Raw genomic sequence first — 143,506 nt, 5'->3', positions numbered from 1 at the left:
TGTCTGGTAAAGATCCACTTGCCTTTTTTTTGACTTGGGCTTTGGCAAGTGACAGTCAGGAGAAATATTAATCTGAAATGTGTATACTAAACCTTTGATCGCCTTGAGCCAATGAGAAGCTGTGATTAATTTTAATCCTTTTAATGTTCAAATGCAAATCCAGAAATCTGAATTAATATATTTTGCTGGCATCACTAAAGGATTGTGAAACAGGAAATTAAGAGCACAATAACTTAAACAAAAGCTTATGAAGAAATAATGCCAGTGGAATGGGTAATGAGTCAGAGTGAAGGTTGGGCTGTTCAGAGAAGCCTGTAAGAGCCGGGTACCAGTTCGGTGGGATTTGGGGACCTATTGCCCCTTAAGTTTCTGGAAAATCCCAGCCTAAAGCAGTTGCTAACATTTTATTGCAAGTTTATATCTTCATAGTAAAAATTCTTAATAAAATTAGCTTTCCTCTGACCTTGTGCTGAGTCCCAGCTAGAGCCTTTGCCTGTGGGTATTCCTGGAGTCTATTGTCTGCAGCAGAGGCTCTGATTTGTGTTGCACAGGAGGAGTGGAGACGGTCTCCCTCATCATGCCAGAGAGATGCTACGGTTTAATTGCTTCTTGTTACTGACACTGGGCAGCAGCCTTACAAAATGCAAGATGTAAAATGTATCTGGGGTTTTTGATCCTGTAAATTTTAGTTATGCATTGTCAATTGATCTCTAGTGTCATTCATCATATTAAAAAGTGACATAAGTATTATTTATACATGACAGTTACCCTACTAAATTACTTACAAAGATTTAATAGGTGATAGATGTTTCCATGAGGAACAGGTGTCACGAGTGAGTACAGTCATATGAGCAATAAATAACAAGTCATAAAAGACTAACTCTGTAACAACAGATTAATCATCATTAGCCCTCTCTGGAATATTTATGACTGGAATCAGATCATTAATTTTCTGCCTACAACCAGCAACGGGTTAACCAGCCACTTTTATCACTGAGCTACATCTCTGGAGGCCTGATCCTGATCCTGTTTGCAATCCCATGGGGCTAGAAATGACATTGCTCCAAACTCTGTGAACTTGTGCTCCTGGTGCAACGTCCTGGGCTCCTTTGTGGCTACCACAGGCAGGGGATGTCATCCCGCTAATGCACTCCTAAAAATACCCAAAATATTTACTAGCCTGTGCGCTAGTCAGGTCCAGGGGGAATGAGTTTGGGAGTTCGTAATGTCTCTCTTTCTCATGCTGACAGTCTCCGCCGTCTGTAGTAGTCTGGGATTATGTCTGAGCCTGCGGAGCTGAGGAATTGTGTGTGTGTGTGTGTGTGTGTGAGCCACTGCCGGAAATTCGGCATCTGGAATTGATTGTGCCACAGTCATCCTGAGCTGAGCTGGAAGCCAACAGACCTTCAGACTGCATGGGTGCATTTTTTTCCTCCATGCTTGTGGGATTTTTAAAGCGCAGAGCAAATTCAAAAAATCCAAATCTCAACATCTCTAATCCTCACAAGTTGACTTCACATTCTTTGGTTTTAAGGGTCAAATTGTGACCCTTACGCAGGAGCCAGGGAAATCTCCCTCCTCCTGCCCTTTCAAACAGCACCCACCATTCCCAGGCACACTGCGCCCACAAAAAGCTGGCCTGGGAGAGTGCTGGCTCTACGTCCACACTGCCAGGGAAGGATGTGCAGCCGCATTTCACCTCTTTGCACCGCTCACATAGTGGTGAAAGAACCACAAAGGAGGCTGAAAACAGCCCCTCCAGAAACCCATGTCTATCTCCATGATAGGCATCATCCCTGTGCTGTCTGCATCCTCGTCCCCTTGGGTGAATACACACCAGGAAGAAAGATGGAGAGCAGAGGGAGGAAGAAGGTAGAAGGGGTGGATGGTGGGCTGCCATCATGCAGATCCTCATGAAGCATCCATGGGACAGCTCTAGGTTACCCTGGGGACCGTGCCAGCCCTCCACCGCCTCCAGAGTGCCAGCAGCACATGAGGCTTTTTACCCCTTTGGCATTGCTGAGCTCAGTTTTGCTCTATTTTAGAGAGAAGTGTCTCTCTGAGGTTTTTAGAGGCTGCAACACGACGCCTCTGTGCTGCAGGAGGCAGGAGCCAGAAGGTGGATTCAGTGGCCATGCCCAGAGGCCAGTGCACACAACAGGGCACTGGGAGAGGAGCTGGAGCATCACCCCGCTATGGCTCAGTCTGTGATACCTGTAGAGCTAAAGAACAGCTGCCACCTGTGTGGCACATGCTGCAAGGGTTTACAGTGGCATAAATCTGGGAATAAATAATTCACCCTACGGCACAGCCCCCTCCTGGGTAATGCCACAATATGTGGTGCAGTTAGTTGGGTTTTTTGCCTGTTAGAGGCTATTCCAGAACCGCACTGCTCGGATGGTGAGAAAGCCCCTGATTCCCAGCCTGAACTGGTCTGTGATCAGTTAACCTCATCTGTTCCCCTGCCAAAATTGCTCTCAAACAGCTCTTCTTTCTCACAGGCATTATCTTTTCAAGTATTTATAGAATGTAACTGGTGTCCATTCTCACTCGTGTAGACTGAAGATGACATTTCTCAAAATCTGCCTTTGAGGAACTCCCCATGTGACGTGAGCAGTCAGTAGTTCCTTTTTCTGCTGCTGATTTGGTATTTCCCTTTTCAATGCAAAATCAGTGTTTTTTCTTTAGCTGGGGAAATTACTTAATCAACAGTTCCTTATTAATACCCATTTCCTCCAATTTATTTGATTTTCCTGGTGATACTTGACCAAAGGCTTTACTGAAGTCTTGGTAGCTGAGATCTACCACATTCCTCTTGTTTAGAAAGTCACATATCACGGAAAGATTCTGTTAGTGTAATTGGTGTTACCTTTGATAACTTGCAATATGGGTTTATCCTGTTTTTCTACATCTGAATATGGAATGAGACTTCAGGCACACTCAGGTGCTATAATGGTTATTCCATGTATGAAATGCAGTGATTAAAGTTAAAGGAGAGATTTGAAGGAGATAGATATGGACATCTTCCAGAAGATAGATAAAACATCAGGAAATGAGGTTTGGAGCAAAATGAAAAATGCTTCAGGTTGTTAAATTTAAGAAAATCCTCCATTCTGTTGGATTTGGGACAAGCAAAAAAAAAAATCTGTGTTTCTCCTTTTAGGTTTCCTTTTGATGCATGACACTCGGAAGACTTTGGGTCTTGACAGGGTAAATGAAACTGTAGATCTAGTGAAGGAGACCCTCCCTTAAAATCCATTATTTCTGCCTTTCTCATACTTTCTGGTCACCTTTCCTTCCCCTCTCTCATGAGCTGCCAAGCTGGGGGGTTTGGTGCCAGCTGGTGGAGAGCAAGGAAGACTTCTGCTCTGACATGAATGCTCTTATTTCAAAACACTAAAATAAGTAGCAGGAGGCTCTGCCCATGTATGATGAGCTTTTGGCGGTGGAAGGGACTTGATCTGCCCATCCCTGATCAGAGCTGCCTTGTGCCAAAGAGATGGGAGAGATTCAGATCGAAGCCCCCAAGGAACCACGCTGGGTTCAACACGGGACTTTGAGAGCTCAGCAATCAGTTTTGCCAACCTGGACATCCAAGCTCATAGTGGGTCAAATAGTATAAGTTACATGGGAGTGTCTTCTGTCTCTCTTGCATGCTGCTTTCTGTGCCAGTCACTTTGGACATCCTCTAAAGCAAGTCACCCAGAGCGCAGCGTGCCGGCCCATGGAGGGTGGCTATCACAGGAAACCCAAACAGCTCTTTCTCTGTAGCTGCAAGCCAAGGTTTGTTCCCGTGTCCTCTTGTGTACTGCTCTTATGTACAACCTCACATGACTAACGAACAGCAGGGACTGCCCAGGTGTCAGGGTTGAACGTCACTTTTTTCCAGAGCTATAGGGGAAGGCAGTTCTGAAGTGAGGTCTAAATCTGGCTGGCTGTCCGGTGGCTTTGCCATATGAATATATCCAAACCCCTGTTTTATGGGTAGAACTGTGCTGCAGTTTACTAGGATAGATTAGCTACGACTGAACATTGTAAGTGTCATAAGAAACCAAATAGCAGCCTGTTACAATTTTTCACTTTATTGCCTTAAAAAAGCACAAGTTGTAGGAGTAAAATGCCTCCCCCAACCCCCCAAACTGATTTAGTGATCCAAATATTCCTGAGCTATCAACCCCCCCAATCCTGCCACAGAATTTGTGCCAAACTCCAGCCAGCAAGTGATCAGTTAGGGATGTTTAAACTGAGAAAACAAATAAACCCTGGCGCATTCTGAAGGGGTGCAGATTTTCACTGCGTATGAGTCTTGACAACGTACATTATGTCTACATTCAGCAACAAATCTGTTATCTCTTGGCCTCAAAAACATGCCACAGATGCAAGTTACAGAAAAACAGCTGCTACAAAAAGGGGATGTGTAAGTAGTTACCATCAAAAAAAATCCACAAACCTAAACAAATGTGAACTACTATAATGTCTCACTGCTTACCACAACAGAGAGAGCAAATCTAGTTTAGAAGGGAAATGATGCAAAGCACTGATCTCCAAATCAGGAACATCCTGGCAAGACCTCCCACAGCAACAAAAGAATTAAAAATAACAGGGAAAAAAGGACAGGGCAGACAGCATTACCTGGGCTGCATGATCAGATCTAGAATCCCACAGTGTTAGGATGAAAACATTTACTAATTAAACCACTTCCACTCCGACACTGTCACTAGTGGCACTGCAGTGCGGTACTTCCAGCATCGCTACTGTGAGCCTGTGCTTACCGCAGGCTGATTACACCATACAAAGTAAGCTCTCCTAGATATGGTCTTCAGTGCACTACCCCTATTGCTAAAATCCAGCTTTCTAATCAACCATATAGTTATGGTTTAGGAGAAGGAGCTAGATCTGGAATGAAAAAGCCCATGGCTTTTAATTTGGCCACTGGGAACATTGCCTGCTGCAGATTTGAGCAGAGGTTATTAGGTTACATGAACTGCCACGTGAATATGTGACAAGAAATGAAGTGGACCCTCGAGCATACAGAAATTGGCCATCTCTCAATTACAGGATCACCTTTGAGAGGCTTGAGTAGATGTGGTTAGCTTTTGGCCATGAAGTCATGTCAATGGAAAACAAATGCCAGCGAATGAGCTCTTTGACACTGTAGTTGGTAAATGATAGCTCTTCAACATGAGATAAGAACTGGACTATACAGAAATTCATTATGAAGCATTATAGAACAGATGATGTATTCTGAGTCTTGGGTCTTAAAATCTCAAGATGTAGCCAGCTATTTGTACTCTTGGCTTTTATATTTTCTTTAATTACTTCAACCCTTGCCTCTTGATAGACATTTCTGCTACAAGGTACTACAGGGACTGCCCAGCTCCATTCCTGGTGTGACAATAGAGTCTCAGACTGTCTGTGTTTGGATATTGGAGTCTCAGGGTTGGAACTATTCACTAATGATGATTTTGGCCACTGCAGTGGCATATCGGGCTCTAACATCTTGACTTCTTCCACTTGAGAAATCGGAAGGCATCTGCCTCCCAGCCATCTCATGGTTATGTGCTGAGGAGCTTTCTGCCCAAGACTTTGTGGGCACATGAAGTTTACAAATATGTGAAAAAGAAAATGCCATATAGCATTTTCTTCTGCCTAAGTATCTACCACATTATAGCTCTGTAATTGCTGAGCTCTTTGCAATATAAAAAGAAGAGCTTATGAAAATTCAGAGAAAAAGCTCCCCAATTCCCCAAAGAATGAAAATGGGAACAACATATTCTGAAAGTTCATCCTCAGCAGCCAAACTCTGATCCAACACAGATGTAGTTGAATATTGTAGACGGAGAAGATTATAATTTTATATATTGTTTTTCTTGCTTTATCATTCTCTACATTTTTACAGGCTAGCCACATCTTGCTTCATGTATGAATGTAAATACATATGTAAATGAATACTATTGTGCAAAGTCTTTTTCTGATATCAATAATGGGATGTTTTCATCCCAGGCTTAGATGTACAGCATACTAAACTGCACGCTTTTGACTTTTCAGTATTATACTATTTCCTGATAATAAAAGTATGCAACCCCAGTTTATTGCTCTCCATTTAACAAAAGAAATCAATGTTTATTTTGTATGTCTGAAAAGTACAAACTCAATTAAAGGAATGACGGATAAAATACTGAGCTTGTACACAGACTTAATCACACATGTGGGAGAAACCCCCCTGGAAGATTGATTATGCTGCCCCTTGAGAATGATGCCAAAATCTATTAACTTCAACAGGAACAAGAACTGGCCGAATCTCCAAGTGCTCAGCCAGCCTCTCCAGGCTAGGGATTGGCAAGAAACTTCCAGCATCTGCTGCAGGATCCTGTCTTCTACTGTGTATACAAAATTGCTCCTTCCACAATAGCCCACATCTACGAAGACCCCCTGCTGCAAAGGGCAGCCAGCTGGATCCGGGTACCCGGCGGTGCAAAGCTTGGATCCCTCAAAGAATTCATCTGTTCTGTTGGTATTAATGTTACTGTGCTTGAGCAATATACAAGAGTGGGCAAAGGTCACAACTGAAAATGGCCAGTCTTGCCTTGTAACGCTGAAAGGTGATGCCAGTTTGCAGAGCACTGGTTATGTATTTCCCATTCACAAATACGGCAAGTTTCAAAAATCCCTAATGTCGGTTATTTAAAATATCACTGACAAATTTTAACAGCCCTCACTCTAGCCGTTCTATGTCTGATTTTTAACACATGAAAAATAGAAGTCTTTTTTCTGGGACAGACTGCATATTCAACATCATTGTTGGTAAAGCTGAAGTCAATGACACAATTTTTCAGTTGTGTCATTTTCGGTGTGATTTAGAGACAGCCACTTTCAGATGAAAAAGACATTAGGTAGGACAAAAAAACCACACTGGGCGTTATAACCCATGAGGGTGGCCTGTTCCACTCCCTTACTACTGATGACTTGCGTAATTTGATGGTTAAACCTATTGCAAATACACAACATACTCTGTTTTTCAATTTCATAGACTGTGATGTAACTCCAAAACAAGCAATGATTAATGAAATATCATTCGTCCCACCCAATGCAAGAAATGTCACACTGCTCCAAGCTTTGCTATTAGACTGAAAATGTGTCTCTAGAAGAGGTTCTGCAGCGCTGTTTCTGTCAGAGACGTGGCAGCTGGTCTCCTCTGCCCCAGAAAATTTCATGTAACATGGTAGGGATCCTCTAGATACATCTGGAGAATGATTCAAGTGGTTACAATTGGGTAAATGGTTCCTTGCTCAATATCCTAAGTCATTATATCTGCTAGCTTTTGTGTTTTCTTTAAAAACCAACAGAATTGGGTTATCTCATGCAAAGCCCCAGCTGAAAAGGAAGTATCAGAAGAGAAAATATATGAATTTGGGAATGTCTCGTTTTGTGGAAAGGTGACTCTGTCATGTCTCATGCATCAAAGACTACCTCACAACTGACTGCGGTGGGAGGGGTGCGTGCACTCTGGACCAGGAATTCCCATGGAAACCTCAAAAGTTCATAAAGACTTGTTCACTGCTCAGCTTCATCATTTCTCATCCTCATTAAAGTAAAAATATCATATCAAACAGGATATCGCTTAGTAAAGCTTCCTCTAAATTAGCTCGTACTGAAGGAGTGAGAGATGAAAAAGAAAAGGAGAAAGCTGAAGAAAGGCACAAGCAAAGTTGCTGTGTGAAATGTGTCCGCTTCCAGGGTCACGCAAATCAACAGCGGATGTCTTAGAAAACCTCTTGTGGCTGTAACTTGACATGTCAAAGAGCAGTTCTGCCCTACACCCCTTCACTTTTTCTGCCCTTAAGAGGGTAACAGGATATCTTTCTGTCATCCAGTGAAATTTCTCTTCTACCATGATGCTAACACTAGTAATTCAATATGTATCAGCCTCTGAAACTGATATATATCAAGGGGCTGTGGAGGTAGAAATCCCTCCAAACTTTGATACTTTTTTGGAGATGTATTAGGACACTTCCACCAGGCAAAAGACAGTGCTGAAACGCTCACAGCAACCCACAGCCCCTGGGGTCTGGAGCAAGCGGTCTCCTTTGGATGGCCGCTGTTGTGCCCAGCACGGGTAGGAATTGGGGTGAACAGGGCTGACGTGCACAAGACTGATCTCTCTGTTGGTGTCACGGCTTTTTTTGCAGATAATATGACTACAAGAATGTTTTGCTGAGGAGGCAGTTGGGCTCTAATCCCTCATGGCAGAGCAAATGTGACATGAATGAAGCTGGCAAAAAAGCTTTGCAAAAGCACAGTCACTCGGCAAGCTACTGGGATGAATATTTTTGTCACCAAAAAGTGGCAATTATTTCTTCACCCATGGGATCCCTGTCTTCTCTCCCTCCAGGCAATAGATTGAACATTTATGTTCTGGTATTCGTCCAGAGTGCATTATAATGGCATGACAGAAACAAGAGAGATATCTTGGATTTGATTAACCCTCATGTACTGAAGGCATGAAAAAATAAAGCCCAAGGAAAGCTGAAACTGAAGAGGAGTTTCTTCAATGTCTTCATCTTTCTAGAAGCAGTTTGTTGGTTTTGCTCAGAGGTGGTGAGCTGGCAAGCGTTCCTTGGTAGGATCACCACCGAACTAACCAAAGGGAATAAATATGCCTGAACTGCAGGCAATAACCTGGGGCACACCAAAGATCCAAACTGAGTCTTGAGGTCCGTTGTCAATTAATTCTTATTATATCACGTTGCTGCACTACACATACAGGGTAAGGCTCCACTCGCCCTCCATCATCACATCTTTAATGCAACTACATGTATATGTCTAAAAAAGCACTAAAAGCACTTTTGTCCCCCAATAGATTTAATCAATCCTTTCCTTAACAGAGGTTGATTTTCCTAGTTGTTCTCCTGCCTACATAATGAAACATACTGTAGTAAGGAAGAAAATGCTGCAGCAGCTCCTGCTTATAATGAAAACCACATTGCGGCAGAGCCCCGAGGACTGGCTGGGGGAGGTGGAGGCAAGGGGGCTCCCTGGCGCTGCTCACAAGTATGATTCAATAAGTCATTTCCAGGGTAAACATATAAATCTGTCCTTCTTGAACAGAATCCAAACAATCAGAAGTATCCCCCTTGCTTTATCCAAAACGTCTCTGCTGCTACTGAGGAAATAAAAGGAGTGGATAAAAACAAACACCCTTTGGTGGAAGTCGAAAAAGAAAACATTCAGTGTAAATGTTCAGATGGCCACTGAGTAACTTTGCTCACAGGCTAAAGTTCTGGCTGCTGCTGATGCTCCTGATAAGTATCCTACCTCACTAGTGGCATCACGCGTGCACTGATGTTTTTGCTCAGCGTGTTACGATTAGATGTTAGAATGGATGCCCTGGAGAAAAGAAAAAACAGATGGGAAAGAAGAAAAAAAATCAACAATTCTTCCCCTGCAGCAAATATGGTTTAGCTAATGTGCAAGTCTGGATTTGTACAGAAAGCAGAACCTAGTATCGCATCCTGTTTTCATCAGTGTGCCCTGCTGGGAAAGTTGAAGATTGGCTCAGTTGAATGGTGAAGATCAAGAAGAAAACTCTTCTTATGAGTGTCAAAACTGCTGTGTAATCTGCAGTGTCAGATTAAAAAACCAATTCTGATTGATTTTGCATTGCAAATGAAGGCTATTGAGCTGTCATAACGCAAGCTCTCCCACCCCCAAATCTAGCTCCGTGTATAATGTCATTGAAAAAGTCATTATCTGCTACATTATCTGCTAGTGTCTGGTAAGATGGCTCGCCCTGCTGTAAACCTGGTGTCTGTATGAGAAGCTTTTCAGACCTAGTGCTATTGTCTGCTGTCTTGTTTAAAAAGTTGATCCTCATTGTTATCTTAAAAACCTTTTTCTGCAAAGGCAGTGATGATCTTAGAGAGTTGGTATTACAACTAAACACCAGATGTTACAGAGGTATTTTCCTCTGGATAGTGATCCAACTGGGTATCTACAAATGGTGAGACTTGAAATCACCTCTCTAGCTATGTTCTAGGATCCATTTCTGCTGCAGAATCCTAAAACTTCCCATCACTCCCTACTGAGATGATACAAACAATTTTAAGTCTTCTACTATTGGTCTTCATTGGGAACACCAAGAACAAACCACAATGTTCAGCTTTAGGTCTTTCCCAAATTGTGCTATTCAATGCTTTTCCTTGCAGGCCCTTCCTTAAATAAAAGGCTGAATCTATGCTGCTAGTCTAGACCAGCTACACTTATAGTTTGACTGTTTAGACAGGTCTATAACCTGGTAAAAGGAGGCCTCAGAAGATGAGCCAGGTTACCCAAAGTATGGTTGTAGACAGCACAAAGCCAATCAAGTCACAGACGCTAGAAGTCAGGAAGATGCCACCAGACAGTTCATCCTGCCTGTGTAATCAGCTGGATTCTGCCCTGAGGATCTATAGGCAATTCAGCAACACAACTACAAGTAATTTTCCAGCAAAAGCACATAGGAGACTGCATATTTCTGTGGTTCTTTTACAGGTCTTTGGAAGCTGCATACTTATCTTTGCATACTTATCTTCAAATCTGCCAACTTTAATGTAAATTGGTTAGCTAGAAGATGGTTTGGACTTTCTGGGGGTCATTTTTTCCCTACATCTTGCTTAGCTGACTCCACTTTTGAGCTTAAATTTATTGTAGAAGACTATGAGATGTAATTCCCAACAGTGCAAGACCTGACGCTACAACTTCAATGGGTCATTTCCATCTTGAATACAACCTCTTCCTGCATTAGCTCAGTTGCATGTGTCACTAAGACGCACAAGATCCCATCACTTGACTGTGTTTCTACGCACAAGGGGAAAGGCAGACAGCAGAGTGAGTAGTTAGGAAGGAATTACATTTTTTCTGTCAGTCCTTTCACTAGAAAGAATGTTTAGAGACATTATTGGCATAGTCATGTGAAGTGTTTTCCAGACTAGATTTCATCAAAAGACTTCAAAAAGAGTTAGGGACATAAATTTAATATTTAGATGATTTTGTGAGGAACAGTCTAATTCAGCCTTGCTTTAGAGCCAAAGTAACTCCTAGCAAGAGTAGAATAAAGCCCAACACATTTCGTACAGACGGATCTTCTGAACTCATACGGCTCATGAAGAGTGTGTCAGGGAAATAGTCACTGGCAGGGACCAGAAAGTTGAATCTGTTCGCCTACATCGAGAAGGGATAACACAGAGCACCCACACAAGGAAGAGCTGGGGGCACTGCAGGAGGGCATGAGCATGAGATGGGTTTGGCTGGTAGGGGATGGATTACAGGATGTACACGCAGGCGCCTGGGAGAGGGTTCACAGCTATCCTGGCAGAGGGAACTGCCTCTTCCTTGTGTCAGATACACATATCAGGTCAGACAGATGTATTGGGCAGCTGCTTTATCATGTGAACATCTTTCATATCAGGTCATTTGTGGGTAGCTTTGATGTTTGAGTGGGGTTTATTTCCCAGTTCCCTAAGGACATCCTTCCTTCCTTAACTGCTCTCTTCCCATGCGTAATTTGAAAGCATGGCTACTGAGGGCTGAAAGTGCTGCTGAACTGCTTTTAGAGGCTCAGGACTTAAATTCCCAGGTTGCCTAGGCACAAGGCATTATGCTACCAAGCAAAGTGGTACCCAGGTATTTTTAATGATCTGGATTTAAGTGCCTTACCTACATTTAGATAAAAAAATCAGTGGTGGAGCATGAGATTGAAATAGGATCTGCTAAAGCCCATTTAACCCCTGATCCATCCTCCCCTGGTCTAACTGGTGCTTTAGAGCTAAAGGGAAATGCCACAAGCTTAGTTCTAGGATTCACCTTGGAGACACCTCTAAGTAGAAAGCAGACTTGATAGGTATTTCGTGTCCCTTAAGGGGTACATTCTGCTTTCATAGCACTTTCTGAAGGCCAGGAAATCAGCTGCTCAGCCTGTTCTGAACAGTTTGCAGACTGGGAGCTTCAGCGTCTTGGCCAGTGGGATTGTGCTTCAAAGGGAAGTTGCAGGGGGGGCTATATTGCAAAATTAGGCTCCTAGTCTACATCCATGGATACTTATTGTCTATTGTTGCAAATAATATGCTGTTATATTTCCTACAAGAGTGACTGCTGAAACACTGCATCCAGCTGCTAACAGCTGGAGTGCTGGGGAATATAATACATGTGCTCAGCCATTTTCTTGGAAGCTTTTTAGATATCTAAATATAGTCTGAAGAAGGAAATAATTTTCACTGAAGATACCTTCCTTTTGTTAGCTTCCTCTCCCAATGGCATTCTTCTGATGTCTCACTTTGTGGAAGGAAGCAGAAAGGCTTGTTGCAAACAGTTAGGATACTGCTTTACCACAAACGATTTGGCAAAATGTTCTGTGGGTTTAGTTTCATTTTGAGCAGTACAGGATCAAAAGACCAGCTTCTTTCTTTTCCTGAATCAAAATAAGGAAAGCAGAGGAACCTAACTATTTCCATACACATGAGGCTAGAGCTGAATGAACACAATAAAATCTTATCAAACAGAAAAGATTAATTCACTCGGTTGCTATTAGCACATGTATGACCATTAATCGGCTGAGTACTGGAATAGTTGAACATTGATTTCTGGAAAAGTTTATGATTCCTCAAAGAGTTAGAAACAATATTTCCTCAGAAAATTCACATAGGGAAAAAGCATATTCTAATTCACTGTTTCTGTATTCTAACACTTTGAAATTTATTCAGAAGGCATAGCATAGAATCCATTTGCCCCAAATATTGTACTGCAAGTAGTGGAAATGAACATTTTCAGAAACTCAAAGGCTGAACTTTGCCTTATTGTATTATTACTCTAACAATTATGTCCATATAAAACACAATCAACTGGCAAGCAATACATTGACAGAAAAGGGAAAATATAACTAATATTGCTGGATAGTTTATTTTGTATCTTACTGTCCTACCGGCACCATTAAAGCTTGGTTAGCTTAGGATGGCTAATTTGTTTTTGAAAGAATCTCCATCTGTGTAACATGTTTTGTTAAACCTAAGCCAAATTTGGTAGAAAGGAATTGTATTTTTGCATGCCAGAAAAGGATGTATTTCCTGTTAATTTTTCAGACATGTCTTTTAATTTTCTGCCCAGTGAATTGAGCTCAGATCTGTTAAAAGACAGTCATTACTGAAACCCCTTCTAAGTTGTCACTAAAGTGAGAAACAAAAGCTATTTATTAGAGGTTATCCTTTAATAAAAGGGGAACTAGAACTGCATGTAGCTTACTCAGGGGATACTTCTTAGTTCTTTCTTTTGCCAAGAGGTTACCAAAGAGGGGAAAGTTTTTATTGCATGTTGGTACTGTTTCACTAGCAATGCATCTCACAGGACAGTAAGAACAGGTTAAGAGGAGAAGGGCACTGGAATTGCTCCTCTATTTTTGTTGGCTGCAATGAAAGCATTCAATGTCCTCTTGGATATGTTTGCTCAAGTGTGGAGTAACACACCAAGGTAAGAAGAGTTAGAGTCTTTAGAAACTAAATTTGTAAAGGGCAGGTCCTATCTGTCTAGATCATCTGGGAGACCTCTTGTATGGAAAAGTGAAATATTTCATCACCTTTTGTTTTCAAGTGTGAGCTGAGAGGTGAGAGATGGACTTGTGGTTGGGACACAGACACGGCAGGGGCTCCATGCTCAGCATCATGCACTGCCTCTGGCTTTCTTTGGGGCCTTAGGCAAGTCCTCTACCCCATGAGAAGGAACAAGAATATTTATTTATCACTTTATTTATCTCCTCTGCAGATGCTTTGCCCTGTTAAAACCAAATACAAATGTTGAATTGTAGGTGCTGTGAATAATCCATCCTACATACATCTCTGCTCATTAAAAGCCATGTGCACAAATCTGAGATCACAGCCTATAAAAGACAGCCCTTGCCCCAGCCTACAAAGCATACATACTGCCCACAGAATTATAACCCTGTGCTTTGAAACTTCCAGCAATAAAGACTTGCTTTCTTAGGAATTTTCCTAGCAGCTGATTGCCTATTTAAGGAAAATGGACAGATATGAGTGTAAACAGACACACGGGTACTGGATGCAAATTATCAGTGGGCAGTGACTCCCTGAGGCCAACAGTTAGGCTTCGGTAAAGTAAGTGACCACCTGGCCAGGAGCTGATAAGAAGCAATAAAACCCAAGAAACCACCAGCCTGAACAAGAAAGGAAGAAATAGGCTCCAGCTTCATTCTCGCCTATTTTAACTCAAGGGATGATACACAGGATAACCCTGGGGGCCAGGACCCGCTAGCTACAAGGCAAAACCAGGTGGCTGGTGCAGCAGCGTACAACGTAGGCCACTGCTCGTCTTGAGCATTTCTGTGGGAGCTGCTCAATTTTGAGCCAGTTTACAGAAGAGCGGTTTTCAGAAGAGCCTGACGGATGCAATGTTCACAAATATAACTCATGTTTCTGAAAGCTCAGATCTCATCCTAACTTCTTAAGCCATCCGTATGGAAAATGGAACTAAGGTTCCCAAAGCAGCAGTGTGTTTGAGGTTTTTTCCCTTGAAAAGCTTATAGTCTCCATCTGTGAATTAACTCAGCTGCTCTCAGCTGGTGTAGATCAGGTAAATTACTCTGTTGTGTGGCTGAATTTCTCTTACTAGTGGGTAATGCTCGGCTATATTTAAGGGCTGTCATCTTTACACTACCACTACCCCCCACTGCCCAACTGTATCTGACTGGTTATGCCTGTGAAGGAGAAGTGTTTTTTGTACATGTAGCTCTGTCAATTTAAAGCATAAGGAGGAAGCTTAAGTTGCTTCAGTATTAGCAGCCAAATGGGGACTGACCAGGCTCAAGGCAATGAATAAGCTGTGGTTTACACCATTAACAGAGTAGGGAGGGGAAGACTAGGACTGGGTTCTGGATCTTGTTAGTCTGTAAAATAACTGAAATAGTATTTATTCCTGTTCATGAAAATTCAGAGGGGCTCTGTCCATAGGAGGAAAGATGTGCTCTATTCTGAGTGGTGCTTTTTCCCAGCCTATCTGGAAAAAATATATTCAGGTAGGCTGTAACAACTGAAGCACAAGCTATTTATGCATTGCTGGGTATTTCTGACTTGAAATATTTGACAGGCTCTATGTTAAATATGTGGTTTCAGTTTCTAAATGTCTATCTCAAAGCCTCTCTTTCCCCTGTGCCTTATTAAAAGAAAGGCTGGAAAAAAGGAAGTGAGGAAACTTGAAAGTTAAAAACATTCTAGGGGTTTGCCCAGAGAACAGAGGAGGATGTTGGAAGCCTTCCATAGTATCAGCTCTCCTTGCCCTCTTATTAGTGCATTGAAATAGCTATATTAATTCTATTGATTAATTAGTTTGTATTTCTTTAAAAATTGTAAATGCATCTAGGACTTTTAAAGGAAGAAGTTGCACTTGGAGATAGAGCTCTCAAAGGCACCAGAATTAGACTAAGCAAAAACTTTATTTGCCTCAGGACGATGTGCTCTCATTGTGTATCTGACTCTGTGTAGTTGATGAGGATGTGTTCAGTGGGCTGAAGGGAAGAAGCAATCACTTCAACTGTAAGCGTCTGAAGAAAGTTTACTTAGAAACCACCTCCCAGAGGTAAAACAAAAAAGCCCTGCCCCATTCAACAAGAGTGTCAGGCTGCCTGGTGTGATTTCTGGTGGGAAGCCATGTATTACTGACAGCAGACTGGTGGAGGCTGGAGGCTGGCTCGGGCTGGTGCCTTTGCTGCCGAGTCTCAGTGTTGATGTCCTTGCCTTGAAACAACACCCAGCATGCGACCAGAAGCCCTGTGCTGGCGTCTGCAGGTAAGGCTCAGAAAGATGGTCCTGATCCTCTCAAAGTCACTGAAGATCCTATACTATTTTTCAAAAGAGGAAAGGGTTTAGTGCTAGTGCTTTAATCAGGTTCTTTGCATCAAATGGGTGTGATGGCAGGTGATGGTTGCTGTTCTTGCAGAGGATGCTCCATGGTGTCAGCAGCACATTCAGGTAGCAAACCAAGCTATTGCTCTTATACTGCACACGGTAATTAGCAGACTTGTCGATGGATGTCACTGATAGCCTCAGAGCTGGACAAAAGAATTTGCCTGGTTGTTTGCAATGTTAATGCAACGATTTGGTTTGACAAACACTGGTAAGCTCAACGGACCCTCTTCTTGTTTACATGCATACTGTCTCCTTGAGAGCCGCTGGGCTGCCCAGGTACAACACGAGAGACTCTGAGCTATTTAACATCATTAATGTGCAGCATCCCAACTCCTGCCTCCCAGGCCGGATGACAAAAGCCCTGGTAGTGAGCTTTGCTGTCCACCAGCTCTTTCTTATAAGACTATGGAAAACCAATGAAGATGGGCCACCTATGTAACCTGTCTGCCCAATGTGATCAGGGTAATATTGCTGGCTTTTGCAAGGGTAAAGGTAGCAATAAAGCCTTGCATTGAAACTAGTGGGTTTCTCTAATGTACTTCAATAAGCCTGCAAGTTTGGGGGTGTAGAAACACAAGTAACTGTAAAATATTTTGTTGCCCTTCATACAGCTGTGCTCAGTTGTTGACAACATGACTTGGGAGAAAGCAGATGGTTTTGCAGTCCAGAAGTCTGGAATTCATTAGTGGAAATTTTCAGACGTGGGTTGTTTTTTTTGGTGTTGGTTTTTTTTTTTTTTAATTCCTTGGTTTAGCTACAAGAAGTCAAAGCAAACAGCTGAAAATTCATAGTGAGGGGTGTGAAAGAGTTTCTTTGCTCTCTTTCACCAAAGAAGTGACTGGACAGAAAAATCAAACACTTGCACATTTCTTTTTCCTGGTTTGCTCTATCTGAGAGAGCAAACCTTTACGGAGAAGAGGAGCTCTTAAGGGCTTCTCTGGAATTCAGGTTTATTTGGAGAACACCAACCTGATACTTGCTACTAAAGACTGCAGTTGTGCTAACCTCGTAAAGGAAAGGGGAGAAGAGAGGAGAAGTGACGTTAATTTATTCGCTGAAGAGTTCAAAATATGTAGTTTTCCCTACAAGGATCTTTTTCTCCTACCAAAAAATACACAGGAACCCTGCACAGAAATAAAAACTGCACGGTGAATGTTAACCTGTGACATCCTGACTCGAGACAGGAGCAAAGCTCTTTGATAATGTGTCCTGGCATGTGGTGCTGTGCCTTGGAAAGGTGGAGTTTTGTACTTGCACTTTTTATTGGATGAGTTTGTTTTCTAGGCACTTAGAGCAGACTGCAGCATTTCAATAATGCGATTGACTGCCTGGAAAAAGCTGGAAGTGGAATTATTTTGGGGGGAGTGAAAAAGATGTTTGCGTGAGTAAAAGTACAGGAGTGCTGCAGCCCTCCTGAGCCAGGCACCAGCCCTGCTGTCGGCCTGCTGCCCTGGCACAGACCTCTTAGCCAGGTTCTGCTTTGAGCTTTCCCTTCTCAGAGTCTCATATCTGTTTCTTCCACTTTGTAGGTTTTTATCTGTTCCCACCATCTAGATTTATTGCTCCAGGCTCCCTCTATTCGGGGACGGGGGACGGGGGACGGGGGGGGGCAATGGCATTGTCCCAGCTCCTGGCAACTAATTTCTAGAGCATTTTCCTTGAGGTCCTGTGCCCCAAGCCTGCCCCAGGAGCCACCCTTCCCTGCCATGTAACTTCCCAGTATCCTTTAGACAGCAAATATCTCCTATCTTGTTACACTCCTCTGATGCTAAGCCACAGGAGAGGCTAGGCTCTGGTCCATGGCCAACAGCTTTCTGACAAGCATAAGCGACACAGTAACAAATAATAAGGCTTCAGAGAGCTGCCTTTTCAATAAGTAAAGGGGAGGTGGGGAGAGAACGCACATGTGAAACTTATACTGCTAAATTTTTTCAGCACATGCTGTGGATCTGCTACAAAGGATATTTCAACATGAGCTTCTGGAAGCTGTATTGCTCGTGAATGCCAAGGTGGTTTACGCACACCTGGAGTGTGGGAAATCCTTTTAGCCTTACGTAAATACAGGCTAACAAAACTACTTTGCCTGGGACTTTAAAAGTGTTAGGTAAACTTCTTTGGGATTGGGAGACTCGGTTGTTTAAAAAAAAAAATAAATCCTGGTTTCTGCTTCTCATTCTTAGTTCTCTTGGATTTCCAAGCCGAGTTAGGTGTTATCCTCCTATGCAGATATGGGGGGAGCAGATTCAATGTGTCATAGCAGCCTCAAAGCAGAAGTCATGTCATAAGAAAGCTTTGCCCATATCCAGACAGGACAACAACTCTTGCCAGTTGGAGCTAAGGACCAGCTAACCCCTTGGCAGCCCTCATCTCTAATCTACAACGTAGAGAAGGTGCTGCAGCTTGTTACTTCACTTAACATCTGCGTTCATCGCTCCAAGGCAGCCAGTAAACAATGTGACTCAGAGAAAATTAAATTGGAATTTTTTTCTGTAAACTGGAATGTGTAATTATGGCAGACTAATCCTCCATTTCTTGGAAAAGGCAAAGACTCTTAGCTGGGATTTCCTTAGCATGACCCAGTTCAAAAAGCAAATGACACTTCATAGAAATGACTGCAAAGCTAAAGTAGCAAATTTCTGCCAGCAGTGCTGGTATTTTCTTGGTGAACTGACAGTCTTCCTTAAGAGCATTGCCTTCAGTTCCCAGCACAAATTCTTGCTCCAACTCCAGTGGCAGATGCAAGACAGACTGTGAAGCTGTTCCTTCCGCCTTCTTTTAGTGCTGCTTGTTGTAAATGAACTCAGAAGATATGTGATATAAAACAGAATGGTTCCTTATTTGAAAATTTCTCATGAACTTACGATGTTTTTAGCACATACAAGTTAAAACCACATTCATTTAGGTTGCTTAGAAGTAATTTCAATTTTTCATGCCAGGTGGGTTTATAAATGCACATACTCCTGTTAAATGTTGGCCATTTCATGCCTTTAATTCAACACCTATCTGTGCTTGAGTTAATTTGATGTAATCAAACTGTATTATAACAACATATCTGAGGCCAAACTCTGAACCTGAATTGACTGTATTGCATTCAGATGCTCTCTTAGGCTACGGCAGTGCCACATAAAGGAGCTGTACAAGCATCAGTTTACACATTGCTATGGTTAGAAGATTTTAGCACTACTTCCCTCAAAAACATGGGCAGGACTTTTGTAGCTTGTAAAGCCAGAAGAGACTTGTGATCATCCTGTCTGCCTGCTGCAGGACCCAGTGCTAACTGCCTTGACGTAGAGTTGATGTCCTGCAGCACCATCATTTATGGGGGGTGGAGGAGAGCCTGGTGCACGCAGCTGTACTAATAAGGGATTTAGCTGTTTTGGTTTCAAGTTTGCCAGCCAGTTTTGGTCAACTGAATTGAATACTGCCTGCGTTTGCTGTCAAAATGTACAGCTTAAATAAAAGGGTTGGGATCTGATTTGAAATTAAATGTTATGATTGGAGGAGAATATTTTTAAGAGTAAAACCACTTCATTTTAAGATGTAACTAAAATACAGAAAACAGAAATATCTATTCCTCTTTGGTATTCTGGCAACTCTCTCCTCGCCCCACCGCCCCAAATTATTCCCTAAATTTTGTCCAGGTTATAGTGACTTAGTATTTTTTTTTTCTCTTTAAATTGCAGAAGCAGTAGGAAGCATTTAAGAAATGTGCACTCAGTTTCAGGACACAAGTCAAAGCAGCACAGTTAAAAGTGGAAATATTTCTTTTACAATCAAAGAAGGTGCCTGGGAAAAAATATTCTGGGGGGAAAAACCGTCGTCTTGTCTCCCCCTTGCCTAGATACAATGATGGGGTAAGTTGAGGACAATGTTTTGCTTCAAAATTGCATTTCCTGCTTTCGGTCAACCTACAGCTTACCTCACCTGGTGTGTTCACACCAAAATAATCATAGCCCAATGACAATATCACAGGCAACTTTGGTTGCCAAAGGCAACTTTACAGTGCAACAGCATAAACATCCTTGTGGTGGTGTCATCCTTTCATGCATCTCATGCGATGCCCTAAGCATGAGGTTCTAAATGCAGTTAGTAGTTGGAGCTATTAGCAGTAGCTAGAATCCATCTGAGTGAACCCAAAATTTTTAATTTTACTGCAACACAAAAATCCTATGCTGAATAGGAGAGAAAACTATATTAAAAAAAAAATTAAGGGAAAACAGAAGGGATTTTTACTGGCAGTAAAACAGTGTGATTCATAGCTTGGTCATAGCAGTTGTTTAACTGTGTAGTTTGCAGAAGTTGTCAGGGGATAGATTTACAGCTGGACATGAGCCTGAGGGGCGGCAGCAGCAGAGGTGGGTTGGTGTGGGACGTGCACTCTAGGGGACACAGGGGGGGAGCTGCTGTATCGCTGCACAACTTTTCCTCCATTTCACGCTAACTTAAGGTTAACGTCCTGCACACTTGCCATAGGTTGTGCAGCACTCTGTTTCTGTTCATTTATCAACGTGTAACCTATACTCAGCAGTCTCTATCACCCTGTCCTATAGCAATACTATGTATGTAGTGAACAAACTGATGACCTGCGTTATTTCTCCTTAGGTGCTTCCTAATCCCTAGGACAAAGGAACTGCCCAAGAACTAAGCTGGTTTTGCATAAGGCTGGTGATAGAAAAGTTAGTTATCTTGAAATCCCCTGAGTGCAATGTCTTTATTTCTACCAATGCAAATGTGCCCAAACCTGATTTTGACAACTGGTAGATTATGGCAGATCTAATAACCCCAAAACTCTAGAAACAGAGATCTAGAGAGGTCATTAACTGGCAGTGAAAGAAAATGAATGCTTCTATTTAAGCATAGTTTATGCTATTTTTCTTTGAATAAGCTGCCAAAAGAACAAGATCATAAGCTGTTACAAAAACAACTTAAAGAAGCTGTAGCTGTGATTTGTGTCAAGCATTCGAAAAGGAAAAATATAGAAACTGTAGGCAAGAGCAGATATCAGTGCAATAGCTGTGACTCCAGGACTGAAAATAACCCACCTGCGAGATGAGTTTCCTTCAGTCATCTATCAGTTGCTAAACAACAGAATCACATAGCTATCATAACTGTTAAAGTATTTATTAAGGCTGGGGAATCTCTGGTCACCTGTGGGCATTTAGTGGTGTTTGGGCATGAGGTACTTTCAGCCTCTTTTAAAATAAATAGTAACACAGCACCTGCAATGTTAAATACACCAGTCCCAAAAATTACTGCTGTATCTTGAATCTGGCTCCCCACATTTATTTATTTTAATCACAAATGGCAAAAAAAGGGGAAGAGGGTTAGTGTTTAAGTTCCCAGTATGTAACCTTTTGATGCCTATCTTGATTGTAGAAGGAAGTGATAGGGACAGGAGATTTGAATGTGTGAGGTAAAGCCAGATGCATCTCGTTACACGGGCTGCTTTTAGAAATTTAGATTTGCAATGGGAGCACGCAGCTTTTCTCAACAGTTTAAGGGTTTTTTTGGAGAGTAATATATAAAAATTGCAGAAGACACAGGCGCCTAGATGAGGAGGCTGATGATCTGTAATGTACAATGGCTGCTTTTGGTCTCCCAACTTGTGTGTTTTGAAGCAAGAAAAACTCTTCGAGGGGATCCTTCCTAGGGAAGAATTCTTGGAGGGAATTTTCTCCAGTTTGCTATTTCTTTCTTTTTTTATATATGCAAAGACCTAAAATAATGAATTGTCATTGCTAATATAAGAACTTGGGCTGTGTATTCTAGTATGAATCTAGCAACAGGCTATTAATTCTCAGAAATTGTAGCAGCCACTCAACCAGCAGTCCAAAAAGGGTAATTTAAAAGCAGTTTTATAACCCAGCTATAATCACAGAAGTGCTGGAGTTGGAAGGGACTTCCATTTGGTCACCCATCATCCTTCGCACCATACACACATCACTCACTTTCGCGATGCCTCACAGGACAGGGTCTACTCCAGCAGTGTCACCAGTGAAAGGGCCATAAACCAGCTTTTGCAGCCTGTTCTATTGCGTAACTGCTCCTCCTAATTTTTTCCTGATATTTATCACATTTCTTCCTTTCTGCAGTTCACAACCACTACTACTTTTTCTGCCCCTGTTTACTAATGAGAGTGTTTTGGTCCTTTTACTCCCTGGGACAACCGAATTTACTGAAACTCCTCAGTAGGAAATTCAGTCCCCTTTGGTGTGGAGCATGGAACAGAACAAGGTATTTAGATATGTATCTGAATCTCTTGAACATGCAAATGCAGTTTGAAATATCTGTCCTTAAAATGCTGCTGGCTGCTTTTCAGGGCAGATAATGAATGTTTTAAGAACCTAGTACCTGTATTAGGCTCAGAGAGAGCCTAAGCATAAATCCCTGTTCTTTCCAACCACATCCTGAATGATTTTCATTACTCCTCGCTTTTGCCTAATGGTGCCCCAGGCAACTTCCTTATTACCTGATGCTAAAAGAGTGATACAGTATTCTCCATACTGTACCCTACTATTTTCTACTTCTATTTTTGATCACTTGTGTGAAAACAGGAAAAAAGTAGCAGCTGGGCAAAATTTCCCGATCCCTAGAGTATCACTCAGATTTGCGTTCAGACTTTCATGGGAAGTTGCATCAGTTGATCTCCTTGTTGCTTCTCACATGCCTGTCTCTTATAGCATGAAAATGGCAACCTTCAATTTACAAACTCTTCATCAAAATTGCTATCTATTTGGGTTTTTTTTTAATGGTCTCCTAAGAAAAGCACTTTTCCAGAGTACAGCAGAATTGCTATATTAAGCTTGTGGTGTATATAGTAGATGATGGTTTCACATATTTTGGCTTTTCGACTTTAACAAGTTTTAAGGTGAGATGGGATCAGATGGGTCATCTCATCTGACTGCTGTAAAATCTGTCCCTCCAAGCCAAACAAACCCACCGGTAAATACAATTAGTGTATTCTCTAATACACACCTAAAAGTCATGAAAAAGCCAAATGGCATTAGACAGATGAGTCTGGGGAGTGTTGTCTGATAAGTTATCAAAGTGACATGTTAACCACTAATTAATGCAGTTCATACTTGCAGTTGAGTCTCATTTTTGTTTAGTTTTCTCCCTGGGAATGTCACATGGAAACATGAAATGTCTTGCATGAATGAAATTTTGGGCTCTGACTTGTGATCTTTGGCAATTAGTGTTGCAAAGATACTAAAAAAGAAAGTGCTTCTTTCCTACTGTTTGCACCACTTATTAGTTAAAATGCAGGTTGCACAGGGAGCAAAAAAAAGTTTATCTTTATTGTGTATAATTTAATATAAATAGCAATGCTACTTAACATGCATAGCTGAGATTAGGAACTTCCCCCTTTGCTTGGGCTGGACTGCAGGAAACAAGATCAGAGATTGCTTCAGAGGAGGAGCAAAGTAACCTAAACAGACAAGACAAACTGGAATGGAGTGTTAAAATGACTTGCCTGATGTCACACGGCAGGTCAGTGACAGCGCTGGGACTACAGCCCTGACAAATCATGGGCCTGTTTGGTCTTACTCTGGGAGATGGGGGGAAGGAAAACAAAACTGTTTTTTATGGAGCATGGTGTGCATAGCTGTTTCACACAGGCAGTAAAAAATACACTTAATTTATTCCTTCTGAGAAACTAATTTAAACCAGAATTTCTAACACTATTTTATTTATGACTTGAAAATACTTTAAATCTAGGTTTTTGCCTTAAAATTGAGACATAGTTTCCCTTTCTTAAAGTGGCACAAAAATTTACCAAGAAAACAAGTTTTTTGTAGTTGAAACGTTGATGTTCCAATCTTTATCCTTCATTCAACTTCTCTGTCAAGAGAAAAAGTGACAAAAGTTTGAAGGATCCACTACTTTATGTAAAAAATGAACTACAAAAAGAAATGCAAGCGAAAATGAGCCTTTAAGGACTAGCTTAAATAAGATGCCTTGTGCTTGAGTTTCAATAACTCTATGTATGAGATAACTAGGATCATCTCTATGAAATATTTTCGTACTTTTTAATAAGGAAGAAGAAACTATAAGCAGGCTAAATCATCATGAAACTATACATAATTTTTAAAATTCATGTTTGTTCAAATAGCGGCTTGAGCTACTTCCGTGAATGCTTGCAGTCCCAAGCGCGCTGCAAGGCACTTACTTTAAAAGTCACTGTTCCCTTTGCCCAGAGGAGACTCCCTGAGATAAGAGACCACAAGTTTCTTTAGAAGAAGATAAAGCTCAAGCCTGCTGCACGGGTCACGTCTGCAGGACTGAACTTGCGCTGAGGTGTGCCCTGCAGACAATGCTGGCCGGGCCAGGGCCTGCGGCCTCCCTCACCCACGCTGTGTCTACCCCCAGAAGAGAGCCCAGCCCGGGAAGAGAGGCTGGAGGAGGCTCCTGGAGCCGATCTGCAATTTCTTTCTTGCCAAGTAAATGGAAAAGACCACACAGACTGACCAGGAGTTCAGTCTGCTACTGCAGGGAAAGGCTCTCCCTCAGGCGCAGGCCGATGGCCCTCGCCTTTGGCCCTCGTTCAGCTCAGAACGAACGCAGGTGCTCTCAGTCCTGCCTGTGCAGATGAAATTGGCTGCCGAGTGTCCGTTTCTAAATGCTGGTGGCCGAAAAGGCTGTAAAACGGGGGACACCTTCCCCTGCCAAGCTTGGAGAGGGGCTGCCCTCCCCTTCGCCTCACGCCCGGCCATGTTGCCCTGACAGGATGGACTGCTTCGCCTCCCGTCCGGGCTTCTCCGTGTGCGGAGCCCGGGAGACCCCGCCACTCGCCACAGCCCTCAGTGGCCCCTGGAAGAGTCGAGCCGGACAGGCGTGCCCGGCCACCGGGGCTAGCGCTGGCAGGGGCTGAGGCCATTTGTTTTCTTTTAGTCTAGAACTGCCGATAACCGGAGCTGTATGGAAGCAACTCGTACTCCCAGCACCTTGCTTCCGTCCAGCTCCTTCCAGTTGCTGATGTAGCAGCTTCTTGCTGGGCAGCGGTGGCAGAAGCAATGTTGGGGGGTGACAGGGTGGAGAAAATTGGGCTGTTGTTTATCATCCCCTTGCCTTGCTTTGTGGAGAGTGCAGGTATGCGTTCTGGAAAACATCAGGTTTTGATTTGCAAAATCAGTAGCTTTTTGCCAGAGAACCGTCTAAAGGGCAAACCGGAGGGCAGCCAGCAGCAAAACTATTTTCTAGCTTCAAAGGTGTTCCTTTCAAAGGCCAGTTTAAATCCTTGAAGTAGTAAAGCTGTGAAAACAAATCAAGAGAAGAATGGAATGAAATTGTTCTTACCAAAATGGCAAGCCAGGTTCATATGCTTAGAAATATAATTAACCAGAGGAGTGTGGAAGTTGCACTTCACCCTGCCCTGTGGTGTTGAGTGAGCCAGTGCAGCTTGGGAAGTGCCGAATTATTGTACTTGGAGGGTGGCTGCTGCCAGGAGGGCTCCGGGGAAGGAGCGTAAGGCTTTCCTTTAGTGGAGAAGTAAGAGGTGATGCTGTGGCCGTTCCTGTGGTGTGATTTAGCTGTATGAGCCATATGGAGTAGCTGCGGTACCTTTTTGATTTTACAATCAGCTCCTTGTTCAAACACTTTCAGTGAAGCCATAATTTGGTGTATACTGGAAAGAATTAAGGATTTCTTTTAATGCTTTCTTTATCCTTGGAATTTAAGCTTTTTTACTTCTTACATGGACACGCTTTCCCCAGCTATTTTAAGTAGCTAGCTTTGCTCCCTCCAACTCCACGTAATCTGTGAGAATCCTGTATTTATGAAAAATACCGAGTGAATGGTCCTGATCCCCAGAAATGGGGAGAGGGAGGGCAGGTATACAGATATCTGTATTGCTCTGTAAGCATTTCTCACTCTTGACCTGAAGGACCACACAACAGGCTGAGAAAATTAATCCAGCACCAAAAGCTGGCATACTTGGAAAATCTACAGACTCTTCAAAACGTTTCTTTTTCTCTCTGACACTTCCTATTAATTTATTTGCAGCTCCTGTTATGAGGAATGTACATGAAAAACTCAGGAAACCACTTGATGCTGTTTAAAACATAATGCTTTGGATTAATTATTATTAAATGTGCCTTTGTTTTTCAAGTATTTCAAATCTAGTTAATTAGCCGGGTTGGTTTTACGTTATACATGCTCATCACGACAATTCTGCTGAAAAGCCGTCACTGAATTAAATCATGGTTACTTAATTCTCAATCATAGGTATGACATTTATTCACATTTATGCGTAACTCCTCCTAACACACATAATTTTTAACATTTCACAGCCAGCTGTCTGACAGCGACGAATGAGGATTAACCTCCCCTATTCTCAAATGAAAAGCTGTTCATTACTATTACGTACTTTTAAACTGAAAACACCAACTCCTTAGTCCTAGACAGATTCTAGGTGAACAGCTAGTTGACACCTTCCCTGAGAGAACCATCAATATAACAAACACATTTTCCTCTCCTTTGAACTTCTCAGCAGAAGAAAGGTGTTGCTGTCTTCACTTCAAAGGCACTTGCTGATTATCTTCAAAACTCTTAAAAACTCAAAACTTCAAAACTGTGGAGCTGAGAGGGATGCAGAGGGAGGCTGGCCTTTCCTACATAGCTGTGTCCTGTCCTGAAGCACACGGGCACTATGCTATGCGCAGCCTGCCCTCCTTCAAATGCCCGCAAGGTCAGCCCCTTACATTTGTTTTTTCTGTCAGTGAAATTCAGCTTCACTGGAGTGACTCCTGGTTAACAGTGGCCACCATTACCAGCGCAGTAAGAAATCAGAGAAATCCAGATCAAGCTGGCAGCCCAAATATTCTTGAGAGCCTTGATAGGAAATAACTCTGTCCGATTTTGTTAAAATTAAAGTGATGGTGATGGGAGCGCTCAGCTTTTCTCAACAGTTTAAGTATTTTTTTGGAGAGTAATATATAAAAATTGCAGAAGGCACAGGCGCCTAGATGAGGAGGCTGATGATCTGTAATGTACAATGGCTGCTTTTGGTCTCCCAACTTGTGTGTTTTGAAGCAAGAAAAACTCTTCGAGGGGATCCTTCCTAGGGAAGAATTCTTGGAGGGAATTTTCTCCAGTTTGCTATTTCTTTCTTTTTTTATATATGCAAAGACCTAAAATAATGAATTGTCATTGCTAATATAAGAACTTGGGCTGTGTATTCTAGTATGAATCTAGCAACAGGCTATTAATTCTCAGAAATTGTAGCAGCCACTCAACCAGCAGTCCAAAAAGGGTAATTTAAAAGCAGTTTTATAACCCAGCTATAATCACAGAAGTGCTGGAGTTGGAAGGGACTTCCATTTGGTCACCCATCATCCTTCGCACCATAGAGAGAAACAAGTAAATGGAAAAGACCACACAGACTGACCAGGAGTTCAGTCTGCTACTGCAGGGAAAGGCTCTCCCTCAGGCGCAGGCCGATGGCCCTCGCCTTTGGCCCTCGTTCAGCTCAGAACGAACGCAGGTGCTCTCAGTCCTGCCTGTGCAGATGAAATTGGCTGCCGAGTGTCCGTTTCTAAATGCTGGTGGCCGAAAAGGCTGTAAAACGGGGGACACCTTCCCCTGCCAAGCTTGGAGAGGGGCTGCCCTCCCCTTCGCCTCACGCCCGGCCATGTTGCCCTGACAGGACGGACTGCTTCGCCTCCCGTCCGGGCTTCTCCGTGTGCGGAGCCCGGGAGACCCCGCCACTCGCCACAGCCCTCAGCGGCCCCTGGAAGAGTCGAGCCGGACAGGCGTGCCCGGCCGCCGGGGCTAGGGCCGGGCTGGGGGCAAGGCGCGAACCGCCGCGCCCCCCGCCCCCGGGGCGCCTCCGCGCCGGGTCTCAGCCCCCGCTGTGCGGCCGCTCGGGGCCCCGGGCGGACCGGCCTCCAGCGCCCGCTCCCCGGCCAATGAGCAGGGGAGGCAGGGGCCGACCCGGCCGCACTATAAGAGCGGGGCGGCCGGGGAGGCGGCAGTCCCTGAGCGAGGCCGTCGGGCGGGAGCCGCGTTTCCTGTCAGCCGGAAGGACCGTGCGCTGCGACCATGTGCGGTGAGTGACGGGGCCGCGGCTGCCGCCCCGCGCCGGCCGTCAGGGGCCGCGGGCAGCCCGGGCCCGCGAGAGCCCTTCGCCGTCCGGGCGCGACGGAGCTGGGAGCCTCCGCCGGGCGCGACGGAGCTGGGAGCCTCCGCCGGGCGCGGTGGGGGTCGCTGGTAGGAGCGAGGTGCCCGCGGACAAAGCGGGCTGTGCCCGGGTCCGGTCGCCGCTTCTGCCGGGGTGCGGGACTAGAGCTGCTTTGTCCCTGAACGGACGGGTGTGGGGCTGCCCCACAGTGACAGCGGGTCCCGGGGCTGCGGAAACCCGCCGTCGCTGCCCCCCGGCAGCGGGTTCGTTCGGGACTGGCTCCGCTGCATCCATTTTGTGGGGTGGGAGGGGGGAATGACCGGCTTTTGCGGTGATGGCAGGTAAAGGTAAAGCTCCTCCGTCCTTCCCCTCCTTCCTTTCTGTTCTCCACAGCCTCGCCTCTCTGCGTCCTCCGTGTCCGGCGGCTTGTCCCTAGGTCCTGTGACTGGGAAAGGTCCCTTTCCCATCGCCTGGCTGCGCCGGGGGTGTCTCGGCTGCGTTGTTCACCTTTGCTCCCGGTCCAGATGCCTCAGTGCATCACTGCTTTGGCTGATCCACAGGCTTCTTGATGCGCTTGGCTCTGGCTTTCCTAATCCAGGACTAGGGATTAGTTGTGACTCACTTCCCAACTGTGGCGATAGGAAGAGTTTGTGGCTTTCAAACAAAGGCTGTGAAGGAGCTTAAATCTTAGCTGATGTGAGCTTATTCACCTTCCTTTATCTGATAAAGATGAGATGGTGAAAATAATACCTACACCATGTATACAATTGCTTAGATATGCTTTGGATCAGATTAAAATCAAAGTGTGGGTTCAGAAGCTGCTGATGCAATGTATTCTAGTTACGGAGGAAACTTTAGTGAAACTTTACCTGTTCCTTCACTGAAACCTTCTCTCAGGTCTGGAAGGATACTTTTGTTGAAAGCAGAAAAATTTGTGCTTGTACTTCTTCGCCATCATGAACAAAACCTCTTTTGTGAGATGCAGGCTGAAAGTGAGTGGTTACAGCTGCCAGAAATGTATTTTCTGAGCTAGATATTTTTTCCCTGCCTCCATGTCCTCTTTAATTGTAACCTCAGAAAGAGCAAGGATTCTAGCGAGCATCTTTCACTTGAACGGAAACACGAGGTGATATTGTTTAAGCTCCTAGGTGACTCTCAGGTCGCTATCAATGAAACAAACTCGGTGTCTTCTAAACAAAACCCCTTCAGGTGAGAGACTTGGCTCAATGCTTAAGCAAACCCAAGGTATCGTTGGCAAGCACTGAGCAGTGAGATGTGTAATGGTATATCAAAGACTTAGCATATCTGGGCTGTATATTGATTGGGAAATGAGGGTGTTAACAGTGTTAAATGAGTTTAGTAAAACATCTAGCTTGGGGTGGAGTAACTGACTCAGTATAAAATGGCAAAGAGAGCAGCAGTTTGTGAAGTGCAGTGAGAGTAGTGCTAGTTTTCTTCCCATCAACTTTTGGAGACCTTTTACATGACATTTGTTACCGTGAAAGATGTCCCATGTTTTCCTTGCTATGCTGATCTGCTATAGGAAGTGCAGGAGTTCTTGAGGTTGCAGCCAACAGTTTCTAAATTACATCTTTTTTTGTTTTTATTTTTGCATATCTTTCCAGATTTAAGTGTTGAAAATATGTCCTGTTATGTTTTTGCTGATTTCAGGTAGCACATGAAGATTTAAACCCATTGTTTTCTGTTTTGAAAATACATAGGTCATTAAATACTGCCATAAACATGCTCTTTAGGAAACAAAGTTGAGATGTTATCACACTCACATGTAAGAAGACAGTATAGCAAAAGTATGCAGGGTTTAAAAAACAGGTAGGATGCTCTTAAACTGATGATCTACCTATTTTAAATCAAAATCAGTTTCATCAGGATATGAAGTTGAGACTGGGACTTTCTCAGAGGTGACTTCCTGGCATCAACAATGTGCTTGCCCCAGTAGAGGCATCCTTATGTTTTTAAAAAAATCACTAATTTTGTTCAAACTTCAAGTATAGGCTGCCCCCTTCTTGATTTTGGTGAAGTCTTGCAATTGCAAGAGTTCTTGTGGATTTTTCCCACAAAAAAATACTCAAGGAACTTTCCCTCTTTCTGACACTGCTTGCAATCCTGAAAGGGAAAGGGGAAACTCTGAAGTCTTGGTATGCACGTAAAGGGAGAGCCTTGCTTTCAGTGTCTGCGCCTGATTAAAGCTGGTTTTAGTAGTGTTTTAACAACCTTCTGTTTCTGTTTTGAGTATCTGATTCTAAAGGTAAGCCATACGTGATTGACCTAGTTCATGCTTCTATGCAAACTCTGTAATTCTGGAAAGTTATAAACTTGATTTAGCATTCAGGTCAAGAGAGCAATGCCCTAGTAAAACACTTCTTAAATGCTTTCATTGGATTCTATGTTTGTATATATGACTTAGGAAAGTATTTCATTGCTTATGTCGTGCTGACAAATAAACATTACCTTACTTGATACATAACACTTCAGTATTGCATTGGCTTAGACAGTACTTGAGTCTTCGTTGGGGAGGAGAGATGCCAGCTCTGGAAAGTGCATCTAATAACTTGGGGAGGCCATTATAAAGTAACTTGCAAGCATCACAAAACTCTCTTATGAGTATGATTCAACTAAGATTCAGTCATATTGGTTTGCTTCCAGAAGGAATTAAGCTACAAGAAGTCTTTATCAAAAGTTGTTTCTACATGAGTTGAGCAATGTGCTTTAAATCTAGCCAAAAAGATGACTGAGTAGGGAAGAAAATATGCAAGTGGATAAATCATGAAACAGAAAAGTACTAGAGAAACAGTGCTGAGAGTAAGATTTATTTCCTTTAACTGAAAGAGTTTATAATATATTTCTTGAGGAGTCAGGCTGCAGCTATTGCTTTCATTGTAAATGGCCTCTGGTGACTTCTGTGTCTTCTAATTCATGTGTGTGGAAGCACAGCTACAGTTCCCTGGAAACAAGGATCTTTTTAACAATTTCAGCACACTGGTAGCATTGTAAGGACGGTCCCGAAGGAAGGTTTTTCCTGGAGCTCTGTGCAGCCAAAGATGCCACATGGAACATACAAGTCTGATGCGTCTTAAATACATTGTGAAATCTGGCCTAGAAAGTAGAGCTGGATCTGAAATGAGGTGTGTAGCAATGTTTTGGAATGATGTTGAGAAATTTGTATTGAAGAAATTGAAGAATGCTGCTCTTGAGGTTCATGGTTAGTGCCAGAGAATGGTAAATATCTGTCTGGAAAAATGATCAACAACCTCTCAATCTAAGGTGACTGTATATAACCGGAGGCATTATTTTTCAAAGCGTCCATGAAAAACAGTATTTAGCTGTTCAAATTCCCAAATACCTCTTTAAATGCAACTATTGTCTTACTATCTCTGTTAATGTTAGACACTAGAAAATTAGGCTGGGCTTCTCATAAATCTCACTTCTGTAGCAGAAGAGCATTTTCCACCCTTTAATCCTTCCAAGATAAATTCAGAGACCAATGTAATAGTCTCCTAGTCTCACTGTCAAATCAACAGTATTAATAGCTTAAAACCAGTGGAGTAACCAAATTCACAACAATATTTATAAGGGAGATTTATTTGTGTATCATTATAACAGCTTCTTCACTACAGCCATTTACAGTTGAAAAGCCTTAATTGAAGGGGAAGAGGGTGTTAAATTTCAAACAAAGGCTTTCTCTATTTAAAACACTTGCTTGTCTGAACTGCTTATCAGTTGAGCTCTTTAAAGTCTGGTTTTTGCTAACTGTAGTCTCCAGTCCTGACTTGCTGCTTGCAGAAACTGTTGAAACAGTGAAATTCGACGTTTCTGTTTTATTGGGGTACAGATTTGCAGGAGTCAATAAAAGGGCCTAATCTATCCTTATAAATGCAGACGTTCCAGGAAGAGCAGTAGGCAGAGAAAAGGAATGGTTGTGTTTTCCTTTGCAGGTGAGCTTTTTATTACACCTTTTCTAAAGATAAAACAACATCCCCCAAACTCCTTTTAATGAAAAAATACTTGTGCACTTTTGCTTTCCAAAAAAAAACTTGTGTGGAGGGGGAGAGCCAACCCCAAAACTAAAAAAGCTACTTCTTAGTTGATGACTGATCTCTTCAAGAGAAGAGGGACCAGACTTGCAGACTCTTCCAGGCTCTCTTTGCCGAGTAGGCAAGGAGTGAGTTCATGTCTTTCCTATGATGCCTCTGTAAGAGTTGACCTGAATAACACAGGGCAAGCAAACGGATCTTATGTCTCTGTTGAGTTGGGTTTGGCAGGCAGCATTGTGTTGAGGCAGCGCAAAGAGTGAATGCTTGTTTTTTGGGTGACCCTGTTTTTGTATCTTCTGTTTCTTTCCTTTGTTGTCCTATCCTTTTGACTTCTGCCCTTTCTTTATGTTTTCTTCTCTAGTCTCTTCCTGCTGAAGTGACGGGTGTATACGGGATTAAGCTGGAGTCTTTCAGAAATAGATGTCGTGCCTATTACCTACCCGTGGGTATTTAAGGCCATGACTTTGATTACAAAAGTCTCCTTGTGTTAGTACTGGTGAATATATTCCTTCTTTGAATGTCTAGTTTTAGATCTGGATATGAAATAGATCACAATGTTCCCATTTTCAGCTGCGGTTTTCATGAAAAGCAGATTTTTTTTTAAGCTCTCTCAACTGTTTAACTCTTGGTGGGTAACATGAGGAGAGCAAAACTGGCCAGGAAAGCGTCTGTGTTTGCGTGGTGAAAATGAGGGTCCTGATTCCTATTGTATTTGAACTCTTTCCATTTAAAAATCCAGTAGGAAGAATTGTACTAAATGGGAGGTGGGGTCCCCCTAGGACCTCTCTGTGATGCTAGTTTTAAAGGGTTTTAAATTGGGTTTGAAGGGATACAAACTCTAAAAAAATCTTTTTTCCCCCCTTCCCCTTTTCTCTTTAAACAGGAATTTTTGCTTATCTAAACTACAGAGTGCCTCGGACTCTGAAGGAAATATTTGAAACCCTGATAAAAGGATTACAGAGACTGGAATACAGAGGGTATGACTCTGCAGGTATGTAAACTAACTCAACAAATTAATTTTAGCAGCCAGCAGCTACCTAGGTGACTTTTTGGGTGCTTTCAACTTCTGTGTGTTGGATTTCTCTCTCTTTTTTTTTTTTTTTTTTTGTCCTGCAGATTGAAAGATCAGAACTAATTGCCTTGATTATTGGATTTTCTTCTTCAGCTTTTCTCAGGACTTTAAATTTGGTGTTTAGCTCTGTAATCAGATGGTGGTTGAGGTTTAGTACACATAAGCAAAGCAAACACGGTGTGAGGAAGACTTCCATACAGGGTCATGTAGTTTGTGCCTCAGCCTTTTTTGTGTGTGTAGTCCCAGCGAAAGGATGAAGAAGATTAAACTTTCTTTAAATTTGAGTTGACTGATTTTATTGGGCAAAATATATCAGTCTGTCCTCCAGCAAAATTTGAAATGGCTCATGTATATTTTTATCTATGCAGTGGATATAGACTTCATCTAGTTTGATTTGAACATATACAGCTCTAGAGACAGACTTCAAGTATATCCCATTGCAGGGTAATTTAAAAAGAATTGTTGCACTAGTGTGTGCTTCCCTGTATTTTCTCAGCCTTTTTTTCATCCAGTGTATTTCATGCTTTAAATAACACTTGTGACTGTGTCCTGTACTGTAGGAGTGGCAATCGATGGAAATAATAATGAAGATAAAGAACGGTTCATCAAACTAGTTAAGAAAAGAGGAAAAGTAAAGGCCCTGGAAGAAGAGTTGTACAGTAGGTGTCTTAAAAATTATCCCTTTACTTTGGCCTCCCAGTCAGATAATATCTGCATCTCAGCAGAACGTCAGACCATGAAATTACAGTTATGATTTTGTACCAGAAATAACTGACTGCATTGTGTAATCCAATGGCAGTTAAATTGTTTGTGCCCCCCAAATCTGCACTTGAAAAGCAAGTTGATCTTTAGGTATAGTGCAGTGAAATTATCAGTCCACTCTTGCCTCTTTGGTTGCTTCTTTATTCAAAACCTGGGCTCCCTTGGTGGTTTACTCAGATGATTTCTGTGCTTGGTAGCTGAAACGTCGGAACATGGACTCTGACAGAATTTACGAGCATTTAAGCATCTGGCTGTCATCACAATCTGCTTTATGCAGTACTTCCATCTGTGAAGAACTGAAGTTGTGTTTTAATACGTTTACATTCTAATTTGTAGTAATGTGGTCTGTTAGCCTAGCTGTTAGTATTGGCTGAAAATGCTCGAGTCTTGGCAAACAAAGTTTTAATCACAGTAGCTTGAACTATCTGAAGTGTAATGTCAAGAAAGCAAACGGTTTAAAAGAAAGCCAGAAGATAACTTTTAGATTTTTGTCTGTAGGAATTCTTCTAGTGTTTTACTAGTTGTGTGTGTGAAAGAGAGATGCGACTTTAAATATTCAGTAAACTGAATTTCTTGTGTATAGAACAAGATGACCTGGATTCAAAAGCAGATTTTGAAACACATTTTGGAATTGCTCATACTCGCTGGGCGACCCATGGAGTACCAAGTGCAATAAACAGTCACCCTCAGAGATCAGATAAGAGGAATGGTATGTAATCTCTGCAGCACTCTGTATGAATCTGAAATGGTTGAACCCACATAGTACATATGTACTCTCTTCTTACTAGCGTTATGGTATCTATTTTGTATACTAGGGCTAAGCTGTTGCTATTGTACCTAGGTTAGACAGTTTTACAATAGAATAGCCTCTTCTGAGACTAAAGTAACACTGTAAAAGATTAATGAGGTCTGTTTTCTGAAAATTGATGCAAGTTAGTCAAAGGACAACATTCTTGTTTTTAAAAGGTAAGACTCTGAAAATGTAAGTGCATCAATATTGTCTGGGCTGGAAAAGGGAGATTTCATATCGTTTTTTACTTGATATAGCTTGGTGCTATTCTACGGCGTGTAGTTTAAAACTGTCTTGATTTGGAACAACCTTCATATGCCTTCAGAATTTGTAACCTTCTGCTTTCTGTTGTCCATGTTACAATAAACTGTAGGTCTGAAAGCTATAGCAGGTAGTTTCTAGTGCACTTCTAAGCTTTTTTCCCTTCTAATTTTGTGTTCTGAGTTAAATATCTTAATTTTCCATTACTGATGTATATGTGTCTTTTTCCTTTTAGAATTTGTTGTAATCCATAATGGAATCATCACAAATTATAAGGACCTGAGAAAATTTCTGGTGAGTCTGTGGCAACTTGATTCTAAAACTAGAAAGTAAATGCCCCACCAACTGCTGTCAGATCTTTCATGACTTTGTTGCAATCTGAATTCAAGTTTCTTGATACCATCTATAAAATAGTAGTGTGAAGGAGTCTGCCTAACAAAGGTACGCGGGAGCTGGTGAAGTGCAATATGTTCTTGTAATCCTAAATGCAAAGTACTTATGAGTAGAGTAGCAATTTTCGCTCAAATTGTTTGAGAGGTGTATGGAGTGGGCTCCCTCCTGTCTCTTGTTGCTTGACAGATGCTAAGCAAGTCTTACTACATGTCTTATTACAGTATTTCTGAAAGAGTAAGGTATGACAGGATAAGCCTTTATATTTTGTCTCTAGTGGTATATATCCACTAGTCCAGTGTAGTGCTCCAAGCAGCCTGTCTTACTGCACAGTTTCTGGTGGGAGACAGCTGAAAGGCTCTTCGGTGTTTCTTGCCTGAGGATGAAAACACTTTTTACTCTTCTGTATGTTATTTCAGGAGAGCAAAGGCTATGAATTTGAATCTGAAACGGATACAGAAACAATCCCCAAATTGATCAAATACATGTATGACAACAGAGAGAGTGAGGACACCAGTTTTTCAGCCTTGGTGGAAAGAGTTATTCAACAGTTGGTAAGTGGGATGTTCCTTTTTTCCTGTACTACAGTATAAGCTATTTGTGGGGTTCCTTAGTATTCTGCATTTATGCATTTAGATCCTCTGCAGGAGTCCTTAGAATGTGCTGCAAATAAAGCTTTTTGGCCTCTAAACAATGCTTAATAGACCAAGAAATTAGATTAAAATTTTGGAAACTTCAAAAGCTTTTCAATGGTAAATTTTTAAATTTCATTAGCAGTGGGGGTTTTTTTGTTGTTTGGCCTTTTTTTTTTTTAAGCAAGAGGTTATGACAGTTTTTTAATTAACTAGCTTGATTAAAAAAAAAATTGCAGGAGCCTCTGGGAGTTGAAATCTCTCATAAAGGGCAGTGTGTTCTTAAAGGCTGTTCTGATCATGTTAAAACACTGCTGTGATTCAAGTTTGTCTAATAGTATGCCTTGGCTCCCATATTTGGAAATAGATCTAACAAGCTGTACTGATTCATGGCGTCGCTGGTTCCCAAACTGTGAAGTGGGAATCTACTGTTACTTAGTATGTGAACGCTTAAAAACTTTGGTAGATGCATTGCAAACTTGGAGAAAGCTTGCTTTGTTTCCTCCCCAGTCTCTGGGCAGATGTTTTCCCTCCCCTTCCTGCAGTTTCTTACACTTTTTTTCACATCCCCTTTCTCCTCTCTAAAGCAGCTCTGTAGGATTCCCCTAGAGCAGGGCTGGAATACACATGAAGTAAAGGCCTGTATGGGTCAAGAGGGAATAGTGCAGCCACCTAGTTGAGGGAAGGGTGATTTTACTGACCGCAGAAGAGCAGAGCAGGCTCAGACTGGAGTCCCTGCAAGAGGAGTGAATGTTACCATCTCCCTTCTGTTTGCAAGGTGGAGGGGGCTTTTGCTCCTGCTTTTGGAATGCTCTTCAAGGTTGCAAGCTGCGTTAATACTACAGAGTGGTTGATTGTGTGTTCCTGTTTTTGTTCTTGTCGTGGATTTTGGTTTTTTTCTTTTTTTTTGATGGTGGGTTTTTTTGGAAATACGTTAGTGAGAATTTGCTGCTTAAACTAGAAGAGTAACTCCAAAATTTTAGCTGAAAATGCATGATAAAATGCAGCTACATGCATGTTCTTATTAAGTCTTACTAAAAGTAAATGTCTAACAGTCTTCATGTTGATTATGAGTAACCTCAGAGATTTTCTTAACCCTTACATTGGAAGGTATTGTTTTTATTTATAAGGAGAGGCTAAGTGCTCGCTTCCTGATCTTTCAGCTGTTGCACTGTTAGGTACATGTTAGCTTGTTCTGCTTCGTGACCAATTCCTTTAAAGGTGCAGTCTGCCCTCCAGGAAGAGATTACTGATAGTAGTAAAGAGCTTTCCTTCACAGCCTCCTCAGGAAGAGGGGCCCCAGTTTAATGAGATGCAACTGATTGAGATAAGTTATTTAGGATTTTTTTTTTTCTCTTCTGTTTATGTGGTTTCCAGGAAGGTGCTTTTGCATTGGTTTTCAAGAGCATCCATTACCCAGGTGAAGCTGTTGCTACCAGGTTAGTAAAAGTCCATTTTATACATAATTCATGCTTTTTTAGGTTAAAAAAACAAAACAAAAAAACCTAGAATACTGATGTTTAAAGTGCTTGCTTAACCAAAACTCAGAAGGTGGATAGCTGCACTAATGGAATCCTTGTGAAGTGCAGTAAAGCTCTGCTGAGCATCTCTTCAACTGACTATTAAATATAACTTAATTTGAGCTGTACTGACTGCACGTCACAGAATTACCAGAGGCTTGTGTTCATTCTCTATAATCTTTAACTTGATTTTGTTTAATGCATTAGATGTGACTACTCACTTTTTGAGGATGCAAAGGGTAGTGAAAAGTAATCAGACGATGTTTTCTTGCTTCATGCAAATATACTTTCGGTTGGAGATTGTCCAAATGACATGCTCGGAAGAATGTACCACTGACAAACTCATTCCCATAGTCTGTCCTTTTATCTGTTACAGTGTGTCAATAAAGAAGCTCAACGTATCTCTGTTTCTAAAGTTGTATTAACAGTGTGCTAATTTCTCCTATATCAAAAAGGGGGAGGGAAAGGGTATGGTTCAATTTTACTTCACATTGAATAAAGACTGAGAGAAGTATGTTCAGGTTGCCTAAAAAGCCATCATACTAATAGGTTATGCAAATAGTGTTCTATAGGTGTCATAACTTTTATGAGTTTTTTCTGTATAAGTTCTACTTTTATCTATGACTTGGAAAACAACTTTCAGGAAATGTAAAGATACTAAAGTAGCAAGTGAAGTAGCAGTGGGAATAAAGGCTGGTTTATACTACAACCGAAAAGCCCATTGCTTCTGTGGTCTAAAATAGGACTATATTAAAATTGTGAAAAAGCCAGCTGTACCATCACTCTAACTGGAGAACATCTTGTGAAATGAACTATTCTATATGTGGTTCAGGTTTCAGTTTTTAGGAGTGAGGGGACTAAGAGAAGCTAAACTTGTAATCTGAGGTGTGGGGGGAGAATGACTTATTTCTGTGAGACTTTTTTTTTAATAAGCTCTTCAATATGGCACATGACCCATATAATTAAAAAATGATCTTAATATTCTACAGTTTCAGAGGTGCAGTTGACATTTCAGAGTTTAAAAGGCTAAAGGGTGAAACAGTATTTCAATAGTAAAGAGCACTGAAGCTTATTGCTGGCTCACTTCAGAGGCAGAGTAAGCTTTGTTTAAAAGCGGTATTCAAATTGGTGCCTGTGCTAAGCTGTTTTGTGATTACTGGAAGGAAAACAACTAGTTCATATACATTTTCCTCTGCTTGGGTGTAGTTCATGGCGGGGAAAAATCCCTATGGCATATGGCGCTTATTCATATAATAATAATTGGCAAATCTTACAGAAACACACAAACCAAGTTTATATAACTCCTGCCATGTAATGGCTTTAGGATCAGGGTTGAGGAGGATCTTCCTATTTAGGAAGCTAGGTGGGACATTGTCTTTCATCTTCACAGATGTCCTTTGACTTCTTGGTATGCACCTTTCTGTTTATAAAGTTGCATGTTTTTCCTTTGTAGGAGAGGGAGTCCTTTGCTCATTGGCGTTAGGAGCAAGTACAAGCTCTCCACTGAACAGATTCCTGTTTTATATAGAACATGTAAGTTGATAAATCCAATTACATTATTTTTAAGAGCTAAAATTATTGTTACTTTATGATTAGAAATTAGGTTAATTGGTCTTTGTACTATAAAACTATCAGCTGATGCCCCAAATAGCTTCTTAGCTGAGGATATTCTATTTTTATACTACTGAATGTGTAGTTCATGTTAAAGTACTTGCGTAACTGTGATACCTTGAATCTGTATAATCTGTAATCTCTAACTTGAACAGATACGTTTTTGCATTTAAAGTGTCTCATTTCTTTAATAGGCAACATTGAGAATGTGAAGAACATATGCAATTCACGAATGAAAAGACTGGACAGCTCTACCTGCCTTCATGCTGTTGGGGATAAGGCAGTAGAATTTTTCTTTGCTTCAGATGCAAGGTAGTAAAAGCACTCAAAATGCTTCTTAAAATATTGGTTTTGTTTAGAAGTGAGATAGTTCTGAAAATCTTACACTATCTTGCTGCTGTACAATTGTTTTCTGATAGGGTAACTTCTAATCCAGGTAACTTCATAAAGCCCACAGGCTAAGGTACTTGAAAAATGTGGAGGCTTGGCATCAGGATTTGAACTGTAAATATCTGCCAATTACTAACCTCTATGTAAAATAAATCCAGCATAGGAAGGTAAGTTGGGTACAGATAGAAACTATCAGCCGAGTATTTGGGCAGACTATAGGTTAGTCTGGGTTTTGGCATTTTAATCCAGCTATCAGAGGAGGAAATAGCGGTGGCGTTCCAAGTTTAGCAGGAACCTGGACATCAGGTACACATTTGTCTCTCTCAGAAGCAAGATCCTGACCTTGGGGATCCATCAGAGACCCTGGAAGGCAAGATCAGATCAGCAGGAACTTGCAGATGCGAGATGCAGTGGTTCCAGAGCCTTCTGCTCTGGGTTCCTGTGAGAGTGCAGGAGGAGCAGCAGATGGAGCCATTTCCTTTAAGATGGGTCTATCTGTAGTTATGTCCAAAAGGAAGATAGAAGGGGGGCTAGAAGTGCTGTGTGGTGTATTTAATTGCTTTGAGGGGTGTTGCTACCAACTCTTAACTGACATGTCAGGTTTGTCTTGCTTCTGTTTTTTCTGTAGTGCTATCATTGAGCACACCAACAGAGTAATTTTCTTAGAAGATGATGACATTGCAGCAGTAACTGATGGGAAGCTTTCAATTCACCGTCTCGAGCGTTCAGCTAGTGATGATCCTTCCCGGGCCATCCAAACCTTGCAGATGGAATTGCAGCAAATCATGAAGGGTGGGTTGAAACATCTGTAAACAAGTGTCATCAAAGATGGATAGTTACTGACTTTGTGTAGTACATAAGGCAGAAAACTTCCAATTTGTTGTGAAAATGACCTGCTATTTAGGCTGTTTGTATTGGGAGCTGACAATTCCAAGCTTTAAGATCAAGGAAAGATGGGCGCTATGGGACCCTACCCATTTTTAGCCTTGGAAAAGTCCTAGCTACTTCTATTCATCTCAATATTTAGTGAAAATATAATTAATGTTAACATGTTGTTGTAGTTGTTGGCAAACTTTGACTGTAAAGTAAGAACTGAAGTGGAATACAGAAGTTTCCTTAAAAAGGAATTCAGTTACCCTGTCAGCGTTGGGAAATGAAACCAACCAGAGCAAACTACCAATCCCTCGTTTCTTCTCACCTATTCCTAAGCTTTTGTTTAATCTAACACAGTCAGCTTAAATTAGCTTGCTACCACAGGTTGTCTTAAAAGTCTTCTCTTTGTAACTGTAATAGACTTCAAATAACAAACCTAAGCATTACCTAAGCATTACCATGTAATGTTTTTCTAAACAGGTAACTTCAGTGCATTCATGCAAAAGGAAATTTTTGAACAACCGGAATCAGTTGTCAATACGATGAGAGGCAGGGTGAATTTCGAGAGCAGCACAGGTAACTCAGAACAGGCATTCAAGCTGCGCTAAGCCTGCAAATTTTGAACATATTAACTGGAAAATAAAATACACCATTGACATATGCTTTTTTATTTGTTTGTTTACAGTTTTGCTGGGAGGGCTGAAGGATCATTTGAAAGAAATCAGAAGATGCCGAAGACTGATCATTATTGGCTGTGGGACCAGTTACCACGCCGCAGTAGCTGTATGTTCAGCCTTCGCTGAAGTGCATATATAACTCCTAGTTGCTGGGTTTTTAGACAACAGCTCTTCATCTGCTTTTTCTTCTATATCTCAGACTTTGCCTTTCATTGAGGTGTCTCACCCTTTTATTTAGTTTTCCTTTGTGCTACATTCTTTATTAATGCTCCGATGCTGTTACCTACCGTGCTAGAAATTAACTTTTTTCACCTTGGTTTTTAAAGCTCTGGTGAGCTGTAATTATCAATTTTTGTAATAAGAATCCATTTAGATTATCTCTGACTCCTAGGATGTCAAGACTTTTATGGGTGGCAATATTAACAAACATTGTGTGCTGCTTGAATACAGACTCGACAAGTATTGGAAGAGTTAACTGAATTACCAGTGATGGTGGAACTTGCTAGTGACTTTCTGGATAGAAACACACCTGTATTCAGAGATGATGTGTGCTTTTTTATAAGTCAGTCAGGTGAGCTGCATTTACTGTTTTGTCTTCAGTTGAGTGAAAACTCTAGAAAAATTTTAAAAAGCCAATGATTTATTACTTTCTGCACGTTGCAAAGGAGGATGATAGCTAATGGGCTGGATTTGTCTTGAATGAAAGTTTCTTTCAGACTTGATTCAAATATATAGACAAGGAGTGAGTGCTGAAAGATTGTTTTCAGTTGCATTTTGCGTTGTATAAGTGTGGATGCAGGTATTTAGAACACACTTGTGTAGAATTTTATGCTTTTCAGGAATCATTACTATTCTCTGTCAACCTGAAGTCAAGATGTAAATGTTTTCCAGGTGAAACTGCAGATACGCTTATGGCCTTGAGGTATTGTAAAGAACGTCGTGCTCTAACAGTCGGCATCACAAACACAGTCGGAAGCTCAATATCAAGGGAGACTGACTGTGGTGTACATATCAATGCAGGACCTGAGATAGGTGTGGCAAGTACAAAGGTAATTGCTGTTCAGTGTTTGACTTTCACGCTTCACCCCTGTGGAATAAAATTACAATTTTAATTGTAGCACTTCAAACTGAGATCATACTAACTCTCTGCAGACTTAGCTGCTAAATGTTTTGTTTTGTCTGCAGGCTTATACCAGCCAATTCGTGTCTCTTGTAATGTTTGGCCTAATGATGTCTGAAGACAGAATTTCCTTGCAGAAAAGGAGACAGGAAATCATTAGTGGACTAAAATCATTGCCAGGTATATTGATATTTTGGGTTTGAGGAGGGATAGAGGATGTTGTTTAATGGGCAGTATAAAATACTACTCGGGGATGTTTCTTTCTTATTTAAGTTTCACTCTCCCCCTCCCCCTGAAAGGTAGACAATATAAGAAAAATGGACTATTAATTTCTGCACTAATGGCCAATTTTACAAGTGCTCTTCCAAGAAACTTGGCAGGAAGATCAGAATTTTAATGGGTTGGGTTTTCTAATTACAATAAGGTGGTTTTGATTGAGAAATACTACTTGATCACCTCAATTGATGATTTGAAATTTTTAAAGCCTTTCACTTTAAATCAGGATAGATAAAAGGAAACTAATTCAAGGTGACTTTAAAACTGATGTTCACAACTTCCTTTAGAAATACAAATGGGACGTACAAGCACTGCTTAAACTAATGGTTGCTTTAAATTTGTTCCTGTAAATAAGGCTGGAGGAAGATATCCTTAAACTGCACTCAAAGATGCAAAGTTAATAGTTGAATGATATTAAGTGTTATTTGTTCTAATAGATCATTAGAACATCCTACTACAAGCAAACTATTTTTTCCAATTAAAAAAGTTTTTTATATGTGCTTTTTGTGTGCCCCAATAGAGATGATTAAGGAAGTCTTGTCCTTGGATGAGAAGATACATGATTTGGCTCTTGAACTGTACAAACAAAGATCATTGCTGGTTATGGGTCGTGGATATAATTATGCCACTTGTCTGGAAGGAGCTCTGGTAGGAACCTCTCAGTATTGTTGGATGTTATTTAAAATGAGCTTTTGTGGCTTCTGCAACACAGTTTATTTCTAATATTTCATTACAACTTAATTCTGCTGCAGTAAAACTTCTATCTATAACTGAGAGCATTTAGTCCTGTTGGATTGAACACATACATAAGGTGAACCTGGATATGATATCAGTTTCTTGTTTCTTTCACATAACAAATGCTGTGTTTAATGAGTCTATTTTTAAAAAAAAAAACAACCAAACAATTTAAAATGCTGACCCATTTGAAAATAACATCAGAAAAATACAATGTGCTGATGTTCAGATGAGATGCTTATGCAGGAAATGCATAAATTATGTTATGAACATTCTGGTGGAATGGATGCATATCCATCTCTCAGAAGTTTGAAATGTTAAAGATAGACTGCATTAGCCAAGGTTGTGCTGGGTGTTTGGTGCTTAAAGTTCCTGTTGATTACTCTATTTCTTTATCTGCAAATGCATATGCACGGGCAAGCTCTGCTTCCACCAGCAGCCTGCTAGAAATCCCAGCAGACAAGCTTGTTTGCTTTCACTGTCAAGTGATCTTTGAAAATATAAACTCGATACCCTATGTCTGTATTTAAGTGGCAGATATACAGCCTTGGTGTTTTGCTTCTTGTGGCTTTTATTTCTCAGCTGATTTACTAGTAACTTGATGGCATTTGCTTTTTTTAGAAAATAAAAGAAATCACCTATATGCACTCTGAAGGTATCCTGGCTGGTGAGCTGAAACATGGGCCGTTGGCCCTAATAGATAAACAAATGCCTGTTATCATGGTGATAATGAAGGATCCTTGTTTCACCAAGTGCCAGAATGCTCTGCAACAGGTCACTGCTCGACAGGTAAGCTGTTTAACTTACAATGTCATAGGGAAGGAGATTGTGCACGTTGTATTGCTGCTGACTGCCTCAGAAAAAGGATGTATTGGTGTTTTCTTTTTTTTTTCCCCTAATTATTAAGTTATAAATAAGATGTTATATCTGCATTGTTGGTTGTCATTAAAGATTAACACCAGTAGTGAAAACTGATTGCATGTGGGTTGTTTGTTTGGGTGTTTTGTTTGTTTTGAAGCAAATGGAATAATGTTGAAACTCTACAGGGTGAAAACATTCAAGTCTCACAAACCAGTGAATTACAAAAGTCATTATGCGAGACTGGCGTTGTCTTCGTTAGCTACCTAAGTGTCTTCAAACATACTACAGGCATGCTGTGAGCCAATATTTCAAAGCAGTTGTAAGCTAGCTCTTTACTTAACACTGCAAAACTTTATTTTCAGGGTCGTCCAATCATTCTGTGTTCTAAAGAAGACACAGAAAGCTCAAAATTTGCCTACAAAACCATTGAGCTGCCTCATACAGTTGACTGCCTTCAAGGGGTCTTGAGTGTTATTCCTCTCCAGTTGCTTTCATTCCACCTGGCTGTTCTCCGAGGATACGATGTAAGTGCTTGCTATATTTAGCACTCCAGTTACTCCAGTTCTGAACTTCCTCCTACTAGTGTAAATTGAGAGACTCAGTTATATGGCATATCTAACAAAGAACTATGATAATAGTTAGTGGAGCTTATAGTGACTGTGGTAGTAGAGGCGGCATTTCAGTGCCGATTCTTCAGCTTTGTATTTTTTAAATTGGTATCCTTCTAAAAAAATTACAAATATAATTTGCTTAGTTTGATTAGTTAAGAGTGCAGATAAGACTTTTTCAGAAAACTAAATCTTAAAATGTGATATTGCACTTTTAACTTAGAATAGCTCAGTGCTTTGTACAGCTTAGTTTGTTGATGCTGGCTAGGTGTGTCAGTTTGATAATGACGGCTGCTTTGGAAAGGTACCCTCTGCAAAACAAATATATATTTGTTGGAAGGGTTTTGGAAGCAAGGCTGCATTCAACAGTGAGTCATTATCTGCAGATCTATAGTCTCTTGTGTGTGTTAATGTGTCTAGAATAAAGCAGAACTCATTAGGAAGTCTAAAAAAAGCACACTAAATGAACTGTCAAATGCAGAATGTCAGTATTATTCTGTCATATACTGAAAGTCTGTCTCTTCATTCTAGGTGGACTTTCCAAGAAATTTGGCCAAGTCTGTTACTGTAGAATAACAGCCAAGAACAGCTGATGTTTTTGTCACCAGACCTCTGAGTTATACTTGTAGAAATGTGTTGTTCTGAATTGACAGGTACACGTTTTTCTAAAGAGAATGACAGTGCTAGCTGGAAAGTGTCAGAAGGATTTATCTTGCAGCTTTAAAAGCTTTTGATGTGCCTTGTACCCAAGTGCTTTTACTCACAGCAAATATTCCTCTAAGTCCTGAAATTGCCAAAGAAGATAAAAATTGTTTACACATGGTATACTGAATGAACTTTTCTACTGTGCAATATATATATATATACAGCTCTCTTCAGAGTAACTGTGAACATTTTTTTTAGCCTACACTACTTAACTAGTTTTAAAGATATAGTATTTATAACTACATTTGTATAGCTTTTTTTAAGTTATTTTTTTAGTATGTTGCTTATCTGTAGCATGGGTAATGCTCAGAATGTAAATACTGAGCACCTTGACCCTTGTGTACAGTTGTTAGGGTTTTTTTTACTTCAGCCTCAAACTGGAAATTTGTTGTCCTTCTTCCTCCCCAGCTTCCCTTCCCCATTTGCATCTGTTTCGTATTTAACTAGTCATTTGCAAAGCTCTTCTGTGGCTGTAAATTGCCAGCTATGTTTTAAATTTCTGCTTCTTTCAACTAATTATTTGAACAGCCAGAGCAACATTTTGTTTTGTATGCCACCCCAGCTCTTATTTGCATAACATGTACAGTGCTACAAAATAAGGGAACTGGATGTCTTTCAAGTGATATTTCTGCTTGAAGAGTGTACAATGAAATTACAATGCAATTAAAATATTATATAATTTTTCTTGGTTTGTGTTTGGGGTTTTTTTTGTTTGTTTGTTTTGTGTTTGTTTTTTTTTCCCCTAACTTGATGACTCCTCGTCTCAGGTCTGAACACAGGTAGAACACCGCACTACTCTGATACAAGTAGGAGAGACAGTGTTCTCCCCCAGTCTTGCCTGAATCCTGATATCAGAGTTCTTTCCTCTGTTTCTGGGGTTAGTTCTTTCTGTGTCACACAGGTCTCCCAGGTAGGCACACCTTACTTTTCCTTATCCAGCAGCTGTGTTTCAAAATAATGTGTCAGGTTTGGCTAGCTTGCTCTGTATCACCACCTTTCTGAAGCACATGAGTTCACACCCACTGTTGGTTAAACCTTTGTATTTTACCTTCCGCTGAGGTAGATAAATGTGGGAAGAAACTTCCTGCACGTGAAAATAGAAGCTGTGTCTGTATTTTTACATATGCTGTTTCATGGTCATAAAGTTGCCTCCTTGGCCAAGAAAAAATTGCCATAAACTTGCATTTAATATAGTATCTAAACTACAGGTACTGGCATATATATTAAAAAAACCCAACACCCTATACTGGCACATAAGAGAATACTAGGTACATCTTCAAGCTAGGACTAAAGCCCTATTTTATTAACAAAGTGTGCTTTTGCAAATATATACGTTAGCTGTGAACTAACTAGCAGTAGGAAGCATCTATAAACCTCAAAGAAATAAGGTGGATACACACATGAAGTTCTCTGCTCATTTGTTATTTTGGAACAGTCAGAAATCATAGTATTTAATTTCTGCATTTTATTAACTAAATCCTTGACTAGTAAAGCTTTCTTTATAATATTCCTCTGCAGGCTTTCTTCTAAGTGGAGATGTTTGAACGCTTATGTAGGTTAACAGCTTGAAAGTGTTACACTAGCTTGTTGTAATAGGAGCTTCTTACTGGAAACTGCTCTAGTACTTTTTATAACCACATAAAAGAACCCAAATCGTAACAAAAAGGATAGTGATAATCTGACCTAGATGCCAACAATATGTAACTCAGTATCCAATATGTTTTTGTGATGCAAAGGCCCCTTTTACTATCTAGAGTTAGTATCCTCTTCATATTAAAAAGTGGAGCTATTAAAGGAAACTGACATAATCTGGTCTATGTGCTACATTAAATTGATTTTGAAGGTGAAAAAAGATTACAGGTGTGTTTTTCTGAAGTCATCTATGAGAACAGACATCATAGAAAAGAAAGCTCTTGTTAGTCCCAGGAGAGGTGGAAAAATATATTGAGTTTATTTTTAGTTAGCATGTGTTTTAAAAAACAATCAGGCCTAACGTCAAGGCAGGTGCTATAGTAATGTATAGAAGGCTTATGGTTTTTGAGTGGGGTCAAAAAGAGCTGGGCTACCTGGGGAGGGAATAAATCCCTTCCCTTCTGAACTGTCCCCCCAAAGAGCCGTGTGAAGCCCATGCCCCCATGCTCCGGGCCATCGCAGACCCAACGGGTCAGGGCTGGCGGCTGCATGACCCTGCACTGTGGGACTGGGTGCTCTGTTGTCATACCAAAGCACGGATGGGAGGTGACCACGGTGTGTTGTGGTGCTGTGACAGGCTGGCAATGTGTGATGGAATTTTTCTGTGGCGCTTCGAGGGCTTCCTATACATGGGAGGTGTTTACCTCACAGAGCACTTCTCCCCACTTGCTGCAGCAGGACGGCTGTGAGGAACCGGCAGCACCACCCGTCAGCGACGATTGCTGCTACAGCAACTCATGACGAGGCACTGCTATGAGGTGACATCATAAATATGGTGGCAGGTTGACGTGCGATGATGACATCACGCCAGGGGGCGGGGGCTGCCCCTGGATTGGCCTGAACTTCCCTATCTCCACTGCAGTCCTTCACCGCCCTCCCTTATATAGCGGCTAGTAGGTCCCGCCTCTGGAGCTCGATTGGTTGAGCTTCGCCGGCAAAGGGCCACGATTGGGCCGAGCGGTTGTCTGTCAGCGGGCGCAGGCCTGGCGCGGCCCGTGTGGAGCACCGGGAGGCCATTGTGGCTGGGGCAGCTCTGCGCGCCGGAGGAGGAGGCGGCCGCGGCCCGCGAGCGCCGCGCCCCGCCCTGCTCCGTCCCGTCCCGCCGAAGCCCGACGGAGGGAGGAGACGGTGAGGGGAGCCGCCGAGAGGGGGGCCCTGCGGGCGGCGGGGCCGAAGCGGGACGAGCTCCCGGCCGCGGGGCCGGCCCTGTGGCGACCGGAGTCCCCGGCTTCTCCCGCGGGCCCCGCCCGCCGAGGCGCGGGCAGAGCCGGGGTTCCCCGCGTGCCGCTGCCCCGGGCCCGGCCGAGCGGGAAGGAGGCGGGGGGAGCGACACGAGCGGCGCGGCCAGGCTGGGGGCCCCTTCCTCCTCCGCGCCTCTCCCGCGGGGCTGCCCTGGCCGAGCCCCCCGCCCTTCCCCGTGCCGCAGTGCCGCCGCCGGCCCCGGCCCGCTCCGCTCCCGGCGGGAGCCGCGCCCGCTGCGCTGCGGCGGGCGCTGCCTCTCCTCCGCCTTCTCCCTTCTTGCTTCGTGTCCGGCGCGGGGCGGGATCGCCCCCTGCCCCGCGCCCGCCGGCGAGGGCAGCGCGCCGCGTCGCCGAGCGGCCGGGGGCCGGGGTGCCGCCCCGCTGGTGCCGCGGTGTGCGGCCGGGCCGGCGCTCGGCGTCCCCTGGAAGCCCCCCGCGTCCTGAGAGGGTCGAAGGGAGTGCGGCCGGGCCGAGGGAAAGGCCCGGGCTGCGCGCCCCTCTCCACTTGGTGAGAGCGAACCTGAGCTTTCTCTTGAGCCGAAGCAGTTTCTCGGCAGAAGTTTTAGAAGAGATGTAAGAAGTGCTCTCTCTCAGTTATATGACTGTTACATAATTTTACAACAGCGTAACTGGTTACAGCAGATGCACGTTTAAACTTTTTCCCTCTTTCCACCAACTTGCCCTGGCAGGGGCGCTGAGATACATCCCGTGTTTGTCTGCAGTGTGTGTTTAACAGCCAAGTGATTCTATAACAGGTAGTTGGTAAAAGCTTTGGTCAGTAATAGTTTGGGTTGCTTAAAGAAAAAGGTCGACTTTTCAAAGAGCTAAACAGATACAGAGTACCTCTAAACTCTGCTGTAACTGACTGACATCAGTCAGCTACTGCTTTGCTACACTTACCTTTTTGTAACAGAGTGTTCAAGGGTTGTGAGTAGAGTAGTAGGAGGTAACTCACTGAGATTTTGTAGTTGGACTCATACCTGTTGATATATGTTGCTGTAAAGATTAAAAAAACCTGCAACGCTATTGGATAATAGTCCTTAAAAGGGCACATCTGAATTTGAAGTGCGTTTGCAAGGGTGACTAAGAGAATGAGTGGAGATTTTCTGCACAGAATTTCCATATCTTTTCATAAATATATATATTCATTGTCTATTCATTCTGTCAGCCATAAAATTTTAGCTTGAGGCTTAAAAATCAAGCTAAGTTTGTTGGTGTTCTTATGCTTCATTGTCAGTAATAATATTTCTGTAACCAAAACAACCCTGGGAATGTGTTCCCAAATGCTACAACCTGTTTGTTTCAGAAGCTTTTGACTTGAAGATATCCAGAGGACAGATCTGGTTAATAATAAGTTGCCATTTTAATAAATGCCTTTTAGGGAAGTGACTGTTTAATACAGGATGTGTGCTATAATGCAGTTGCTTTCAACTTCTAAAAATTTCTTAGTGGAATTCCGTATAACAACTCATAAGCCTACTGATGGTAGGTTTGGTGTGTTGGTTATTTTTCTAGTTATCTTTCATGAACTACAGGTTGGAAACCTCTCCTGTAAATTTCCTGCATGTAATGTGCTCAGTCAGCTTTGTGATTCTTAAATTTCCCCAATTGTACAAGCAAGTTATATTAAAAAAACCAATAAACGCAACACTCAATTTATATGCATCTTGTGCATGCTCTAAAATAGAAAAACATTTTGAAACATTGTGATTCAGTAACATGCTATTATCAATAAGTAGAAGTATGTTTGCTGACCATCCTATGACTTTTACATTTGCTGCTGGTCCTGTTTGGTGCAGCTGCAGATGGGAAACCATAAATGAAAACTTATATTTCAGAAATGGAAATAATGCTTCCAAAAAATTCCTGTATAGGAGAAATGTGGAGTATGTTAACTGGAGTGATGAATCAAATTATTTCAGGTAAGAGAGTAACAGCTCAGGATTAACAAACGTATTTGCCAGATATATTTTTCCCTTGAGCAATGGGAAATCTGTTTTTATTTGAGGCATCTTGCCCCCCAAATAGATTGTCTGTCTGAAGTCCTGTGAACAGCTACAATCCCTAGGCACCTAATTTTACATTAACGTGTATGTCTGAAATAATGTATGTTCTGATGCATCCAAGCAGCTTGCAGCCCAAGTAAAAATTAGGGCTCAGCTTATGGAGAGGCTGGGTACTTAGCACGGTGAATTGCAGAGGATGTCAGAATACATAAAACTTGTGTGTGGTGATGCCTTATTCCATGTTTGGGTCTTGTCTGAAGAGCTTATGCTGGTCTCTAAATGATTTTTAAAAGATGGCTTTGTGCAGACAGGGTTCCTTAAATGGAGGGTTTCTCTGGTTCAGGATAACTTCCTTTCCTCCTACTTCTTTATCTCCGTTATAGAAAAGTGTTTCATTAACCCATGAAGAGGTACAGCATAGTAGTTCTTGTGTAACTAACAGGTCTTTAACTTGATACCCAGCTTATGCACAATCTATACTTTTTTGGTTTTGTTCTATGAGTCCTTTTCAGAGATAGGATCTTGACCTTCCAGCCATACCTTTCTTCCAGTGTATGAAGATTCACTGAAAATACCGAGGCTGCTCAGGGACTGTTAATCAAAACATTTGGTACCTCAGAGTCCATAGCTTTGGAGTAATAAAAAGGGTTGGAAAGAAGAGTGGGGTTTTTCCTGGGATGTAGTAGGAAAGGTTGAGAGCACCTCTTTAGGTGGTGTTTTGGTCTCACATTAGTGTGAGCTGATTGTGGAACTGCATCTGACTGCCCCTAAAGATATTGTATAGGAGATGTAATTCCCCCCCCCCCCGCTGTGGCAGAGGCAGAAAGTGGGTAGCTCACAATTTCCCTTTGATCCTTTCTCCTCCACTTTTTTTCTTAAGCTTCTAAGAAGAAATATGAAGTAAACTTACTGTCTAAATTGCTGCCAGAGACGACCAAGTTGAGTATCTACTTCTTAAAATCCCGCTTAGATTTTGAGAAACTAGAAGGTTAAAGGGACTCTAGACATTTCTTGAGAATCCCTTAAGACTAACCATTACCAGTTCAGTGTAAACCCATTCTTTATTAGGATTTGTAGGTGTTCCACCTGTTTTACTTGCAGATTTCTTGGAGTTCATATGCTGGCTTAAACCATGGGAAAGATGCTGCTCCCTGCTATGTGCACCTAGGAAGAGAGAGGTCCAAATTCTAATTCCTGAAGCAACCACAAGCTGTTCCTGTGGTTGTACGGCCTTCTAGGATGGGTATCTGGGTTGCTCTTGAGGCTTTTCTGTTTTGCATTGGCTCACAAATATTCTGTAGGCCAGTGAAGGGAGAGAGGCTAGCTGCTCTTTCTTTAGCTAAAACAGACATTGTACAGGCTGGTGGTTAGGACAGCTGCTCCGGGGGAAGGTGATCTGCTTTCATTTCCTGCTGTTTCAAGGAACACTTGATTGTGCAATTTACTCTGAGCTGTAATGACACTATCTGTCATAGTGTATGTGAAATTAAAAATGGGAGAATTTGTTAGAGACCTCTTCAGTAATTACTGCGGTAATTTTCTTGTAAGGTTTGGAAGAGGGATGGAGGCCCAGGAAAACTGGAGGTCTGTACTCTCATTACTGTAGCACTTTGGAGCTAAGGAGGTTTAGTCCATTACCTTGCTCTTCAATGTAATTACCTACCTCTAATTCATTCTTGACAGATGGCTATAACTTGTTCCCTATTATGGCATGAAAGTCTCTTTCAAACTATAGCACAAAACTAATTCTTGTAGGACTGTAAGTATGCTAACTGATAGCATAGGATGTTATGGTGTGTTTAAAATGGGAGGGAGAGTGGGTTGCGATAGGTATGGATCAGGGAAGGGTTGCCTGGCAGAGGCAAGGAGGCAGAGCCCTGCTTGAAATTTCCTACTGAACTAGGTTGAAAGGGACTGTTGGAGAAACAGCAGCATCCATGGGGATTTTGGGGGCAGTTGTTTTGTTTCAAACCTGTTTTGCAGTTACAATCAAGTCTTGTATTAAAACCCTGTTTCTTTCTATGTCTGTGGACTCCATGGGTTGCTGCTGTTGCTTTTATCTGCTTTATCAGTGTTTAAAAGATATTATTTATGATTTTTTTTCTGTAATACAGAAATTAATACAGTCCTAGCACATAGTAGTAATTCTAAGTTAGGGAGTATCCTTCAAGGAGTAGAGAGTTGTTGGATTTGGGTGGTTTTTGTTTGTTTTTACAGTTGTTTACTTAGCTGCTTTTTGTTTTAGGGATTGGAATAGAAACGTGCATTTACTTTAAAGTTGTGAAGGCTATAATTATTTGCTGTCTGTCTGCAAGTATTTTTCATTAGCAGTGATAATACACGAAATTGAAAGAATGCTTACTTAATGGTATGCTATTGAAAAATTCATATGTATTAAAATATGTATAATATATTTTCCAACTCGTCTGCCTGGAATTAGTGAGAGATTGAACATTTCTTTTCTTTCTTTTTCTTTAAGATCTTGAAAACTTTACCAGGTCCTTGGGAGAGAAAACTACATGACACTACACCATGAGTGACAGTAAATGTGATAGTCAGTTTTACAGTGTTCAAGTTGCAGATTCAACGTTCACTGTACTAAAACGTTACCAGCAATTGAAGCCCATAGGATCAGGGGCACAGGGCATTGTTTGGTAAGTAATAAATACTTTATTTAAATATAAAAAGCTATAAATATAAACCAAAATTTGAATGTATTCCTGAAAGAGGTGCCAGAATGTCAAATACTGATGATGATTTCTGTCTCTTGCTACAGGGTTATGGACTAAAATTCTAAAACAGTTGCTTTCCGTAGTTAATGCGCAAAACTTTTTGTTTTGTTTTTAGGGGAAAATTAATATTTAGATAACTGCATAAATTAATATGGTCAACAAATTTCCTTCTCATTAACCACTTTATTTCTGTTTATAGTTCTCCCAATTTCCCATGTAGTTATGATATTGCAGCGTAAGGTATGACAATGCAATGGTGAGAGATTCTGGGTTTTGCTCGTTTCTTCATCATGGCCCCCTTTCTCCCCCCCCTTTTATTCCCGATCACTCCTGTCCATTTCTAGGAGCCATCAATGCAGTGCCTTGCCATTAACTGGCAGGATGAGGCAAATCAGTGTCATTGTCACTCCATGGATTAACCAGAAAGGGATGGAGGGGTTGGGCTGGCCGGCTCTTCCTTGGTGTGTCACCTCAGCTATGTGTCCAGCCTCCACTGGCCCAGGACGTGAGAGTCGTTAGTCTGATCCTGAACCTTAGTCTCTTGTATGGCACCACACCTCTGGGCCAGCTAAAGGTAAACACTTTCAAATGTTTTTTAGACTGCAGCAATCCATTCTACACGACTTAGTGCCAGCCCATATTTTATTGGGCAAAACTTACTTGGTAACAGCAGAAATGTTTACTGATGCAGTTTTACAATTCTATACACAGGGGAGCAAACAGATATGCTCAGGAACTCTCTACTATTAGACTTAATCATGACACATGGTGGGCTGTTCATGCTTTAAATCCAGTCTGCGGTTTCTCTTCATCTATAAATTCTGCAGAATAAGTGTGATGACTCATGTATTGTGAGCAACTCCTTACACAGCACCTGCCCATGTCTTTTTGGCCTTTTCATAACCGTAATAAGTTATATATGTAGGAAGAGAGTGCATTTTTGTGAGAACATGCCTTTATTTTTAAGTTATTTAGATACCCCTATTATCCCTGCTAATAGGTGAAAAATAAGTAAAGTGAGAACACCATATTTCATTCTTCTTTAGTTGGTTGAGTGATGAGGGGATAGGCATACTAGATCTTGGTTATTAGTATTTGGATTTAAGATTTACCGGTATTAAATATCGGTATTAGATTTAGTATAGTGCTAACGTTTTCCAGGTATACATATTCTTAAAGTTATGCTTGTTCTAGATGGCATGCAGGAATTTAGGGTGGTTGTAAGCGTTCCTCCTTTCATTAGAAGCAGTGCATTTCTAAACTGTATGACATAAATTAGGTTTCTGCTTCAAAATGAAGCTGGGGTAGTGTTAAGGTCAACGTTTAGGGAAGGAGAAGGAATGATCTGATTTATTGAATTGTTTTAAGAATACTTGATTTATGGAACAACAGAGTGAAACATTGCGTAAATTTTCATCTTCATGTGAAACATCTTAATGCTATGTCCAAGTTGAAGAAGGTGCAAAATCTTAATTTATCTTTAAATTCCTTATAGTACACAAAGGAAAGATACAAAATACTAGGATGTAAAATGTAGAAAACTCAGTGTAAGATGAGTACTATCCTGTCATGTTTGGCTGGAAAAATTGTCAAGTGTGACACACAGATGTGATGCTTTTTTTTTATCATCCAGTGTTTAACATAAAAATTAGGAAAAGTATTTCTGGAGTTTTGTGTGTGGATTTTATTTTTTTTGGTGAGTATTTTTAATACTACATGTGTCATGAGCTAGAAGAGGTCTGAATTTTGCTTTTTTTTTTTTCTCAAAATATTAATGGGAAACTCCATTGGTATTGCTTCTGCTTATTTTTTTCTTTGATGTTAAAATTTAGGAAAAGAAGTAGTTTTAAAAATACATACTTAGGAAAAGCGATAAATGAAAGCTCTAGGAAGATGAAAAAGGAGCGCAGTTGTTATGTAGAGGGTATTTCTAGCTCACACAGCAAACAGGCTGGGAGAGAAATTGGATATACCTTTTGTATTTTATATACAAAGTACACTTTTATACATGACTTTCCGCACTTCTTTGTTCTTAACTATTAATACATTTGAAGTCTTATAATCTATTTAGGACTGAATAATCACACAAAATTATTCTTTTGAAATAATTTTTGTCTTTGATTTCCTGACATCTTTTTTTCCTTTGTTGCCCTTGGTTTCCTAAATTTTCCAGTGAATGTGATTTTTCTGGCCCAGCAAATTTCTTTTGTCCTGCAATACAGCAAAAGCATGATCTTTTAAATAGCACAGCTTTGGCTGTGTTGATAACTTTACTTACAGTTGCAGTTGAAGAAACAATCAGGATAAGTTTGTTACTATTTGCAAACTCCTGTTTAGACAGCAGGGAAAGAGTTAGTGAAGTGGAACTGGCAGAGCAAGAGTCCATAGTAGTAGCATATTGCAGTTCAAAGCAAGGTCATTTGCCTAGAGAAATGAAGTGTGATTTCCTAATCCTAATAATGTTTTGTTAGTAATTTCATCTTGTATGTGGCATCACTACTCTTAATATTAAATGTTTGCTCAAGATGCAAAACTATCACAAGTGCAGTGAAGACCCTACTACAATTCACTATGATCAAATTGGAATCGCTGTTATATGGTGGGATAGACACTGAGATTCTTCCATGATATCAAATGCTGAAATAATTTGTAGACATTCTGTTAGTAGCCAAGGTGATAACTGGGTAGACTGGCAAATTGGCTTTTATGAAATCTGTGCCTAAAATAGTTGCCATGATGAAAAAGTCTCTTTTGAATTCAAATGAGCACAGATGGGGAAATAAATTTAACACCAATTACATCCATGATTTTTTTGTTCATTTATGTAAATTTACATGATATTTAGAAGTGTGGTCTTAGTGGTAATAGAGGTTATATTCTGTCTTTGTATTTTTCTTGGTAATTTAAATAAATGCGTGCTCACACATGCATTTATTTTTAATTTTTTTAATTTAAAATTTGTTTTAAATTTAATTTTAAAATTTAATTTAAAATAAACCACAAAAACTTTTTACCAATTTTTTTTTTTCTTCTACCAGTCTGTTTTTAATTCTTCCCCTTGGACTGTGTAGGTAGCAGACAGCTGCCTTCGTTGTTGGTTTTGGGGGTTTTTTGTTTTGTTTTTTTTTGAGATGGAATATCAGCCACTCCTATGTAGATGAGTAAAATAAGAGGCTCAGGTGAAGTTCTTTGTATGTGCTCAGGCTGAGCCTTGACATATACCTGTTTTGTCAGATCACAAAGGGACGCTTCCCCTAAAATTGCTCCTTTGTCCACTGCTGACCTGTGATTGACTTGAACAGTTAATTCATGCAGACCCTGTTGGTTATTGATTTTATACTAATTCCCAGGTGTAGTTAAAGTCAATAACATATGCAAAACTTTTAAATTTACATATAATGTCTTCTAGGTGAAATGAATACTGAAACATCAGTGCTTTCATATTTGGGAGGAAAATAATTTCTCCAGTTGTCCGGCCAGTTGCCTTCCTCCCATTTTGTGTTTTGTTTTGCACAGACATAAAGGCTTTAAATCTGAGAGTGATTGTATAATTGAATAATGACATGTATTTCATGGACCTAAGTTGAGATAAATGCTAGCAAGCCTTTAGTGCAAATGGGACATTGATTCAAATTTGGGACATGTAATTTGGGACATGCCTCCAAGAAAACACAACATCTGATGGGTGAGCCCTGCTTTGTGGTGGTATTGCTTTTTCCAGTACGTAAAGTAGTGACTTGATGCTGGTAAATGTCATATAATTTGAGTATTGTTATCACAGAGGAGCTGTACTTTTTGTAAGACTACTATAATATGATGGTCCTTTTAAGCCTGGTATCGTGATGAGATAGGGAAGGGGCTCACAAAGAGCTTAGTTGTGCTTGAAAAATATACATGAATGAGAATTCTTTCCTACCCTATGACAGTGACTTTAAAGGGAAATAGAGTAATGTGGGAATCCTTATTTAAAACTGGAACTATTTAAAGATTGGAACTCTTGGGTAGTTTGTGATATGAATCCACATATGTTTTGCTGAATAGTCTGTGTGGTAATAATGAAGAATATTCCCACTTTAGTCTTGTTCTGGATATACAGATAATTTAGCTTTAGATTCTTACAGCTATTAAAGCAAGTTTACAGCTGTACCTCAAACTGCAGAGAGAAGGAACAAGCACAGCTGAAAAACAAGATAAAATGAATGGTCATGTTCGTTTTTAAACTCTTGTATTGTTCCCTGCAATCTAAGTTTTCCATATTACTGAATTCTATGGATTTTTTTTTTTTTCCCCCAAAACCAGATGACAAATGTAATTTTCTGCTAGGGCCTAAAATTGTTTATAATTGTAAACTATCCACATGCAGGAGAGTATTGATGCCTGCAGAACGGATCACAGAGACATGGTTGTGAGTCTCCTTTAGGGAAGAGAAATCTAAATTGCAAATATTAAATGATTGTCAGTCAGCAACAGTGTCCAAAAAAAATACTCCAAATATACAGATTAGGCAACTGAAATGCTTCTTGATTTCAAATAAGCTTAAAATATTTTTAGATCTTGCAGTTTTGAATATGAGTCTTGAGTCAGCAGATTCGGTCTTAAGGGCAGGAAGACTTCTGATGTCAGTGGCTTCTGTTTAACCTATTTGTATTTATTAAAGGATGTGTAGATTTTAAAGGATGTTTGTTTTCTAAATGAAAATTAGTGGAAGTTAGTATAAACAGCTTAGTGGATATGCTTTGTCTTAAATCTTGATTTCTTTCCTCAGTCCCATCTCCCATTTGCCCCCTCCTTTCCCTCAAACAGACTTCAACTTAAGTTGTTTGTCTTTGAAAACTTCTAGTGCTGCGTTTGATACAGTCCTTGGAATAAATGTTGCTGTAAAGAAGCTGAGTCGTCCTTTTCAGAATCAAACCCACGCAAAAAGAGCTTACAGAGAGCTTGTTCTTTTAAAATGTGTCAATCACAAAAATGTAAGTTTGGCTTTATATTTCTCTACCTCGTTACTGTAAGTTGTCTAAAATGCTCGGGATTTGCTCTCTTTCTTACTTGCTGTTAGTAACTAAAGTAATGGAAAAAATAGTGAGAGAAAGACTGGAAAGATTTGCTCTGGGTAATGCAGTTCTCCACGATGTATGGTTAAGTTCTTGGGTGGGCTGTTTGGAGGACGAAGTGCCAAGAGGAGGAGGTTTTTGCTGTGGTGTTGGTGTAAGTTTACCATCAGTGTCGGCTTTACAGAACTGGCCTTGTGTATTGCATTTGCCCTTTTAAGTCATAGTGCAGCAAAGCCTGTTTGGCAGTGGGTTTGTTTGCGGGTTTGGCTCTTGTAACTGCACTGTACTTAAATCTTCTAAGCTTTGGCAAGATTTTTGTTAAATATAGTGTTTAACTGGTGGGGTTTGCAGGGGTGCAGCACTATCTAACAATTTATTGGTAAACAGACATGAAATACTATGGACAATACATATATATTTTAAAATCTTTGAACCTTCTAAAATAACAAGCCTTAATGTCAATACTTCTATGTTCAAGTACAAGAATATAAGGTTTATGTGACTGTTATGTTCTGATACTAACATGAACTAGAAACATTGCTGATTATTGAAGTTGTGCACTCAGGTCTCAAACTTCCTGGAGTCAATTAGCCTTTTAGGATTGATTTTTAAGTAAGCTTTTGGTGAAGTCCAGAAGTAGCAGAATAAAAGCAAGGTGGTTATTAAGGAGGGCAGTACAGTAATTTTAGCAGTTCTTCTAGAAATAGTGCATCATCATCTAAGTTTAATGGGATAGCATGGGGCACCTCTGTGTGTGTGTTGTTGGACAGCATTGGTTAAAATTCCTTGCACAACATGTGATTTAAAATAAGAGATTATTATTTATGGGTAAAATGGGATATATTTCAGGCACTGGGGAGGGAGATAGAAGGTGTCATATAACTTTAAAAAGAAAAAAGTGGTTTAGTCCTGTCTTGGTTCCTTTGGCATACATGCTGCAGTTTTGAACTATTTCTGAATTGGCAGTTTTTCAGTACATGTGAATTAAGTGAAGCCAAGTAACATTCAAATTGTATATAGTAACAGTGTGCATTTGATTTTGAATAGTAACTGCTGCAATAGTGGATTTTTGTGTGAAGTAAAGTGGAAGTTTCTTCTAACTTTTATTTTTATTTTATAGATAATTAGTTTATTAAATGTATTTACACCACAGAAGTCACTAGAAGAATTTCAGGATGTGTAAGTACTAGATTTTTGTTTTAATTTTCCCCACACATAGTGGCCTAAGCCCTGGAGCTGTATTTCCAAGATCATACAGACTTCACACTTTGAAAATAGAGAGTAGCTAAAGGCTGAATTTAGCCTTTAATTAGTCTTTATTTCTAGATTTCTTTAAGAAAGACCAAGAAAGTTGTTTCACTACATGGATAAGATGGAAGTGGGAAATAAAAAAAGGTTATTTACCTTTTGTTCATCTCTCTGCCATACTTTGCTGATTGCATATGCATCTGGTTTGTGTGCATTGTCCTTTAGCTAAATGGGTCACCTCAGGATAATAACTTGGTCTGGATAACCTGATATAATTTTTTTTGCCGTACCAGTCACATCAGCACAACAGTATTTTTGGCCTCAATTAAGAACTGAATATATTTCTTTTTTAATGCAAGCTATGTCAGCTGGTCTAGAAAGGATTCATGGTGATTTAATTGGTGGGATATTTATAGGTTCCAGTGAATATGCTGTTGTGGTTTGTGAATGGGCTTCTGGGGTAAACGGGGGAGTGTGTGTGTCTGAAGGGGGTAAGCAGATGATATTTTAACTTGAAAATGAATTGTTCCTTCTTAGTTCTTAGTGTGCTTTTCTTAATTTTCTGACATTTTTTAAAAATTAAAATACAGTGAAAAGAAGCATCATTTTTTGATACATTGCAATATCTGCAATTTCTGCATCAACTTCAGTCAGTCTTACCTTTTCATGCTGCATAAACTCAGAATTATTCCTCTGTATTACTGTTTATAAAACTAGTGGAATTCTAATCTATTGAACACTTAATTTTTAATCGTAAGACTATTTGAGTAGATATTTAATTTTGACACTGGTATGCACGGTTTTTTTTAATCATAAGCTTTTTGACACTTATGTTAGCAAAGTTGGCTTTTATTAAACATCTCTCATGCTAAGCTTAAACCTGATATGAAAAGTAAGAGTCAAGTTTTCTTAATGCTTTCTTTCTTGTGCTTTAGATATTTGGTTATGGAGCTGATGGATGCAAATTTGTGCCAGGTTATTCATATGGAATTGGATCATGAAAGAATGTCTTATCTTCTTTACCAAATGCTATGTGGTATCAAACATCTCCACTCAGCTGGTATCATCCACAGAGTAGGTAGTATTAGATCATTAACAATACTTTTTTATGAACAGAGATGTTCTTATGAAATGGGGGGAAGACAGGGGGTTGTTATTTTGTAAGTTTATATTTTTTTTATTCATAAGAATGTTATTAAACCTGAAGATTGTTTCTAGTCCAAAGATAAAGACTGCATTGCAAACAGATCTTAAATCAGGTTAGCTCTGTGGATTTAACTAATTAAAAGATAAAACATGAGTATCTGTGGACCTTTCAAATTCCTAAAGAATGAGTCTTTAAAATGCAATATTTACCTCTTAAATATCTCTATCCTTGGGGATATTCAAAAGCCATCTGGACATGGTCTTGGGCAACTGGCTGTAGGTGGCCTTGCTTGAGCAAGGGGGTTGAACCAGATGACCTCCAGAGGTGCCTTCCAAACTCAACCCTTCTGTGATTCTGCAAAGTAAAGTGTGTGAATGATCACAATTTCAAAGTCCTGTGCAGACTTCAGACTTCATGTATTTCTCTGCTTCTGTTGTTCTGCTGCTCTTTTTTTTTTTAATTTATTTCATGACCAATGTATTTGACAGTTCTGCTTGTTTTCTGTTCCTTTCCTTTTCTTCTCCTTCCCTACTTCTTGGGCACACTTGCCTTTTAAATTTCTTTCTTTTTTGCCTGGTGGCTGAAAACTTTAGCCAGTTCTAGTTTAATGCGCTTTTTTTCTTTATGTTCAATCTGTAAACATAATTGAGAAGCTGTATAAATTACAACAAATCCGCTTCCTTAATTTGCTGAAAAAAATCTACCATGAAATACTGTGGTATTAGCAAGGAAGTTATGTATAGTTAAGCTAAGTTTGTATCCAGATAGTCTCAGTACTGGGCTTTCCTAGAATGGAGCGAGGCATGTAAGAGACTTGAAGCAGGGAGAGCTGGAACTCCCCCTGAACTCCACCGGATATGTTGACTGTGATTTGGAGCTGAAGGGGAGACACAATATTTGCTGAGAAATTTAAGCTCATAGGAGCTGAGGAGCAATCAGACAGAACTGATACTGGTTGAACAATAAAATGGGCAGTGAGAGGAGCCGCACTGTGAATAGCTAAACAGAGGCACGAAGTTTATTTGAATGGAGAGGCTAAAGTGGTGAGCATTAGGTTGGGTTAGTTTGGAACCAAAACAGAATGACCTTTCTGGAGTGAAAACTCTTGTTTAGATGAGAGATTTGGTTTTGAAAAGAAATGAGGCTAGCAAGGGAGCAGAACTGGGATAGTTCAGAAGGAATGGAATAGTAGGAATTACATCTAGAAATTACTCAAAGAGTCTGTGACCAACTAGAGCTTGAAATAATGTATACAACTCCCACCTCTGTTATGAGTTGATGAATATTGAAATCTGTTACCCTTCACATGGCCCAGCATTACAGTAAGATGAGATAACAACAAATTTCACTATCAACTACTGCAAATAATTGTTCTGTTGTTTCAAGAGCGAAGTCTGACTAGAGGATTAGAAACTCCAACTTAGCTGATAGTAAATGCAGTAGCATTCTGCAGAAGATTTGTTGCCTTCCTAAAACAGGCAAACCCACGTGAACTATTTGCATGTGCCTGTCTCCTTTAAGAAAAGGAAGTTCTGTACCTGAGAATATGGTTCATGTAGTTGAAACTAAGTCAAACACTTGAGCAGAATTAAATGTACTAGTACATTGGTAATTTGGCTACTTCTGATACTTTGCGAATAAAGTTTTCCCTAACTGTGTATTCCTTTGGGTGCAATAATGACTGTTCCCATGAGGTATATCTCCTGAAGTATTTTATTTTTGTCCTCACTCATTCGGTAACTTTATGTTTTCGCTACATCCTAATTCTAACTGTGAAACTTGCTAATCACTCTTAACACGGGTGGCTTAACTGTCATTAACAAATACCCTTGTTAATGCACTGTGTGTTGGGATACTCCTTTTTCCTATAGATACCCGACTAATTCATGATGTTGTCTTTAGGATCTGTGCCCTAATAATGACAGTATTTGGAACACGGTCTCCTTTACCATGCAACTTATTCATACCTGAAATAGGTCCACTTAATGCATTAAAGGAAGCAGATATGTGTACGCATTGTGCATATATACAGACCACTCTGTAACTGACTATACTGTCAGTGTACAACTCAGTAAATTTAAGACTCTGCAGACAACTTTGATTTTGTTTTTCCCTGAATTTTTTGAGTACTTAGCTGTGCAGCATTTAATTTGTCTCTAGTCTATGTATAAATATGTGAACTGGTGGCATATATTGACTGTGGAAGGGGGAGGTATTATTCTGTATGTTGATCCTTCCTTAACTGAAGTTATTTCTTGTTAGGATTTGAAACCCAGCAACATAGTAGTAAAATCAGATTGTACGCTCAAAATCCTTGATTTTGGACTGGCAAGAACAGCATGTACTAACTTTATGATGACTCCATATGTAGTAACACGGTATTACAGAGCACCAGAGGTTATCCTTGGAATGGGATATAAAGAAAATGGTAAGTTGCTAGAGTAACGCTTTAAATCTTTTATCTAAAGCATGTCTGTCTTAGAACATAACAGCTTTAAAAGGTGGGGGGGAGGGCTGGTTTCCCCCTGACATGTCTGTTGTTAAAGTATGTTAATAATGGTACTGGAAATAATAAAAATTACACTGTAATAATTTTGGAGAATATAATAGTTTTCTGCTCTGTGTGCCTATCTCCATTTAATGTATACTGCTCCCTCTCCCCTGCTGTAGTTATTTTTTCATGTTGTCTTGTTGCCATTTTTTTATCCTACAAAAAAACCTGTTGAGACATGCTGGATGATGTTAAAAAAGTTAAAAACCATCAATCTATAAATAATAAACCCTTTTATCAATGTGATTTTATTCTGAAGCATCTTCTTTCAACACTCTGTCCCCTTTTGCATCTCTGATTACTCTATTAAAATCTGTTTCAGATCCCTATGATAAACCATGTCTTATACTCTCCTAAATCTGCATAGGACTCAAAGTGACTGGGTGTTATATTATTAAAAACAACACAGCTATAATGTATTGAACGTTCAGCCAACAAAATTGCTGGCTAGGAAATTGTCTTTGACCTGCATTGTTGGGGGTTTTACCTGCTGATTTTTACTAGCTGTGGAGTAATATGCTGTCTCCTCTGGACTTCTCTGCTAGTACATCTTTTTGCTTTATCACAGGGGCTTGGGGATACCGTGCTTTTTGTATACATGTAACTTTGGCTGTGTAATACAAGGGACTTGCAGGACCTTGCTGGGCCACTGATCATGCAAAAAACTTTCATTAATGCACAATGGCAGCTTGTAGAGCAAGTGCTGATGTGGATCAGAACTTTAGTAGAGGCTGTTCTGGATGGGACGAAAAATAAATTATCTGCAGGACTGTAGGAATACAGTGTGAGCTTACAAATAAATAATTGTGGTATTTAAAAAAACCTCTTTAATCTTTTGTCCTTGTTGCACCTAACATATGATAGTGGATATCTGGTCTGTTGGGTGCATTATGGCAGAAATGGTCCTCCATAAAGTCCTGTTCCCAGGAAGAGATTGTATCCTTCTTCACGGTCGTTTCAGAAGTGTAAACACTGATTATATTTTACAAAATGCTAATAACAAAACTTAGCAACAGTCAGTTGGTGTTGATATGATTGAAAATTCATGTTAGCAGTTTGATTTTCCACATTGTTGTGTTTTATTGTAGATGCTAGATGTTTTTGTTTGTTTTCCTCACTTTTGTTCATGATATTTCATAATTTGATCATTTCATTTTTACTTTCAGTTGATATCTGGTCAGTTGGGTGCATCATGGGAGAATTGGTGAAAGGTTGTGTGATATTCCAAGGCACTGATCGTATCCTTCCCTAGTCATCCTTGAATCCCATTCCACTTCCAACAGAAACACAATTATTTTGATCTGTATAAGTATAAAAGCATAAGCAATATTTTCAGTAATGTGTTTTAATAGATCTACTGTACTATTTGAAATTAGTGTCATTAACCAAATTGTTGAGCTTTCGATTTTATTTTCTTATTAGACTATATTTAATGTAATTTGTACTTGTTGAATCCATAGAATTTATGTTAAGAGCTTCAGCTTTTGTAGCTTAAAAAAAGGTACTGTTAGGTTTAAAAAATAAATAGCAGTAAGTATATTTTCTTACTCTTGTTCTTTGTAGATAAGTGTTATAAACAAAAGCCTCCAAAGTTACTTTTTACTATGCATGGATTTTGCTTACTATTTATTTGAACAGTAGACTCATTTTTTTTTTTTAATTGTACAATTTTTCAGTTTCAATTAGATTTTTTCTTGCTGGACAGCAGTGTCCTCATTGCAAGCACACTGCATGAGAAATGTTTTTTTTATTACTATTATTTATTATAAAAATAAAAACTTTTTCTTTTTGGAGTTTTTTTCATTCTATGAAAATTTTATTTTGGGCTTACTAAGATTGTTATTCCTCCCTCCAATTCTTCTGACCCAGATTTGTCTTCATAAAATTCTGCTTTCTTGTACAATAGTAATTGTAGGAAATTTTACTGTATTAAAAACAAACAAAACCCTCATATATATGTTTTCATGCCTTAGAGATTGGAAGTCTTCAGGATACATCACTGGATCACAAACAAGTCTTTACACTGTATTAAGTGAACAGAAGTGATCATTTAATAAAGTAAATGTTCTTTGAAGTTTTTGTTGTATTTCAAAATATTTCCCTAGAAACAATTTAAAACACTTGATTAATTATCAAGTTCCAATTATAAAAATTGGAGCAAAACTAATTTAATCCTTTATAAATAATATCTTATGAAGTAGTAGTGTTGTAGGACTAGGCATTCAAAATTGATCAGTAAATAAATAGAATCCAGACGATGTAATTAAACCACAATTGCCAGTTATGGCTGTAGGTCATAAGAAGCTATAGCCACTTGTGGTCCAAGATTTTGAAGAAAGTATAATATTTTTGCTCATCAGCAAGGAAAAATTTAGTCCACCACTAAAAATAGCAAGTATATGTTCACAGAATCTTTTCATAGATACCTGCATATCTTATAGAGGACTTTCAATTTTAATGCTAAATTTCATGACACTAATCTTCAGCAGTTGATCATGCATTATTTAGTAGTACAAATGATTAATTGTTGAATAAGTCTTTTTGTTTTCCACCTTTCTTCCTTTATATACTTATTTTACCTTTTGAAGCCTTCAGACCAACCTAACACAATTCTTCATGTATGTTATGTCTTTCACCTGCATGTTAGCATGGGCTATTTTGATTTATTCATGAATAAATGAAGGAAATTTTGTCCATACTTGTTGACTATGCAAGTTATCACTTGTGGTTCTCTGGAGGTCACTGAAGCTCCACCAGTCTATGTTTCAAGGAGTCTCCTCCCCCAGTATCTTATCAACGTGCACAGCTATGCTTACAGGGTTGGTTTTTTTTTTTCCTCTTCCAAGACTTGCAGTTCTCTTTAATGTGAAATACTGGTAACTGTGTTGTTGAAACTTTTCCTGACTGATAACTGCTTCAGTCAGATTGTTGTTTTCTTTTACCTTCAGCTGCAGGATTGTTTTGAGAGTGTGGTTTATGGGAGATGCTGGTGTGCATGGCCATGAATATTTCAATTTTGTTGTGATTTTGCTTGTTTGTGGGGTTTTTTTACTTGAAATTTAAAATGTGTTAGTATTTGGGGATTTAGAGCAGGGACCCAAATTCAGCATGTTGCCTAATGATGTGCCCTTGACTATCTTCAGGAAAACCTACTCTTAGACTCAATAGTTTGTACTTTCCCATATGGTCGACGGGGATTGCCAGGATACTTGCAGCAGCGCTCTGGGTGGAATGAGATGCTCTGTGTTGCCAGGGCGATGGATGCACTGAGCCTGTTCCTGACTGGTGCTTTGGAGGATGAACAGGGCTCTTACGGTTACTGGCCTGAGTTACTGGCAGTTGCTGTTGCACTGGAAATGACAAATGTAGAAAAACCAGGCAACGTAGATACCTAAGGTGAAATAATGGAAAGCCTAGCAGCACCAGAGTGTGTTTAATGCTCTTTCTGCCCAGGTGGTGAAGGAAACTAATTGCCTGACTGATGCAGAAAGCATAAGGGAGGTATTCATGATTTCTTGGGAAAAATCAAGCTTTATTGTGATTGTAATAAGGACTCTGTTTTCAACTTCTCTTCTTCCAAAGTCCCAAAAAGTAGGCAGATATACTTGGCATGGGCTAAACTTCTGGTTACTTTTGACCTTGAGGTCAGTAGAACAAGAAGAGTAGTTTTGTCTGCAGGTCGCAAGGTTATTCACATAGCATGCTCTGTGTGCTTTACATTGTAGTTAAGGTTTTCTCTCATTTGGGTTTCTGATAACAGGCTTAGCTTATTTTGAGTCCAACCCTGTATTGGGGAAATGTTGTTTTGTGGTTGGTTTTTTTTTTTCAATTTTCAGTGTCAGTAAAGCACTTTGAAGCAATCCAACTGAGACATTGTTTTTTTCCAGTTTTTATTACTAAAGTGGGATAGGTCATTGAGTTTTTCTGCCCTCCCCCCAGTGCTCTGAGACCACAACAGACTGGACTCTAATTTGATTAGCTGACTAACCAGACTGCTGTTACCCAAAGAAAAACCATCTTCTTGAATCTAGATTGGTGGAAATCTCTCAGAAATCAGTTTTCCAGCTAGGAACAAAATTTCCTTATGTGTGTTGAAATTTTCTTTGTGCTTTGTTTTAGCATGAGAGTTAACAATATTGACTTCTTAATTTTGATTTTAATATAGTTTTTTCCATTGGAATGTATTCAATAAGCAAATATAATTTTCAATCTTTGTATCAGAAGTCTAAAGTCTTAGCATGATGCAGTGACTATGCATATATTTCTAGTTGTATTCTTGGCACACTAACTGAAATAAAAGCACCTCAGTGTTTTTAAATACATCAATTCAAAGTGCAGCAAATTTATTGTTTTGTTACAAAATCTGTCGATGAGAATGGATAGGTTGAAGTGCTAGATTATGAATTTAGCTATGAATGTTTGCAAGGTCCATGGTTAGACTCTGCTGGAATTGCACATTCTTTTTATCAGAGAAACTGTAAAGTGTAAATCTCAGTAAACTTAAATATCAGGAATACTAATGCAGTGTCTTCTCAGTGTGATAAATGAGCTTTGTTATCCCGACTAGGCTCTTTCAGAGGGGACTCCGGTATCTCTATAACAAGTGTCACCATGTCTAGAGGAAATGCCTTCACTTTAAAGGGAGAAGAGACAGTCCAGAAGAAACATGAGGCAGAATTTCAACTTGCGGCTTGTAAATGCAATTCCTATAAAATATTAAAATTCTGAATTTAAGAACAGAGTAGTCTTTGAGTATTACCACAATTGATACACTTAAACAAAAGAACCTGCTAAAAACCTACAGGAATCTGGATTCACTGTTCAGAACTCCTTTGAACCTTTTCTGAAGTGGAAAATTAAAAAATAACAACAAAAAAACCCCCAATCATCCAACCAACCCCCCAAAAAAACCCTGCAACCCAAAGCCTAACTTCTTTAGGAGACAGGCACAAAATTCCTTACTTTGAATGGGATGTATTTGTGCTGTAGGTTTTTTTCATGTATTTTTCCCTACCTTCAAGAGTCTTCATTGTTGATGGTATTATGTTGTACTTCAGAAGATTCAACAGCAACCTTTCTCTTCTGTTCTTATAGTTGTTTTGCTATGGATGCAATTGCCAAATAAAGCTTCTTTTGGACTCCAAAAAAGTATTGCTTTCAATATTAGCCAATAGATAATAATTAGCAAAAGAGCCAATAGATAATAATTAGCAAAAGAGCCAATAGATAATAATTAGCAAAAGAGCCAATAGATAATAATTAGCAAAAGATATTTAAGCATAATGCATTGTGCAGCACTTCTAGCCTGTCCTTAAGATTACAAAATCTGAATCATATTTTTATGTTAATCTAGCTTTTTGCATGGCAGCTCAGAATACTGTTGATGCTAGAATGAAGTTCATGTTTGTGTCCTTTGTTCAAGTTTTCATTAACTTTTCAGATTTCTGTAAGTGATATTTTTGTATAGTGCAGACTTCAAATTCTTCAGCTGATTTTCCTAAAGATATGGTGCAGATATTGATCAATGGAATAAAGTTATTGAACAATTAGGAACACCATCAGCAGACTTCATGAAGAAACTACAGCCTACAGTGAGGAATTATGTAGAAAACAGGCCAAAATATCCTGGTATTAAATTTGAAGAACTCTTCCCAGACTGGATATTTCCATCAGAATCTGATCGTGACAAGTTAAAAAGTAAGGCGAGGTGGTTTTTTTTTCCTCCTTTTTTTTAAGATGTTAATTTAAAATGTCTGCAATATACTTAATTAAAAAAACCTAATATAAAATGTTCATTGCAGTAGATATCAACATTAGAAGCTGCATACCTTCTGTTTCTTTCTTTTATGACCTGACATCTTAGTAGTAGTCAGTAAATATAGAACTATTTCCATGTTCCCCATATTCTGTTTAATTCTCTTAATTCTAATCCATTGAGTAATGTCTGTCGTTTAAATGTTCTCTGAAAGAAATACTTGCTATGGAGGTTATTTTTAATTCTCTTTTTCTAGTTGATGTGTGCATATAATTAATTTTGGCTATACTTTGACTTTAGATAATTACTGATAAAATGAAAAAACCCTACATCTTATGTTCTCTAGATAGTAAAATAATTTTTTTTTTTACATAAAATAACTTGTTATAGCCTATTTTATTATTACAATGATCGTTCAGACAAAAAAGAAATGTCAGTGAGGTGCCACTGCAACAATGGGTAGCCAGTTACCATGCAGTAACGCCTTTGAAAGAAAAAATAATTTGGTATTACAGAAATTGGATCATTACTGTACCAAGTGGGTTTTTTTAAAGCTTATTTAAAATGTTCAGTGTGTTTTATGTTCAGTAGTTAGTGCCAAATAAACTGTGACCCATGTAACAGCAGAACTGTTCAAAATTGAGGTTGGTTGGTGTCAGCTGCAGGGTTTATTTTGGATAATAGCAAAATAACATTTACACTAAAGGGGTGTGACCTCATTCTTAAAAAAAAAAAAAAGTAGCTGTATAGTAAAGCTTGGATTTGTAGGCCTGTTTTCACAGTGAAATCTGTTAGTGTATGTCCTGTGTTCCCAGTATTCATTTTCTGTGTCAGATGTTAAACTCTACAGCTCTTTTACATGTATGTTCTTTTCATTTTTACTTTCTAGCCAGCCAAGCTAGAGATTTATTATCAAAAATGCTTGTAGTAGATCCAGACAAGAGAATTTCTGTAGATGAAGCCTTACGTCATCCTTATATTACTGTCTGGTATGATCCAGCTGAAGCAGAAGCTGTAAGTTTGCATTTAACATAAATTTTAAGATATCAGTTTAATAACTTTACAGAATACCTTTAGTCAAGAGCATGCTTTGAACTCATTCTTTGACTAGCAAAAGTCACACATAAAGCCTTCAGATCAACATTAGGGGCAGAATCACCTGAAGAATAGCTCCTGAAGTGGAGTTGATAGAATTTTGAAAGTGGTTGTTGATCCCTTTGCTTTACAGAAAGAGTTGTCTATGTGGTGGTAATCTAGGGCTTTTTTTAAAAGAGGACTTTCTCTAAGGCCCCATAAAGCCTTACAATGACTTTAATTTTCATTGATGCTTTTAAACAGCCTTTCAGTGGGAGGTATGACTTAAAAGCAAATTCTGGAGTTTTAAAATGAATGTGACTGAGGTATGGGGAATAGACTGACAAAGGTGAAGGTAAAAAAAAAATGCTACAGTTGTCATTTTTAGGTTTTTTAGTTATGATTGGTTGTGTTAACCTGATGTAGTAGATGCACTATTGACTTTCTTTTCTTTGTAGCCTCCACCTCAAATCTATGATGCACAATTGGAAGAAAGAGAACATGCAATTGAAGAATGGAAAGGTAAAAAGTGAGCGTGACAAATGGCATTTATTGTAATAACTTGTATTATTAATGTGTGGCTCGCAGTACGTGTGTGCTGGATTGTGTAACTGACTGGAACCCACTATTCCAATTATGCAGTGCTGCTTGTGGCAATACGAAAAGAAATCAATACTGGAAAAATGTTCTATTTGGAGTTAATATATATATACATATACGTGCATATGTGTACATATATATACATGTAACGTTCTGAAGTCTGTTCAACAAAATGCCGCAGTTAATTTTTTTCCTTCCATTCCTCTGAGTATTTTGTTATTCTTAAGTGTTGTAATCTCAATGGGTTTTTTTCTTGACAGAAAATTCTCTGAAAGAGAAACATGTGCCTCTTCTTCTTAGTGTGCATTATTTAAGCCTCTTATATCTCTTGCCAGTATTTACTACTGTATTTGTTCTAGAGGTCTTAAATAGCAGAAGAGTTTTTTGGTGTTTGCTTTTTTTCCTCTCATCATTGCTTATTTATTGACCAAATAGGTTAAACTGTTGACTTAAACAAAAGAATAAACAGCATTGTGGTATTGAAATCAATTACACCTTATAGTTCTAGTCAAAAACATTAAGTGGTGAGGCAGTTCAGAATTTACACATCTACCATGAGAGGACTAAGGATGATAGACATCTTTGCTTAGTACTTTGGAAGTTGCTTGTTTTTGTAAAAGAGCTTTATAAATTTCAGGTATTGATTCTGGTTTATATATATTTTCTTCATGGCTTGACCGCACAGGTACACTTCAAATTATTTTGGATTAATGCAAGGTGGAAAATTAAAATGGATCAGTTAAATCTAATTGAATCCATTTGTAAATGTTGTTACTGAGAATTAGAGGTCTTAATCTATTGAAATATTGTTACCCTTAGTTACATTAAGACCATGGGTACATACACAAGCTACTGTGAGTTAGCTGAAAGTATAACTTAAAGTGTACCTGATGTTCTGCAGCAGTAATAATCCTTTTGCTCTAGAAGGGGCTGAGGTAAGCCATCTTGCGTGAGCCATACTACAGACATATCAAACAGAATAATGGATGCTTCTTTAAAGTCACAGTGCTGATTTTTTTGTTGTTGTTGTTGTTCATGTGCCTGTATCCTAAATTGTCCTTGATTAGTAAATGAGGGCTTTCAATATTTTAATTATTTGTTTAACCTACTTCAGAATTTCCAGACTTTCCTCAACGTATCCATGGAGATTGTTCTTTAAGAATAAAGACATTTGTGTATGGATTTGTTATCAAAGTAAAATTTCCGCAGAGGTTATTCATATGGGTTTTTTTAAAAATCCAAACCTGATTCGATTTTTTTTTTTTTACAGTTAATATTAGTGCATTGTAGATATACATAAAATTTTGGGGTGGGATGGTTGTTATTTTTAAATGGACAGCTATTCTATTTATAAAATATGTTGATTTTGGTACATGCTTGTTGTCTTTCTGTGATGCATCAAGAAAATCTGTAGAATTCTCTGAACATTGCCATAGGCCTTTAAAAAAAAAAGGGGGGGGGGAGAGGAGAGGAGGGGGAGATAAATACCTATACAGCTGTACTTCCAGACTGACCCTTAACCATTTCATTGTACCTTTACACATATGTAAACTGTATACAAATCCTCTGTGATCTTACAATGTTTTTTGTCTCTTCTCTCATTCCTCCCACCCTTCTCTCCTAAGAATTAATATACAAAGAAGTAATGGATTGGGAAGAAAGGAGCAAGAATGGTGTGGTAAAAGATCAGCCCTCAGGTTAGTCATTGTTTCAGTAGTTCTCCTGTAACTGTGATACGTAGTGCTGATCTGTTGCACTAGTGAATGAAGAAATCCTGCTTAATAATCCAGGTAGGCAGAAGTTTTATTGTTCAAGACTCTTGATTCTGATCAGCCTTTGGAGATTCACGTGCACTGGTTTTTCATTGTTATGAAGTATTTTGTAGGAAAACTTAAGAAGTCTTGTGTGTCCAACACCCTGAGCTGCCTTCTCCCCAAAGGGCTCAGTCATCAAATGAAGTAATTGATACCATGTTACATCAGCTGTTGCATAGGTATCTTTTATGCTGAATGCTTATTCTGTGGCTCTGCATGAATGAGTCCCTTTCATGCAGGGTTAAACATCGTTAGGGCTCCTTGTTTTAAAATAGTTAATAATGCAAAGTATTTATGCCTGTGATTGAATCCTTGACGTTTGCTTCTGTTCTCTTGGTCCGGTAATTGGAATAATGTACTGTCTTTTATTAACTATATCTATTAGATTTCTTGATACTCAGGTCACTATTCACATTATACATTGCCTTTTTTTTTTTACTTTCCTTCTTCCCTAGAGGGAGAAAAATAAAAGTGTCTTCTCTTAATGTTCACCTTGGGTTTTGAGTGCTAGGGAACTTAGTGCTTGCTTTTCTACTGTTTATTAATGTCTTTATTTTCTAAGGATTTCTGTGGGGAAGGTGATGCTCAGAGCCTAGAATTATGGTTATTTGTACCTGCAATATTGTCTTGCCTCAGATTTTATTATATTTGGTTTACTTAGCACAGATGCAGCAGTGAATAGCAACACCAGTCCTTCCCAGTCATCATCTATCAATGACATTTCATCCATGTCAACAGAGCAAACATTGGCCTCAGATACAGACAGCAGCCTCGATGCCTTGACAGGACCCCTTGAAGGATGTCGATGATCAGCCAGGATTGCAGACTTGACTTTGGAAAAGAACTCTTGCTTCCATTGGGCCTGAATTGCTTGTAAGTTAATGGAACCAAGTAGAAAAACTCCATGTTCTGCATGTTCTGCTAAAGTAATGCCTGTTTTTTTTTCACTCAGTTGTTATGAAATTGCCTGCTTAATGTTGTAGAATGAAAGCAAATCAATGTCTAAAGAACAAAAAAAAATTAAATTTAGACACTATTATAGGCTTTTCTTTGTTTCAGCCTATTTCAGGTGAGCAGTTATAATAGACTTTTAGCCAATAACTCCTCTTAAGTGGGTTCATGAATCTTCAGTCCCAACTAGCAGGCTTCTGTGACACAATCTTTGTTTACATTTTAGTACAGTATTGCTCATTAGTAGGTTTTTTGAATGTATAGTCTCTGTGAAGTTTGTTTTAATGTGTGACTGTGGCAGTTTGCTTTATTTAACGACTGGACTGTTGTATGTAAGTGTGAACTCACACATTGAGTGCTCCCAGTACTATGTTTAAAGGGCAGTTATTCTTCCACATAGCACTTTTTTTTTTATTGAGCCCTGTCTATCTTCACTTTCCAACAATTCTGTCTATCTTCTTGTAGAAGAGGTAAACGTGAAATTTAAAGAATATAGCCATTACTTTGTATTTCACCTATGAGTATGTGTGTTTTAATTTTTTCAGTTTTTTAAGCGTGGATGGAAGATACAGTGGCTTAATTAAATCTTAAGGAAGGATGTGTGACTTATCTGTGGAGCAGTGCCTGTTTAGAAGAGGAGAGAGTGCTAAAATGTTCTGTATTTTCTAGCTTGTGATACTGGTCCTTTAACAAAACAAACAGAAAAGGAAATTATATCTGTGATGCTCTTCATTCACTGCAAACTCTGATAAAAGGACAGATGAATTGGAGAGACTTGCAGCCTCAAAAAGAGCTGCATAAATGTTTTCCATTTTTAATGGGTCCATTCTATCTAGTGAGTAATTAAAGAAATAAAAATACAGTAGTTGTGAGTCACTTATAAATTAAGTATTTAGTTAACAAAGCTTAGCTCTATTCCTGCAGTAGGAAAACCTCTCTATTTGTACTGGGGGAGGAAAACATATTTAATACCTCTTTTCTAAATACGGTGTCAGAGAAGAAGAGGAGATTATTTGCTGTTTCGGTACAGGCTTATCAATACAGTTTTCAGAATCAGATAATACAAACATTGTCTGTTATATTGTACAATACATTGAATTAGAAAATATGTTTGCAGTAGAGTAGGGCTTAAATTACTTTATACTACACACTTGTGAATTTGTGCATGTTCACTTTGGAGTGCACAGGTGTGAAATTTTGCTAAAGGATCTTGTGTGTGCATGTGTGTGAGATTAAACTATATAACTATAAGAGTAATACAGATGTACAAGATGAGGTAAAACACCACTTTCTTAAAGGCACTATATTTAGCTGTTGATCCAGATACTCTTGACTTGAATATATAGATAGAACTTATAAAATATACTGGCCCAGCCAGCCACTGCATTACTGACATATTTCTCTTGTAAAAGAAAATTGTCCATTGTTTCTGACCTAACAGTTTGAAAAGCAGCAATTTCTCTTTATGCAAACATTGCTTTTATATTAAAATTGTACCCCTTTTTAATAGCTTAATTTGCTGTAGCAAAAATATTAAGGTTTTACTGTCCCAGAAGGTTAAAAAAAAAAATTAACAAAGGAGTTAATATGATGATAACTTCAGAATTGTCACCTGGAATCTTGGATTTTTAAAACTCTGTTTAATTGAATTGCAGGATATGGGGTCTTGGGTTTTTTCTTGTTGTTTGGTTTTAAACCTACGGACATCTTATTTATCTTTGGATACTGATGGTATATGTGAAATATTTTTAGTGCATTTTGTCACTGGAAAAAACATTCAAAAATACCTATTTACCGTATAGCAGAACAGTACGGGTTGCTGTTCTGCATTTTTAAAATCCTTTTTATTTGTGTAAGTTAAAATTACTAAAGACACCTGTTCAAAATGAACATTAGTGATTCAGTATGGAAGTTATCTACTGGATTTAATTTTTCAATATTTTTATCTTTTTCAACTGAAGTTGCACTGTGCTATGTTCATTTTAACAGTTACTGCTTTAGAAGACTCAACGCAACAAAGATTTTTATTTTTTTTTTTCCATGTGTTTTGGATATTCGCAGAGTTGAATTTTTCCTATTGGACTCGGGCTGCTCGGAACAAGGTGGGGTTGGACCAGATGATGTCCAGGTCTCTTCCAACCTAAATTATTCTGTGATTCAAATTGTTTTTTAACACAACTGCCCTATCGCCATGATTAGAACTGGTATCTGACCTTCTCCTAGTACATACTGTTAGCTTGAATATGTGCTCTTGGAACAAAAAAACCCCTGAGATTAACTGAACTTATTTGTAAATCTTGTTGTATGCAAAGCTGTCTCAGACCTTATTTTTTTAATGTGTTCTTGCTATGGCATACACTGAAGCTTCAAAATTTTACAGAAATGTTGCTGCCTTCGGAGCATGCGTGAAATGTCTGTCAATATAGTGGATTTTGATTCCAGTATAATTCAAAACAAGATTGCTACTAACGTGAATGAACATCGATCTCAAGAAGGCACATATGCAGATTATATTCAGCAAAATGCATGCAGAATAGATGCATGCTAAAGTTCCCATGCTATTTCAGTGTGCACATATAGGCTATAAATGCACTGCATGCAGACTATATACATATAGTTGTATTCCTGACTGCAGATTAAGTTCAGTGCCACGTTTGTGAAATGGTCATCAATGCCATGAGAACCTCATCATTGATGGAAAACAAAATGCACATGTAACTTGACAGGAGTTTAAAAGTTTAGAGAGTTTGGTGTGCAATATAATCACTTTTATTCCTAATACTAAAATCATGTATGTAAAGTGATGCAATTGACCATTTTTTTTGCACTTTGGCATTTATAAATATTTATATGTATTTAAAGATTAAGAATATGTGAGTGTGTTTATACATATACATAGATATTAAGAAACCTGCTCAGTTTTGTAAACATGAATGTTACTTTTCTTTGAGAGACTTTGTATAGTGTTAACACTACTGCGGTATACAGAAACAATTTATGAAATATGACTAAAAATAAGTGGTGGTCAACATAGATACAATCTATAATCTTAACTGCTCACCTGAAAAAGAGAGAGGAATCTATGGCTATCAATCAGATTATTTACCAGAAACATTATGTTAAATATATGAACACTGAGTAGCTGAATGGCATTGCAGAAATGGAGTATGTTTTAAACAGTTCATTTCATCTGTGCTCATATCATTTTTCCTCAAAAAAAAAAAAAAGAGAAGCTTGGCCTTTTGAAATCTGGATAAGCAACCTGTAAGTGTGCTTTGAGGAAATACTGTGATATGACAAATCTATTTTTTTATTGAAAAAGATGAGAAATGAATGTCAAAATTAAGGCTTTGTCTGCATGGATCATACAAAATAAACTAGTCTAATGACTGGAAACTAGTGTTTGCAAACAGCCTTTGAAGTTTTGTAATGTTTCCCATAAGGGTTTGCATTTCTTTGCCAAAATAATGAAAATTAAACTCAACCTTAACTAGAAATGAACTAGTTGGTTGGTAAGTTTCAAAAACTGTTAGGAAGCAGAGGGCTTTTGAGGTTTTCCTTGACTTTTTAAAGTCCTAACAGAGCATACGTGTTTATTCAAAGTTAATGGAAAAAAGTGATTCCATACGTTTAATTTTTCTTTCCTAAAGGAAGGAGCTTAAATGCTAAATCGGTTTCCTTTTTAGATCTGATTGTATTTGGCTTAAAATTGTAATTTTATGAATGAAGTAGGATTTAGACATTCAAAATAGAGCTGACATACAGAGTTTCCAAGAACTGAGTGAATGACCCTTTCTTTTTTTGGCAGAAGTGCAGTCCTCTAGTTTGGCGTGCGCTGGAAGTTCAGATGTTAAAGTGCAGACAAATCTTTACTGAACATAATGCTGTTTTGGAGTATGGGTTCAGTCTTGCAGCAATACAGTTTGTGTGGAGTGTTTCATTTGAATTGTGACACTTGAAATGGAAGTACTTTAAGCGTGGTGGGGGGTAGATGCTGAACAGCCTTTGTCTGTATATTCTACGTATATCATATGGATTCTATCAGGGCTTGATGCTAAAGTTAGTGATACCATATACTGGGAACCAAATTCTTTCCTGGGATGCGTATTGTGTAATTCCTGCTCAAAACTGGTTTTGATCGAGGGACACCTGCACCCAGATGCAGAATTTGGACTTGAGTTCCTATAGATGAATCTAGTAACTTCTTTGCTTTTCCAGAGTGTCTTTGATTTATTTTTTTAACATGTTGAAATATGACAGGAAAAATGTATTCTGGCTCATCATTTTACATATATTTTAGATTGTCTATTCCATGAGTGATAGTGATGTTCTAAAAGCTTATTACACAACTTATCAGATCAGTTTTATTTTTTTGCCTGCTCTGCATGCTAAAAATGTCTGGAGCTAAACTAATGTTTTAGGTAAACCATCTTTCCTCATATTAGTGTTGGAGGAAAGTGGAGAGATAACCATTGTTTCTGTTCGTGTTCTATAAAATGACTATTTTTGTAGCTAAAATTTTAGTTGTTGGATTTCAATCCCACAGTGTTGCTTTGTGGATATAAATTTACCTGGGTCCGCTATTTCAAACAGTATATGTATAACAAGTCCAGTATAAAATTAAACTAATAAAATGCACTCTTCTGCAATTTGTCATTAAAAATATGGGAAATTGTTTTGGTCCAAGAATTCAAAACAAAATAGAGAAAATACATTTAACTGCTTAAGTTTTTATTCCTTGATGCTGCTGCTTATTTTGTGAAAAGGTGCTTGCAGTTTTGCACAAAAGAAATCAACTTCATTAATTGCTGGGTTTGAAGCACTTTAGGATTCGTCTAAATACAACCAGTATATGGTGTAAAAAGGAATGACATTAAAAAAAAGTTTAATCTGTTTAAATTTTGGTTGCAATCTTTGCTATTCTGATAGATTTGATCAGCATGTTCCTTTAAATATAAACCTCTTCTCAGAGATTTTAAATTAGAAATTTTTTTATGGGCTGAAATTTAACACATAGTAAGACATCATTTGAGAAACATCTTGTACTCAAATGCCTGTAGGGTGACTTAAATAGCAATGTGACTACCTAGCCATCTATTATAAAAAGATACAACAAAGATACAGCAATGTTTGTTCCCATAGCAAGATCAGCTAGCTATGAGCACTAGGATTCTTTTTCTTAAACAAAAAACTTTTTATTAACTTTGGCTACGCATCATGAGGTAGTTGTATGTGTTATGGAAAGGCCAGAACATCTGCTTATTGGGACTCCACTGCAATAGATACTCTATGGATACCACAGGAAGACGCCGTCCCTGCTCTAAAATACTAGTCCGAAACCCTGATACTTTCTAGGGTGTACTTAAGCGAGTACATGTGTGTTGGATTCCCAGGCTGGGTCTGTAGTTTAGCACTCCATGGTTTCTTAGGTTAAAACAAAAGCAGTGGAGAAAGTAATCGGGTAAGAACAACATTTTATGTTCGCTACCTGAAACAGTAGTCATATTTTGTTACTAATAACAAAGCTAATTTAATACCCATGAGCATATGCTATTGTATTGTCTTCTAATGGGGAAAAACTTTTTTGAAAAAAAACAAGTGTGTCACTAGCTTTTCTATGAATTCAGATGCTTAAATTGGTGCTAATTTTTTAAAAGAAAATGTAACAGATGGTTAGCAGTGTATTTGTCTGTTTTTGATACCTATATTTTCTTAAATGGTGGCAAGCCAAACTTTATAAAATGACTAATGTGCATTTTCAGCTTCATCAGATTCCCAGATTTTCCTGAAGTAAAATGTTTAAACTTCCATGGTAGTTACTGCTTCTTTGGAGCTATTGCTTTCAGGTGTGTTTTACACTAATAAAATGAACCCAATTAGAAAAGATAGCAATACATAACTATCCCTTTCTTTAAATTACATGACATGTTGGGTTCCCCAGGTGGTTTTAGCAGTTTAGTGTAAACAAGATACCTATTTAAGAGCAAATCACAGATGCCTATGTGCAGTTAACTTAGTACAGTGAAGCCTTACCTGGTCATTAAGATAATTTATAAAGATTGTACAAATTTTCATCTATTTTAAAGAAGGAATAACAAATAGAAATCATTAACTGTTTTCGTACAAATTCAAATGTTAATTCCAGAGAATGTATTCTATAGCGTACTCCAGAACACATGCTATTAAAGAGTATAATAGGCTCCTTTAGTGATTTGTTATGAAATCCAGTTTTATCTAATGACTCAAAATAAACCCTGTCCAAAAATTAGTTCTTTTAAGAATTTATTTTGAAATGCCTTCAAGTTTTAACTCCCTTCAGAATGCTTTATATGTCTTGTTTTGGCCCTCTTTCCCACCTTCTGTTTACCAAATGTCACAAAAAGTAGCATCAAGCCCTATCACTTGTTATAGTGTTCTGATTTTATGGCCTTAATATTAGTTATAGTATGGTATATAATTTCAGAAGAAAGATGTGCTTTGAAGTCAAAGTATATAGATACATGTGGCCTCTTCTGCCTATGAAATTAGGCTTTGATTGTCATATCTCATTCTTGATGCTTGTGCAATAGGAACATGTTCCTTTCAATGCAGTGGCTATTTTGTCTGATGCTGGACTTTGTTTTCAGGATGACTAGAAAGTTGTGGTGTTTGGTTGGTTTTTTGTTTGGTGGTTTTTTGGTTTTTTGTTTTGTTTTGGTTTTTTTTTAAATGGACAGCAGTCATGCTTCCTTGTTTTTTGGATTGATTTTCTTTAAGGAAACTAGAATTTCATAAGGAAAACTGTCAATAACTAGTTCTGAAGTGCTAGTTAAAGCCTCATTCTGAAGCTTTTTGTTTTGTTTTTTTCTCCAAAAACCTTATCGTAAAACAGTACTAAAGCCACTGTAAAATTACAAATAAATATGTATACTTAAATGATTTGAGCAGTCTGTCTTATTTACTGTAGCAATATTTTCTTTTTCTTGATTCTTCCTGTGTTGAAGTAGAATGTTTTATGTATGCTCTTAGTTATCTTAAAACATAAAGTTTCTCTTATCACTTCAGATTCCAGTTAACCAAAAAGTAAGTATTGGTATGAAAAATGAATGAAGAAAAGCTTTAAGAGATTGGTTGGAGCTGCTTTCTCCTGATCAGCTGGAACATTTGGACACATTAACTGCACTTGGTTTTACTGCCAAGTGTATTTTGAAATTTGTTTTTTAATTGCAGAAGCTGTTTTTTATAAATTGCAGAAGCTTGCCTGGTAATACTGACAGATCTGTGTTCCCATCCATGTGCTGAAACAGTATCATAGTCAGATTGTCAGACTTCCTTGCAAGTGTCAGATAAGCTACTGGCTATATATATGTGTGTATGTGTATATATATGTACATGTATAAAAGAACTTGGGAAACATCTTCTCTTCACCTTGTGCTCAATGTTGTGTTTCATTTTGTTCTCACTGAACCAGACAGGTACAGCTAACTTGAAAAAATACCTCCATTGTATTCATTTTGAGGAAGAGGTAAGTATTCTTGCAGAGACAGTGATGAGGTTTCCAGGCACTTTTGCAAAGCTGTGTGCTCTAACTCTGGGGAAGGTGAAGTAAAACTTAACTGCTACTTTGATCTAATTGCTTTTCATGGAGGTGTTCTAATATTAAAGGAAGGGTTACCATAGCTGCCTTTCTAGATATATGGCTAGGGCTCTGAGCCAGACTTTGGCATTGTGAAAGCTTCACCTATGACAGTCTGAAGTAATTTTTACAGCAACATTGCTATTTCTTGCATGGAGAGCTTGAAGTTTTATCTCTCCTCTACAGGGCATTGCAACAGAGTATCTGGATAAAGCAGGGACGGCCAGTAGATCCCGACGCTCCCCTGTATTTGATGATAGGACACTTTTCAGGTTGCTTCTTCAGCTACAGAGGAAGACCTAATTCATTAAATAGGAAAAAAAAAAAGTGAAGCAGGACCATGATGTGCATACAGGGAAGTGGTTTACATAGCATTACCCAAGTACATTCCTTGCCTTATGCCATACCTTTTCTTTATATTTCCTGCAAGTTCTTGAAGTTGGCAGGACAGTTCTAGAAAGGTAAGGAGGGAGGGAACTGATTAAACAAGACCCAAATAATTTTTGAGGAAAGTGGGACTTCAGAAGTGGGGTTTTTTTATAGTAATGAGGTCTCAGAAGATGAAAAAAAAAAAGTGGAAAAAAGAAACAAGAAGAATGTAAGTGCCTGGAATTCAAATTTGAAAACTGTTCAGTTCATGATTACTTGGTGTGAAGGTAGGGCAGCAAAGAAACAAGTTACGGTTCAATGATGCACTCGTGGAGAGTAGGCAATGCATGGAGGGGGTTGGCCAGCGTGCACTTATGAATAAGGGGCCTGCAGCGTTGCCCTGGGCATGCAATTGGGCAGGGCTGCTTCACTCCATGAACCTTGTGGGATAAGACTCTGGTTTTTTGATTCACTTGTACTTGATCTTAAAACAAGCTGCTTGTTCCTCTCTGGGGAAGAAGAAAAACATCTGTGCAGTTTCTGCTTACATATCATAAGCTGTTTTAGTGAGATAGTGAGTTATCAAGTAGATGATCACTCTTACATTTAATCTTGCTGAAGAGCAAATAATGAACCACGTGTTTTTCTCAAATAAAGTATAATTTTAAATTCAGTACAGGTTTAAGTATACAGATGCCATTGCTCATGTTAAAGTTCTTCTGCAGCGGGTTAAAAGAACAGCGGTTATTTTCTTGATACTTAACTGCATATGTGTCCTTAATGCTGGTATCAAAATAGTTAACACATTTCTTGTGTGGAGAGAGGTAGCTCTGAAGAGATGTGAGTGAGGGAGTATACCAGTGATGGTCTTAAGACTAATGGGTTCTTATGGGAGTCCTGTAGGGCGGCTGATTATAATCCAGAGGAGCAAATGGCTTTGTAAGAGACCTCCTCCTCCCCCTCCTCCTCCATGAATGAATGTCCCTTCAGTGAGAGGACAGGAATTGCACAACAGCTCTGGATCCCAGGCACAGCACCATGTGAGAGTGCTGGTGGGAACTACAGGGAGATGAAAGTGTGTTGTCTCCTTGTTTCTCTGTATTTGTCCGTAACTGAAACGGCTGCCGTTGGGATGCAGGTATGAGCTCAGCACTTTTAAAGCCCATGCAGTACCTATGGGACCTCTGGGGTGGCTGGTAAAACCCAGTCCAGCAAGGATGACATCCCTTTGTTAAAACCACTTAGGCATTTAGTGCATCAGTACAAGACTCAAGTCTAGCCAAAAAGCACCGGGGTGCTTCCCCAGCACACTGCATAGGCTGGCTTGGGAGTTGGTAGTGCAAAGTGTCGGAAAGATTTTTCCAGTGGTAAGAAAAAGCATCCCTGGCATTAGCAGGGTGGTGCAGGGCTGCTGGAGTTCAGGGATCCCAATGAGTTTGTATCAACTGCTCACTTTGTAATTGACAGCCTAGTTCTTACTGTTGGGGTTTCTTATTTCACCTCTGAAATGGGAGTATGTGCTGAAATCAGGATGTGGCCTTTCTCTCTCCTACAGTTTAGCTCAATTTCAAACCGAACATGCTCCTGTTTATTTCCATCTGTTAATTTCCCCAAAGGTTTCAAAAAACTCTTCCATTTCTTTCTGGAGCATTTCATTTCTTCTCTCTGCATCTTCCTTTGCTCTCTCTGCATTTCGCATTTTCATCTCCACAAGACTGTACCACTTACGCTGCTGGCCCAGTTTTGAATGCATATCCTTAATCTCCGACTGCAGCTCTCTGTTCCGCTGCTCCAGGCTGTTGGAGAGACAGACATTGTAAATTACAGGATTTTTTGCCCCTTTCTTAAGAAAGCTATAGGCTTTTTTAAAGCTAGCCTTTTTTAACATATGTTCCCATAAATACAAGTATTGGCATCCCCAATACTTTTCCAATTTATGGTATATATTAACATAAAAGCTACATTTTTAGTTACTCTAATTTACAATAAATATAAATAACCATATGGCCAAAGGAGTCTGTTTTGGTGTTGGGGTTTTTTTGTAGTGGAATACTACAGTAGTCTAACAACAAATGGCAATGCAGCATATTTTAGGAAACAGAGGATTCTGCTTAAAACATAAGCAGGATACAACAAAGAGATTTAAAAAAAAAAAAGGCCAAAAACCTAGGAATAGCTCCTTTTACTAAGAAGAAATTGATGAATACTTCTTCAAGAAATTAAAGATTAAATGGATTTTTTTTCTTTACACAATGTTCAAGGCAAAGTGTAATTCACCGTTACCTACTTGCCGTCTGTTGCAATGATGCATGTTGAGGTATTTTATGATTTAGTCAAATAGTCAATTTGCACAACATACCTGTAACGTATAACTACTGAACAATATTGTATTTAAAATGTTCATGCCTTTTAACTACACAATAGAAAAGCAGCACTATTTGGAAAGTAGAGCCTGGAAATGTTTCTGCCCTTTTTTTTTCCTCTTGATAACAAGCTATGGCTAACTCTCTATTCAATTTCTAATCTTAGAAATTGGAAAAATACTTATGAACACTTTCCTCTGAGTTGTTAAAATTCATGCCTTGCAATTTGTAAAGAATAATGACTTACTGCTAACGCTGCTGAGAAGCCTGCACATTTTTCCCCGGAGAAAAGCTTAATATTGGATTAAGGCAAAAAAGAAAAATACACAATAGACCAGAGGCTTTTCAAGAGCTCTGCGCAGCCTTGCAAAAAAATCTTATAGATGGTCTGGAGTTTCTCAAGCACCTCACATGAAAATTTTTCAAATAACTTTGAATAATTGCTAACCTAATCCTGTAATGCTGGATCCTGGGTGACATTCACAGTGGTACGTGGAGGCATTGGCTGCAGCAGCGTCCATAGACCCTACTCACAGATAAGGACCCTGCGGTAGTTGCATACAGTAGGAAGAGATGCCTTCCCTGAAGCCTCATAGTTTTTTTAAATCCTTTACCTTGCAATTTTGGATTCGTATTCAGCCTTCTGTCTGGACATCAGCATCTTCAGGTTTGCCAGGTGGTTCTGCGAGGAGGTTGGGTTTGCTGGCAAGTCACCGGAGGAAGCAAAGCTGTCGCTGTTGTCCACTGGGATGTGTCCTGTGTTTTCCTGATTCTGCAAAACATGACTTACAGCTGCGTTGGTTTCTTTGGAGTCTTCTGGGTGGGCAAGTCTTGTCAAATATCTTGAAGGAGGATTTTCCTCAAACATCATTCAGCAGCGGGAGCCTGCTGAGCGTGCCCGGCCAGCACCACCCGTGCCCTCTGGGCGTTGTCAAAGACTCAATGCCTTTTCTGTTTTAGAGGAGACCTTTTTTTTCGTCCGTCTCGCTCTGCTTTGTCACAGGCAGTGAGAGTTTTCTTCCTCCCCACAGCTGTTTGAAGCTTTTTCAAATACTTGGAAATAGTCCATTTTGTTGGAGCCTGGATCTTGTTTCAGCTTTGCTTTTTGTACGCAGCGGGTTGAGGTCTTGAGCTGCTGCACCCATCTGCTGCCCACTCGCCTGTGTCGGTATGGCTGGTTTATTCTCATCTCCAGGAACTACTACTGCTTTCCTACCCTCGCTCTGTTCGGTGTAGTTTGTCTGACATCTGTAGGTGGCCCATTTGATAGCTGTCCACCCTTGACCAGTTTCATTCCTGGGTTGGGGAGGTGAATTTGGCAGCACTACCTGGTCCCGGGGCTGTGCAGGGGGAGAAGAGTGCCTGCCTTGCAGGCTGCGAGGACAGGGCTCCTTGTGTTCCCCTTTGCACGCATTAGAAAAGAGATGTTACATCTGTTTTGGCTGCACTATATCTAGTCAGTCACGCATGAGAAAAATTGCATGAATGTAAAATGGCTCGCTGTGCTGCCTCATCTCTGGTGCATCCGCTGTGTCTGCTTTGGAGAGAGCAAATTGTGGTGCAGGCGAGGGAGGCTGGTTCCTCCAGTCATGGGGTTTCAAGGACAAGAAGTCAGAGGTTAAGGAAAAATGTCCACTTGCCAGTTATATTTCAGTTCCTCTTGGAAAAACTTTTTGATGTGAGTAAATATGGAATGTTTATTTTAGCTGCCTGTTCTCACAAGAGAATCAAGCACAGTACAGAAATAACTTGATTATAAAAAAGCAAGAGCAAAATATGCATGCAGTTTAAATGCATATCTCAAAAATAATAGGTATGGTTTAAAATAATTTGGAAAGTTGTTTCCTCTCCCTGACCCCCCATCTGCTCAGTGTCTTGGTACAAGAAGTGAAAATGAGCTGGTTTAAGTGCCATTGGATTTCTGTAAGTGTTTTACTGGTCTCCTATGTGAAAACCACTCCTGGCTTTTGCTCTGCACACCTGACAAGGCTGTGATGTGTTCCTTGTTGAAGTCGGGGCTGGGTGGTTATTGAGACACTTTCCCACTTTAACCTGGGCTCCTTTCAGTAGGAAAAGTCCTTAGAAATGAGCAGACAGGTAGGTGAACATTTTAGGAATCTAAAGAAGGCCTGGGGTGAGGATTATATTTAAAAAAAAAAAAGTAAAAAAGCTTTAGCCTTCTGAGGCTGAGATGCCATACTGGAGGGGAGAAATCCACCTAATTTGATTTCACAGAAGTAAAATAATAAACTGATTTAAACACCACCATCAACACCCCTGTCTCCCCCTCCTTCCCCCTCATACTACAGTTGCTGCTAACCTAAACTTTTCCTCCAGAAAAAGATATTCCTGGAGTATTAATGCCAGTGCTTTACATGAGTTCTGTGTCTATTAATAATCTAACAGATGGCTGTAGTTTCTGATGAATTGGATTTGGTTTCATTGATTAATCTGTTTTCTCCCCACCCCTAAGGAGAGAGGCAGCAGCTGTGCCCACCAGCAGCTGCTATTGCACAACCGGGAGCATCTCTGGCCCCGATTCTGCAGGCACCTCCGCTTGCCTGTCGAGGAAGCGATCCCGGCATTGCTGCCCGTCAGGAGGCTGGTAGGGAGCAAGTCTGTCACCTCTGCTAAGTCAGGATGGAGAAGCGGGACAGCCGAGGGGTCCCCCTTTGAGAGCAGATGGACTGGGAGGAGTCCGACCTTTGTGGTCCCCTTTGCGGTTACGGTGCTATAACAACTTGATGTGGGTGAAATTAGGGAGGTCAACGGGATATAGGAAATTTGGAGAGCTGTGCTTAAGGCATGTCACCTCTGGTCATGCCTTAAGCTAATGTATGACTGGAACTGGTTCAAGTGGCTCATGTGGGAGACCCTTTGGAGGCAGCAGGTTTTCAGCATGTGGGGCAGGGACCAAGCAGCCCTTAGTCCCATGCCTCTAATGCCAGAGCCGTGTGTTGGCACTGAGGCAGAGACCAGTTCCTTCTCTTGACACTTGACTGCTGAAGGAAGGTGTAAAACCACCACTCAGTTGTGGAGCCAACCCTGCGATAAGGTGACTGTGGGAAAATCACGTGAAGGTGGAGTGTGTAGTACTCCTCTGCTTCACCTTCCTTATGCAGCTTAGCACTGACTTGGGCGCTTGCGTTAGCTCACAGTCCTCTGGGAGAGCTCTCTTTATTTTTGGATTTTGCTAATTACTCACCTTGACGTTGTCTTGGAGCTGACGTGCAAAGAAAAGACAACAGCTGAGTCCCCTTCCCAGCTGCCCCTCACACATGATCACGTCGAGTGCTGGTGTAGCTTCAGAGCAGCGTGAAGCACGTCAGCGCTGACGCTGTAACGAACGGGGCTGAGAAGGATGTGGCTTCTCTGCTTGCTCCTGGGGGTCAGTGTGGCTTTATAGCAGGAACCACTGACAGCTCCTCCGTGATGAGTCGTCAATGCATGAGCTGGGCTGGCAGTGCCAGAGGGGAAAGAGGAAGATGAGTGAATAAAATATTGCATTGAAGGTTGCTGCACAGGGGCCGGCTTCAAGGGTGGGGTGAAGGTGAGAGAGTGGTGCAGAGGGTCCTGCCACAGAAAACAGTTTCTTCAAGCAGGAGACTGTCTTCTGTGGGTCCTGCAGCTGGGTCCCAGACCCAGGGTACAGAAGGGTTTGTGCATCTTAGATAGCTTTCTGTGGCGTGTGCCAGTACTGACGACAACCGATTTCTCAGAAATCGCATCCCTGTGATTCTTAGACAGTCCCATAACACCTCTTTTACAGGGTGGCTGCCAAGCTCCAGGTTAGGAACTGGGAATGCATCAGAGCAACATCAACGGGGTATGACAGCTGGGATCTCATCTACTCTGTGCTTCCTCTCCTAATGATAACCTTGATCAGGCCCAGCACCATATAATGTTGATTTCCTCCCCCCACACCCTTCTGGACTTACATTTATTCATATGCCATGTTCTCCTTTCACCTTCCCCATGGCTTCTCAGGGAAGATTGCTTGTATTAGTTTCCTGACAATTTAAAGGTCAGAGATGAAGAGAGCTGTGTATTTTTTTTGCCCTGAGGCAGAGGAAGAGCTCTGTTCCAGACTCTCAGCTTGCAGGGAGCTGGGATGTTTTGAAAAATTTTCTTATTTTGGACCGACTTGGGATGGAGCTTGTGATTCTCTGCGATGACCTCTCCCTGGAGCGCAGAGATGCTGCCACGTGTGGTTAAAATTTAACATGCTTGAAATAGTTCCTGCAGGCGAGCTGTGGGATTTAGCCGCCCTCAGTTCTGGCCCTGGGCCAGCTGCCTGTTCCCCTGCATCGCCTCTGAGCTCTCAAAGGGAGACCGGAGTACTCTTGCTTCGCCTTTTGTAGGGTATCATTTGCACTGAGGACAGATGAGATGCGACTGTTCCAAAAGGGATGTCAGATTGCCCGGGGACGTGCATGGTTGAGGTTACTGCCTAGATAAAAGCTCTTAATTTCCTTTACACAAAAACTGATGACAATTGGACTGTGTTTTTGTAAGCCAGGTTTATCAGCACTTTCTCCTCTTCAACCTGGTGGTAGAGACGAGCTCGGTTGCCAGCAAGGGAGAAACCAGAGTCACCTGCAGGCAGCTTGTGGGGCATCTCCTCATGCCAGCCTCAACTATTTCAGTGTGTTAAAATAGCTCTGCGTCGTGCGTGCCGGCAGCCAAGTGCTTCTCAAAATCCACTACCAGGTGCATGCCAGAACGGTTGGGCAAGGTAACACCTGAAAACAGGCACTGTGCTCCTGACTCACCCCGCTCTTGGTGAGCCCCTCAACTCAGCACAGTTGGGCTGGAGAACGTGTCCCGATCTGGGGAAACACTGCTGGGAGGCTGCTGCCCTCTCAGCGGGATGCGGTCGGAGCTGTCTGTGTGGTGCCAGGATGGATGGGTCTGAAGTTTAATAATTTCAGACATTCCTTGGGAAAATATTTTAATTCCCTTTGGTAACAATGACACGCTCACCCTGAAGCGTCTCTGCTAACCTTGATCTATTTTATAGTTACTTTGGAGCTAGGTTAGACCCATACATTTTATGAGTTGTTTGGTTGCACACATTTATTCAGACTGAACTTCCACTCCTTCTCTGTGTTGTAATGAAAGAAACAGTTCTCATGGACTGACTTTTTACAGAATCATTTGTCTTGAGCTATGTTTGGAAACTAGAACCCAATAAAAATGCTTTAACTGATTTTTGTGTTAGATGAAACTACCTGTAGTCAACGTGTTTTGCATCTAAAATTGACTTTAATGCTATCTTGGTTTGCCATTAATTAATGGAAAATTTTGTTCTTGCTGGTTTTTTCCAGGCTGGACTTCCACAATGTTAGAATGGTGAATCCCATAGTCTCATCTCTGATTTTATTTTTAATTCAACTGTAAGAGGAAACCAAGTTTCCTGTGCGCTTTTTTTTTTTTCCCAAATCCCATTTGGTCTTTTTAACTCTGAATGAACTATTTACTGTGCTGAATACATGGAATAAATGGAAATAAAGAAAATGTTCTCTCTGCACCTGCAGAAAGAGGCCCAGGACAAATCAGTCTTGGCTGGGTCAGACTCTGGTTCCAGGTGCTTACTGACTTCAGGAGTTTGAGTGCTTTTAAACCTTTGGCAGCAGTCCTGTATTGTTTGATAGCAATCTTTTTGCAAAGAGAAATAGAAACAAAATAACAAAAAGCAAACATTCATAACTTGATTTTGAAAGGTAATTAAATTTTTACTCTTTGATTGCCTTTTTCTGATGCTTATTCTTATACAAACATGTTGCCATATCCCATAGAGGAGGAAGAGGTGCATACGGCTCGATGCCGTAAGAACCTGCGCTTTTCAAGCTTTAGAGCTTGTCAAGAATATCGTATGCTGCCCTGTCTGCATAACCTGATGTTTTTGTGCATAAGTACAGAGGTCTGCAGCTAGATAGCATCACAGAAAATGAGGGCTCTTGCCCTTGGGCAGCTGGAAGCTGCTTGAAAAATAAAGCTGGAGTCCCCTTACTGCGACCCCAGCAAAGAGCTGGAAGCAATTTTTAGGTTGGTTTTTTTTTGCTCATCGCAGGGCTGCAGCTGACTGCGGTATCGCCGTATTCCCCGCCGGAGCCGGGTTATGTCCCTGCCAACAGCCGCTGCCCAGCTGTAACGCTGTGGGGCTGGAGCTGGCTGGGGGCTGTGGAGTCCTTCCCGCTGGGAGACGCTGTCAAATGTAAGGGGCTGTTGTTGCCAGAGTGCAGGAATGACTGGGAAGGGAAAAATGACCTTTTTTTCCTTTCTCTCCAGAGGAGAAGAGTAGTATTCAGCCGCTTACCCACTAGATGTCACGGTTGGGTCTGGATTTGTGCTGCCTGAGCCCAAACACCTGGTGAGGAAAAATCACACAATTTTTTCAAGCGCGCTGGCGGTTTGTGACCAACACCTTATAAAAGCAAGCCATAAATTAATTTGCGTCACTTAAACAAGGGCAAAAAGACTGGTGAGGGGGGATATTTAAAAAACAGAGGCTCCTGGCAGGAGAGGGCACTGTGTACTTTGCTATACCCAAGGGAATGTGCATTTCTGATGCTTTTATTTTAGGTGGGAGGCTGCGTAGCCTCAGAGCAGCTGCCCCATTCCCCCTGTGGTGTGATACAGGTCCCGTGCCATGGGGAAAAGCTCCCGAGGAAAGAGCTTGTGAGCCCAGAGCTGCTCCCAGCTCCTCTTCCCACACTGGTTTGGAATTAAAACCTGCTTTGTACATTATGCTGGGCTGCAGTGTGTAGAGGGGCTGTTGATGGAAAGGGCTGGGGCGAAGGCAGACCCAGCGTGGGGACGGGTGAACCAGGGCTGCAGCGTCTGCACTGCTCTTCAACAAAAGCATCCTCACTATATATATGCAAATAACTAATCTAAGCTGATTTTGTCCCTCCCCATCTGTATTTTGTGTCTTAAACATAGTTTACCTGTTTGCTTTAAGTGTAGGGTTTCCATCTGGGGGGGTGAATGGTGTTTCCTTTGAAACGTGTTCAAATTAACTCTCTCGTCCTTCATTATCTTCTGTACAATAACTCCTGTCGTGTTATAATGGGGAAAAACTGCTTGGAAGGAACACTCCCAAACTGCCTTTCTCATGGACTTTGTTTTTAATTGGAGGCAGTTTTCATGCAATTCCCTAATTCAGTTTTATTTTAACTCTGCAGATCTGCAAGGAAGGATTTCAAGTATTCGGTTTGTTCAGTGCTAAAGGCGAGCCGGCTTTCTTGTGCTTTCAAAATGACCCTCGACCATTCACAGGGAACAGCCTGTTTAGTTCAGCATTTGTATTTCTGGTTAACATTAATGGGAGCTGCTGATTTTCAGGCTGTCATTCAGTTTTAAGGAATTTTTTTCCCTTTCAGGGTCTTCCCAAGGCGTGTTTCCATGTGGAACTTTTGTCTTTGCATAAGGACAAGGCTTTGGCTTTAAAATAGCAAAAAAAAAATCGAGAGCTCCTGCAATCCCTCTGGAAATGATCATTTTAACAAATGCCTGCTGCTCTGCTTAAAGCGAGCTGTCGTGTTTAGCTGCATTTTGGATGGTGTCTATAAACACAGCAGCTGTCTGCATGCAAACGGGACTTTCCAGCAGTGCATAATATGAAAAGAATCTTATTACTAGTTTAAAAAAAAAAGGCAAGAAAGGCTCAAAGAGCTCAGATGATGCCAGCTTCCTATCAGCTCCAACAATAGTCTAGACATCTCGGAGAGCCATCAGATTAACGTGATGTACGTTCAGCATTTACGGTTCTACGTTTCTTAAAGAGAGCTGGGAAAAGTGAGCTTTCCTCCCGGGATCAGTACAACCCTGAAGCGTTCCTTCTTTCCTCTGTCCTACTTCTTGTTTCTTTCCCTCCTCTCATATCTGGGTTTGGGTGCCATGGGTCACCTCTTCAGTGAATCACAACTTAAAGCATGCGCCAGTGACCTTCATTTAATGTCATTAACCTTGCTGACACCTTTGCTCGGAATCCCCATAGCTTTTTGCAAATTCTCCTGGGGCAGGCATGTGGTCGCTTCATTTTGGCCAAGCATCCCGCCCTGTTGCAGGGTGGCAGCGCCTGTGGCTGTGAGATGGGCTGAGGCTGTCTGAGCGTGGATGGGCGCTATTGGGAGGTCGGACGGTTTCACCATCCCCTTCCCTGGGCCTTTCCTCAGGGTGGTGGAGATGGGATGGAGCTGAAGTCTGACCCTGCTCCGAACATTTCCCCCAGCCACAAGCTGCTCTCCCATCTGCTCTGTTACCCACTGCACCAGGGCACCTCGAAATGGGGCAGCTCGTTCTGCCAGGGACTGTTTCTCTCTGGGTCGAGTGTAGCCATCACCTCTTGAGCCAGGCTGCTCTTCAGGGCAAGAATAAACCATCTCCCAGCTGCAGGAGTCAATCTGTAAAACGTTACAAAATTTTGCAGAAAAGCCCGATCCCTTGCTATTTAGCAAGTTACATTACTTGCTTGAGTGCAAAGCTAGGGATCGAAGTGGGTTTTGTGCCGGCTGAGCTGCAGGCGATGCTACAGGGGAGACTTGGCCCTGCCTGCACCGAGGAGGTTCCCAGAAAAGAAATACCAAAACACCAGACGAAAGACTTGCTCTCATGATATCTTCTGGCCCATCCAGAAGGAGAAAATGTGAGGAATTTCCCAAGAAAATCTGTAGTCTTTGACTTTCCAGCTGAACTGTCCGGAGCTGGCTGGGATGGAGGAGCACCAGCGCTTGCCGGTGTCCTGCCTCCCCACCAGTGCCAAGACCGGTCATTTCTTACAGGGCTCTTCTTTTTTTTTAGCCACATTCAAACAAAATTTATTTGGTGCTTCTGCATTTTTTCTTCTTCTGGTTTGTGTTGACACGATCGTGTTGGGCTGGTACACAGCTGTGTTGTTTGCGTGTTACAGGGGGAAAAAGCAGCAAGAAAAGGGCAAGGCTTGTAGAAAACTAGCACTTCTTTGCTGGCGTTTTTGGCGAATACAGTACAAAATTCACCGGTCCCAAGCAAAGATACTGAAGAAAGAGGGAAGAAAGGAAATACATCACTTTACAAGTTATTTTATCTAGGCAAAGCAAGCTGATAGCAGTAAACTCAGTGGAAGGAATAAATCCATGTTCTTATTCAAACTGATTAGAAAAATGCATATGAAAAATGAAGCAAGTGATAGCTTTAGGGGGTTTAAAATTATGGCCATAAAAAGCTGCAGCGACTTACTGATTTGAAGGTACATGATTGGAGGTTGTTCCTAATAGCTACCCTGTGAAAATGATTTTGCTTTTCCCTGCACCCACTGCTGGGGGCTGTGTGCTTCATCGCGGAGAGTTTAAATGGCCCTTCAGCTCGGGACCCTGCCTGTGGGGTCGGGGATGCCGCGCGGGGGCTGCGTGGGACGGTCCCCTCTGCTCCCCTCGTCCCCCCATTGATGGGGGCTTCCGATGGCCGGAGGGGAGTGTGAGGGACAGACCCCCTGGAGTGCCTGGTTCAGCCCACACTTGGGCAGAATTTTGGGGAGAATAAAGCGAAACGGTGCGTGAGCCCTGTCCTGCTCAGATGCTCCTGGGGATGCTCGCAGGGTGACCCCAGCCGAGCACGGGGGAATTGAGAGGGAAAGCAGCCATGTTAGGCCCTCTGATTAAACTGCTTTTTCCTAAATGTCACTTGAAGAGAGTGGTCGTAATGTTGAGTCATTACCAGCCATTTGCATGTACAATAACAACAGGGAAAAAGATAAAAAATCAATACAGGAATCAATAGAGAGCTCCCTGCTCTAGGTCTTTTGCCCGAGCTTATCATTAGTAGACACTCAAGGAGCGGAGTACTGTTAATTAGAGGAAACATTTGCAATCCAGCGGAAATGACTGGCAGCTGGAAAATCCTCAGATTTTTTTTAACTGAGTTTTCCGAGGTGGGTTTGTTTTCCCTTTCTCTTCTGGACTCCTCTGTCCCCTGAATGAAGTGTCTCCTTCCCACCTGTGTTTTGAAGGAAGAGAGAGGTTTCTCACCTGGGATTTTGGGAAAGGATGAATTTCCAAAACGTGAGCAAAAGACAGGGAGGGCCTTGCTCGAGTTTAACCCCCCTCTTAAATCTTTGAGCAGTAAATCTCTGATCCCTCCTCTCTCGTACCCGTCCCCCCCCAGCAGTGCTCAGAGCCTGAAATAGGACATAAATAAGAAACATATTTTGTTGTTTTTACAAACAGCAGCTGCCGGGTTTCTGGGAGAGGGGGCTCTTGGCAGGCAGAGCATCCTCTGAATGCTGATGGAAGCCTCAGCCCTGGCCTGAGCAGCACCAGGACGGGGCGGGTGGGTTGAACATTGCCCTTCACTTTTATCCAAATTGAGCGACTTGCATCGAACCTTCAGGAAAAAGCCTCGCTGCCCCTGGAGCCAAGGCATCCCGCCATCCCCAGCTCATGGCACCATCGAAGGGGACTGTTTGTGCCGTGGCCTTTGGCTGCTCATCCCTGACCGCTGGGAAATGGCCCTGTGCCGAAATTCAGTGTTGGAGCTCCCAGCCCACCCGCTCACAAACATCAGTTCTATATCAGGGGGGAAAAAAAGTACACGAATGCAAAAAAATAATGCTTTTGCTTATTTTTGTGACGCTTCTGTGAGCTAAAAGGAAGACAAAATGCAGCGAAATGTTTTTAGGGGTAGCTGCGTGCCGCGGCTCTGCCGGCGTTGCAGCCGTGCTGGGGCCGGGCAGGGCTGTGCTCCCTGTAGCATCGTGCCGCGGGAGGGCTGTGCACGGCGTCGTGTTGGGGAGCACGTCCTGGATCTCAGCGTGGGGTCAGGACCTGAAGCGACATTTTTTTTAGCATTTTGGTGGAGTTATAATAAATTTAAAAAGTGGGAGAATGTACGTGATCCTGCCTGGACTAGCTGGGCTGTGAACCTGGCTCTTGGCAGTACATTTTCTTTATTGTCTGCGGTTGTGTATTTACTTTAATTAATAAACATACACTGAAACCACATTTGAGATACTCAGTTTCTCCTCTGCATCACGGCTTAGCTGATCCCAGGCAGCTGCTATTAGGTGGCTTTGTATTTTGGGGGTTTTTTTCTTACTCGCTATTACTGCCGTGAAATCATTTACAGGCCCCAGGGAGGATGGGGAAAAAGAAAAACCTCTTTAAAAACAGCAATTATTCTTAGTAAAATATTCTAAATAATTCATTGCTTATTGGCTGCAGTGTGCTATTAAATGCCTTTTAGCTACTACTTGTATAAACTCTTAAAGCCCTGGTTCAAAGCCAAGCTCAGGTTAATGAACAGTGATTTCTGTGGGAAGCTCAGTGCCGCTGATAAAGCGGCTCCTGCAAACAGCCCCTCGGAGCCAGGCACGGTCCTGGGGGCACGAGGGGGCTGAGGGGTGCCCATGCTGGGACCTGGTGATGCTCCCAGCACCCATCCCTCAGCCCTCCTGCGGCTCGCGGCAGGGCACGCGTACGAGTGCGCAGGGGGGCTGAGGCTCTCCCCCGTGCCTTGGGGCAGGTAGACCGCATTCAGCCCCATCGTGGGACTTAGCCCTGATGCTTCGGGCGGTAGCTTTACCCCTGCTTGTATTGGCACCGCTTTTCTATTTGTGGGGTTAGATCTTAAATGTGTCACGGTTTGTTGGGCTGAGGGGTTTTAAATGGGTACATTTGCTTCTCCAGGTGATGGAGAGGTGTGTGTGGGCGTGTGCTGGTGTCGCTGTACCTGGTTTTAACCATTTTCTCACAATTTCTGCACTTAGAAAGTCTTCTTGTTCTTGCCCACGCTCTGGAGATGCTGGGCCAAAAATATATCATATTGGTGTAACGCTTTCCCAACAGTAACCCTCAGGATTTAAGAATGTTGACAACTGCCTTTAACACATGGAAGAAAGTGCAATAAATGAGAATACAGCAGTGGCTCTATTAACTTGCTTCTCCAGCAGCCTGTTTTCTATGCATGCGTGCTGGAGATAAATGAGAGCGCTCAGCAGGCTGGGCTCAGCGCAGTGCCAACCATTCCCCATCTTTGTAGCGTGAAGGTGTTTTAAATTGGTTTAATCCCAATAGTTTCCTTTTGCCTCACGTGCTTCAGCCCCTAAGTCTGATCCAGACAAGTCTTTGCTTGTGGTGCACCAGCTCCCTTGACTGCTTTGGTGCTAGCAAAAGGCTGGGTGAGAGAGCTGAAGTGGGCACAGCGTTAGACCTGAGGCATCTGCCTCCGGTTCATCTCTTTCAGCATCACTTTCTGGTGCAGCTATAATGAAAAGGCTGAAAGATCCTGAAGCACAAAAATTTAAATTTCAATTTTTTCTATAAAGCTCTTTTTAGTCGCTTCTGCCTATTAGCAGGTATTAGCATCTCTTCGCAGAGAAGATCCTAAACATCTGGGTAAAAAGTAAGAGCTATGACATGGCTCAACAGCCGTGTGTACATCCGATTTCAAGGCCGTTTTCATCAGCGATTCAAGCAGAGCTCGTGCAGTCTGTAGGACAGTGCGTGTTTCCAGGGGAGATGGCTGGCAGAACCAATTAAAGGTTTTTCAGTTTCATTGGCATTTAAAAGATGAACATGGCGGAGAGTTTCGGCAGTCACCGGGCTATTTATTTTGTTATTTCAAGTGTAATATAGGTCAAATAATGACTTAAACCATAGAACTGTTTGCAGAGGTGATTCTGCTTAGTTTCCAAAAACCAGTATTTTGTTACTAGACCTGAAAAATATCCATCTCAGCTGCTGGCCCTGGTCCAGAAGCACTGGGCCGTGGCACTGGGGTCTCCTCCTCCAGGCTCAGTTAAAGACAGGGCATTTGCAGGATCCAGCTCAAGGTGCCATTTGGAAACCAGCGGAAGTGACGTAAGGTCTCTTCCCCCCGAAGGTCTCCAAGTATTTCGCAAACGGTGACCTTCACTATATCTCTTGGAGGTAGGTAAATAGTAATATACTAATTTTACAGATGACTAAACAGCGTAGAGTGTTTAAATGGCTTGGCCAAGGTCAGAGCAGACAGCAGCGGGGCTGGGAGGAGAGCCCCATCCTGCTAAACCCCGTCGCTTCGTCTAATAGCTCCGAGCAGCCCCTGCCTTTAGCAGAGCTTGATGGCATGGTGTTGAATTTAAATGGGTCTCAATTTCATGTACAGCAAACGCCAGGATATAAACTGGGGTTTTCAGAGCAAATCTTTTATCTGGGCTTTTTTTAAGGACTGTTTCATTTAAAATTGCACTCAGCAGAAATCGGGCTCTTAGAAATGGGAAAATAAGCTGCCTCCTGAATGACAGCTATGAGGGAACAGGCGAGTTAGGGGATTAATTTGTTTGATTAAATCTTTAAAGAGTTTACTCTGAGAGTGCCGACAGCCCTGCAGATTATAGCATGGGTGCAGTGGTGGGCAGAGGAGTTATTTAGATAGGGCCCACGCTCTATCTTTCATTTTTCTCAGTCCATAATTACTAATAAATAAAATAAAAGCAAAACCACAAGCGAAGCTGCGGAATTAATTACCATGCTATTTTTTTCTCCTCTAGGATAATAAAATAGTGCACATGACTGATGGCAGACGAAGTGTCTCCTGCAGCCACCGGCACCCTGACATCGGAGCTCCAGGGAGAAATCCGGCCATGTAAATCACCACGCCGGGAGTGATCAGCTCCATGGCTTGTGCTCCGAAGAGAAACTACGCTTTATCTGGAAGGAACTCCAGCGCTTGGGCAACATAAATTGTGCCTGGATCAGGCTCTTATCAGGCTATTTAAAGATGCACGGCTCATATTTCTGTAATACTGCTGAAATAAGGACCCAAGGCAGTCACATATCAAACTTGTTGGCCAGAAGTTAAAGTCGGACCCTGAGTTGAAAACACAAGTGTTGACTGTGGCCGTGGTATTTACAAGTACTTTCTAAAGCTGCTATGGATATTTCAGGATTTCCGTGGTAATAAATTACTGCTGGGGGGGAAGAGGCACGGCAGAGCAAAAGCTTGGTTCCGTTGTCAGTTTAAGAGGAAGCCACTTACACAAATCTGAACCCATGTTCAACAGGCACCAAGAGTCTTGCTGTGTACAAACCATTGAACGTTGCCAGGTTTTATGCTGAAAACATCCCAGCCGTTGACCCAGACACTGCTGGGCCTGTAAAATTTTCCCCACTGTGTGTGGCTGCTGGAGGAGATTCCCTAAAATAGACATTTTTTTTGACCTTTGGGCAAACCTGCACCAGCGTTGAGGATCTGTAGCCAACCTGACCCAAGCACAACTGGGTTGGCTAAGAGTGAAGGTGGCACATCTCAAATTGGGGCGTTGACTGCACTTATGGCCACAACATTATGGCCCAATTCATCACGCTGGGTAATTTCTTCAATTTTTGTGGCTCACCAGTGGAGCAAAGCATCTCTGAGTGCCTTGAGCTTGGTCTTCTCCATCATCAGTGGGGAACAGCCCATTTGCTCGCTGGTGGCAGGAATACGTGGTGGGTCTGTCCTGCCCGCCCCCCCCCCCCCCAGGAGATGACAAATTGCCACCCACCACCCCTGCGGGGATGCCAGGAGACTCATCCCCCCCAAAAGGGCTCCTTTAGTGTCAGGACTTGTGTCAAAACACAACAGCAACAGCAAATCCCAAATGGGAAGGAACCAAATTAGCTCCAGACAAACTGGCCACATTTGGCAATGGGGGATTTAGATTCATGGCCCCTGGCCACCTCCCTGGCTCTGGGGGATGTGATGGATGTGGGGATGCATGAAACTTTCTTGGTGCAGCAGGATTTGTGCATTGCATATGGCTTGTGTCTGGAGCAGAGATGGTGAAGAGGCTCCGGTCAGTGCTGCAGCCCCGCAGGGCTTTTGATAAAATAATTTTTACCTTCCCAAACATTAAAGCAATTGTGGAAAGCACACATTCAAGATAGAAGCAGGTTGGAGACACTAAAGTTTTTGATCACGTTTACGAGCTCTGTTTTCATTAGGGCTGAGACACTGAAACATCCCCGTTTGTCTCAGCGTTTCTGCTGAGCCTCCAGTGAAGCCCCGCTCGTAGGCAGCGCTCACGCAGCTTCTGAGAAGTGGCTTCCCTGTTGCTGGCCATTTGTTGCTGCCATCTGATAATATGAGCACATTTATTTAAATTGATAGTAATTAATGGTTTTCTTTTTCTTCATTTTTTCTATGATATGCAATGCAGCGGGAGCACAGCAACAGCAACACAGCTTTTTACTTTATTTAGTGACTCTGAATACAACAGTTCCCTGCCAGCCCGCGGGCTCCAATGCACCGGCTGTCACAGAGGAGCAGCTGAAGGAGCAGTTTATTAACTGAGCTGGCTCCCCAGGAATATGAGGCTGGCTTTTCATAAAGCAAATGTTAACGATGGGGTAAGGTGCTGCTAATCAGGGACAACTCCCCCAGACCAACCTTTCCAGAGACATGCTAGGGAATGCCATGCTGCCAGGGCTGGATCCTCCTTGTACCCCTGGCCTGGGTGGTCCCCTCAGCTGCATTAATCACTTCAGGGCCAATAATCCCCCAAAGCCTTCCCCCAGTTTGCCGTTAGCTGCCCAGAAGGAGGGACAAGCTCGTTACAGGGCTCGTTTGGCACTCCACCTAATGGCCCTGGGGCAGGCGGGTATAAATCAGGGGCAGCCCCTGAAATCAGGGGTACCCAGTGTGGGTGAGGTTGGAGGCAGGTTGAGTCCATGCTGTGTGATTATACTAAAGATTTTTTGTCTTGATTGCAAGTTTTGAAGGGCAGAAGTGTCTTGTGGAGGTGCAGAGTCGCACCCTTAAGCTGACCAGAGGAGATACTAGGTGAGAAATGTTTCTTAAAAAATAAGTTCTTTAATGTAAGGAACTGCAGGAGAGCTTGGTGTGTTTAAATGCCTTACCAAGCACTTGGAAATCTGATGCTGGGCTTGGACATGGATTGTATGTGGGGTGAGCATCTGCCTTGTGTGAGTGGTGACCCAGGTTGCAGGGTGGGAGGGGGAGGCAGAACATCTCCCCAGTTCAGTAGCTGTGTGCGGAAGCATTCGGGGCAGGGCTATGTGGACCTGGCTGTGTGTGACCTCGGGATACGTCCCTTAGCACAGCTGTAAGGAGTGGTGTCCTCAGCTGCTCCTTGTCCCTGCCATGGTGTCCCTGCACAGCAACAGCCATCCCTGATGGGTGCCGCCTCCTCCTGTGCCTGCAAGGAGAGCTGTTGGAGAGGTTAACTGTGGATGCTTTGCTCTGCAAAAAGGCCACAAGTGACTGGTCTGATGGGACTGGCCACAGGGATGGGGAAGGTGCTGGCTGCTGGTGCCACCATAAGCATCTCCTGCAAGCTGGGAACCCTCTCTAAAACTGAGTCTCTTTAAAACACTGTGGATCTGAGGGGCTGGTTTTTTTGAAAGCCTTTGGCATGGGAAAGGGTGGAAGTGGCCAAATGACACTGTTGCTGTCAGAGGGAGAGTCAGAGGCTTTCAAAAGCCTTGGAAGGACTTGGTTGCGGGTGGTGACTCAGAGCCTCCTGCTCTGGCCTGAGGGTTATCAGTCCCTGCAGCGTTGTTCCCTTGTGTCCCGCTCATGAGACGGGAGCCCCAGCCACGCAGACGTGGTGCATGCTGACCGGCTGCGCTGGACTCGCTTGGCTTGAGGATGCTGGCTTGGTGGAGGTGATGGTTCCCGGTGATGCTGAAGCATCGTGTGCTGTGGACAGGGCGGCTAATAAATGTCAGCATCACTATTGCTTTTTAATTGCAATTAATGCTGTGTTTGCTCCTTGAATTCTTGTTTTCCTTAAAGCACGCAGGCCTGTTCTGAATAATTAACCTGACAGCCAGTGAATAGTAGCCTTTATTTTGTTGTCTCCAAAACAATAAAAGTCCTTTCATGGAAAATAAATGGAAGATCAGGTTATGAAAATCCTGAAGGCGTACTGTGGTGAGGCACTGAGAAGCCCAGGTCCCTCTCTTGATCACATCACTCTGATATTACCCACCAGGGAAAAATGAGACCTCAAATCATTGAAGCCATAGTTCAAGGGCAACTGAATAATATGTGTCCATAATGCATTGGGCGAGTGATGGTGTGACCCACAGAGGAACAGGGCTGTGAGTGAAAGGCAAAGATGGCTATGGCAGTGGTGGGTGCCTCAGCAGAAGGGCAGGGAGCCCTTTGCACAAGGCAGCATCTCGTCCTCCTCCACAAACGCATCCCGTGGCAGGTAGGGCTCTGCTCCCCCGCGCTGCTGCCAAAAATGTCCAAGTGCAGGCGTGGCTGGTGAGCTGCCCCAAAATGATCCTTGCCTTTCTCAGGCTGGGTTTGCACCTCAACTTTGATCTATAAAGGTGCTGTGTGTTTGTCATAAACTAAAACTGTTGCAACACGTACCCGGCTGGCATCCTGCCATACCAGCTGCTGGTTTCACCCCTGTGCAGCTCCCTGGGGCCAGATCCGTTCCTGGCTTTGTTGTATCTGGGCTAACTGAAGACAACAGAGCTTTGCTGGCTTGTGCCAAGGAAAGGGTCTGACCTACTGATTTCGGTTTGCTCTGGGGTAGGATGTAGCTGGGTTGGTGCTTATGGGCAAGTATGCAAAGAAAGTGGGAGCGATTACCTGGGGGTATCGCATGGTTTGGATGACAAATGACGTGTTCACTGTAAAACGGCAGATTTTCTGCACAAGCACTGTCCTATAGCTCTTCCTACATCTGATGTTGCACAAGTCTTCTAGTTTGGTCAGCGGTGGAGAACAGGAGCTGGATACCCAACGTGTATAAATTTATACAGCTTTGCAAATTGAAAACAAGTGTGTCCCCCACTCTCCTTGTCAAAATGATGGTGCTGGGTCAAATCCAGAGCAGCTCTTCTGAAGCTGGGACAGAAGCTGCAAGTTCACGTGGCAGTGCTGAGAACAGGATGATCCTGCTGCATTTTTGCAGCAAGTCTTTGCAGAGCAAAGAGTTCCTGTAAAGCAAATGGTCCTGAGCTGTAATTTAATTGCATTTCTGTTTTTTTATTATTATTATTCCAGAAATAGTTTGGATTCCCGTGATATTCTGCTGTTATATGCATATGTAGGAAACAGTCTGGCGAGAGCCAGCTTATGGTCTAGAAAGAAACATCCTGAGGGGCAGAATGCCTCAGGGATGAGGTTTAAACTTTGTTTCCCCGTGCAAGTCCTCCCAGCTGAAGGAAGGGTTGAGGCAGTGGAGCAGCAGGTAAACTCCCTGCTCCCACCGAGAGCATCACCGCCATCCCACAGCTTTGGCTGTAGGGAGAATTTGTGGGATTTCTGGCTGGCACGACCCAAAAGTGTGCAAGATGGGGGTGGAAAACAGCCCTTTGCCTCCCCACAGCCTTCTAACCCCCCCGACACCAGAGAGGCGCCTGCTCTCCCTGGTGGCTGTGCCCCCAGCACCTCCCTGAGCTGCCCCCAGGAGGGGTCTGGGGAAGGGCTGGCGAGGGGCCCGGAGCCTGTCAGCTGCCCTGGATGGCTGCAGACCCATCCCCTGTGTTTAGGATACCATCTCTGCTGTCATCCTGCCCTCTGTGACAGCCCCTTGCCTTGCAAGGAAACCCATCCTAATGACCGAGAAATTCCTTGTCTAATTAACTCTTGCATCTCACTCATAATAGACCTTAAACAGCCTAAGTGTTATCGACCCCTGGCAAAGAACAGTCACAGAAGCATCCCATTAATGAAAACAAACCCCAGGAAATTCTGATATTCTTCTTCCTGAGGACAGAGTGCAGGGTGGTTGCAAGCTGGAGCTCAGGAAAAATGAGGCATGTTCAGCTCTGCAGGGGTTCAATGTGTGCAGGGGCCTCCGGAGACTTCTACACTGCTGCTTTGCTGTTTGGGTGGAGAGGGGAGAGCATTTGCATTGCCAGGGATGACATAGGGAAACTGAGGCACAAGGCATCAATGTTGTTACCCTAAATGGCCATGGGCCCGTCTGGTGTGTTTAAGGTGTTGCAGATGATGAAAAAGGCTTTTCTGAGGCTCATATCTCTGCAGCATAAGGGGAGGTGATGGAAAAGATGACATGCATTTTCATTTCGTGCTGTCGAAGCCTTAAGCGACAGCGGTGGATGTAACGTTGGGCTGGTTTCAGGGCTTTGCACTGTGCTGGCAGCCTGTGAGCCGGGGTTAGGGCAGCCCGTGCTGCTGGGGCTCTCCCAGTCCTGGTGCAAGGCTGGGCAATGTGGGGCTCAGGCTTCCCAAAGCTCCCCACTGCCTCTGGCTGCTCAGGGCGCTCTGGTTTACCTCTTCTGCCTGCCTTCTGCTGTTCAACTTGGAGCTTTCTGAGGAAGATGTCCAAGTGTCCATGAAATTTGAAAGCAAAAACTTCCCAGCAGCTTGCAATAAAAAACCAAGCAATCTCCTGTTATGAAAGTCTACAGGAAAACTCTTGATTTGTATGTAGCACCTTTATATTGTATTTTAAAGGAATTTAGAAAAGAAAGTTTGTATCACTGCCTCCATTTTACAGCTAGAAAAACTGAGGCACAGAGAGGAAATATTTCTCCAAGCTTGCTTGGCAGCAGAGGCAGGGAGAGCCATTGCGTCTCCTAAAAGGCAGGGCAGAGCATACGTAGTACAGCACCTCCTTGTTATTATTAAAATACAAATTTCTCTAATCTGAGGACCTTATTCCACAGGCAGCCTTTTCAGAGGGAAAAAAAGCCAATTTAAAAAGAAATACCAAAGCTATAAGATTTTAGTTCTGTTAAAAAGACAGAACCACTTGAGGAGCAAAAAGAACTTAGAATATTTTGTCCTTGTTTGCCATTTTAAGTATAACCCCCCTCTGCTTTTCTCGTTATTACAGCATAAGTATTTAGCAAAGCATTAATCTTGCTTGTCAGTAATAACATGCAAATTAAACACCTGCTCTAGGAATCTGTAGTGCTTTGTTCCATTAGATGGTATTGACATGTCAGATATTTGGACTTTAATTCAGAAAAATGGTGCCATTTTCATTTATCTCTCTTAATGAAGAATGAAGGTGTGCACTGATACAGGGCTGCCCATAGCAATGCAGCTAAAAGTGAAGAACAATACTTAATATAGCCACTAAATTATATGTGACATCTCATTTAAAGATAAACAGCCTGAAGGCATATGTCCAAGTGGCATTGATGAAATTTTAAAATGTTCCTTTGAATTCTCATTTAACCAGCAATTTGGTAGTGAAGGCACTGTGCTGGCTGGGAGATGTAAAGTGTTGCTTCTCTAAATGTGAACCCAAAGCAGAAGCAGGAGAAAGCTACGAGTCCTGAGGGACACAGGTATGGATTGACCCAGACATCCCCCTCCAGTCCCATAGGAAAACAGGAGCTGCACCCAGTAGATGGTGGCCATGAGATGGGTGGATGGGGCTCCTGTGCTGTGAGATGTCAAAGCTCGCTTGTCCCTGTTTGCAGAGCTGGGGTCTTAAGGGCAACACTGGTACCAAATGGTGGGCATGGCATGGGCACGTGCTTCAGTCTTGCAGGGCTGAATGGAGTCCCATGGTCTTGTGAGCTGCAGGCTGGACACTGCTGAGCCCCCACGGTGTCACACCTGATGCCATCTGCCCATCTTGCCTTTCAGCTTCCCACTGTTTTCTACTTTCTGGAGAAGCTCAGATCCACATGAAGAAATGCTCACCACATTCCTCTCTTGCTCTTTTTTCCCAGTGAAATAGTCCCAGCTCATTCAGTCTTTTCCCCTGACTTCCCATGCTGTTTTTGTTTCCCTCTGGACCTGTTGTGGTTGGCTTTGCTGTGTGATGCCCAGCTAGACACAGTAATTAAGCTGAGGCTCTTCCAGTGCAGAACAGAGGAAGGTCCCTTTTTGGGGGGGTTATGTTCCTGTTTGTGCCATAGAAAGCATTGATTTTTCAGCACAGCTTCATCCTGTGATTTTGCTTGTGTGGGCAATCTGGGCCATCAAGAAGCAACCAATTCCTTGTTTGTGTGTGCAGCTGGGGCTTTTTGGTACCTTGCACAGCTGTTCCTAGAAACAGGGTCTGGGGCAAAGCATCTTGTGATAGAAATCACAGAATCGTGTAGGTTGGAAAAGACCTTTAAGATCATTGAGTCCAACCGTAAACCTAACACTACCAAGACCACCACTACCCCATGTCCCTAAGCACCTCATCCAAACGGCTTTTAAATACCTCCAGGGATGGGGACTCAGCCACTTCCCTGGGCAGCCTCTTTCAATGCTTGACAACCCTTTCAGTGAAGTAAAAATTCCTAATATCCAGTCTAAACCTCCCCTGGTGCAACTTGAGGCCATTTCCTCTTGTCCTATCACTTGTTACCTGGGAGAAGAGACCGACACCCACCTCTCTACACCCTCCTTCCAGGTAGCTGTAAAGAGCAGTAAGGTCTCCCCTCAGCCTCCTCTTCTCCAGGCTAAACAACCCCCGTTCCCTCAGCCACTCCCCATCAGCCTTGTGCTCCAGACCCTTCCCCAGCTTCGTTGCCCTTCTCTGGACACGCTTCAGCCCCTCAATGTCTCTCTTGGAGTGAAGGGCCCAAAACTGAACACAGGATTCGAGGTGCGGCCTCACCAGTGCAAAGTACAGGGGCACGGTCACTGCCCTACTCCTGCTGGCCACGCTATTTCTGGTAGAAGCCAGGATGCTATTGGCCTTCTTGGCCACCTGGGCACACTGCTGGCTCATATTCAGCCGGCTGTCAACCAACACCCCCAGGTCCTTCTCTGCTGAGCAGCTTTCCAGCCACTCTTCCCCAAGCCTGTAGCGTTGCATGGGGTTGCTGTGACCCAAGAGCAGGACCTGGCACTTGGCCTTGTTGAACCTCATACAATTGACCTCGGCCCATCGATCCAGCCTGTCCAGATCCCTCTGCAGAGCCTTCCTACCCTCAAGCAGATCAACACTCCCGCCCCCAACTTGGTGTCATCTGCAAACTTACTGAGGGTGCACTCGATCCCCTCGTCCAGATCCTCGATAAAGATATTAAACAGAACTGGCCCCATACTGAGCCCTGGGAAACACCGCTTGTGACCGGCTGCCAACTGGACTTAACTCCATTCACCACAACTCTCTGGGCCTGCCCATCCAGCCAGTTCTTTACCCAGTGAAGAGTACGCCCACCCAAGCCCTGAGCAGCCAGTTTCTCCAGGAGGATGCTGTGGGAAATGGTGTCAAAGGCTTTACTGAAGTCTAGGTAGACAACATCCACAGCCTTCCCCTCATCCACTAAGTGGGTCACCTTGTCGTAGAAATAAAGACTTCCAGAGGGAAGGCACAAAGTGCCATATTCTCCTATCAATATTTGTCCATCTCTTGAAGTGAATGCTTGAACTGGATGTCTCTAGGATGTTTTTCCATTGCTGTTCTTGGATGATAGCCTCTTATTTACTTTCAACTAACTTCTTTTGAAGAGTGGCCCAGAGATGAGCTCTGCGATATATTTTTTTTTTTTTGTCCAGCTCTCCTAAATTTGCACCAGAGACTTTTGTGTCTTTGCTTGTTTTCCCCTAGAACGTAGCTGGCAGCAGCAGGAACAAGCTCAAGCAGAGGGTGCTTTTGTGGCCAGACATTGAACACACAAACAACCAGGATGCAGAGCTTTAAAAACATTCAACAGCATAAAAAAGCCATGCTGCAGAGGCAAACAGCAGGCATTATTAGACCATTCCCCTCCGAATCTTTGATTAGTCACATTTAATGGGATTTCTTCTCATGTTCTTGAGCTGCACAGCTATGCTAGCGTTTGACCAATCTTCTTCATGGCCACCTATTACCAGCTCCAGCCAACCCCCATACATTCACTGAATGTTTCTTTGCTTGTCCTTGATAAATGTCAGGCTCAATCTATAATGTGGTGCTCAGAATTTCCTGGTATGGGGTCACTAGGCATTCAGCACTTGGAAAGATCACATGCTTCTACTTGTTCAGTCTTGATTTTGATCAAGAGAAGAGTTGATGTCATTTCAGCATTCCTAAAGCTCCCCCCTCCCTTTTGGCTTTTTTTAGAGTATAAAGCAATTCGACACAACAGGCTGTGCTTTGTTGATTCTTATTTTTGCATCTTGAAATGTGACAATATCCATAATAAACACAGGCTGGGATTGCTTGTGGAGAATCTACGCTTACTTTGAATAGATCCCTTTCCTGTTCCTCCAAATATGTTTGAAATTTGCCTTATTAAAAATAATAAAAATCTATGCATTTCCCTTCACATAAAATATTAAAAGCAGTTTGATGGGGTTTATTGTTTAATAAATAGTTTGTGCTCCCAAGGCTTTTTCCAGCAGAGAATACAAGTATTTCACAATCCTTTCCGGTGTCTGGCCATGCAAGTTGCCCCTAGCAAAGAGAGTTCTTAATTCGCATAGTACCTCTAGATGATGTGCAATTGTCAACCCAAACCCCAGCGCTTTCTAATCGCGGTTGGCACGAGCCTTCCCCTGCTATCTTTCAAGCCGCAGGCAAGTCAGACGTTTTCATACCTGCTAAATCTCTGGGTATTTTGTGATGAAGGCAGCAGCCTGTTAAAAGCTGGACCTACTCCACCAGCTAAGCAGGAATTGGGTATTTCCAAGACCAGCCTCACTTATTTACATCACTAAAGTATCTGGGTATGTTATGGCCTTTAATTTACTTACCTCCCCCCAGACCATGAGAAATAAGGCTTTTCCATATTGCCTCTTGTCTAGCTGGGAATTGAGGCCCGGAGAGGGGAGGGGGCTGCCCGCAGGGAGCCCGAGGCAGAGCCGCGAAGCCACGGAGGTCTGCTAGCGTTGTGCCTGATCCCTGCTCTGGTTTCTCGTTCACATTTCCCTGAGCTGTGCAGCCCTGTGACAAGTGACATTTAGCAAAGCATGTCGAGCTGAGGATTTGTTGATATGATTCTTTTGGCCCGATGGCAGGGGGGAAGCCTCTTGATTAACAAGAACTAGCAAGAAAACCTACTGCAGATCTCTCTCCTTCAGCAGCAAATACTTGCGAGAGCAAGAGAGCTGTGCAGGGGAGTCTAGGCTCTGCTGAGTTTCCTCCACCCCTGCGTTTCTGCAACTGCGTATAAGGTGTTGCTGTGGTTCACAGATGATGCCTTGCAATACTTGGGTGGCCTCACCTCCTTTCCCCCAGCACAGTGCAGGTTATTTGGAAATGTTGAGGAGCAGCAGCCCACGGAGCGTGCAAGGGCAGCTCCTGCCAGCCCCAGCCTGCAGATGGACCTCTGTGTGGCCCTACCGCTCATATCCACGCCCCTCAAGAAAACTTAGATTTCATAATAAGATGCTTAAAAGTCACTATTACACAGGCACAGTTTATGGGGCCCTTTGTGTATATTTTCTGATTTGCATAACTCCCGTGGATGGCAAGTCAGAGCTCTCTTGGCCCACAAATTGTGGCATCCTTTGGTTGGGTCCTTATGGGTGATAGCTGCTGGGAAAGGTGGGGGTAAGTTGTGATCTCAGCTCATTGTGCTAGGGGAATGGGGTGTTTGAGAGACTCTGCTATAATGAGATGTGAGTGAAAATGGCAGCAGGGAATAGATTCTTAATTTAAATAATGAGTGCCCCTTGTTGCCTGACAGATGGTCATTTTCTGAGAAATGCAAAGTCTCTTTGGAGGGGTCAGACTGCTTGTATTTACATGGAATAATGAGGGAGAGGCACCGGTCCCAACACATGCTGTGTTTTTCACATTTTTCCAGGGGTATTCCCAGCTGTCTCTGAAAAGAGCAGATTTGATCCTTTGCAAACCTTGTGTGAATCTGACCATGCGTTATTGCACGAAGAAACCAAACAGTAATGGGAGTGTCTCTGATATTCAGGCTGCTATTATAATGCCCTTTAAGCATCTTTAGTTGCTAGAAAGGAAGCTTGAAACTGATGCCAGAAAACATCTTGGGCCTGACTGTGCCTTTACTTGTGCAGGGCTGGCTGCAATCCAATATCCAGTTATCTGCACGCCAGTGGCGTCTCCAGGATTTAACACGTGGGAAGGCAGATGGATGGCAAAGAATTTGCTAAGGGGTAGGGCACCTTCCTACGCACTTCCCCACTTGCTGCATCCACTCTTAGTGTAAGAACTAAAGATCGGGCACCTGATACTCTGTTTTAACCATTATTTATTCTGCCAGTGGTGATGATGGACGGCAGGAGTTATTTTTTGGGTACACCAGGAACTCCTTGCTGTTTCATGACATTTTAGCTGGGGTGGTGGCAGCCATGTTGGGCATCATATCTGCTCTGACACGAGGTGCCTCAGTTGTCCACCTGCTTCTCTGAAGCATGCTGGTGCTTGCTGTCTTCATACAGAGCATAAAGCAAAGTGGCCTGTCCCAAGCCAATGGCCAGGAGACAAAGATCTGATTGCTTCTGGCTCATGCTCCCACGATGCCTAAGATCTGCGCTGCTTCTTGACGAAGATGTCTTAGGCACAGCTACGGGGTGTTTTGTCTACATGAAAGCATTCAAAAAAGTACAACTTGAATGAACTGTTGAAGGAGTTGTTCAATCGTCGTTGAACCCCCATGGAGGAACTCTTACTGACAATTGGTGGCCTTAGCATGGTTTCTCTTTCTGTACATAAATCACTATGTAGACTAACGTTTTAGCACAAGTAAGGCCCTTACAGTCCCATTAAGCTTCTCCTGAAATGGGAAGGAAAACAAATCCTGGTCTTGAACCAACGAACTCTCTTAATGACCCAGACTGTACTTGTGTGTTGTTTCTCTGCCTTTTCGTGTATGTGGGTCCCTCATTCTGCCCCATTTCTCCCGATGCCAAGGAATTGTGAAGACTTTCTGTTGGGGAACATGCAGTGATGACAAAGCCCCAGACAAGGGAGAATTCAGCTTGCAGATACCAAAACAACACTCCTCTGAGCTCCCTTCAGTGGCGTAGGGATAGGTTTTGCTATCACATTTTTAAAAAGGCTAAAAAAACCTCCCAACCTCACAATTCTGAAAGCCTAGAAAGGGGTAAACAAGTTTGAAAACACCAAAGGCAGCGACTTTGTTGCTTGGCAGCTGAGAGATGCTCCCATAAAATTCAGCAGTTTCATACATCCTCGCCATGTGGTCTTTAATCTCTGGGTAGCAATGTGTTTGGAAGAAGCCAAGTCAATCAACACCCATTTTTCACAGTGAATCAACTACTAGTGTCAAATTCTGGTCTGCATCTTGTGCCAGAACAAGGCTTGTTGTCACCTAAATGGGGAACGTGCCATGTCAGGCTGCAAAATCATTTGTTTCCTGGACATGGCCCTAAATTATATATTCCCTGTCAAGTCTGGGAGATTGAAACCAAAGTTGTACTGTGATAGGGCTTTTCTCCCCTTTGGTTAATTCCTCTCTAAAGGTGGTTGCCTGCTGTTTTCCATATACTCTGTGCTCAGACTGACAGAGAAACAGGAGATTTGGATGACATGGTGACCCTGTCAAGCTTTTTGCTTATTCACTTCTGTTGGCCAATGCTACTTGCTAAGCACTTTGTGCATCTGGGAGGGAGTTCCCAGGGACCTCACATTACTGGACAGTTTACAAAATGTTGACCTGATCTTCTGCGGGGTTTCCTGGCAGCGTATGGAGGTGTTAGCTTTGCTCTGAGATGCATAAACTGTTACAGCTTAACCAATTTTTTAAATAAAATATTTTAGCTGGTTGACCTGCAGTGAACCAAACCAGTTGATGCTTACCAGTGACATCCACGTGGACAGGATTTATTTACAGGGGTGGGAAGAGGAGGAGAGAGACTGGAGCGGCAAAGCAGTTGACAGCATGTAGCATTGACAGGCAGCGAAACCTATAACCAAAACCAAAGCAGAATAATTTTTTAAAGGTTAGCATTCTGAATTTAGGTCCAAAGTTGCTAAGAAGAGTTGGGGATGTTTTTTAGTAGGTGACCCAACCAGTCTGTGATGCCAAAGGTAGTGAAAAATGTGTGCAGAGCCAAAAAAATATTTCATGCTCTTCTGTACCCCATCATCCATGCAGGCTGTGTTTGGGCTCAGGGACAACACATGCACGTATGTCTGGTGGTGGCATTCAGGAATGATGGAGGAGCTGGTGACGAGGAATGATCCACTGGTGTGCGATGGGATGCTTGCAGAGAACCTGCCCAGCTTCGCTGTGCTGTGCATGATTGCAGATAATGAAATGCCATGTACATTCATTACACTTCCAAATATAAAGGAAACCTTCATTTATCTATGCCTGGTGAATCAGAGAGAAAATCAGCATTAAAGAGAACCTCTCACTGAAAGCATTTGATGTTATAAAGGATAAAGAGTATCTGGCAGGGGCCTTAAAGGGGGAAAATCTGACAGGCGTTCGGCTGCTACTAGCAGTCCAGCCTTGTAGCCTCCAGTTTAAATGCTCTAAGAGTACGCTGATAATGCACTGGGGCATTCAGAGCATAAATTGATGTTTTGTCTTTAGCTTTTTTTGGTTGCACTAAGAATCTTCCCTGCAGCTCCTGGATTAATTAAATGCTGACAGCCTACTAGAATAGGAGCTGAGGATCTCTCCTGCCCTTTATACGTGTTGCACAGACTGGAGTACATAGTGCCCCTAGGAAACGAGCTTGTTCCATTAGGCAAAATCAATAAGGCAGAAATCTCTGTGAAATTCTTCTATTAAATTACAAATAGACTAAAACCCTATACCTGGTGACAGTGATCATTGCTTTTGTGTCCTGGACAGATGCTTGTGGGAGCACTTTGGTCAAATTGGCATGTGCACTTCTTCTGCAAACTTTGGCTTCACTTCACTGCTGTTTCCTACAGTGGCTGATTTTTCATTCCTTTGGCTATAAGAACAAACTTTATTTTGCCTCTGCCTATTCTGTGAAATCAGCTGCTTTCTGCAGTATTTAGAGTAACCCTGGTAAACCCGTTCACGCAAACATTTGCCATAGAAGGTCATTCTCCTGCCAACAAACTCGGGCTCTCTCCCCAAGCAGCGTGTCCTAAGTTTCTAACTTTCCTTGGTTGCAACATAGGCTTTTTCTCATCACACAAGTTTTATCTCAGATCCAAGCTTGGAGCCTTCTGCCACGGTGGGGCAGGGATGGGTGAACAGCTCAAACATCTCTGCAGCAACTGATACCAGTGCCCAAGCACTGCCTGAGATGGAACATCAAATGTGCCATGCATTCACTGTCCCTGAGCAGCCCAAAGTCTCACGTTGCCTGCGATCAACCTTTTTGTCATTAATCTTTTAATATCAATATTCATTTTTGCATGCAGATCTTGGGCTGCTTCTCAGCTGGGGCAAATATCAACAGGTTCACCGTAAGTCACAGGGAACCATGTCTGTAAAGGCAAAAGTTCAGGCACCGACAGCTTTTGATGGGCTCTCGGAGACCTGTCACACCTTTCACCTTCTCTTCATGTCCTGTGTTAGCAGATATATCACATTGATGAGCTGTAGAAGCAGCAGATGCCACAAAGGTTTATTTTCTTAAGAGATGCAACACGGGAAAAATTTGCAAGGAAATCATGATCTTTATTAGTGTCATTTTCAGAGAAGATTACAGTCTCCTGCTGTCTTTGTATCACACTGAAAGACCAAATCCTGCAAAAGTTTCTTTGATATAAAAAAACCAACATTCATATAAGTATATCTGGTGGACGGGGTGGGGAACAGCAGAGTTAAGCTGCAGCAAGCAGGACACATATTGGGCGTTAGAAGAAGTGTGGCCAGGGGCTGGATTGCTTTGAGGAGGTGGACGGGGCAGTCTCCATCTCAAGAAACTCTTAAGAACAGCCTGGATCATGTTTGTCAGAAGCGTTTTTCCTGACTGACAGCCCGAGGAAAGGGTTCAGTCACTTCTCCCGGTCCTTCCCAGGGTTATTTGTCACCAGTGCTGAAGGTCCTGTGTCTTGTCAGGGTGCTGTGTACCAAACTACTTGTTTCTTAGACTGAATTCCTCCTTGCAGTTCCTGGAAAAATGGCTTTTGGGGAATGTATTTTGTTATGAGGGTCAGAGATTAACACCCTTCCCAGCATCCATAGCAACCTGCCTTAAAAATCTCTGCTTGGAAATCTTTTAATCTTCCTTGGATGCTTTTTGAACATTTTCCAGGAATGTTCTGCTCTTTCCCATTCACAACTACTAAATATACACTCTGTTTGGACTGCAGACCCCAGTCTATTTTTACATTTGTTTCCAGCATATTTTAATTTTTCTACCCTTGCTAGAACAATTTGGTCTGTTCTTAAACCCAAGACCTTGCTGCCCCCTTTCCTGCCATTGCCCAGTTTTGTCATCGCTTACAAGGAGTTTATTATTCTGGGGTACTTCTGTGTGGACAAGGACTGTGTTAGCTTCTGGCTGGCTGGAAACAGGCTTAAAACTGGAAAAAAAGTGGTCAGGAAAGAAAGGAAATCAGTTGCCCCTATACAAAGGAGTATTAAAACACCTCTGCTGTCTCTGTCCTGTTTGTAAATGGTTAACCGAGTTTTGGGGCAGAAAATACTGCAATAGAGCAGTGAATTCCTGCTTGTGGAGCACTTCTCATTCCTCTGGGTTGAAATGGCCAATGCTTTCCATGCGTAAGGCAGAAAACAAGTGACTGCTTGCTTCCTCGTCCTCCTGTGTGCTAATATTTAGCAGGGCTTTATTTATTTGGTTAGGTGCAAGGAATACGCGCTCATTGTTTACATTGCATGAACGGGAATGGCAAGAAGTAGATTTTTATCATTGCTACTCTTGTCTTTGGTTGCTATTCTGGCCTCTGGAGTGTTTCTTTCTGGATCTAGTGAAGATTTAAAGAAAAAAAAAAAGGGGGGGGGTGTGAGGAAATATTCTCAGGCACGTGGGCAGTGAGGGACCTATTCCATTTGTGAGCTGTGACTTGATTAAGCTTATACATCTCCACTTGACCTTCATATGGAAATTCGCCCTTTAAATAATGTTTCTAATTCTCTAGGGTCAAATCCAGGCTTCTGTGATGCAAAACATTACTAATGAAATTACCGTGTCCTGGGCTGACAACATCTTGCTGGGCAGCAAGGCTGAGCCCAGAGCAGTGATGGATTGTCCCAGCCCTGCTTGGGACCTACCTCCAGCCTTTGGGAAGGGGGTTTAAATCCAGAAAGGATCAGGCTTTAAGTGTGGGTTGAAGCACTGCAAAGCTCAATTCCCACGGGGACAGCCGCAGTCCTGCCCCGTCGCTCCTGCTAACTAGCACCCACCACAGCAGCTGGCCTGGCTCTACTTATTTATTTTTCCTCCAGCCATGGGCTGTGCCCTTTGATAGTGACAGAGATAAACTCGGCTCTCCCAACAATACTGCTGCTTTAGAAACGGGGGAAAGAAAGCCAAGCCCCGAGCCTATTACTATAGAAACAAAATCCTTAATCCACTGGGGCTGGATGGTGCTGCAGAAATGTTGACCGGAGTTTCCCAGCATGAAGACAGGTGAAAGGGTTAAAGATGAAGCTGGTGCTTGTTCCTCCGTGGCATTACCTGTATGATTGCTTTTCATATCTTGTTTATTGTGGTTAGCAGAGCAGCTATAATATAGAGTGCTAGATGCAATAAATCTTGTCATTGCGAACAGCATACTTTTCATCAGAGCTCAAGGAATTGCAAGGTAAGCATTCAAAGGCAATCTATAGATTTAATTATATAGAAAGTCTAACCTGTGTAGATCTTAAAGGAAATTATAACTGTGAAGATTACATTATGTTCAGTTTTATTTGTATTACGTATATTATCCTATTTTAGTTGTTATGAGGACACAGGCAGCGGCACTGCCAGCACGGTGTCTTCTGTGGTTTTGTATCGACACTGAACAGCCAAAGATGCTGGTAATTTAAGGGCTGAGGTTTTTTCCCTTTCTGACAGCTATGACTATAAATTTACACTCCTGCATTTTAAAATCTCCTCTGATGCTAATTGTAGCCCAAGAAATCCCATTGGGTAAAGGAAACCATCTCTGATTTTATTTACTTACTGAAAGACAGGCCCGTGACCACAAAGCAAAATTCTGTGCATCAAAGTGACAGGTCCAAATTGCTCTAATCTCCTCATCGCCACACTTGCCACCTCGTTCCCCGGCACTGGGCTGGCTGTGACACGTCCCCAGCTGGAGGGACACACCAGATGTCCCCTGCCCTGGGCAGGAGTGGGGAGGTCACTTACCCTGTCAGTGAAAACCACCCACGTGAGTCCTGGGTGTCTGGGATTATGAAAGTTTTAGCAACTTACATTTTTTTCTTGACTTGCAAAATCCCCAACGTGGACTGTGCTGATGTGCAGGCTTTGGTAGATTGGCTGGCCCATGGTATAGGGTCCTGGGTGGGATGGGACAGGTAGCTTTAGGGCTTTTTTGCTTTCGTTTTCTTTTTTTTTTCCTCTTCCCTTAAACTTCATGCCAGCTACTTACAACAGCTGTTTGCTTTCCAAAAGCCCCATGTGTTGGCTCGTTGCACTCATCCCTTGATGGAGTGTGAGCATCAATGTGCTGCGGGGCTTTCCTCCCCCAACACAAAGCCTGTGGAGACTGCAGGGGTGCAAGGGGCAACGTGGGAGGCTTTTGCTGAGGCTGGCGTTCTTGGGAGATGCAAATTCAATGAACTTGAGGCTCTAAGCAAACTTCTGGGGGTTGAGTTGCTTTGCTTTGGGCAGCAAGGTCTGGTTCACTGAAGGTTTCCCAGGCTGAGGTCTGAGCAGGGTTGCTGGCCCCAGGCTTGGTTCCCCAGGAGGGACAGGAATAGCACCGTTAGAAATGGAGAGATGGGTTTGTCGTTGCCAATTAGCAATGAGACCAAGCTGGGTTAAAACACTCAGCTCTGTATCTGTGGCTGCTGCGCAAACACCGTGACATGATCTGTGGTTGGAAGAACCTGTTTTGGTCTTCCCAGCTCAGGAGAAGGGCTGGGGAGCTCCTCGGTGGTAGGTGAATTTTCCAGATGTGTCACTGAAGTGTTTCACTTGGACACAAGTGATTGATGCTGTTGGGCGCACTCCTACGCACCATGAGTCAGGAGGAGGTTGCCCAATGTGCCCTCAGGAGAACGTGTTGCTCAAACAGGTTCATCCAGGAAGGAGCACCAAAAGGTCCCTGCTGAGAAGGGGCAGAGCATGAGATGGATCTGCCCCAAATTCTCCACACCTTTCTCATCTGCAGCACCGAGAAGGGCTGAGGGGCGTTTGCGCCCATTTCACTGACGCATAGGTCACCTGAGTCTCATGCTATGAAAATGGGGTTAAATGCGGATTAAAAAAATGCAAAATAGCTGCTGGCTTATTTCATTATGTTGGGCTGTAAACTGTGATTCAGGAGCTACTTCACAAGGGCTTGCACCATCAGGGGCACAAGGAGCCTCAGGGATGGTGCCAGGCAGGAGCGGAGGGGCCACCACACCACCAAACTCACGGGTTTTGGTTCTGGTCCTGGCTTTCCCCCATGGCACTGCCCAAAGTCCCCTGGCTCTGCAAACCGCTGAGTTTGTCCAGTGCTTCAGTTTGCCACCCTTCAGCGGAGACAGGGATTGTCTACTTCGCACTGAGGCTGGAAAGACAGAAGTAATTGGTAACTGTAAGGCGCTCTGCTTAAACAGTAAGAGCAGTGTAAATACTAGATCAAAACTGAATAGTGCATTTTCTTCCATCTCACTAGCATAAAGTAAACCACAGCTGACTACAGAAGATAGTCTAAAATCACTAACAGCTAAACTTCCACAGCAAAATAAAATACGTGTATTTAATTAGGAAAAAAGCACTTATTTCCGTCCATAAGCAGCAGATGCCGAGGTTTCACTCCTGCCTCAGTAGCAGCACCTCGCTCTCCTTGAGACCCCCTTGCCAAATCCCCTGAGGACTGGGGGCAGCAGTATCTTGGATTGAGCACAATTAAGATGCTGTAGAGGGCGAATTAAAAATAAATTTCTGACAACTGTGCCAGCGATAAAACTTTGAGTAATTATTTCAAGTTCTGTGTGATAGGACGGGCAGAGCAGGTCCCCAGGGCAGCAGGAGCAGCGGGGAGGTCACTGCCTGGACCACAGCACGAGCCAGGAACGCCTTGGTGGGAATTTCTGCAGTGCAGCTGTCTACTTCCCTCACTGTGCTTTAAGTTCAGGGATTTTTTTTTAAAAAAAACCACACTAATATACCTTTGAGTAGCAGCACAATCCCAGAAATGAGCTGTTTGTTCATACACATGGTAGGAGCTGAGATGTATAATTTGTTTGTGTGGACTGGGGAAACCCTGGCCCACGTTATTTTTAATGAGAGGTTCTTAAAAGCTGTTTTTTGTGCTGATGGCAAACCTGTGATATGAGCTGGTGCCAGCAGCTGTGCGCACAATGACTGGTGTGCTTTTTAATTCAACGCAGGCATGTGATCATGCAGAAAAGCCCTCCTTCCCAAAACTCTCTCAGCACTGCTCTGTGCCCACCTCGTAAACCTCCGCGACTCCCTTTGTACCTCTCCTGCTGAGGTGGGAAAAGCAAAGCCTCCGCGGTGACCTTCTACCTGTCCTAGTTTTTGGCTGAGAAGGAAAATCTCTGCTCTGCAGCTCTGATGCACATCTCAGTAGTTTCTCCTGCGCAGGATCGATAGCACGGATAAGTCGGGCATTGAGCTATACTCTGATGCTTGCACAAACGTACGCTCTTCACAAGCCTCCAGAGAAAATTCCAGTCCTGATTCACCAGAGCATATCTGGGGCGGTGCTGAGCTCCTCTAATCTCACTGTTACCTTTCCACGGGCTTCCCCAGGGGCTGAGATTCCCGTCCTGGTTCAGGATTAGGCCCCCGGGGACTGGCACCGTCCCTGCTCCCTCTCTGAGCAGGCATTGGGTTGGGTTGGTGACAAATGGACGCAGTCATGGCAGGTGTCTAGATTTTTAGCACGCAAAGCTGGTTTGTAAATGGAGCATTTTGTTAATGCAGAAGGAAATGGATAGATATTAATTGCTTTCCAGCAGTTTGTCATTTTTCATGTAGGTTATTGATGAAATAACAGTAACCTGAGGGAAAACAGCAGAAGAGAAACAGAGGTCAGGAACAACCTGAAGTCAGAGGAAAACCCCCGTATCGGCTGGAGGCAGAGATAGGCTGCATTTTAAACTGAGATTTTTCCAGCAGATTTGCCAATATCCAAATGTTTCAGGAATTCTTCTTGGCCTCACCAAGCTGCTCATATAAAAATTTCTTCTGAAAGTCAAAACATTATTTTAACACTTCCAAAATGAGCCATTTTGATTTTTCTTCTTCAAATCTCTCATTTTACATTCCTTTCATTTTGAAACCCACAAATTTTTGGGGAAAAAAACCAAACCCAAACCCCATTCAGCCCCAAATTGAGAGCAGAGCAAAATACTTTTAGCCTAAACAGAGAGGAGCGCTGTGTTTGATTCCTGAAAGTTTTGCAACTTCTCTTGTCTTTTTCTTTCAGCACACTTGCTTTCTTTTGGGGGATTGCACATGAACTATAATAATAATAATCATGCAACTATTTTCCCTGCTGGGGCAAACTTCTCCGTTGCAATGGCAATAATGAGTTTATTGATGCTGGACCCAACGGACCCTTGAGCGTGGACAGAGCTTAGATGGAAAACGATGGTACTTTGGTCTGTGCTGAATCCAACCAAACATCATTGTGATCATCTTGGGCCAGCTCTGGGGAGGGGAGTCTTAATTACCTGGGTAGATGTTAATTTATTAAATCCTGTAATTTAGCAGGGAGAATAACCACTAAAGAGGCAATGCTGATTTTACAGCTGTGGCACTCTGCGTGCTATTTGCAGTTCAGAGAAGAGCAAGGAGCAGGTTCAGAGAAGAGCAAGGAGCAGGTACCACATATTCAATGAAATGTATTAAATTTCCCATAAACAGCAGAAGAAACCAAATAATTCATGTTGGATTCTTTTGCCCTTTACAGATAGAGAGTTACAGCTTCTTTAAAGATGCAGATATGCAACAGCCTTTGGTCTGGGGAAAGTCTAGGGGAGAACAGAGTGTACTTGAATTGCTTTTGCTGTGAATTTATAGAAAGCTTTGACCTTAAAGGGACTAGTATAGCTTTGCTCTGTCTGTTTGCACTTTGCATTGCTCAGTGATGTTGCCTAGCTCTCGCACGCTTTTTCATTTATACATGCATTTCTAATAATCATCCCTCTGCGCTTCAGTCTCTTCTCCATTTTTCTCTTTTTTTTATCCCCCGTCTCCGCATTCCTGGCAGTTGCAGTAGGTCGGGCTGTCCAAGAGCTGATAGACAAAACAACCCCATGTTCTTGCCATCTTTAAACACAGGAAAGATAGAGATTTTTCTTGGAGAAAAGGCTTTGCTGCTCTGCTCTAAGTAGCATTTGAGCTTCACATCCCAAAAATGAGATTTTACCCTTCTCCCTGAGAGCAAGGCTTGGGAAAAGCTTTCTCTAAATAGACCCAACAGCAAACAGTCATTGAAATGCGTCGCTCCTTTTATTTCTTTTCACTGCTTCCCTTCCCCTCACCTCTGATGTAAATAGTAATTTGGCCGACACCTGGTGCTGCCACCTACATCACATGTGTGATTAACACCCTCGCACCCGCTGGGCCCGTTAGCCCTATTTCTGCCTGCAGGTCCAGGAGCGATGGCTGCATCGCTGTGCACCGGGTATGCCTGTGTCCCTGGGCAGGGGGAAACTGAGACGCCCCAAAACCCAGACTATGAGGGATGAATGGGTTGCATGGGGTGGCTTTTACAGGGTCCCTCGGAGGTATTGGCTTCCCTGAAGCTACCCCAGCTAGTATGTGCTCACTAGCATCTGTTGTTGCTCTCGTTGAAAGATTCAGCCCAAAGCTTGCTTCATCCTATTTACAAAGCAAATTTGGTGCTGCCAGACTTGGACCGAGCGAGTCTGCAGGCGTGGGATCGTTCCCTGACCTCCCATCACAGACCTCGGTGAGGCAGGTAGAGGCAATCGGGCAGATGCGGGTGAGATTTCATGCACGTTGCTGCTTAACGAAGCGTGATTAAGTGATGTCCATCCTAGCGTGGCTGCTGCTCCCTGGTTGGAGCCCCATCAGCCGGACGAAGCCGTGGCTGCTAGAGGGAGGGCAGCCTGCGGGTGAAGGGCTGCTCAGGCACGGGCGAGATGCTTCCCCACCATGTCCCTGCCTCCCTCCTGCCTTGGTGTGGGGGCAAGAGGTTTCCATGTAGTCTGTTCCTACAGGAAGAAGAAACAACTGATTTCAGTGTCTCTATTCAAGACTAATGCACCTAAGCAGAGGTGCTCTTAATATCATCATGGAATGGTTTGGGTTGGAAGGGACCTTAGAGATCATCTAGTTCCAACCCCCCTGCCATGGGCAGGGACACCTTCCACTAGACCAGGTTGCTCAAAGCCCCATCCAACCTGGCCTTGAACACTTCAGGGATGGGGCATCCCCAGCTTCTCTGGGCAACCTGTCCCAGTGCCTCACCACCCTCATAGTGAAGCATTTCTTCCTTATAGCTAATCCAAATCTACCCTCTCTCAGTTTAAAGCCATTACCCCTTGTCCTATCACTACATGCCCTTGTAAACAGTCCCTCTCCAGCTTTCTTGTAGGCCCCTTCAGGTACTGGAAAGCTGCTATAAGGTCTCCCTGGAGCCTTCTCTTCTCCAGGCTGAACCACCCCAACTCTCTCAGCCTGTCTTGACAGGAGAGGTGTGTTTGGTGCACTGTGCTTCACCCTGAGGCTGCCCAGCTCGGGTGTTAATGTCACCTGTGGGTGATGTTTGTCCCCTTCGCTGTTGTCCTTCCCTGCTGGGGGCAGCCGCTTGCCTGCGTCCTGCTCCCATCTCCTGCCTGCAAACAGCCTTCACGCTGCTGTGGGCACCGGTGAGAGCTGCTAGTGTGCATGGAGGTCTTTGGATAAGCAATGCTAAGTACAAAAAAATTATTTGTTATGGCCAGGATTTTGTACAGGTGCTAAGACATGGCGTTTTCGTAGGTGGTAAGGAAATGTTGGAAAACCTGGGGAAAAATGGTTTTTATTATGTTCTAGTGTGGGGAAACCATTTTTCAGGCTGTTCTTGGGAAGAGTCACTTGCTGCATGTTGCATGGGGCCATGAAAGCAAGCCAGGCTCAGCTGGGCTTCTGGCTTGGGGTGGTAGCAGGGGGCTTCTCAAGTAGGAACAGGGAAACCCTAAAGTGCCCACACAAGTGATGTCTCCTCCTCCTGGGGTGTCCCGAGCCAACCCCTGGGTCAGTTCTCATGCTCCAAAGCAACCGGTGTTGAGGATCTGCCCTAATGTTTCTGCAAACCCTTCAGAAAAGCAATTTGGATGGATTGCCCCCAACACTTGGCGTGGGACCACGAGTCCCGTGGATGTCACCGTTGCAGGCGAGAGGCATGGCACAGCCTCCGAGCAGCTTTGTCTGCCACTGGCGTGTTCGTGACTTCAAAGGCAGGAACTGAGAGGTTTCTCAGAGCCTCGGCTTTCTTATTCATCTTCTCCAATGCTCATAAATTATCAACAAACAACCTCAGCTATCAAGTCGGTGAGGAGGACTGGGTAATTATGTTTGTGGTTCAAAATGAGGGTTGTCAATTTTAATTAGGGAAAGCTGAGGGCACAGGGAATTTTTAATGTTACTACCTGAACTCTCAAGTGTTGCACAGAAAATAATTGTAAATGAAAAATTAATCAGGGCTTGATAGGGAGTGCAAGGGGTACTCCTTTTCCTCCTATTTTATTATTTTGCTCTCTTTGAAGCAAATTTGGGTCTAGCTATACAATTGCCAACAGGTTTGCTTTTAATAATAGTAAGAAAAAGGTATAGGCATGTACTGATGGGGCTGAGTGATTTCAAGGGGAATCAGATTTTTAAAGCCCAGGAATCATTAATATTTAAAGAGATTTCCCAGGTATGAATTTCAGAAGCAAGTCCACTACCTGAACAGCTCTCCTCTCTGGGGCTGTGGTGTTGGCAAAGCAATCCTGAGCTGCTGCCTGTCCTGCCGGTGCTGAGGGCCATGCCCACGCCTGCAGGTTTTCCCTTGCCCCGGTGCTCTGCCCCGGTGCAGGCAGGGCAGGCAGGATTTGGGCTTTGCGTCCTTCCTAGGCAGGGCTCAGTGGCGTGCACGGTGCCTGCCGGGGCAGCACACAGCAACATCGCCCTGGGGATGAAGCAAAAAAGGTAAAGCGAATTGAATTGCACCCTTCCCCTGGTTTGTAATGGGAGTGAGGTGCTTTGTGCTCCTATAGCTACATCCCACCACGGCGAGGGTGACACCAGAGCTTGTCCCCAGGGACGATGGAGGGGGCAGGGGGTGCTGGGCTGTCGCTGCATGGCAAAGGGCTTCTCCCCTGCATAGAGCTAAATGCTGGGGAGCGTTGGTCCCATCATACCCGTTCCTCCTAAAATCAAGGGAGCTTCATCCTTTAATGTCAGTGGCAGCCAGAGGGGCTGTCTGTGTGATTGCAGTATCTGAAGAGCAGGCACATGTCAGCCCATCATGGGGAGCGTGGGTTAAGTTTTAATCAGCAAAACCTCTCCTAATTTATTTTCCTTCATTTAGACAGGATTTGCTGGATAGCATGTGATCTTGTGGATATTTATAATGAGAATTTTTTTTTTTCTTGCTGCTTCTGTGATTAACCAATTTGGTACTTCCCAAGGACATACACAGCGAAGGTTAAACTGAAAAGGCCCAATCCTTCCCTGGCATTATCCTTTGAGCATTAGCAGAATTGTGTCAGGCGTGATTTTGGCCTCTGCACATTCGCTAGGAAGGGTTTTTCCTCAGCCAGATGACACTGCCTTGCTTCAGGTGTGCTTGGTACCAACCAAGCTGCATTCAAAATATTCTCCAGACAGCAGAGAGATGTTTTAATGGGCTTAGATCAGGCCCAAAGTGAGTCAACTGCTGCAAATGAGCTCCCATTTCCTAATGTAGTTTTATAATAGTCACAACTGGTTGGCAATTGTAGTTGTTAAGTCATAAAGAATAACCTAAAAATGCAATTATTTTTTAATACTACGTACTTCCATTATGGTAAAGAATATGCTAAACCTCTGCTTGGAAATACTTCAGGTTGCTCGGCTGATGCTGGTAGGGAAGATGAGATCGTTTACAGCAGGTTACGTGTCACCGGCTGGATTCACAGCCCTGCTTACAGTCTGGTGATGCAAAACCAAAACCAGCCTGGATCAGCTGGCACATGAAGGTCTCTTGGTTGCCTCTCAGTGCCATGGCATGTTAAGTAGTCCTCAGTCAACCAGTAAATGAAAGGACTGACTCTGATCTCAGTTATACTAGTAAAAAGTGAGCATAATGTTACTGCCATTGGCAGACTCGGGATCTGACCCCTTTTGCAGAGGACCATGGATTCAGGTGAACCCAAAAAAGCCCCTAAGCCTCCATGCCATGGGGTGAGCGGGTGTCAGCTCTTCCTCTTCATGCAGGTGCAAAGTGGAGGCAAGTGCTGAGGGCTGAACGGGCCTCTGCCCTGCCTCTGCCTCCGCCTCCAGCCCTGCATTCACCTGTGAAAACCCCTGCTTTAATCCCAGGAGAGCCAAAGGGTTTGTCCCTGTCACACCCCCTGCAAAAATCTCATTGTGGGAGTTCCCAGGTGCCTGGCAACATGGATGGGTAAGGTCAGAAATTAAGGGGGGAAATGAGAGGAGCTTGTGTTCCCAAGCTCCCCGGTGCTCGGGTACCGCTGGGGCACTTGCGGTCGCAGAGCTCCCTTGGATGCTCGCTCTGTGATCCTGGAAAGTATCTGTGGTCTGGGAGCACAACTCGGAGTTTTTCGCCAGGCAGGGTGACCCAAACCTCACTGCTGTATCATCCCAAATTCAGGCCCTGGAGACAGCTGCCTCGCTGCCTTTTATGAATTTTGGCTTCTCTCACTGCAGTTACTGACTTGCAACCAGGCTCGAGGAATGGGGATATTCATATCAAAGAAAGCTGCAGCCAGGCTGAGTAGCTGCTGTGCAGCTTATTCACGTACCGCCGTACCTACTGCCAGCTCTTTAACTGTTTGAGACTCCAGCGTTTGGAGGAAAAACGTGCACGTGTGAAGTACGCTCCTGGGAGCCTCCACGTTTGCGGTTGTTTCTGCAAATTGCAGCCAATTGCGCTTCAAGCTTTGCTGTGATTTGGGGACAGGAGGTCAAAGTCTGGCAACAAAACCGTTTGGCCCCGAGGTTTTGAAGCAGAAGAATCCTGGGGATGTGATTAACATGTGATTACTTGGCTCCTATTTATTATCCTAGCTCAATACAACCAAGCCAGTTCCTCGTATCGGAAGATCTGGCCCGTTTATGGGTTTATTCTGTCGTGAACAGACGAGCTGTGGGATGCTGTCCGGTAAATTGTTTGGTGCCCCCAATTATTTCTCTCCAGGAGCCTTCTTTGTTCAGCCCGCTTCCCAGGCGAGTGCCTGGCATCATCTGGAGGGCAAAAAGTACTGTTGTTCATCTGCACCGCGGCAGAGAGCTGGTAAACTGTCTGGCTGCAAATGGGACAGAGGGTGATAATTAAAATGTGCTCTCACGATATAGAAGGAGGTTGCAGACAGGTATTTATCAGCTCCTAGGTCTTCAACAGGCTGGTAAAACACCAGAGCATATTTAAAACAGCAGCTTAATTAAATGGTGCTACAGTTTTAAACTTGCCTAGGAAAATTGTTGGATTATTTCCTCTAAATCATGCGTTTAGAAAGGGAAGGACAAGAACGTGCATAGTCAAACATTTGGGTTGCTGGCCAAAAATACTCAAAAATGCAGTCCGGAGATAAAGCATTTCACTGGGCTTTGGGAGAATGACTCTGGTTCTGCTGCTGGCCGCTTTTCTGAGTCCCCCCTGCTCTCTGCATCCCCTTTGCTCTCTCTGGCAAGAGAGAAAATGAGACAAAGGCTGGTTTGCAAAGTGCGGAGCTGCAGGAGGCAGCTGCTAATGTCCTCCTGTCCCATGGATCCTTGCTTGCCTGGGCAGCACTGCCTGCACCTAGAGCCTACAGGATGAGTTTGTCTAAAACGGGCGTTATAGGGGTATAAATGGCAACTGAGTGAGGCTGAGCCTGCAGTAAGACAGGGAGCAGGGGGACACGGTGGCTTCCAGTCGCTGGCCCAGGCTGGTGCCATCCTGTCCCCTCCTCACAGCTGTGCCAGGCACAACCCAAACCACGTTAAATCACAGGACAATCCCCTGCTTTCCTCAGGCCTCGCGAGCAAGGTGACAGAGGGGATAACAAGGCTTCATCAGCTGGATTTTAAAAATGCTAATGAGCCACAAATTGAGCCTGCCTTGTTTCTGTATGCCCAGAAATGCTTGTGTTTCTCTGTGAGGGCTGTTCAACGGGCTGCTCCACAGAGCATCACCTATGAGCAGGGAGCTCTGTTAAACCAAGCAAAGGGTCTGACCTCAACTCCCATAGTCTGATGCAGTTTATTTTTGGAGTTTCACACAAGTGTGGCAGCGGGCTTCCTGCTCTGGAGCAGCCTGTATGTGCAAGGAGACTGTGCCGGTCGCAGGCGACGTCCAGCTGCGAGCACCCCGGCAGGGACTAGCTAACCACGCTTCAGCACAGTCCTTCAAGGGCTTTTGGTCCTTGGTACAAAGCTGTTCCCACAGACGACTGTAAAGAACTGCAAGCGCCTTCCTCCCTGTCTGTTTGCATTTGTGGGATCTGACCTACTTCTTGTTATTTGTAACACAAAAGCCTCCCTTGTTTTCTGACTTGGTGAGCTACTGCAGGAGTGCTTACTGCCTGGGAGCCGTCGTCAGCTCCAGGAGAGAGTCCCGGCGTCTTGTGCCGCAATGAGCTTCACCTTAGAAAAGCTGTCTCCCAGGGAAGGAAGGCAGAAGGAAGGCAGTTTTTGGGGAGGCCGATGCCAGCTGTACATGTGGCGAACAGGACATGTCCCCAGCCCTGCCACTCCAACCTCCCCCTCCTCACACCGGAGCTCAGAGCTGTTCCTCCTGCAGCCAAGGCTGTCAGGGCTCGGGGGCTGCTGCCTTTCCGCTCCCAAAACCCAAATGTGCAAACCCTCAGCAAGAAATTCTGCAAAATTGTACTTTGTGTGGCCACAGCCTCTACCTGTTTCTGAAAGGACAGGGATGCTTAAACCACTACAGGGTGGGGGACCTCCTCTCAGTCCCTGAGCAGCATCACTTGACGTGGCAATATTGCAGTTAAAGAAAGCCAGGGGTGCAATGGAAGTGCAGAAGCTGCTCCTCCTGCGGGCTGTACCCCAGGCTGACCATGCCTCGGCGCAGGGCAGCACCAACATCCCGTGGCCGTGTGCGTCCCTGTGCCAACGTCCACAGCAGCTCCCATGGGGAGATCAGTCTTTCTTTTGAGGACATACAGCAATGAAGCCATTTCTGCACTAGGAATTGCGACAGGCACGGCTGGGCTGCTGCGGGGAGCCCCAACGCACTTTGCAGAGACCTTTTGCTTTCCCCACTACCCATCCGCTGGCGACCCTGGGCTGCCATCCCCAGGGGGAGAAACAGCCATTAAGAGCCAGGGAAAAGGCACACAGGATGCACTGAGGATTTTGGAAGGACGGAGCTTGAACAGCGAGGAAGCATTAATATATGCTCTTTCCCCTCGTAAATATTTCTTCAAAAGACACAGCAGCTATCTGGGATGCTCCTCCACAACGGCAAGTCATAAATGATGGCTTTCTTCAAGCAGTGTAGACTGGAAGCTCAGTTAAATACATCAAATTAACTGTCAAAATAATCTTCTAGGACTTGATGAGCCCAAAGATTAAACAGCATGTTATTTCTTCTCTGTGCTTTTTTATCTTACCAAAAGGGATTTACAGTAGATTCCAAAATCCATATTTTAAATGAATTGCAAATAGTTTCTTGTAGACTTGGCCCATACGAAAGGGATTATTACCCAAAGCAAACCCTCTGTCAGGGGGAATGTAGGTTAAAGAGAAATGGGAATGTAAATAAATGTAAAGGCTTTACAGTGAATTCTGCAGGGGGCATGTTTATTTTCTGTTTTGATTCTCCAAGCCTGGCTTCCTATGCAATTAAAGGGTCTAGCTCTTCATTGCAAAACATACAATCATTGCTTTTTTGTGTCATCAGTAAATATTTGGGCTGAAACTGTTTAAACATAAGCTTTCAATAATCTTTGTTTTGCTTTTTCCTGTTCTCTGGCTGAGTCTTGGTTTGAATTTCCATAGACTAAAAATACATGATTTTGTTTGAAGAGCTTAGATGATCTTGTTCGTTTTGCTGTTTATCTATTACCAGGAAAGTCTAATCCTCCTTTGATTGATGTTCAGCGTCACATAGTTAAACAGCGATACAGGATATGCAGCAGGGAGTTATTATTCTTAACCATGCTCTTCAGGTACCTGAGCCCACTGCTGTCACAGCGCATCCACCACATATTAAATTGTATTGCCCTACAAAACCTACTGCCACAGGTCAGGAGCAAAAATGTTAACAAATAGATGCAAAAAGGTGATAAAAGACAGAAATGACAGAGGATATTAGGAGGCATAGGGCAAAGAGAGAGATTGGTGGCAGTCAATCCTGATTTTCAAGATGATAACAGGACTCTGAGGCACCATTCTCCACGTTGTTCATGTTTGAACACTGACAGGGAAGGGCTGTGCATGCCCAACGCCTGGCTTCAGCCTTAGCTGGGATATTTATCCGTGTATTTATCTGGGGCTCAGTATTTCAGCTTCCCTTCTAGGATGTTTTATGGGGAAGAGCTGGTGATTTCTTTAATTTATTTAAAGACCTGTAGGATAAAGAAGCAGGGAGAGGAAAAGAAAGCCAAAGCTTCTGAAGGATTTCCCCATTTACTGGGCTTCTGGATGCTCATGTCAAAGTTTAAAAACTAACATTAATTACAGGCATCTAGAAAGAGCCATAATCATCTGTCATTCACAGTGACAGAATGACATCTCCTGTTTGGATGGTTCAGCATTACCATTTGCAATCTCAAGAGCTCAGGCTACAATGATAACTATTTCTGACAACCTTGGGAGATGAGTTTGACATTTTGGATGTATGTGTGTGCAGGGGAGGTCGTATGGCAGTGCAGGTATGCGTTAGGGCCTTCCATAGGCAAAGAGCAAACAGGTATTTTCATTCTGAGCAACTTTTAGTTTGGATAAAGGGGGAAATAAGCACAAAAGAAGAAAGTACTGAAGGTGGGGTACCCTGTGTGCCCTCCGTACAGCTTGTATTGCAGATTCACCACTACATCCAGAGTCCCATTAAGCTAGATGCTGTACACCCCCAGTGATGCCGACCTCCTCCAAACAGCCAACAGATGAAGTGTGATAAGTCATTAAACTGTGCATCTTATTCTTGCTCAATGCCCCCTTTTACTTGGGAGCAGATGTGAAAATGAAGCCTGCCATTTACACGGAGCTGGGCCACGGGCTGCCCGCTGGCTCAGTAACCCAGCCAGAAGGGAACTCATCAGAGCCTGAACTTCATCCTTTGCTCCTGGAAATCTCCTTGCTTCCAGGATGAGTCCCAATGAGAAATGCTTGTTTGGAAAATAGACAAAAACTACTAGCCATTGAGAGTTGGGTCTGTTTTTTCCCTACATCTATGATGCTATAATTGCAACCATCATGAAAATCTTGCTTGAGAGTGCCTAAACTGAGTAAATTGGACTGGAGGGCAGCAGGGGCAGGCATGCCAGACCCAAATACTGGCTTCAGCATGCTGAGACTCTTACCAGTTCAGGACTGGTAAGCACCCATGTGCAGACTAACAGACGGCCAGTATCACATCTCTGTGCAAAGCAGGGCATCATAATGTCAGATCTTTTTCAGTTGGGTATTGTTGGTTTTTTTCCTGTCAGATATCAATCTCTTGGAGCGCTGGCATCTCTCATACCTCCTTGGCTCTGGCTTCTCTGCGTGTCTGCATAAAGTAGATCCACTGGCTCCTGCTCAGCTCGGAGCTATGTGGGAATCGGGAGACCCTGCTTGCATTGCTGCCTGCCCCACAAAACGTTTCTGCGTGCCCTCCTTGCCTGTGTGCTGCTGTGGCTAATCCCTGCTTTACGCTGCAGGTAGTTTGCAAGTTTGGAGTTGGTCACTGTCGTGGTTTGGCTTCAGTTGGCAAGTAAGCACCACGCAGCCGCTCGCTCACCCTTTCCCCCGCACCCCAGTGGGGTGGGGGAGAGAATCTGAAGAGCACAAGTAAGGAAACTCGTGGGCTGAGGTAAGAAGAGTTTAATAATTGAAATAAATTACTAATAATAATAAATTGTAATGAAAAGGAAAACAAGGAGAGAGAGAGGAACAAAACCCGGGGGGGGGGGGGGATTAAAAAAACCCAAGTGATGCAACCGCTCACCACCAACCGAGTGATGCCCAGCCAGTCCCTGAGCAGCGATCTCTGCTCCCTGGCCAGCTCCCCCAGTTCCTATACTGAGCATGACGCCATATGGTATGGAATAGCCCTTTGGCCAGTGTGGGTCAGCTGTCCTGGCTGTGCCCCCTCCCAGCTTCTTGTGCACGTGGCAGAGCAGGGGAAGCTGAAAAGTCCTTGACCAGTGTAAGCACTGCTCAGCAACAACTACAGCATCAGTGTGTTATCAACGTTATTCTCATACTAAATCCAAAACACAGCACTATACCAGCTACTAGGAAGAAAATTAACTCTATCCCAGCCAAAATCAGGACAGTCGCGTAGCTTGAGCGTATGAGGAATGCAGCACCTTCATCACTCTTGATTAATAATGTGTCATGAGAGGTGTGAGTCATTTGCCTGCAAATTCATTAATGACGCCTTATATTAATAATAACAGAAATGAAGAATAAAGAAGAAAACAACAAAAAATTCCCCATCCAACTCCAAATCCAAGCTAAATAATGTAAGGAGTGTCTCCTGTGACCGTCTCACTCCAGATTAGATCAATAGCAACATCTGAACGAAGCCAGGAGAGTGGCTCTGAGCCCAGAGCTCTGCAGCACTGGCAGTATTCACAGCCCTTATCATGGTTTATTACACAAATGTTTTCCCTGCACATCGCAAGGTTCTCTGGTTGGCTAATATACAACCATTGTCGAAATAAATATTTTGTTAATTTTTTCTAGCTAGAGGAGAGATCAAGTAGTAACTTTTCACTGCCACTGGGAAAGAATATGCAAAGCCGGTTCTTCAAAAGGTCAGGCTTACATTAGACACTGTGAATACAGATAGAAAAGGAAATCTGTGCTCATTCTGCCCTTTGGGTGAATGTTAGACATTGCAAAGTTCAGTGTGCAAAAGTATTTTTTTATACTTATGGAATAAAGTTTGCAATCTGGACTCTTTGAGGAAGTCGGTAAGAATCTCTCCTGGGTCTTGACATGGGATTTCTAACTAAGATGATGAATTTCTTTGTTTGCCATGTTTATTTTCCCCCTCAACTGAACCAGTCTCATAGTGTTTATTGTGTAGTTCATTATTTATACCTCAGCATTCAGCTGCCCTCATCAGATCAGCTCCCTCTGTGCAAACACACAGTGGGAAAGTCCCTTCTCTAAAGAGCTTTAGCCATCGGTGCTAATTAGAAGACAAAGATGCCCGCTGCTCTCCCGTACTTTGTTCTTGCTCACAATAACAGGCAGTTTGTTTTCCATGATGTCCCAGGAGACGATGGGATTGTACCTCCCACGGGTCTTTTGCCAAGAGCCAGCACCTCGAGGGTGCAGGGTCAGAGCTGTCGGTGGAGGATTTGTCCATTCTGTGAACAGATGAAGATTTGCACCATATTCCTTTCCTGTAAGATGTTGAAGTCTTAGCATGTCACTATTTTTTAAACACAAAACAAATATCCCGACCATGGGAAGTCGTTATCCAGGTGCCTTTATTTTAGGCAACCAGAGCGACCTTGCTGTTCCTGACAGGAATGCTGCAGGAGGCAAAGCCATAGTAGCATCCTCCAAACACATTGCCTTCACTTTGAGGACTCAAAAAGGCTTTAGTTACACCTTCAGCTTCCATCTTTCTTTATCTTACAGCTTTCCAGTCTCTGTTTGGGAAGATATGATGAAATAGTTTCCCACATTCCTGATTATTACGCAAGGGGAGCACAATATACAATGAAGGTTAAAATGATCTATAACATAGAACGCTCCGAAGGATATACAACACAGGGAATGAGAGAACTGCTGGAACACAATCTTCTGGCAGTGCATGAAAGCTCAATAATGATCTTGGAAACGTATTGATTCAAGGATTAGCATGAAAGGCATCCAGCCAGGATGCTTTGTTCTGTTTTGGGTGGCATCAGTGGAGACCTTGAGGAAGGTCAGTAGATCCCATTGACTCGCAGTCATTCCAGCTGGAACTTGGGTAAGAAGCAAAGACCTCATGGAGGACCTGAGGCTGTATCCACTCTCGTCGTTCCAGGGTAAATAAAAGAATAAAATGCTTTTCATTTGTTTGAGCAGCTGTTGTTCTCCAATGAATCTTCCACTTCATCATTTTCAAATGCAAATTGGCTAAGTAACTGTACATATTTCAAATGATAGTTAAAGTTAAAGTGTAATTTAAACACATAATTCTATTGCTGTTGAAATGGTACGAGCCACACTTTGATAGTGCAGTCAAAAGGGTTACAAGTGTAGTGACACAGAAAAAGGCAGTTGTGCTAGCCAGGCACATTTCTCTTGCCTGCATTACACAAGGCTTTTTGAGAGAGACCAGGAAAGCAACATCGTGAAATAAGACCTGGAGGATCTGAAATGGTTTTCATTTTAAAGTACAGCTGCTGTCATTCGCTTCCCCATCTCCATCTCAGCTATTTCTGCAATGGGGGCCATTCAGACACAGAGGGATAGATGTGGCTAGAAATGCAGACTTGGCACCATATATAGAATATGAATATTGTATACCTGATAGGAAGATAAAGCCATGTCAAGCTAGAAGAAGAAAGCTGATATTTTGCACTGTAGCTCTCCTCTGAGCCCTCCACAGCCTCATGTGGTGGGATGGGAGAAGTTGAGATTGCACATGAGATCGAATCCTGTGGGCAGTCCTGGACATGACACTTCTGTGTCACAGCGTTTCTGCGCACACGCCCCATCGCTCAGCGGCCGCTCCGGTGCTCTGGCCCCTAGACCTCGTGCACGAAGAGCTGCACGTCCACCACAGCGGTTTAGTGCCCAAAGCACCGCGATCGGCGATCCTGTGCTCCGAGGGCTGCGCTAATCTGGTGACGTACAAATGGTGACACCTCTGCAACTGGAAGAAGGCTAACTGATTTTAGGCGGTTTTCACGATACACAAGTCTGACTGCAAACTGTACAGCTCCTTAATTAATGACTTGCTGGCTTCATTCCCGACTCATGGCTTCTCCATTTAGACTATTCCAGTCACATACGCTCTCGAAACAGCTTTGGCTTTTACAGAAGCAATCCAACAGATGAATAAATAACAATAAGCTCTGGCTGAAATGCATTCAGGAAACATTTGATAGGAACTAATTTATTTTACTTTATTATTTAGCAAGCCAGTATATAAAATTACCTAACACAACAGTAGATTAGCTGATGCACTCACTTTCTATTAGCTTTTGGTTGCTTTTATTGAAAGGTTCAAGTATATTTTTGGAGAGGAAGTTATGTAAGAAAGAGGTTTTTTAAAAAAGACAAGATATTTTCAGGGTTTCCTGACATAAAAGTATACTGAAATAGTCCTGCATCGTCAAACCTTTAAAGTATTCATCCCTTATCTAATTTTCATCTTAAAAAGCTTACATCCTAGGTTGGTTTTAAAGGAAGACATCGCTGAAAACGCTGCCATAAAGATTACAGCTGACACTACCTGTCCTCAGGCACAGCCAGACTTTCCACCACATGGGTGAGGTGTCCCCAGGGGCTGGTTGTGCCCCCCAGGAATGGAGCATGAGCTTAGATCTCCTTGCCCTCAGCTCTGGAAGCAGAGCCCGTTGCACTAACTCATCGCTAACATGAAAACAGAGCAGCATACACAGTAAGAGTGCAACCCCAAATTAAATAGTACCAAAGCAAAGTGTCTTCTTGCACATACAGTTCTTTGCTTGGGAAGGTAACGCAGGATGCCCAGGTCCCTGCTAGGTGAGCTGTCGTTAAAGGGCACTGGTGTCTCAGGCAGTTTTGGGGCTTCTCCCTCCTTCCACAGGCTGCAGCACCATGTTCAGGTTTGTCCAACAGGGAAACTCATCACGAGCATATGGGTGATCCTAGAAACCGGGAAGACTGAAATGAACCTTGCGTAGTTTGGCTGCCCTTGCATAAACACTGTCTCTGCTTTGACAACACGATGTGGACAGACTCCTCAGAGCCGTAGGAAACCAGAGAGGGTAGAAAAAAGAGCAGCCAAATATATTCCCCTGGCTGTAAATAGCCACTACTGCAGTAAACCCTTTTGTTAGAAACAGCGCATTTGCATTACTGAAAAACAGAGTTACAATGGTAAGCGTGAAAACTGGAAGAACAGTGCTGGACTCCCTGTCTTTGGATCCTCAAGATGTCTAGGAAAGGAAAGCAAACCTTCAGTAATTCCAACTACGGTGGAGTTTTTTCATTTTTAGAGTTTTTCTGTTGTATTCTGATTTATCTGTTAAACAAAAGAAACAGCTCGAAAGAAATACGTAGGCCCCAATCCTGAAAATGAGAACCAGTTAGAGGTCTCGCAGGATCTGAATTAAATAAATGTGTGTCTTTGCAAGAGAAGAAATATGGATATATTCTCTGAAAATCTTGTGCCCCTGTTTTGTAGAAACAATCAAAAACTGAGCAAGGGTAACTCTCTGAAAATTTTATGGTGGGTCCAGATAGTAAAGAAATATAAATGGAAATCTATCTATTGCATACCAGGAGAATATGAAAGTTGAATGTGTCATACGCTTGAGCTGTTTTATTTGTACAGTCATTTATTCAGCAGTCATCCTGGTAGTTTTTCTACCCCTTCAACTTTGTGAAATTGTAGAAAACGACACAGTTTCTTTACAAAGGTTTGTGTGGTTATATGGAAATTAAACTCTTCCTTACTTAAAAAGGCCACAACATGCAAGGAATTTGTTGGTATGTTTAAAAACTGGAATGATATTCTATTTAATTTTAGAACATTTAGCAGAAATGAAGAAATCATTTAGTTCATCAAAAGAGGTGTCTAGAAAGTCAGTAACCTGAAACTAAGGGTTTGGCAAGTAAAGGCAGATATACAGTTCTTGGAGAGAAAATAAATTGAGAAGAAACCGAAAGCTTAGTGAAAGAAATCCATACTGGTGCAATTTCTTCTAATGTATTTAAGAAGGCAGTTAAATGGGCAAGACTGGCCAATGTGTAAAAAAGAGAGCCTTCAGATATAGATAGGTCACTTTTAAGACAGGGAAGGTTAAGTGACTTTGAGCACTAACAATGTCCCCAGGGTGTGATGGGATAAAATGGAGAGAGAAGCATAACCAAAGAAAATAGAGTATTGAGTGTACTAGAAAGAGCTACCATCCATTAATTTCTAGAGTTAATGGTAACGCAGAGCAACATGACATATGTCTGGGGGGACCAGTGGAAGGGAAGAGTGCCTGGCAGGGAAGGGCAGTGGGGAAGAAATTCTCCTTTTCCGTTGCCACCAAATGCTTGTCCAGCTCCCCACGTCTTACCCAGCTCCCAAAGGCACAAAATGCCAAGCTGTGCCTGACTGTCAAACTGCCTGAGTAACTAAGCAACTCCAAATACATATATACATATATATTATATGTCTTCCTCTCCCTCCCATATATAAATATAGGTAACAGTGTTCTGATATACCCAGCTCAGATTCTGAAACTGGTTTCCCATTTCTGTGATTCCCTCTCTGAATACAAGCTGGCTTTTTTTGTCAGTGACCAAAAAATACTTTGCTACCTTTTGTGAACAGCTTTCTGTGTATTTTAGTTCTGGTCCTTACCATCCTGAGCATCCCACAAGCCCTTCTTCCTACCACAGCAAACCCAAGCTGTACTGAAGTGGTTGTCTCCTGCTCTGCAGCACGGCGTACGCACTTGCGATGATAATTCCCGAGAGAGTTTAGCAGCGCTTTGAGGAATTAGTTAAACCTCCAGCTCTACCTAGAGCTGAGGGGCTTGTGGGGGTGGGGACACTGCATGAAAAGTAGGCGGCATGAGACAAATATAGAAGCTGTCAAGGGAAGCTTATTTCAAGCATGTCCCCCCAAACCCACCAGTCTATTATCCTAGCCATAAATTTGTCCTTCAGTGTTTGTTTTTCTTGTCTTAGAGTCTGAAAGGCCTATTTCTAACATTGTGAAGCCTCAGCTGTCATATCGGCTTTCCTCTTATTGCAAGCTACGCACTGAAGCACCGTGCCCTTTCATATCAAATACATCATTAAAATAGACCCTTTTTCCCATCAGAAATAAGCTCTGGGTGCAGTTACTTAAGCATTTTCTCTAGCAGCCAAGCCAATCTAAGACGCTTCCACCTTCCTGACCTGTTTCTGCCCACGTGGACAGTTTCCATCCCCTCGCACGCACCTGTGTGTGGGGCTGCCCCATGAATTTGATCCATGTGGATTAAAACCAGCGCTCTAAAAACACATGCCTCAGCACAGCAGAGGGGGGCATCGACCCTGGGCATGGAGACAGGGAACGCACCCTTGTAACCACGTCTTCAGACACTGCTAATGGCCATTTCTGCTGCTTATGGGCACTGCCCAAAGCAAAGACTGCAAGCAGTGAAAAACCTGACCTGAAACCTTTATGCATTTCTCAGGCAGCCAGCTAGAGACCAGAACCATTTATTTATCTTTAATGGCATTCTCTTTAGGCATTTCCCCAAACAAAATTAACACCCTTAAATCCCCAAATCAATTCAGCTTCCACATTTTGCTATGATTAAGTAACATGCTGTTATTTATTTAATGCTCTTTGGAAACAGCAGAGCTGCTGTGAACAGAAAAGCCATGTTTATTTTCAGGTATTTCAAATTCATTACACTCCTGTACTCATAGGTACAGATAGAGATTTATATCCCTGGTATAGAGAAACCCATTTAGTGAAACAAAACACAAGCATCTAAAATACAAATCAGGGCGAGCCTTAAAAGCTGAACTGCAATCTTGTGTCCTCCTCGCAAGCACAAATCTCCCAAAAGACTACAGTTCCCAGCGTGCACTGAATCTAATGGCATTTCTGGCACCAGGGTGACAGCTTGCACGAAGAAGCAATTAACCTGCCTTGGTAAAACATGAGCAAGTGGGAAGAATCATGACCAGAGCTGCTCCGTATTCTTGAAAATTTGGTGCAGCTGCCAGCTTGCAAGTTTACCCTGCACTTCAAGCTAGTGAAAATTTGCAAGCTGTTTGACATGATGGTTGTTGGGAGGAAAAGGGATGCTAAAAATGACTTGTGGAGAGCTTGGTGAATACTGTGATATCACAGGAAGAAAATTAAATGCATAAAAGCACCTCTGAGAACAAATGCTAGTGGAGTGTGTTTGCTTTGGAGAAAATCCTTTAAGTTAAACTTGCAAAGGAGCAGAACAAAAGGTAAAATGTATCACAATAGGTATTTGCATCCACAGCACTCGAATGAGCTGTTCCACCTAATGAATGAACGCGTGTTCAGTGTTTTAGGGATCACGTCAAAAAGCTGCAGCTCTGTGACACATGTGCAGACCTCCCCATAGGGGTTTTGTGCTGCTGCCTTCAGACAGCGTTGCTGGCAAGCTCATGGCCAGCCTTGCCAACCAGCTGCCACCACAGGGCACATCGAGTGTCCCAGGAGGGAAGCAGGCATCTCACCCGTCATTTCCAAACTGCCTGCTGGTGTTGGTTGCTATTTAGGTGTGTATGAAACTTTAGCTTTTTGCAAACCTGAGATTTTGTGAAGAGACACAGCCTTGCAGGTGCTTATCACCTCCGCAGAGAACAAGAGCCTAGGGTAATTATATTTACATTACCAGTTGCATCTGCAAAATTCAGCTAGAGCTGGCTGGAGAGCAGCATCATCAAACCCATCGTGTTTCCTGAGCTTCTCTGTCTGCAAGCCCAGCGTAGACAGGACAGGCTTTTACTGGAGGTGAGATCAGGCAGGCAGCCTGATGCGAGACATGGATTAAAATCACCTCACCATGGTGAGGGGGGAGAAACCACACCTTACCTTGGAGCCAAAGGGGCAGGGGAATGTGCTGGATTTTGATATCTTCATGCTCATTTGAATCACCCAGCGGACTGGTGGACCCCCTATGGCCCCGTAGACTGCAGCAGTGCTTGAAGTCTTCCAGCACCTCCACCTTCTCATGCCAGGCTCTTTCCAAACCCCAGTGTGCACCTCTGTGGGGAACCTGGGCTGTCTCCAGGGTGCCTGCACAGGAGAACTCCACACTGCCCTGAGTATGGGGATGTCAAGTCCCTTTAAACCATTCCTGTTCTTTTCCCTGGGGTGAAGAGGCTGGATGAGAGGTAAGTTAACTGGGGAGAATAAATCCTCTTTATTCTCACATCTGATTTTGAAAAATCTTAAAAATAGAAGAAGCCATTTGTGTTTTCTCTAGCCCCGTTCAGAGTTAAGGACTCGGGTGTATATTTGTACAAGATGTACATGTACGTCTATAAAAATCTTCACCTCCTCTTCTTCTCCCCCACACACATACGTACGCATTGTAGCACTTGAAATTCTTCAGTTGCTTGGTAAAAAATTGCTCCGGAGAATGATGAAAGGTTAATGAAAAGTTCAGCCAAGGAGCAGACCCCAGCAGAGATAGCAGTTCTGTAAGGCTTTCAAACAGCTGACAAGAAACCATCAACAAGTATTTCTGGTCAGGGATAAAGAGAAACATCTTTTTGAACATATCCAAGCACGAAACCTCCATGGTAGTTACCTTATAATATTATCCCTACATGTCAAACCATGTCATTTTTATGAAGAAGACTGATTTATATATGACAGAGGGAACTTTTTACAGCCCGTGGGGGTTGTGACTTCAACAGCTAAGATCCAAGTAGTAGAACTGTAGTCTGCAACCCCATAATAAATGGCAGTGGGAGGAAGACAAGTGTTGTGTTCTCGTTCCTGTTACCAGACTTTAATAAGTATTGCCTGCAAGTGCAGTCAATTTGTTTTCAATAAAAATTGTCTTCATGGAACAGTGTTGTTTTGTTGGGGTTTTTTTTCCTCATCTTTTAAAATAGAACTCTCCTGAAAGTAAGTTTTTGCTTTGATGCCTGGGAAACTCTTAAGGATATTTATTTATGTTTTGCAAATGTTCATGTTATAAAATGAACGTACTTGTGTTGTTTGTGTTACTAGAGTACTGAGAGCTCCACTCACGTGAAAGCATGGTCAACAGTCCTTCAAGAAAGGGGACCAGAGTTGCTGGAAAGGTTTATCTGGAACAGCCTACTCCTGCCTGAGCTCCGAGAGACCTCAGGAAAGACAGCAATGGCAGCAGCCAGCAAAGTGGGGCCAGCTGGCAGGTTGAGGTGCGTTGATTGTCTCAACAGCAAATCATGAGAAAGCATCATCAGCTCATGTGGGCTCTAGTTTGGGTTGTAATACCAGTGGTCAGAGGGTGGGGGCTATCACGGGGGGGTGAAGTTGGATGGTGCTAGAGGAAGAGATTGATTCACATTCTCTGGGGTTAATTATATGGTGGATGTTGATGAACTGGGCAGAGACCTTAAAATCTATAAATCTGCCATGGTTTAACCCCAGCCAGCAACTAAGCCCCACCAGCCGCTCGCTCACTCCCCCCTGGTGCGATGGGGGAGAGAATCAGAAGAGTAAAAGTGAGAAAACTCGGGGGTTGAGATAAAGACAGTTTAATGGGTAAAGCAAAAGCTGCGTGCACAAGCAAAGCAAAAGAAGGCATTCATTCACTCCTCCCCATGGGCAGGCAGGTGCTCAGCCATCTCCAGGAAAGCAGGGCTCCATCACGCCTAACGGGGACTTGGGAAGACAAACGCCATCACTCCGAACGTCCCCGCCTTCCTTCTTCTTCCCCCAGTTTCTCTACTGAGCATGACGCCATATGGTATGGAATAGCTCTTTGGTGACTTGGGGTCAGCTGTCCCGGCTGTGCCCCCTCCCAGCTTCTTGTGCACCTGGCAGAGCATGGGAAGCTGAAAAGTCCTTGATTTAGTATAAGCACTACTTAGCAACAACTACAACATCCCTGTGTTATCAACACTGTTTTCAGCACCAATCCAAAACAGTCCCATACTGGCTACTATGAAGAAAATTAACTCTATCCCAGCCAAAACCAGCACAAAGTTATTTGCAATGGGAATTTATCACCATACCTATTTTGTTATTGATTGAAATGGTAGTCACAAGACATCTGGACCCTACTGATTAATTTAGATATGTTAATGGTGTATGTATTCTAAATAGACTTCGATGCACTAGTGGATTTTTTCTCTTGTCTTTATTTTTCTGTCGCTATGGTACTGTATATGTAAACACTCCTTATTTAAAAATATCAAATATGAAAGCAGATTTAAAGCATTTTAGAACGTAAGTGCTGGGATCAGAATAACATGTGTGGTGTTTTGACATGAGCTGAAAATATATCCAAAGGCTCCTTTCCAGCATGCTGACAAAATATATAAATTAGCCTGGCAAAGGTCTGGCTCTCACCAGAGCTCCCAGCTCGGCATAGAGCTCTGATCCAGCAGAGCAGCCGAAGCCACTGCCTCTGATACATGGTGAATCATCATTTTTCTAACAAAGATCGTACCTGTGGTCATCGCAATGAGGACCGCGGGGAAGCCAGCAGCTCACTGCCTCTAAATTCAGTTGTAAATTAGCATTGCTCTGTGCCTGGCTGCTACAGCGATGGCCGAGGAATCCCCATGGTGGCTGTAGCTATTCTGTCAGTGGGAAGGGAGGGAGCAGTCACCCCTCAGCGCAACAGCAGGGAAAGACAGCACTTTATAGGAAGGAACACTGAGCACCACATCTCATATATCCCTGTACCAGCACTCTCCTCTTAAGGAGTCATTCGGTGTTCTGGATCCAGTGGGTAGACAACCTGGTGCAAGCTAAAGCATTTTGGGCGCTTGGTTAGCCCTTTCCCAAACACGGCAGCCTGCAAGACTCGGGGCTCAGGTTGTCACCTTTTCATAGATTTAGTTTTCAATGCACAGCCACACAGTTAAAGCAGAACCTGCTGCTTTGTACACAGCTGTCCCAGCTGGGTTTGCTCCCGGCTTCTGCACCGAGCTTTGCCTCCCCACTCGTGCTTTTAATTTTAGAGCTGTGATGGTTAGTGCAAACGGGCTGGTGGAGGCATGAAGTGTCCTTGAGTAGCTCTGAAAACAAAAAAGCAAATTTCTTTAGGGATGTTTCTTCTTATGGAAGAACGGATAGAGGTCACCCTCAGGCTTGAAAAGATGCAGACTTCAAATCACCTTGTAAAGAAAAGGATCTTCTCTTGGGTGACAACAATAACATGAACTCACTTTTATTGAGTTAGATATTTATTTAAGTGCCTAAATCTGATTCCTAATTTTAGGCACACATTTTTACCAGCATTGAGAACCCTGGCTCTGATTACACCAAAGGCACAGAAGCACCACAAGGAGGAAGTTAACATTAAGAGTGCAATTTCTTTCAAAGCACTACAGATTCTGTGATTTACACTTCTAATTCCTACAGATGCTCTGGAAAAGCCCACTTTAAATGTTTGTCAAGCATGCTAGGACTGCTGGTGGGATGTGAAAATTCAAAGCATTAATAATATTGCTTAGCTATTGTATCTAAAATACAAAGGGGCCATGTGGTCTTTTCCAAAAGTAATTTGAAAAAAGAAATCTTCCCCTAGAGAGATCAGCTTTCCTCTTCCAGGAATTCTCTGCTCCCAGGCAGATCTGCAGTCTTGAACAGAGGCTCGTTCACGTTCACATCTCATCTGTTCTTACAGAGGCTGAAGGAAAACCTCCCAAAGGAACGTATGCGGCTACTATAGTGCTTGTGTTTTATTTCTGCACCTCGTCCGTGCTGTCCTGCAGCTCAGGCTGGTGCACTGCTGTTAATAAAATACCAAAGATCAAGCTGGTATTAGAAATCAGGTCAGCTTCTGTGTCTCAGTTTTAGGTGTTCTAATTATTCTATAGCACAGCAAGACACACAGAAGGCTCACCTTTGGAGTAAGACCCCTTCTCCGTGTTGCTGGATCTAAAGAGGGGTTACATTTTACTTCTTAGGCCTATTGATTTGGTAAAATATTCCAGGTGCAAACAGCCTCTCACCTGGATCCCCCCCATCTTCCCCCCACAGCAGCTGCTGGTGGAGGGGGAACATCCTTTTAGCTGATGAAGAGCCCTGAATCACTGCCAGCTGTGCACTGCCCCTCCATCCTGCAGCACACCCCCTCCAGATGTTTTATAGCCGTGTTCTAGTGAGCTATCAGTTAAGGGGGTGTAGCTACTCTAATGTGTGTTTGAGGGGGATATCCCCCCTTATTACTGCACTATGCACTTTTTTGAAGCTGTCTTGCAACACGAGTGGTTCTTCAGTCACAGGTAAGCAGCGGTCCTTGGGCTTATTTGGTGCTGAATGTTTTCACTTGCAGTGTTTCAATTCTGTGGATCTTGAAGTGGATGGGATCAAATGGGTTGTTTTCTCACAGTTTGCTCCCAGGCTCCTGTGAGTGCCCTGGGACAGCCTGCCAGGGAAGCAGCTCTGTGTCCCAGGAAAGGTAAAGGTGAGCTGAAGTTCTCCTGTTTTTTATGGATTGCTAAAAATATGAGACCTGTGTGCTTATCTCTTGTTATGATTGCATATCACTCTCTGTTTAACTAACCACAGTTATTGTTTGTGGGTTGTTTGGGCATACAAAGAAGTTTAGTGATACATGGTCAAGTTAATTCATGTATTACTGGAAATTTTTGTTATGCTTCTACTGGCTTTTTGCCCACAATCATTATACTTGGACTTTGATACACTGTTTATGAAATACTGATAGCTCTGGAAGTGGGTGAACTTATAAAAGTACTTAGCAGCTCTTGGTGGACAGGTACCTAGTGATTTTCAGAAGAGTTCAACACCTATTGTACTGAGAGCTCTGAAAATAAAAAATGTTGAACAGAGGATGAAGGGTGTTTGATCCTGAGGTATGGGAAGCGTTTGACCTTTTGTGTCTGCTGCATCCTCTTGTCACTGTAAGCTGTCTCTTACTGCAGTGGGCTACACGACACGTTTATGAAGGACCTGTTTTACACCTGAAATTAGAAAGATGTTTCTTGTGGCTTCTTTCCCAATAGTCTGGACTTCTGAGCTATTCAGGTCTTCCTTTTATTTATGATAGTTTTCTCTTGGTGGAGTTCATAGTAGTTTGTGGTGGTTTATACTGGTATAAGAACAGATAACTCATAGGACCAGGAATTTGGGGAGGAAAAAAAGATTGGGGAGAAGAAGTAAACCTTTCCCCAGAATTCTTCTGACTGCATAAGAGTTTTGTGGGGGTGGGTGGTGTGGAATTTGCAATGAAGTGTTCCTTGATCTATAGTAGCTAGTGTCTTTCAGGTGATCTGAATATTTGCTGTCACTATCCTTTCCTAGCTGAGGACATCTGGTTGATAGTAGAGCATCTGCAAGCCCCCAGACAAAGGACTCGATGTCTCACTGCATAGAAATTACTTTCTTCCCAATGTCTCATCTGCATACTCCAGGTGTATGGCAGCCAGGCGGACTGCCTTGGGCCTGTGCCTTAGAGCTGTAAACTGGGAATTCTTGCAAGGATGGAGGACTGTCACTTAATTCATTTTAATGAAATGGCATCAGAAAGAAAAAATGGCGATCTTTGCCTAGACCCTTAAAATTTCTTAATCTGATGCTAGAAATGGACCTGATATGAGAAGTTCAGTCAATTCCTCTACTTAGGGCAGCAGAAATCTATTTCTGAAGAACAAAGCAATATGTGATAAGCACCAAAAGCATTGGCTGGAAAAACACAGGTAATTCATCAGAATCAGATACTTTGTGAAAATTCTGGACCTCAGTTAGACACGACAATGTTAAAATTTCAGGTGGCCAGGAAGGACTGTGGCAGGATCCAAAAAAGTTACCTCTTGAAACACTTGCTTTAAATCAGCCTGAGCCCTTTGGACAGTAAATATCTGGTGTCTTCTTTGCTCTCATAATCACACTGCTTTACCTTGGTGAGACTGAGAAGACAATCCAACCTTTGTTTCTGATGGTTACTCTTCATAAATGACCACCTATCTATTTCCAGCAAGCCCAATTATGTTCTTCCATATTACATTTCCAGCCATTTCACAATTGTCTTTTGTACTGTGTAAATGAACCATATAAGCCTGTAGTAAGTGCCAATCCTGGTAAAGTAAGTCCTGTTTCAGTATAATACAGTTGGTTTGCAGTGCTTCTTGCTATTACTGTACCTTTTTGTCATGGAAAATGAGGTGTATGCTGTATTATCAGCTATTGAGCTATTACACAGGTTTAGCATTATAGTGTCCACTGATAGCAAATGTTGTAGTTGAGGATGCAAAATGGCTTCCGTTATAAAAATCTGACTCAATGTTCTCATCATTAGCCTTAGGGTGAAAATTGTCTCCAAACAGAATGAAAGCAATAAGAAAATAAAGAATTTGGCCTACCACAGTCCTTTATTGTAGAATCTGCCTCGAGTCCTCTGTCAAGTTACTGAAACCTTAACTTTTCATAAACATGAAACAAGATACTCTGCAAGCAGCTGAACTAATATAGAATTGCTTCTAAGTAGTGAGCAGAAGTTATTGAGCTGCTTTCGGAGACAGGATGGTCCTGCGAAGCCAGCAGTATAGGCAGGTTCCAGCAATGCTGTACCTCTGCTAATAAGCCCAGGCAGATCCAAGCTGATTCTGCATCTGGGCCGTGGTTGTTCTGCAGTCACATAACACACGCCAGGATAATAGCGTTGATGGTGTTGTATGGCATACATGTACAGTAGCACATACTGTGTTGAGAACATGGAAGAGACAGGCAATTGAGAAGTATATACATGCAAAACGGATAGGAAAACAAACTCTTGCACAGATGAACTTTCTTGCGTGCT

At 42.4% G+C, this 143,506-nt stretch overlaps 3 protein-coding genes across 12 annotated transcripts; 2 read left to right on the top strand and 1 right to left on the bottom strand.

Annotated features, from left to right (window-relative positions):
- Positions 1-27,856: 27,856 nt before the first annotated feature.
- Positions 27,857-46,074, top strand: GFPT2 (glutamine-fructose-6-phosphate transaminase 2). The gene is made up of 19 exons (XM_072873120.1): positions 27,857-27,990; positions 32,998-33,105; positions 33,747-33,845; positions 34,532-34,657; positions 35,235-35,293; positions 35,809-35,943; positions 37,399-37,460; positions 38,995-39,074; positions 39,347-39,464; positions 40,171-40,334; positions 40,896-40,991; positions 41,101-41,198; positions 41,543-41,663; positions 41,984-42,141; positions 42,278-42,392; positions 43,009-43,136; positions 43,845-44,012; positions 44,447-44,608; positions 45,224-46,074. The coding sequence occupies exons 1-19, from the start codon at positions 27,984-27,986 to the stop codon at positions 45,266-45,268; spliced, it is 2,049 nt and encodes a 682-aa protein (XP_072729221.1). The 5' UTR covers positions 27,857-27,983; the 3' UTR covers positions 45,269-46,074.
- A 1,998-nt stretch (positions 46,075-48,072) lies between these two features.
- Positions 48,073-98,007, top strand: MAPK9 (mitogen-activated protein kinase 9). Of its 10 annotated transcripts, XR_012044050.1 has the most exons (14): positions 48,073-48,217; positions 52,816-52,990; positions 57,909-58,038; positions 59,240-59,298; positions 60,303-60,441; positions 62,777-62,942; positions 64,232-64,303; positions 68,580-68,762; positions 69,710-69,834; positions 70,353-70,416; positions 72,120-72,191; positions 72,975-73,181; positions 89,898-89,979; positions 97,117-98,007. XR_012044050.1 is itself a non-coding variant. In XM_072871824.1 (12 exons), exons 2-12 carry the CDS (start codon positions 52,869-52,871, stop codon positions 73,115-73,117), a joined length of 1,203 nt encoding a protein of 400 aa, XP_072727925.1. In that variant the 5' UTR covers positions 48,073-48,217; positions 52,816-52,868; the 3' UTR covers positions 73,118-80,177. The 10 variants fall into 10 exon arrangements, 6 of the variants coding, with proteins under 6 accessions (XP_072727925.1, XP_072727920.1, XP_072727926.1 ...); XR_012044051.1 differs by lacking the exon at positions 89,898-89,979 and having other exon boundaries at positions 97,117-97,765; XR_012044049.1 differs by lacking the exons at positions 89,898-89,979; positions 97,117-98,007 and adding an exon at positions 75,321-80,177.
- On the bottom strand, positions 82,832-84,495 carry LOC140656842 (rho GTPase-activating protein 24-like). The gene is made up of 2 exons (XM_072873030.1): positions 84,221-84,495; positions 82,832-83,039 (listed from the first exon to the last, which is right to left on the bottom strand). The coding sequence occupies exons 1-2, from the start codon at positions 84,475-84,477 to the stop codon at positions 82,832-82,834; spliced, it is 465 nt and encodes a 154-aa protein (XP_072729131.1). The 5' UTR covers positions 84,478-84,495.
- Positions 98,008-143,506: the final 45,499 nt, after the last annotated feature.

The sequence above is a fragment of the Ciconia boyciana genome, chromosome 9 (assembly GCF_034638445.1).
Source record: "Ciconia boyciana chromosome 9, ASM3463844v1, whole genome shotgun sequence".
Lineage (NCBI taxonomy): Eukaryota > Metazoa > Chordata > Aves > Ciconiiformes > Ciconiidae > Ciconia > Ciconia boyciana.
This window is presented reverse-complemented; position numbering and strand designations above follow the sequence as displayed.

Bases quoted from the DNA above. Each gene is read 5' to 3' on its own strand.
- GFPT2 (XM_072873120.1), top strand. The intron at 37,461-38,994 runs GTTAGTAAAAGT...TTTCCTTTGTAG, and splicing joins GGTGAAGCTGTTGCTACCAG to GAGAGGGAGTCCTTTGCTCA. The intron at 41,199-41,542 runs GTATGTTCAGCC...GCTTGAATACAG, and splicing joins GTTACCACGCCGCAGTAGCT to ACTCGACAAGTATTGGAAGA.
- MAPK9 (XM_072871819.1), top strand. From the start codon at position 52,869: ATGAGTGACAGTAAATGTGATAGTCAGTTTTACAGTGTTCAAGTTGCA. The intron at 64,304-68,579 runs GTATCCTTCCCT...GATATGGTGCAG, and splicing joins GATATTCCAAGGCACTGATC to ATATTGATCAATGGAATAAA. The intron at 68,763-69,709 runs GTAAGGCGAGGT...TTTACTTTCTAG, and splicing joins TGATCGTGACAAGTTAAAAA to CCAGCCAAGCTAGAGATTTA.
- LOC140656842 (XM_072873030.1), bottom strand. From the start codon at position 84,477: ATGATGTTTGAGGAAAATCCTCCTTCAAGATATTTGACAAGACTTGCC. The intron at 83,040-84,220 runs GTAAAGGATTTA...TCTCTCCAACAG, and splicing joins TACGAATCCAAAATTGCAAG to CCTGGAGCAGCGGAACAGAG.